Source organism: Larimichthys crocea, chromosome X, assembly GCF_000972845.2.
Source record: "Larimichthys crocea isolate SSNF chromosome X, L_crocea_2.0, whole genome shotgun sequence".
Taxonomy (NCBI): Eukaryota; Metazoa; Chordata; class Actinopteri; family Sciaenidae; genus Larimichthys; species Larimichthys crocea.
Genome location: NC_040020.1, coordinates 10,604,581 through 10,748,759, shown reverse-complemented (window position 1 = coordinate 10,748,759; position 144,179 = coordinate 10,604,581). Strand labels below are relative to the sequence as shown.

At 41.7% G+C, this 144,179-nt stretch overlaps 8 protein-coding genes across 14 annotated transcripts in view; 5 read left to right on the top strand and 3 right to left on the bottom strand.

The window, feature by feature from the left end:
* Positions 1-34,636: 34,636 nt before the first annotated feature.
* Positions 34,637-45,576, bottom strand: chchd7 (coiled-coil-helix-coiled-coil-helix domain containing 7). 3 transcript variants are annotated; one of them, XM_027282963.1, is made up of 6 exons: positions 43,418-43,687; positions 41,108-42,873; positions 40,061-40,122; positions 37,891-37,990; positions 36,546-36,680; positions 34,637-35,225 (listed from the first exon to the last, which is right to left on the bottom strand). In XM_027282963.1, the coding sequence occupies exons 2-6, from the start codon at positions 41,171-41,173 to the stop codon at positions 35,178-35,180; spliced, it is 411 nt and encodes a 136-aa protein (XP_027138764.1). In that variant the 5' UTR covers positions 41,174-42,873; positions 43,418-43,687; the 3' UTR covers positions 34,637-35,177. The 3 variants fall into 3 exon arrangements, with proteins under 3 accessions (XP_027138764.1, XP_010738133.1, XP_019121754.1); XM_010739831.3 differs by lacking the exons at positions 34,637-35,225; positions 36,546-36,680; positions 37,891-37,990; positions 40,061-40,122; positions 43,418-43,687 and adding exons at positions 43,696-43,794; positions 43,900-43,959; positions 45,262-45,576 and having other exon boundaries at positions 42,520-42,873; XM_019266209.2 differs by lacking the exons at positions 34,637-35,225; positions 36,546-36,680; positions 37,891-37,990; positions 40,061-40,122; positions 43,418-43,687 and adding exons at positions 43,696-43,794; positions 43,900-43,959; positions 45,149-45,172 and having other exon boundaries at positions 42,520-42,873.
* A 216-nt stretch (positions 45,577-45,792) lies between these two features.
* On the top strand, positions 45,793-59,588 carry plag1 (pleiomorphic adenoma gene 1). The gene is made up of 3 exons (XM_019266208.2): positions 45,793-45,970; positions 50,575-50,931; positions 51,130-59,588. Exons 2-3 carry the CDS (start codon positions 50,684-50,686, stop codon positions 52,316-52,318), a joined length of 1,437 nt encoding a protein of 478 aa, XP_019121753.1. The 5' UTR covers positions 45,793-45,970; positions 50,575-50,683; the 3' UTR covers positions 52,319-59,588.
* Positions 59,589-61,460: 1,872 nt separating this feature from the next.
* On the top strand, positions 61,461-63,079 carry mos (v-mos Moloney murine sarcoma viral oncogene homolog). The gene has a single exon (XM_010739832.3). The coding sequence runs from the start codon at positions 61,566-61,568 to the stop codon at positions 62,580-62,582; it is 1,017 nt and encodes a 338-aa protein (XP_010738134.1). The 5' UTR covers positions 61,461-61,565; the 3' UTR covers positions 62,583-63,079.
* A 684-nt stretch (positions 63,080-63,763) lies between these two features.
* On the bottom strand, positions 63,764-74,674 carry steap2 (STEAP family member 2, metalloreductase). 4 transcript variants are annotated; one of them, XM_027283528.1, is made up of 8 exons: positions 74,615-74,674; positions 72,079-72,278; positions 71,601-71,791; positions 69,852-70,297; positions 69,405-69,571; positions 68,048-68,575; positions 65,817-65,981; positions 63,764-65,334 (listed from the first exon to the last, which is right to left on the bottom strand). In XM_027283528.1, exons 4-8 carry the CDS (start codon positions 70,237-70,239, stop codon positions 65,041-65,043), a joined length of 1,542 nt encoding a protein of 513 aa, XP_027139329.1. In that variant the 5' UTR covers positions 70,240-70,297; positions 71,601-71,791; positions 72,079-72,278; positions 74,615-74,674; the 3' UTR covers positions 63,764-65,040. The 4 variants fall into 4 exon arrangements, with proteins under 4 accessions (XP_027139329.1, XP_019121750.1, XP_019121751.1 ...); XM_019266205.2 differs by lacking the exon at positions 74,615-74,674 and having other exon boundaries at positions 72,079-72,708; XM_019266206.2 differs by lacking the exon at positions 74,615-74,674 and having other exon boundaries at positions 71,601-71,722; positions 72,079-72,708.
* On the top strand, positions 74,652-83,470 carry alg14 (ALG14 UDP-N-acetylglucosaminyltransferase subunit). The gene is made up of 4 exons (XM_010739834.3): positions 74,652-74,834; positions 75,767-75,918; positions 77,087-77,209; positions 83,088-83,470. The coding sequence occupies exons 1-4, from the start codon at positions 74,693-74,695 to the stop codon at positions 83,316-83,318; spliced, it is 648 nt and encodes a 215-aa protein (XP_010738136.1). The 5' UTR covers positions 74,652-74,692; the 3' UTR covers positions 83,319-83,470.
* A 4,142-nt stretch (positions 83,471-87,612) lies between these two features.
* Positions 87,613-104,066, top strand: cnn3a (calponin 3, acidic a). The gene is made up of 7 exons (XM_010739835.3): positions 87,613-87,952; positions 100,788-100,909; positions 101,014-101,080; positions 101,308-101,445; positions 101,562-101,678; positions 102,157-102,303; positions 103,029-104,066. The coding sequence occupies exons 1-7, from the start codon at positions 87,896-87,898 to the stop codon at positions 103,368-103,370; spliced, it is 990 nt and encodes a 329-aa protein (XP_010738137.1). The 5' UTR covers positions 87,613-87,895; the 3' UTR covers positions 103,371-104,066.
* A 21,858-nt stretch (positions 104,067-125,924) lies between these two features.
* f3a (coagulation factor III, tissue factor a) lies at positions 125,925-130,585 on the top strand. The gene is made up of 6 exons (XM_010739836.3): positions 125,925-126,124; positions 126,748-126,859; positions 127,318-127,511; positions 127,718-127,899; positions 127,993-128,161; positions 129,840-130,585. Exons 1-6 carry the CDS (start codon positions 126,043-126,045, stop codon positions 129,983-129,985), a joined length of 885 nt encoding a protein of 294 aa, XP_010738138.1. The 5' UTR covers positions 125,925-126,042; the 3' UTR covers positions 129,986-130,585.
* A 3,649-nt stretch (positions 130,586-134,234) lies between these two features.
* Positions 134,235-144,179, bottom strand: part of abcd3a (ATP-binding cassette, sub-family D (ALD), member 3a) — a 16,971-nt gene continuing 7,026 nt past the window's right edge. For both annotated transcript variants that reach the window (XM_019266211.2, XM_019266212.2), the window contains exons 6-23: positions 144,151-144,179; positions 143,463-143,586; positions 142,384-142,440; positions 141,341-141,483; positions 141,191-141,260; positions 140,857-140,926; positions 140,549-140,646; positions 140,112-140,203; positions 139,522-139,613; positions 139,340-139,406; positions 139,195-139,258; positions 139,013-139,090; positions 138,842-138,907; positions 138,270-138,359; positions 138,063-138,182; positions 137,680-137,784; positions 136,925-136,981; positions 134,235-136,298 (exon numbers count right to left, since the gene is read on the bottom strand). The exon at positions 144,151-144,179 is cut by the window's right edge and continues 69 nt beyond it. In XM_019266211.2, coding sequence (XP_019121756.2) covers positions 136,221-136,298; positions 136,925-136,981; positions 137,680-137,784; positions 138,063-138,182; positions 138,270-138,359; positions 138,842-138,907; positions 139,013-139,090; positions 139,195-139,258; positions 139,340-139,406; positions 139,522-139,613; positions 140,112-140,203; positions 140,549-140,646; positions 140,857-140,926; positions 141,191-141,260; positions 141,341-141,483; positions 142,384-142,440; positions 143,463-143,586; positions 144,151-144,179 — 1,500 coding nt within the window. In that variant the 3' untranslated portion in view covers positions 134,235-136,220. The remainder of the gene's footprint in view (positions 136,299-136,924; positions 136,982-137,679; positions 137,785-138,062; positions 138,183-138,269; positions 138,360-138,841; positions 138,908-139,012; positions 139,091-139,194; positions 139,259-139,339; positions 139,407-139,521; positions 139,614-140,111; positions 140,204-140,548; positions 140,647-140,856; positions 140,927-141,190; positions 141,261-141,340; positions 141,484-142,383; positions 142,441-143,462; positions 143,587-144,150) is intronic.

The window sequence follows — 144,179 nt, the reverse complement described above, 5'->3', positions numbered from 1 at the left end:
GCATCTGTTGACTAAAACAACTAGATTTCATGCAGGTCCACTTGATATCTGCTATTCCTCCATCCCACATCGCCATAGCACACTGCTTACTGCAGGCCTCTGAGGCCACGCCCCCTACCTGCACAGGTGATTTCTCTACCTGGACCATACTCAGAGCCCAGAGCACACAGAGACTGTTGAGACACATTTGAGCCAGTGGACTACATAAAGTGAAGTAAGTTTTATGATATTATGGGGTATTATGGGGTAAATATATTATGGTATGGTATTAATGTCACATGAAAATGTATTCATACAGTAGATACGGTGTTTCAATATGGCTGCCTCCATAAAAGAGGACCTGTTCCCACTGTAAATATAAAAGATGATTTTTATATAACAAAAAAAGTTAAAAAATATATTATATATTATTTTCAGGGAATTATACATGTATGAAAACATAGTTATGAATATTATATTCCATGTCTGCATTATTCTTATAAATCTTCCACACTGCACATTTAACTGTTTTTATTCAGATACTTCCCCAGCAGTAAAACAAGCTGCCAGTGTACAACGGCAGCTGAGGACGCAGGGTCCAAGAGAACTCCTGGATCAGCTTCAGATGACATTCTAATCATTCATGCAGTGCTTCAGTGCATGTGATAAAAGGGAACCTCAAAAGGTAGCAGCATCTTAAAAGGACATTATAGTGTTTGAAAATGATATCCTGACCTATCACAGCTTGTTTCTGCCATCAGTCTTAATGACAGGAATGTGGAGTGATGACAAACAAAAGGAAGTGAGGTAGTAAAATAGGTAGTAAACTTTAGAATGAATCACGTCCTTCTGTCAGCCAGTCATGTTCAACTACACAAAGAACTAAGAGCTGCAGACTAAAAGCAAAGGCAGAAGGCTTACCTGGAAGATAGTGCGGAGGAAATACATAACAGTTAGCATTCTTGAAGAGTTTAGTAAGAGAGAGACACCCATACAGCAGTCCTATCCCCTCTCCTCCCTTGTAGTTTACTTCTGCCCTGCTCCTGTAGCAGCTTTCTGGATCTGTAGAAGGGCCAGCTTCACAACTTGTCACTATTTTAACCAGACTTAGCCCTGAACACACAGACAAAGGGGGGGTGGGGTTAATGCCAAAGCAGTGGCATAACACTGACAGCTTAACCAGCTTGGAGCTCCATACAGGTAGACGACTTCACTATTGATGCAGCAGTTCTCATGCTGTAACATTTAACCTCAGTCTGGGTACATAATGGATGACGTGGTCCCTTTGGATCGGATTCTACAGTATTAGAGATGCCTGAAGCCGATCCTGAGGATCTGTATAAGTGCCATTCCGGGCATATTTCATGGTCAGCTAAAAATAAAGCCGATAACATTCTTTTACTGTTCTCTACTGTATTGTGTCCACCTCAGCCTGCTGGTATCAGACCACACTGGTAAACATCCAAACAGTGGGAGCATACAAATAACTTCTGACAACAGACTGCAACTCACCATGTAAGAAAGAGCACGACTGCAGGTCCTTCATTCCAACAGCCTCAGACTCTTTAACACCAGCATGACTTCATGACTTTTTCTATACATTTCTTATCCACTATATGAGCTACTGTGAAAGGGTCAATTTCTCTCGTGTGGGATCATTAAAATCTATCTTATCTTACTCAATGCTGCTGTCCTCTACTACAGCCATGCTCTACACCAGGGGTGTCAAACACAATTGCACAGGGGGCCAAAATCTAAAACACACTTTAGGTCGCGGGCTGAACAGGATAAACATTTATTGAACACACTAAAACTAAACTTTTAAAACTTAACTTTTTTTAACATAAATATGAATAAAAACAGACAGGAATATTATTCCGCAATAAATCAGTCTTAAACCTTAAATAACTTAATATAATAATATTTTGCTCTCCATAAAAATATGTCCTGTCAAAATTATACAAGTTAGAAATAATGTAAACGTTCGTTCGTTCGTTCGTTTTCTTCCGCTTATCCATGTTCGGGTCGCGGGGGCAGCAGCTTCAGCAGGGAGACCCAGACTTCCCTCTCCCCAGCCACTTCTGCCAGGCCAGCCGAGAGACGTAGTCCCTCCAGCGTGTCCTGGGTCTTCCCCGGGGCCGCCTCCCGGAGGGACGTGCCCGGAACATCTCACCAGGGAGACGTCCAGGAGGCATCCTCACGAGATGCCCGAGCCACCTCAACTGGTTCCTCTCGATGCGGAGGAGCAGCGGTTCTACTCTGAGCTCCTCGCGGATGGCCGAGCTTCTCACCCTATCTCTAAGGGAGACCCCAGCCACCCTGCAAAGGAAGCTCATTTCGGCCGCTTGTATTCGCGATCTTATTCTTTCGGTCACTACCCAAAGCTCGTGACCATAGGTGAGGGTAGGAACGTAGATCGACTGGTAAATCGAGAGCTTCGCCTTTCGGCTCAGCTCCTTCTTCACCACAATGGACCGGTACAGAGTCCGCATCACTGCAGAAGCCGCACCGATCCGCCGGTCGATCTCCCGTTCCATCCTTCCCTCACTCGTGAACAAGACCCCGAGATACTTGAACTCCTCCACTTGAGGCAGGATCTCATCCCCGACCTGGAGACTGCACTCCACCCTTTTCCGGCTGAGAACCATGGCCTCGGATTTGGAGGTGCTGATTCTCATCCCAGCCGCTTCACACTCGGCTGCAAACCGCTCCAGAGAGAGCTGAAGGTCACGATCCGATGAAGCCAACAAGACTAGATCGTCCGCAAAAAGCAGCGACCCAATCCTAAGGCCACCGAATCGCAGCCCCTCGACGCCCTGGCTGCGCCTAGAAATCCTGTCCATAAAAGTTATGAACAGAACCGGTGACAAAGGGCAGCCCTGGCGGAGTCCAACTCCCACGGGAAACAGGTCCGACTTACTGCCGGCAATGCGGACCAAGCTCTGGCACCGAGAGTATCAATGGGTCCGGAACCCCATACTCCCGGAGCACCCCCCACAGGACCTCCCGAGGGACACGGTCGAACGCCTTCTCCAGGTCCACAAAACACATGTAGACTGGTTGGGCGAACTCCCATGCACCCTCCAGGGCCGCGCTAAGGGTATAGAGCTGGTCCACAGTTCCACGGCCAGGACGAAAACCACATTCAACATTCAAATTTCTTTACTCTTATGTCATTTTATATTTAAAAAAAAAAAACTTCAATTTTAAATATCCCAAAAGATTTTGCTCTCCATAAAAATATAATCCTGTCAAAATTATACAAATTCAAAATATGAACATGCTGCATAACAAAACAAACAAAACCTGGAAATATAAATAAAATTTGTGTTTTTCAGCAATAACAAATCAAATCATTCAGTTTTCTTTGCTCATGTCATTTTATCAGAGCCTTTCTACTCAGGCTTACATTTGCCAGCATCTGCTTTTTTGTCTGGACATAAGACGTCAAACACCTTGAATCATGCAGCTCTTCAGAAATTCTCCCTCGGTAGATGGCCCTGGCTGATTTGGCGATCTCCTCTGCCACAATAAAACTTGCTTTCACAGCAGATTCACTTTGTGATTTTGCACAGGTAAAAACGTCTGCTGAAGTGTCAGATTCTTCTTTAACTCTTCTGCTTTCTGTATCTTCTGCTCTGCATTCAGGTCTTTCAGGTTATCCTGATGTTTTGTCTCATAGTGCCGTCTTAGATTAAATTCTTTAATTACAGCCACATTAGCTCCACAAATGAGACACACAGGTTTACCGGCAATGTCAGTAAACATATACTCAGCCTCCCATTGGTTTTTAAAGGCTCTGTTTTCAGAATCAACTTTTCTCTTCGGCATCGTGAGGGCTGGATTCGCAATAACTTGCAGCATCATAAGCTAGACTTGATTGACGGGGGAAATGTTCGGCAAGGCAGCTGAAGCGCTGCATTATGGGATCTGTAGTTTATTGTGTTACCAGCACTTCAAATCGCTGGGCCATTAATAACAATAATATAAAATGATCTTGCGGGGTGACCAAGAAAATCTTGCGGGCCTTGAGTTTGACACATATGCTGTACACTATGAGGATTCTGTTGCATGTTGAATCACTGGCCATCACTTTGACCTTACCAGCACAAGTCATATTAGATAATTAACAATTATCTAATCTCTCCACTCTATAGTGGAAGTAGTGTAACACTGTAGTTTAGTACCGTAAGAGCTCGAAACTTTAATAGGTTGTATCAGATATAGAATGAATTAACACTTTTATTAAAAGGACATGGATCAGGATCCAAATACCTTGGATTAGGACATCCCTATGAAGTAATGAAGTAAAATGATTGATTATATAATAGCAAAACTGTGTGCAGCAAGGTTTAGTGCTGGGAGATTCAAGTGTTATGTTACATCAGTATATCCAGGCCCAGACATCTAATGTACCACCATGCAGGCACACTAACATAACATGTAGGAATCAAGTGTTTTTACTGTTTACTTACTGTAATAATAACTGAATTCCTACATGTGTATTATTTTAAAAGTTAATCACCAAAAATCAAACAACTTAATTGCATGTTGTATTATGACAGCAGCAGAAATAAGAAATGACCTGGACACAAAGTAAAGTAAAGTAAAGTACTAACACGGACCAGCCTAACTATTAATCTGACAGCAATAGTGAATCTTGCTAAACCCTGTCAGCAGCAGAAATAACATCCAGACTACCAGGCTAACAGGCACTGAGTCTGTCTGGGCCTAATACACTAAAAGAATTTGGTGAGTCCTGAAGCCCCCAGTCGACCTCTAAACGAACTGAATACTTCATGTACAAGAAGTGTCAAGGGTAGCAGATCTGTACAAGAGCTGGTGTCAGCAGCAGTCAAGTCAGGTGGAATACTGAATGATGTAAGCAGTGAGTCCAGAAAACATTCTGCACTGCTTTAAGACCATGTGGTGCTACAAGATACTGTATATGATGAGGGAAAAACAGTCACCACCATAGCAGAGCATGTCCGCTTGGAACTGCAGTGTACCACTGACAGTTCTCCATGACCAGTCTCATCAACAGGATGAGGATTTCAGAGAAGAAGTGAGACATCTGTATTTTGAAAGGAAAGTTTCACAATTTTCAATATGATGGCAGAGACTAGTTGCAAAAGGAGACATTTTGAGCCTTCATGTAGAACCCAAAGGATCGAAAAATCTGAGAGAAATGGGTGCAATTGATTTGGAAAAACATTTGGCCACAAAACTTATACTGAAGCTCGACACTGTTCCACTTATTCATCCTGGGGACACGGCAAGGACGAGCCAACATGTTGGTCAATCGGGAAGTTTATTTTTCTTCTGTTTTATCCGTTGATCCGACGTCCAAAACATCTGCAATGTGCTAAATGATGCTAGCCAGTGTTAGCCTGCCAAGTTGCATGATGATTTAGGTGGAGTGCTGACAGGACATTTTAAATGGCTTTGGGAGGAAGAACGTTTGGACAAACCTTCCTCAAATTAGTTTGCCAGATAGGTAAGCTGCTGAATTAAATGGAGGCTATATTCAATATGAAAACCTTACAACTTAGGGGTTTCATGTCCAATTCTGGCTGCTTCAGATGAGTTTTACTGACTGCACAGTGGAGGCAGAAATTCACAACCAAGCTGGAGAATTCTCTCTGAACAGGAGTGAGTTTCTTCCAGGATTGTATACAGGGTTACAGGAAACAACAGGCTAAACAAAAGGTGTATGCTGGGCTGAGTTAAATCTCTGTGGAAGGCAAAGAGACATTGAAACTATTCACTCTCAAGGTGTGTATTCTGTGTCAGCCCCAGGGGGAGCATATCTGAGAAACCCAACAAGTGTGTGAGTGCAGTTACATAGGCTAAAAGCTAGTGGGTTCCATTAAGCAAAAGGTGAATTGAATTTCAGGCTTCCCTAGATAGAACAGGTTTTACATACTACTTAGACTGCTGCTGTAATCATAAAAGATGAAAAAGGTAGAGCGGCTGACGGTTCTAGAACAAGTTGGGTTTGCATGACAGTGGTGTACCTCTTCACACAGGTGGCCAGGACTCTCACTGATAATACAACCAAAGGCTTCACTCAGAGATGTGTTAATATAAAATAATTTGTCTCAACACAGAGTGAGAAAGGCACCAATAGAGACAATATCACATGATAAAAAAATAAAAAATAAAGCTGTTTTCCTCTGCAGGAAAAGCATGAAAGAATGAAATCAGTGTCGGTCTGTCCCAGTTTGGGTCTGATATTTCCACCTGGTAATGGTAGGTAGTCTAAAGCACACTACAAATCTCCAACAACACAAATACACCTTGTGTTTGTGCATACACATCAGCTTGTTTCTTGTGCTGCTGTAACATTTGAATGACCTCCCCAGGGATAAATGAAATCTTATCTTTAATGTTTTTAAGAGATTTACACGGGACTCACACTGAACGCGGAACGGAAGCGGAACGGAAGCGGAACGGTACTTTGCCCAGCGTCAACTTACACCGGACGCGGATCAGCCGCGGAACGGCAGCGGAGCGAGCCGGCCATATTCACGCGAGATCACGCGAGAATCCTGGACATACCCGAGACCCCGTGAAAAACAGTGTATAAAGAAAACAACAACAACAAACAGCTGACTTTGCTTCTCCGACGTGGAGGAGATTATAAAAAGCATCTGTTGTGTCATGAATGATTGTGTGATGTTCCACTTCAACAATTAGTCTCTCGTTGAGACCCTTTGATCGATCTTTGATCACCTGGTGCCACCGGTCATGACGTCACGTTGATGTGAAGTTGTAAAAAGCTACATGAACTGAGTATTGTGTTTTATTTTGAAAGGGGGCGGAAGTTTATTATGTTGATTCAAGGCCCGGTTTCCTGTCTGGTGCGCAGTGCTCAGTTGAAATTTACGAGGTTTAGCCGCGGCTCGCGGAAGAAATAGAAATCTTGCGGAAAGCTCGCGCCGTGGCGCGGAGAGCCGCTTCTGGGACGCTTCTGATCCGCGCCCGGTGTGAGTGCTCTCATTGACTAGACTGGCTTCTATTTGCTACGGTGACCGCGGCGGTGCCGTTCCGCTTCCGTTCCGTGTCCGGTGTGAGTTGGCCTTTACAGAGACCATTATTGTTGAACTGCTGACCCTGACCTCCTTGCAAATAGGACTATTCATTTCCCAGACCAATTAAAAAACTGAAAGCTGCATTCATCAGTTTCTGGCTAATAGTGGACAGAAGTACTCAAAAACAAGTCGACAGACACTTATTACCAATTTAGAAAATGATTGTGGCTAATGTGTTAAACTATTATCTGCTTGCATCTAGAAATGATCCAACAACCAGAACAGGCAATGTGCTGTTGAGTTGTGAGAGTTGCAGTTTAACTGCATGGCATTGCTCTCAGAGAAGTACAGGACTGAACATGGAAGGCTGCACAGTTTTACAAACACACTCTTATGAGGCCGGAAGTGACAAATATGAATTGATCAAAATGGATGTGAAAGAAAAACTGAATGATAAATGATCACATAATGTGGTTAATATAAAGCTGATGAAAACTAGCGTGTTGAAACAAAAGTCGTGATATACTGTCAGTAGATAAACTTGATTGACATTGTGCTTGAAACGGTGTTGCCCTGATAACCAGCTGGGCTGTACCATTTATCATTTCTTGAGCACTAAACATAACTGTAAACATAACTGGAGTAAAAAATAATAATAAGAAGAAGATGGCAGCATCATCTGCTCTGCAGCTGATCTCAAGTCTGGAAGCATACGTATGAACTTTTCACACCAGAGAGAACAGAACGATTTTTTTCCATGTGTGTAGGCGTAAAATACACAAAAACACAAGCGTGCTCCTCACACATCATTATGCTTCAGTTAAGAAGAGAAAACAAAGAATTCACTGTTCTGTAACCAAGAGCTTAGAGCGCAGACAAAAGGGCAGTGGGGCCTGTGCTGCTCCGTCACACCAATATGCAACTAAACAATGTGCTTCATTACAGAGAAATCCTCTCAAAGGTTCTCCTCGTTAGGAATGAAGAGGAACCTTTTCACATGGGTAAAACTCAGGTCTGACCTCTGCTCAATACTTTACATTTTAGAATCATTTATTTATTTGATGTATTTCAAATTTTCCTCATGCCACTGTGGCCTCTGAACATAGGAGGACATGGGAAACTTTTCCACTGAGAGTCAGGATTCTAATCTGTTGTAAGTATCACTGGTTTGTGCTTCAGCAGAATAAACAAGGCTCTGCCCCACTAACAGTCAACATTTAGAGTCTTCACAACATGCAGGCCAACTCATCACTGAATATGCAGTCACAAATATTTCAGGGAACCAACAAGAGGGGCAGGAAGTACTAGGACACCTGGATGGTGATGGGATTTAAATCTGCTCTAGTACTGCACATGGCAGAAAGTGGAAAAACAAACAAGACAAATCGCGCCCCCTTCTGTTTTAAATATTGAACTACAACTTATTTTTCTTCATCTGCCAAGAGAAACTCAGCTGAGCACCATTTGTATCCCTGCTTTCACGTTTACACATTTGGAACATTCACACTCCTCGTACTATCTGAATAGCAGCACTGGAGCAGTCTGGTTGATGTCACTGAGAGAGACCAAAGCTCACTGACTTTCCTCATCCAAATGTTCTTTAGTTAGTGTGGTGGTCTGAAGCTCTTCTTTAACCCTAATATGAGCCTAAACTGAACGTGTGTGTTTCATTAATGACTGATAGCCAATTTAGTCTTTAAACTTCTCCTCTCAACACACTACTAATGGATCCAAACTCAGAAAATCAGTTCTGATGAAGCCCCCCTTTGCAGACTAACAATGATCTCTGAGTGAAATATTGTGCAGCTGCCTGGTGTCTTTTGCATCCCTAAAACCAGTACTCCCCAGTGAGTATAGCCATGACTCAGCCCAGCCGCTCTCTTCCCAGAAGGCTTGAAATAAATGGCTGTGTTCTGGCCAGGCTGCTGGCTGCCTGTCAGGATTACAGAGGAAGAGAAACATTGCTGTGGTTGAAGAGCCACGGATGTCCCATTTAGACATTTGGCACATCAGAAAAGTTGTACAAAACAGAACAGGTTTGGACTGATCAGACCGGCTGAGTGTCAGCTGAGAGATTCAGCATATGTTACCAGTCTGTCAGCAGTGGAAACGTCTTGTCAGAATGGGATGAGTGATGTGCTTAATTTACCAAGCAGCTGCATAAACAACAATAACAATATTATGTTTAAATTAAAGACTAAATGTTGAAACTACAAGAGGTTAAACTGCTAGTTTTCTATATTCCTCTTTTTAAGTAACCAGCAGCTTGTGAGTCATTTCAGTCCGGATGTCCTATAACTAGACATAGTTTGTCAAAATATGACTGATGAGGATGAGCAAAAGATTCTCAAGCTGAGGAGACAAAGCCTGAGCATACTCTACACTCAAGTACAAATACTGCTTATCCCCTGGCTAATGCCATCACTATGGTAAAGAATGACCCAGAATATGTGGATCAGGACAACCCGTAAAGCTGTTCCTGAGCAAACATGACCTCAGACTTACTGCTCAGCATGATGAAGACCTGATCACACATGAGAACATGTCTCACTATCCCTGAAGATCACTGCGGACCTGTACTTCAAATCCAACTGGACGGAGCTTCAGAGGACATGAAGGCTGAATGGAAATTTTTGAGGACAAAGAAGCGCACACTAAGGTTGACACTAAATGCTTGGTCACATTGTAGCGCTACTCAATATTATTTGCCTTTTGACATTGTGACATCATTCTTGCTGTGAATTGACATGGCAGAGTTAAGAGCTAAGAGTTAAATTAAGAGCTGGTACAAGATGTCTCCAATCATTGCTCATCATCTTTTACAAACTGTCACATCAGATGCTCCTTCAAGCTCCTGACAAGTTTTTACTGATAGTAATGCCATTATTAACTCTGCTCAGTGGTTCAGTTCTTTATCAGTTCCCTCACTGATTCCATACCTGTGAGTAAAAGGTTGGCCTGTAGGTAGGTAGGGTTGTTGTAGCCTCAAAGCTAGCTAATTTGGATGGAAAACCTGTTGAAATAAGTGCTTCAGTAGAAACTTTATATATGACAGTTGTTGCATTTATGCTGATATAGAACATGACAGTTATAAACAGATTTTTACGGAAGTATCTGTTTATGCTAGTCATCATAATCTTAAGTATGAACTCCATGAGTTTGTTACAGTGCCCCCAATCCCCAACAAGTGCTTCTGTTCATTTCTCTATGAGAAACTCACAGGCGCTCAATTAGGACAAAACAGGCTTAAAGCTTTGCCTGCTCGTGTAAAGACCCCTCTGTTTTGTGCCAGCTACGTCTTAGCCTCCTCTGGAATTTGTCAATCAGAAACACGCCATTTAGCTCACAGGTTAATGCCTTGGTTTCAGACGTTGCTTTGTTTTCTGCAAGGAAGAAATAGATGTGGTGAAAAAGGCTTGCCTGCCAGGAATTTGGATAAGCAATGAAAATGTGGAGGATTCATGGATCCTGAGAGAATCAAATCAGCAGGTGGCAGATAAAAGTGAACAAAAGATTTGAGACATCAGAGTCAATCTCTGGTCAAAGATTAAAAGGAACACATCAATATCTTGCGAAATACATTTGATTGTCGTTAAAATGACAAGGTGTAACAATCGATAGCAATTATTTTTGTGTAAAAGGATTCATTTTATACACAGCTGATGAATACCAACTGTCTTTGAGGGAATAGACCTGGAGAGCTCAAAGTTGGGGAAGCTATCATTCTAGCTGTTCATGGATGTATAAACAAAAGTAAAGATGTTCCAGGATATTTGGTCTTAATGTTGACACACATCAGAATCCTTCTCTGATATTTCACATTAAAACCAAAAAACTCCAAGGATTCATTATTTCATAAGATTTTTGTTGTTGTTGTAATGAGTGCTATATGGGAAAAAGTATTTTTGGACTAGTGATCTTCATATCATCATCGATATCGTTTGTATGTTTTATTTATCCTGATAGCATCCGACCACAAGTAGTATTATGTTCCCAAGACTCCACTCCTAAGCACCACCCATTTGCAAGTGAACACAAATACATTTAGCAGTGCAACTCTACAGTGTGCCAGACATTTTGTGAGTTACCAAGACTTTTCATTGTCCTCAGGTTCTACAGCATCAAGTAGTTTCACTTGGTAGTACACCAAAAGGGCAGTTTTTATAGCTTTTGCAGATGTTACTGCTCATAACAAGGTCTTAAAACCAACAGACATTTACAAGCAACTGTGAATGACACTGTGTTCACCATGTTTTTTGTTCAAATTGGCATTGTACGTTACTGCAGTACTGGACTGTGGTTAACCTAATTCCCCTTCTGCAGAGACACTTCTCCCACAGTGTGTGCATGTAACAAGTTGTCATCTCAAACACAATGTGGTCACAGGTGACAGGTTAAGCCCCTGTACAAAGCATCATGGGTTCAGCTTCACTGCAATAATTCTGCTGCAGGCTACGGCCCACAGGAACCCATTATACCATTATGTGGCACTGAAAACACCTGTCAATAGGAGAAGGGACAGGGTGTTTTTTCTAGAATGTTTCTCATTGGTAAATAAGGCTGTGGCCTTCACATATACATGACAATGCATGTGCAGCTGTAACATGCTATGCTCAAGGGATGAGATATGAGGGCTCTTTGCTGAAAATGGTGCGCCCAGAGCAGAGAGGTGGAGGATGGTGTAAAGAGCACACTGAAAGCTTTTCATGCCACAGGCTGGTGTCTAGTGAGGAACATAACCTTAATGGACTGTAGAGCATGGGAAAAACACTTGAACCTTCTTCTTTGCTCCTGGTCACAAACAGAATAACAAAAGCCACAGACTGTTCAGAAGAGTCCTTTAATAAAAGAAGTTAGGTGCTACGAGCTGCTTTAACCCAGACTGATCAACACTAGAATGAAAGATTCTCATGACCCCATCAGCAGTATACATGACACCCAGTCCTGTGGTGCCTGACCAACACCCATGCCCTCAACAACCAGCCTCTCCAGCATGAAGACATACTGAAAAACAAGGCAGAACAACAACTTGGCAGAAAAGTTTTGAGTTTTAATACAATTGTTCTGCTAAATTAAACCATCTGAAACCAAAATGTTGGTAAAAATTTCATGTCCTGATATAGTTCATTTCAAATCCAGGTGATATATCCTAATATAGCACCTTTTATTTAAATTCAATGAATTAATATAATTTCATGGTTTTTATAATTGCATTCCTCATTTTTTTTACGCCTATGTATTTACATATATTTTACCTCATGAAGCATGAGTTGCCTATGTATTCGATTTAAGTTGATTGGAGCTGTGTGTAGCACTATTGCTCAAGACATATGAAATATGTCTTATCTTAAATGACATTTGACACAGTATTTGCTAATGTAAATTGGAACATCAATCTTTAATCTCTTTCCATATTTGAACTTCTTTGTCATATGATGTGCCGTGGGAAAAGCCTCTTGCTCCATCACAGTGGGGCTTGTTTTGAACCCTTGATGGTACCTTTGTGTCTCTCATCCATACACTCTCTGTACTGTTTGACATCTTGTAACAGGAAAGTTGTGTTTGAGTCTGACAACCTTAACCTTACAGCATAGATGTCAAACCAATTAATCAGGACCAGTAACACACGTCCTAATGTTTTGTCTACCCCATTTATATCCATGGGTGTGGCCGAATAACACCTCTCTAGATAAACCAATACAGTTCAACAAACTACATTCTTCTTGAAACTAATGTAGAACGTATTGCAGGATTGTTGTATTTGACTGCATTAATTGTAGCTACTGTAGGTTATGGAATAAACTGGCAACCGAGTGTATAAACACGGGGGACTCATTTTAATTAATACATGTGAAGCTAAGCTGACCTTCAACTGGCTTATCTATTACAAGTTGCACAGACAGACTACAGCAGCTGGCCACTGGCACACACTAGACGGTGGCTCTGCAGAAGCCATCCATATCTCAGACTTATTCAGCAGTTCAAATTGCTCTGATGTTGTGCTCAGTGGCAGCCATTTCCCTGGTTGAAGAAACAACCAACCAATCAGAGCTTTGTTAGGGAGGCTGAGCTGTAGGTACTATTTGAGAGTGTAGTAGATATATAGTAGAGTGCAGAGATGGTGGGGAGGGCATGAGGTGGCTGTGGAGTCTGCATTTCTATTCCAGAAAACACTGCAGGAAGAGAAACAAAGCAAGCCAGCCTATCATATCCACGACACTGTTAAACTAATTAGAACAAGGATTAATAAAAAGTTGCATCTCACACTGTAAAGTTTATCTTTTAATTTGCTTTGCCCTGGCATCATCAGTCTGAGGTCTTTCACTTGTGGAAGGAAGATTGAAAAAGGCAGAGAAGCAAAGAGAAGCCTCACTAAATGATCAAATCAAATGTAAATGAAAGCTTCTCTGCCTAATAATACCAACAATGAAGAATACCAAAAATTAAGAATAGAACATTGGATATTTCAACTTTTTTTGTTCATCAGATCAATGTATATTTACAGTTTTGGAATTCTTTTTATTATTATTTGTGGAATGTTGGATAGAAAATTAGGAAAATACTTTATTTCTATTGGAGTGGATAGCATAGAAGGATAGTTGTAGGTCAGTCATGTGGTTTTTCTCTCTAAATGCACACCTGACAGAGACACTATACAACTTGAATAGATACAGTGATTTTCCATGTTTCCCTCAACAAAAAAAAAATACACTAGCCTGTAACTAATGTTAGCCGTGTTACAGAGTGTTTCCATGCTTCATAAAGACTGTAGAGAACCTTGAGGAACTGGTGCCTTACATGTCACAATGTTTCTGTCTAGATGTTCTAGCAGTTTATTGATGAATGATATGCGCTGTTGAACGAAACCCGTCTTTTCCCTCACATCTAATATCTTGATGCTGCTGTGGTCATCCTGCAGACCTTTTTATCTCAACTCAGGACTTCCTCCAACACTCCTCTGCAAAAAACACTTCACATTTACAACTGCCTTTTTAAACATCATATAACATTTCAGTACAGCTTTGTCCATCATTTAGCTGTAACCAGCATACCGTAGTTAGACATAGCTGCAGAAGTGACCCATGTTTTGTCCTTTGTATTTTTTGGATGAAGCAGTTACTACAGCTTCTGTAAGACACTTGAGTCCAAAGCTGTCTGAATGACTCAGATGAAGTTACAGTATTACACAGACAGCATTCGACTGTGCACAGAATGTTGAGTCTCATGTCTTTTCTGCCACCTTGTTCTGAGCCTAGTTCATGCCCAGTTCTTGCCACTTGTTGTCTACACAAGTGTCAACAACCTAACCATTTAGACAAAATATAATCACCATCTCCATGGTGATACTAATTCAATCCTAAGAGGAAAAGAAACACACCAATGTCTTGCTCTCTCTACACAAATGAGTGAAAGACATTGGGCCCTCCATATCTCCTGGGTAACCAACAGTTACAGGAGGAAATCATCATGCATCCACTCCTTCATTTACATAACAAGTAGTGCAGAGGCCCGGGCCAACTCTGAACCTAAAAGAGCGTCACTGCTTGTGCAATGAGTCCTCCACTCATTCCATTCTTTGTAAGTGGCTGCTTAACAATGCGCTTTGCCTCCTCCAACTGAATTATTGATGAGAGGAACATGTAAATCAGCTGCCCAGAGCATGTTGATAAGGTTGAGGATGGAAGATGCCTTCATTTGGATCCATGAGCAGGACCTGGTTTTATGTTTATCAAGCATATCGGAGTAAGAATTCAGTCCTGGCTGGCCAAAGACCATCACAGTCTTAGTGACTCCCTCTCTTCTCCAGAGGTGCCCTAACCTGTTTGAGTTGATAGAGATACAGCAAACTTGATGCATGACAACAATGGGCTTTTTAAAAGTACTGTACTGTAACTGCTGGAAGAACAAGGTTCTTGCTCCCTTCTGCTTTCTCACAACAAATCACATGCTTTGTAACACTTATGAATTCGGGTGTGTCCTAACCAGCATTGCTGCCAGTAAGAAATGTCTATCAGTATTACAGCAGATAATGCAATGATTCAATCTCAGCAGTCATTGTGAAGTCATGGGAAAAACAAGTCTGCAACGCTCTATTATAATCATTGTACAACAATGTGATTAGACAGGGTTGACATACAGTTCGTTATTGCACACAGCTGAGTCTTTTCATTTGTTTTTGAGGCCACGATTGTCTGCCATGGTCTACTTACAGCCTATGATCAAATACAATGGTGTTAAATAATATTTAACTTGGTATTAGTGATGTGAAGCCAGTGGGGTCATGTGCAGTTTAAATTCTTAAGCGAGGCAGATGCTAGACCATTCTTCCATTACTTCTATCTAACCTATCCACTCCAATGTTTTTGGCAGGACTGCTAACTAGCCTTGCACACCCTTAGTTGAAATACCGTGTGTTAGTGTTACAACTGACCCAGGTTGGTGGCACGTGTGTTCGGTGCAGTGGGTCAACTGTAGCTGGAATGTTGCTGATTATTGTGACACTAATTACACTAAGGTCGTCAAAGGTATAAATAATTTGATACTTTGATACAGACTCAGTCTAAAGAATAATGTTAGAGCATTTGAGCACACAGCAAATCCCAGATTTGACTTACACTGACTTGTAATCAGGTGAATCTGTCATTCATACATCTGTTCTCACACTTTGGGCTCCGGGCTTTACGTCACTAAGTCACCCACCACCAACTATTTGACTGATTTTGGTGAAAGTGGATCATATTTCATGGAGAAAATGTCTTCTGGTTTTCTCTCTGATGTCCTTCAGCTGCTCTGCATCAACTCTGTGATTTACAGAGTTTATGATGGACAGTGAAGTAAACTGCTGACAACTGTAGCTGCTGTTAGCTAATGTTAGCTCAGTTTGTTAGCTGCTGTTAGCTAGTGTTAGCTCAGTTTGTTAGCTGCTGTTAGCTAATGTTAGCTCAGCTTGTTAGCCAGGCTGCCTGGACTGTGAGCTCAGAGCACCGGGGGAGTGTTAGTGTTTGTACCACAGGGGTTTTGTACTGATCAAGAAGCTGCCAGACAGAGTAAATGTGGGACTGACTTTTAGTGGTTGGTGAGAGCTTGGTGAAATAAAAGGCTGAAAGACAGACGCCGAGCTGGGCTGACTGCTGTTGGACTAGTCAGTGATATTAGCTGCTGCTGGGTCTGCTGCTGGTGACCTGGTTGATGATTGGCTGTTAGCAAAGTTGTTGACTAGTGTTTGATCAGAAGTAATGTAATCAGAACAAATACTGAATATATTTATCACAGTGGGAGTATGATGAATAAACTGGATCATGGTCTGAACCAAATCGTGGCTTTGAAGAATCATTTCACTTCTAAAATGTATGTACAAATACAATTATAGCAGAATACATGTTGATTGTATTCTGCTATAATTGTGACATACACTGTCTATAGGATAGTGGAGCTCTCTGAATAGCTCTAATGAGGGCTGATAGTGACTACCAGCTACACTTTGTCAACAGTAACTGGATGTTGAGAGCCAGTGGAGCAAAGCTCATTAACATGGTGTGTAACTCATGTTTGTCCAGAACCATGAAACATGAGCCCCGGCCTGATCTTTCAGTTGATTCAATGGACAGGATCCTCCTCACAAAGCTCTTGTTGCCAACTTGTCAAAAGAATATAAAAGAATCATGTTATGCTTCATCCCTTGTCTGCCCCAAACCAGTTATTTGCTCTCTGTCTTTCGCTCCCTCTCTCTCACAGATCTGTTGTGCCGGGCCAGGAGGGCCAGAGAAACCTAATGGCCAGGCAGAGAAACCACAGGTCCCGAAAAAGAAAAGTCAGTCATTACTCTCCCTGTGGCTCATTTCATTCTACTGTGTGAGGAATGCTTTCTTTGGCTCTCCTCTTTCCATTATGCTTGTCTACCGGCCCTTCCGTCCCCCTTTCTCCTCCTCTCTATTTTCAGCTTCTGGAAGAATTTGGGTTAGAGGTGGATCAAAGTAACGCGGTCCTACTCTAAAGGCCTGGCTCACACTCATACAAACAAGTGATGTAATGGACGTGCTGAATGAGTCTACAAACATGATAGCAGACTGTCAGCTGCTCTCAGTCTACCTTCACACAGACCAAAAAATATGATCCAATACAGCAGCCCATATTTCACTGCTGTTGTCTGTCTTCAACTCTGTGCTTGTTTATGCGTCTGCAGCTGTGATGGTGATGTTATTGCACTGATCACTGAAATGTGTTTGCTCCTCCTTATAGGCTATAGTACATAAATCAATAAGGTGCAAAGAATCCACTCAAAAAGTAAAAGATGTAAGACATCTTCTCTGTACACAAAAGGTTTGTTCTCTCAAATCTTTGTCAGAAATTGTGTTAAATGCATGTTAATGAGCACTTCTCCTTTTCAAATGCATTCATTAGCATGTCAAGGTGCACAAACAGCAGAACTAAAATATGAGAAAAATGATTGTTTTGCACAAACCTGCAGTGACTGTGTTGATTATTTGGGTTAATTTCACAGTTTATCAGTTGTTCTGTTCTTGTAATGCATTTAATATAAAGAAACGTGATATAAACATCCATAAAATGTGTCACTCAATGATAAAAAAGAACTGGAACTCCATTGGAACTGCTGTGTTAGATCACTGAATTCCATCTGAATTGGAGTGGATTAAACTAACCAATTTCCTCCTCCAGAAGCAGTAAGAAATCATTTTTCAGCTTTTATGATCCATTCAGACGGTCACAACTGTTGAACTGAAACTAGGTCACTATATGAAAACACACAGAAAAGCAGACACACTTCAGCAGTGAAGGCTTCTTCACAGTGGCACAGCCGGAAGGATCAAGTTTACTCTCCTGTTCTGCTTCATCACAAACTAATGGATGAGCTTCAGCCAGAGGACGTGCTCAATATCACAAGCATTTCAAACCTTTATTTTGAAAGTTATGCCACTGCTGTCCAACACCCGTCCTTGCTTCCAGATCTTGCTCCATGCTGCTTCTTGCTGTTGTTTTGTCTTGTGATGTAATACATATATATGAACTTCAGCAGCCAACACAGAAATTAACGTTCTATGTGGTTGATTTTGAAGCTTTGCTGCTCTTGTTGGCGGTCTTTCGGGTACCTCTGTGTTCAGTCATCTTCCAAAGTATTCTTCATGCTTTGAGAGACCTCTTGGTCCTTCAAACACAGGCAGCATTGAGAAGGCACTGGAGGTCACTGACTGGCAATACCCATGCATTTAAAAGTCACTGGATTGAATAGTACTGAGGAGTCACCACATACATTATTCTTGGATTGTTGTGATATGTGTTGGTATGTTAAGGTCAAATGAATAATCTGAAAAAAAAATAAGCAGAGGAATTGTGACGCTGTGGTCAGACTGGTACCGGTTGGGATCCATTAGTATAGCATCTTCTAAAAATGAGAAGAAAAGGAAGGAAAGGTCCAGGACTCCATGCATATGTAACTCAGCCACAGTGGGCTAACCCTGCTTCCAGTCTGGCTTCACCTTTAAAATTTGGTCCTCTCTAATTGGAAACACTGTTTTTGCTGGGCCTGGAGGCCACTGAGTCCGAAATTAGTGGTCAGGCTCTGGAAGGAAGCAGAGGAGCCAAGTGCTGCTTGGTTGGGAAACTACACACACACACACACACACACACACACACTAACTATTCTGCTCATCCAACCATGTTACAGCTGACTAAAGTAACCCTAACCCCTAACATCCTCTTAAAGCATGAAGCTGTGGCAGCACACTGCGCCACACGCTCACTCAACACAACAAACCTGTTAGGATCTTTCTTTACAGCAGGGCTGGTAGTCAAGCTGTTTTAAAAAAAACCTTCTGCTATCTAATTACTTTTTATTCATAATTAACTGCTCTTATTGTTACTATTTTTTAAAGCAACACTGTAACCGTTCTAGCATCAAAATAACAGAACCACCGAGCATGAAGCTACCGGACAAGAGTAAATGTGGGACTGACTTTTAGTGGTTGGTGAGAGCTTGGTGAAATAAAAGGCTGAAAGACAGACGCCGAGCTGGGCTGACTGCTGTTGGACTAGTCAGTGATATTAGCTGCTGCTGGGTCTGCTGCTGGTGACCTGGTTGATGATTGGCTGTTAGCAAGTTGTTGACTCGCTAGTTTTTGATCATAAGTAATGTAATCAGAACAAATACTTGAGTACAGCTGAACATATTGTGGGATTACACTCTGAAACTGGAGGCAACAAATCACAACAAATACTGACTTCAGGGATAATAACTAATGATGTTGATCTTCATTTGATAGTCCACATAGCTGTCAGTGCTCAAACACAATATTTAAATGAAGTCAAATCAAATTGTGGCCCTGGAGAATCGTCATGAGAACCCAACATTTGTCACTGGATAACTGGTTGAACAGGATTTCAATGATTTTAATGAATTCACGGTTGGGAGTTGTAGTCATTGTTCAGGTGCCACAGCCCTAACATCATGTCAGCAACAAAGGAACATAGAGTTCCTTTTAAAGTGACAAAGGTCAAAGTATAAGTACAAACATTTGTCATTCTTTGTCATTTATTTATTTTCCTCAGTTTTATATGTCTATAACCTCATCAGGCATGTGAATTCTTCTTCGTATCTTTAAGTATTCTTTACAACATTGTGCCCAGTGGCCACAGTGGTGGTGCAGTGGTTAGCACTGTTGCCTCTCAGCAAGAAGGTTCCTGGTTTGAACCTCAGGGCCTTTCTGTGTGGAGTTTGCATGTTCTCCCTATGTCTGTGTGGACTTCCTCCCACAGTCCAAAGACATTGGTGACTCTAAATTGTGTGTGTGTGTGAATGGTTGTTTGTCTCTATGTGCCCTGTGATGAACTGGTGACATGTCCAGGGTGACCCACCTTTAATCAGAGCATTTAGTTCAATTAATTTCAATTCTATAATAAACAATCATTAATCAAAGGGAGTCTGTAAACTCTTGTCCAGTAGTCAGAGAAAGGTCAGAGGTCAACAGAAAGACAGACTGGGAACATGCAGCACAAAGCTGAGACACAGTAAGAGGACTGCAGCCTTTCTTGGAGCCATGATGCAGTAAGGGAGCATGGGAAATGGGACAGTGGAGTGTTTCTCTTGTGTCAACTTTGCAACTGTGTGTTGAAGCCTGGACGGCGGCCCGTCACCCCACCACCCCCACTCCAGCCATAAGTCTCTGAGAGGAATGCGACAGCTTTGCCTCTAGATGCTGATTTACTGATGACTGTGTGTGTGTGTGTGTGTGTGTGTGTGTGTGTGCGTGTGCGTGTGTGTGTGTGTGCACACAGAGTTCTCACACTACAAACACATAAAAGGGAGGAGGGGTTAAAGGGCTGTGTGTCTGCTCACATTTTGACCGGGTTTGTCCGAAAGAGAGGAGAAAGAGGAGAAGGAAAGAGTGAGTGCTCACAGATATTAGACTGGCTGCACTAAATGTTGAAGAAGGAAGCCTCCATGTTTCATTTCAGTTCTTCAAGGCTCACATGGACATGAGGCTGGTTGAACAGTACAAAACATGACCAACTGTTGGAAAATTCAATTTGTTTGATAAAAAGTCAAAGATCTGAACAAATACCTGACTAAACCTAAGGAAGGAAGTCAACTATGACCCTTTAAGAGCATTCTAGGAAACAACTAATCACCATGCTTGAGATTCTGTGGCATTAACAATGAGGGTGGAGGTAAAGAGGGTAAAGATAACACTGCACTAATAACCTGTGCTACAGAGGGTTTTCAAAATGGCGGCTTGAGGGAAGGTTGTGTAAGGCTGAGCTGGTGCGCTATTTCACTACTTTTATCATTTCTACCTATCAGCAAGCTTCTCGCAAACTTGTGTGGCTCTATTTATCACAATGAGCATAAATACCTACTTTCTTAGACATCCGGATAAAAAGAAGGGAAGTAATTCCGAGGAAGCTACACCGCAAGACAGTGCTAGCGAGGACGGTGCGCTAGCTCCTGCGCTAGCTCCTGCGCTAGCTCCTGCACAACGGGAAATGATTTCCGAAATCACGGCTAACATTTCTAAGATCATTGACGACAAGTTGAGTCCGTTATCTTATTTGCTGCAAGCTCATCGTGAGGGACTGGACAGTCATGGGGAACGCATTACGGAGGTGGAGGGAAGAGTGTCTGCGCTGGAGGACATAGTTAACCCAGTGGAGGATACAGTAAAGGTAATGGAGCAACAGGTGATGGACTTGAGAGAGCGTATTGATGATTTAGAAAACAGGGGACGTAGAAAGAATATACGCATCGTTGGGCTTCCGGAAGGCGCAGAGGGTGATAACCCATTACGTTTCTTTGAATCCTGGCTACCTAAGGCCCTGAACATTGAAACGAAAGCGGGCCGATTCAAACTAGAGCGCGCACACTAGTCAACGAGATGTCTGCTACTCCGAGCAATAAACCGCGATCTGTCGTGGTGAGATTCCACAACTACCAGGACAAGCAGAGAGTGATGAATGCTTCGTGGAACATGGGGATGAAAAAAGAAGCCTTGAAATATGACGGTGCTACCGTGATGATTTTCCAAGACCTCTCTGCTGCCGTCCTCCGTAAGCGCAAGACATTCGATGGGGTGAAAAAACGTCTCAAGGCTATGGGAGCTACCTACAATCAAGTTTACCCTGCATTACTGAAAGTCACCTATCGCGGATCAACGAAAACCTTCAAAGACCCAGAAATACATCGACTCCATTGACCCACCCAACGGTGACAACTCCTAATGTGGACCTGCAGTCTCACCCTCCCCTTTGGTGAGCTACTCCTTGCTAAATGGACTGTTTGAGAGGTCCACACGAGGGCGTGAGTATGTTGAACTTTACCTTATCTGAGCCCATACTGAGGGCTATATACAAGCGACGCCACACGGCACTCTGAGATTCGTCTTCTGTCGCAAGAGAGCCCCTTTGCTCGACTCTGCTATTTAAGAAGAGGACAGTATTTAGTTTAAATGCTAGGCTTTTTGCCTTTGGTTTGTTTTTTGTTTGTTTGTTATTCGATGTTTAGTACTCGGCTCCCTTTCTACTTAACCTATGTCTTTGTGTGCAGGCAGTATGTGGCTCATGATTTAATTTTGCATTTAGTGATTTAACATGGCTATGTCCTTACTCAAACTATGCAGCTGGAATGTCAATGGTATTCATACGCCTATTAAACGGCGAAAAGTTCTAACCTATCTTAAAAAGGAGGGGGTACATTTTGCATTACTGCAAGAGTCCCATTTAGACGACACAGAACACTCAAAGCTACAACAAGGGGGGTTTGATCAGGCTTTCTATTCCTCTTTTACATCGAGGAGCAGGGGGGTTGTTATTCTGGTGAAGAAAAACCTGCCATTCAAAGCTGTGCATTGCATAAAGGATAAGAATGGACGATATATTATTGTCAAAGGGGAATTATATGGGCAGACTATTGCAATCCTTAATGTCTATTATCCACCAGGTCACCCCAGTGAATTTCTAGCCACAGCCTTCTCTGAATTAGCGGATTTAAATGTCAGAAATAGTTTTGTGGGAGGAGACTTTAATTGCCACCTGAACCCCTGTATTGACAAATATCCAGTGAGCACAACAACCTCTCACCATTCTAAATTCATCAACGGTCTCTGTGAGGATCTAGATTTCATAGATGTATGGCGAGCTCAACACCCAGCAGATAGGGAATATACTTTCTTTTCAAAAGTCCATAATTGTCACACACGCATAGACTACTTTTTCATACCTAAAATTATGTTACAGTCAATTACATGTAGTTCCATAGGTAGCGCAGTTATATCAGACCATGCAGCTGTTTTCATTGAGTGCCAAATTGGACACTTAGCCCCACAGACAAGATATTGGAGGTTTAACCCTTTCATTCTCTCTGACCACAAATTTATATCTTATTTTTCTGAGGAATTCCAATCCTTCTTATCAATAAATTCGGCCTCTACAAATAATCCATCTCTCCTCTGGGAAACATCCAAAGCCTATGCAAGAGGTCTTATCATATCCTATGTGTCCAGTAGGAGGCGTAGACAAGCTGAACAAAGGAAAATTCTAGAATCTAAGCTTAAGGTGGCAGAAAGGGAATATATTGTGAGGCCTTCTTCAACAAAACTTAAAGAAATGTCTGCTCTGCGATCAGCCCTAGATTCCCTGCTAACAGAGCAAGCGGAGGCAAAAATCAGATTTGCTAAACAGAGGGTATATGAGCAGGGTGATAAAGCAGGGAAATACCTGGCCTATTTGACAAGGAAAAAATCAGACTCAAAAACGATCTCTTCAATTACAGATGAAGCAGGGAAGCGGGTGTTTGATCATGTTGCTATAAATAACACATTCAAAAAATTCTATGAAAAACTATATAGGTCTGATCTACAGCAGGATAGCCCTGATCTAATGGACACTTTCTTCTCCTCTTTGGATTTTCCACAACTGACAGATAATCAGAGGTCAAAACTTAATGCGCCCATAACTAAAGAGGAAGTAATGATTGCTATCAATGCACTGCCCTCTGGGAAGGCACCTGGACCTGATGGGTTAAGCAGTGAATTCTATAAAGAATTTCAGGGCCTCTTGATTGAACCACTATTGAATATGCTGACAGATTCATTAGAAAGGGGCACCCTGCCAGCATCCTTGAGGGAAGCCAATATCTCTTTAATCCTAAAGAAAGGGAAACAACCAGAACAATGTGCCTCATATCGACCGATATCTTTATTGAATGTAGATTTGAAAATCCTGTCTAAAATTTTGGCAGCGCGATTGGAGGACTTGCTCCCTGTTCTTATCAATGAAGACCAAACCGGTTTTATTAAAGGTCGCAACTCATGTAATAACATGAGAAGATTGCTAAATACAATTCAGAAGTTTCATGAGCAGTCAACTGAAGGTATAGTCGTCTCTCTTGATGCGCAGAAGGCATTCGACCGCGTCGAAATGCCCTTCCTATTTTATGTTTTAGACAGATTTGGCCTGGGTTCTAATTTTATCAGTTGGGTTCGTTTGCTTTACAATAATCCTCTCTCCTCAGCTCTCACTAATGGATTGCGGTCCCCTAATTTTGCCATTCAAAGAGGAACTCGACAGGGGTGTCCCTTATCCCCTCTCTTGTTTGCTCTGGTTATTGAGCCACTGGCTGAAGCGATCAGGAGGAATCAGGGCATACATGGATTGCCTATAGGTGATAAGCAACATAAGATAACCCTATATGCAGATGATGTTCTTATCTTTATGACTGAGCCTGGTATTTCCACTCCTAACCTCCTTGACACCATAGGTAAATTCAGTGCATTTTCAGGGTATAAAATTAATTTTGACAAATCAGAGGCAATGCCTTTGGGTAGTCTTCTACACCAACCAAATACCCCATACCCATTTCCATTTAAGTGGTCCCCGTCTGGTTTTGTTTATCTAGGAATATACATAACCCCTGATTTTGACAAAATGTATAAAGCCAATTTTCCCCCTCTACTTGAACGCATCAGAATGGATCTTGAGAGATGGAATACGTTGCCCATCTCTTGGCTTGGACGCGTGGCCCTCCTAAAAATGAATGTGTTACCTAGACTGCTTTACCCCATTCAGATGACTCCAATGCTCTTATCTCACAAAACCTTAAAAAGCTTGAAGAGTTGGTTCAGCTCCTTTATATGGGCTAAGAAAAAACCCCGCCTTAGCTTAGCAACTCTGTGTCTCCCCTCTTCAGATGGTGGCCTTGACCTTCCTGACATTAGGAAATACCAGCTCAGTGCACACCTTCAATACATCACTGATTGGATGCGCAATGATCCTAAGTCCATATGGTTGGATATAGAGAGTTCCATGTCCAAACTACCTCTCTCAAATTTATTATTTATTAAAAAATCCTTGCGCTCTGTGTGTCACAATCCAATCACTACCCATACCGTTAAGGCCTGGCAGGTTATTAGAAGGTTAGAAGGTAGCCACAAACTCACTTCTGTGTTTACGCCAATATGTGGCAACATAGATTTTTCTCCAGGTATAACTGACCCTGTCTTTCGAATATGGAGTACTAAAGGGATCTCCAGACTGTGTGATCTATTCGATGGGCCCATAATGATATCCTCTGATCAGCTGAGAGTTAAGTTTGATATCCCAAAACAGGATTTTTTTGGTTACCTTCAACTACGCAATTTCATTAACAAGGATACAACACTTCTCTCTGACCAAAGAAGTTCCTTAATTGAGCGTCATGTATTTTATCTTCAGATGGGGCATTCCATTGGCTTCTTTTATAGACTCCTTAAGGAATATGCCAACACAGATACCTTACATCTTAAGCTGAAATGGGAAAGTGAACTTGGTCTAGAGATTACAGAGGAGGAATGGGACGAGGCATGGGAAAACGTGAGATCCTTAAGTATCTGTAATAAAGTTAAAGCTATTCAGCTTAAAATCTTACATAGAGCACATATATCCCCTTCCCAACGTCACAAATTTAACAATACCCTTTCTCCCCTTTGCCCCAAGTGTAAAACAGAGATTGGAACTCTTACACACTGCTTGTGGTCTTGTCGAAAGATTAAACATTTTTGGAGAATAGTGGGAAATGATGTAAACAAGATTCTAGGTACATCACTAGATTTTGACCCACTTTGTATGCTGCTGGGTATTTCAAATGGCTGTATCAATGATAAGTACAAGAGGAAATTGTATAGCATGTTAACTTTTTGTGCTAGAAAATGTATTTTGTTAAATTGGATATCTAATAACCCCCCTTCAAGGACACATTGGCATAATGTTATAATACAGTATATATCTTTGGACTATTTGACTTGTAAGCTGCATGAGAAAGAGAATATCTTCCGCAGAATATGGCAACCATTCATGTCCTTTATAGGAATAAACATTGGAACCACTTTATTACGAGGATTTATGTAAAAGATCAGAGGTCTTGTATTTAATTTCTTATTTTCTTTTCTCTCTACAACTTTTGTGTCCATTGTTTGATATTTAATTTCATATTTTTATACTGTTTTATGCCATGCCATCTAAGAAGTAATGAGCCTGCTGTCTGCCTGTATATTTGTTTGTATGTTTTAGTATATGTGAGCCGAGTCTTGTTCTTGTTCTTTGTATGTTATTGTTAAAAAATAATAAAAATAATAAGTAAAAAAAAAATAAAAAAATAACCTGTGCTACAGCAGCCCAACATTTCTGTTGGATCCAAGTAATGCTTACTCTTCTGTTATTTATGTCTCCACTACAACCACGAGGCTTCTTCTCCATAGCAACAGCAGTTGAGGCTCATGGGTATTGTAAAACATAAAGCCATCCATACCAAACTTTAACTACTGTGTTTCTTGGTTGTAGAACAAATTTCCCATACTCCTGTGAGTGTAAGAAGAGCAGCAGCACTTGTTTTGTTTTTTAGGACCAGTTAGAGCTGAGTTTGCCATCACAAAGTATGTAGAAGATCTGAGCTGGTCGTTTCATTACAGCCTCCTGAAAAGACTCTTCATCCTGCTTCCTTACAACTATTCACATTCACATGAGAGAAACAGCCTCACCTGTGCCATAGCAGAGCAAAAGTAACATTGTGCAGTGGGTGACACAGACGAGCAAACAACTTCCTTTCTCTTCATTGCCATATCTGTCTCTCTGCAGCAGCCTGGACTCACACAGTCCAACCCCACGAGAGAAGCCCATGAGAGGGAGGGGGAGGACAGCCAGCGGAACGGAGGGAGGGAGTGCTGTTCAGCAACCCAAGCAGTTTGTAAAGCTGTGTTTTGAATTCTGGCACTTTGATGCATTACAAGCACATTTTAATCCTATCACTATGAAACCATCCGACAACAGACACCTGTTCAATAAAATCCTCTATCATCAGAATGTGATTTAAAGTCTTCATTCTAGATAAAAACCCTGAACTGTCTATGCCTGACTCAAAAATGTAGACTCAGCTAATAAGGTAGATTTTAGCATACATTCACAGAATATGACAGAAATAGAACATAATATTTGTAACTATGTTTTCCATCCATCCCAGCTGACAATGGGAGAGGACAAGATGAACTGGTGACTGGACAAGTCACCAGTTCATCACAGGGTTAACACAGAGACAAACATTGGACAATTTAGAGTCAGCAATTAACCTGCATGTCTTTGGACTGAGGGAGCATACAGACAAGGTCTATTTTCATTCAGATCAAGGATTCACAATATTGCCTACCATCATCAGTAATCAGTGAATTTTGCCCATTGAAGATCACTGTGTTCTCGTTTCTACAGCAGCCGAGAACAGGCAAAGTGTAAAAGTGTTTTTGTAGTTTCTCCTTCAGAAAGGAGGGGGCGAGGGTGAAACAAGTGGTTGCAATCTGCAGATGTCACTAAATCGTACACATTGGACCTTTAGATACTGAAATTAATAAGAAATGTGACAAAACAAAGTTCCTATTCTGCTACAATCGGTCACCAAAACAAAAACAGCTCAAGCTCAGCAGCTAGCTGCACAATGTGAACTTTAGTTGATCCTCTCAAAAGAAAAGTCCCACACTGGTGCTGACATGGATAATATGCTGTTCTGTGCTGTGGATGGACACACTGAAACACACACAGACCCATGCTATGCTCCTTCCTGCTGGCCTATTAAAACGACCCACAGAGAAGGTGGCAGTTAGCACTTGGCACCGGAGTCATCCTGGCAGCTTTAGATGGCCAAAGCCCTTTGAGATGCCTTCAAAGACAAACACACTAGCACTGTGAGTGACTGCCACTGAAAAGAAGACATGCAGTCACTAGGAGAAAATGGCTCGTCGATGATGATTTCTGGATCAGCTGCACGGTTGCTAGGTTTGAGGTTTTTCTAGACCAAACTATTTTTTAACTCCAAGCACTCACAGTTTAAACAGAAATATGAAATAAGTGCTAAAAACACAAACCCTGACATTTGTGCTGACTTTCAAGCATTTTATTACATCTGATCAAGGATGCAGGCTTCAAGCTTCAGGATTCGTACCATGAGCAGTTCACAGCAGTCTCACTGTAGCGCTGAATTGATGCTACCACTAACTAAACTGAAAAAACTAGAGTAAGAACCATGGACACAATATACATACTTCAATACTCCACAACCTCTTCACGGTACAGTACGGCACTGCAGAACTATATCTGGAGGTCTGAAACCAGGCCTGCTTGTTTTGCCGTTTGCTTTTTTAACATGAATTAATCTTGATTTTGGTCTCAGTCTGAAAGAAGGAAACTCAAGCACATTAGCAGCAGCAGCAGCAGCAGGTCCAGACAGCTCCCACAGTTCGATTCCTGCTGTGTGCTGTGGTTACTGTGCTGCACAGTGAACCAGACTTAACTCCTTGTAGTTCTGTAAATTATAGAGAGGGCACCTGATATTCTCATGGGGAATCCATCAGGCAGACCACTGATGGGCAGACATGAGATTGATATTCAAGTTCAAGTGGGGGTCACAATACTGGAAGTGATTTCACTGCTTTGTACTGCAGTGTCAAAGCGCCCCGACAACAAACAAAGGGTTTTAAAGGCTTCTGCGGTCAAATCCACTTGAGTCTACATATGAAACAGCTGCTTTTCTGACTTCTTCTTGAAGAGTCAAGTCACAACACAACAGTTGTGTTGTCTTCTGACATATGGTACCAGAACTAACACCAAAGACTTACAAAGTACAACAACAACATAAGAAGCCTCTGGTGCCATGTGGTTTCAACTACGCAGTCAGAAGCTCAAGTGACGTGAGTCTTTGAAATCCATATAAAAAGTGCATGAGCAGTGATCCAGAAAACATTAGAAGGTGAACAGAGGCTCCAATAAAGCGGAGTTCAGTCCTCTTCCACTGTAGAATGTTCAGTCTGAGCATCTGCTTTCAATGTGTGCACTGCTTCATCATGTTACTGTAGAATCTGAGAGGCACACACTTGTTAAAGTTCAAGTTGACAAATTCTAGTCAGACCACCAACACAGCTTCACTGTTACATATTCAACAGGAGCACTTTGTTATGTATAGCCTGAATGACACAGCAGCCAAGGCAGAGAACAGACTGTGTGTTTGGAGGGATAAGAAGTCAATCTGTGTGTTAACAGGTCTCCAGGTTAGTGTAAATCACTCATCAGATTTCTCCTCCTCCTGGCCTTGTTTTTTTGGCGATCATGGCTTTTTAGATTTTAACTCCAGGCGGTCTTAGTGATAGAACAGACTGACAGACAAACTGATCAAGAACCTGCTCGTGCACATGTTCTCCAGGCAAAGCTTTCATGGAGTTTTTGTTTACATGACCTCTGAGAAATCAACTTTAAATTTGACTCTAATGTGGTTATATAAATGCATGTAAATGTTTAAATGTTGTTGGGAAAGTCTAGTTTAGTAACAGACTAGTAGTAACTAGTAGTAACAGTCTAGTAACAGACCCATGAGTTTGAAGGCTTTTCAGTCACCAAACCACTGCAGTGATGAATCCATTCATTGATAAACTACTGTACACAATGGCCTTTGGAAGTCTGTCAAAAGTTCTGATACATTTACTTCCAGTCACAACTGTTCTGGGTAGAGAGCTGAAGGGGAGTCAAAATGTGGCCAGAGAAGGTACTAAAGAAAAGGTCAAGAACTTTGTTTGTTTCAGAGCATGAATGAGTTCAGTGATTTTTAGAAAATAAATAAGCAAAGAGACAAATTCAGGTGATTATATTTACTCCTTTAGAGGACAATAAAAAGTCTAAAATATTTTTTTCAAATAAAGCTGTTGGGCAGTAGTGTTTAATCCGAAGGCACCAAACAAGCTTCAGCGTGTCATTATTCCATCCAAAAATGGAAACCATGACACCCAGTACCTCTGCAACAAGCCAGAACAGACAACAGACAGCGGGCAACAGAGACTGGATCATCACACATGTTCCACACAGTGTTCATTCAAGAGTAGAATGGCTGTAAACATGGCTGGTTAAACCTTATCACCACAACTGGTGCAACTAACCAACCAACACTATAAACTGCTGAAAGCTCTGATAATAACAGAAATCCAGTCTATATTTTTACAACAACACAGTATCACATTTTCCATACAAGGAAAGCAGGTCAATAAATTGCAATGGGTGCTGCCTTATTTCTGCACTTTAATACTTACACTGAGTCAGCTGCTCACGTATTCACGTCCTTTTAGCAACACTGTCAGAAGATAGTCTTGAGAGTCAAATGCTCTTCTTGAATTTTTTTTTGATAGGGCGTGGTGACGTAGGAGCCAAGGTGCAAGAAAAGTCACTGAAAAGCCATTGAAGCCATGCCGGCACAGTACACCATGGCATTCAACAGAGACCACAGTGGTCAGCAAACAGCGAGGCTCATCCAAGTGCAAACAGGAACATAGAACTCCAAATTTCACAGATTCAGTTACAAGTCTAAGAGGTGAACACAAATGTCTAAAAATAACCACAGCAACAAAGCCACACACAGGGAGTGCAGCACAAGTCACAGTTCCAGTAGAAGAGAGGATACCTCCTTAGGTTGGCCCCTGTCGGCCCTGCTACCAATCAGCAGTACAATAGTGTGGGTCAGTATGATATGCCTTGCTGTTGTCCAAAAGAAAAAAAGAACAAGTTAAAAGATGAAGACGTTTCTGTTGGCTTCTTACCTGTAGGGGAGCAGACTGGCATCTGAGTTTCTGAGGAGAGAAAAAGAAAACAGTGATGAGTTAAACATTGAAAAACATATAACATATGTCAGAATACACAGTACATACACTCTGTGCACCTTTAATGAAACCAAACTGACCAAAGCTGCTGTCCTACTACAAGAAGCTTCGCTTTCAAAACACACATTTTAGCACAAATATTCCTGAACTACGTTACTCTGTAGCAGTCTCATAATGAATGCCAGTCTCACTTTAAAACTTTAACAGCATTTGCGGAAACATTGAAGCCTCGTTGGTGTTCTTACAAGGTGCACATAAACCACTGCACTGCTTTAACATATGATCTGTCTGTGGAGCTTTGATGACAGAAAACAGGACTCCACATAAAGAAGACTGCAGCCTCTCAACAAAATACAACCAACACTAAACTGTCTTACACTGAGGCAATAAATTGCTCAGATGCTACAGTTAAAGTTAAAGGCCACGTCTGAGTCATCACTTCAGACCCGTGCTTAATAAGCCATGCTGATACTGTTTTTAAAGCTGATGAAGAAAAGAAAAGTATCTAGTCCTGCTGGTAGGTTTGAATAAGGCCACACACAAGTCACACGTGGTTGCTCATGGAGATGATGCAAGTTGGGTTTGCAGGCCCAGAGGCACGATGCAATTCTCAGGTTGAGAGTGAACATAATTAAAACTGATTGAAGGAACTGTTCTGGAACCAAAAAGTAATTGCCAACAAGTTTACTTAACAAACATTCCAACCTTGGGTGGAATTGGTGGTGAGCAATTCAAGAACCCTTATGAACTGACCAATAAAGAACAGAGCAACTTCCCAAAGAGGAAAAGCAGGGACCCCGCCTGCAATCAGGTCTAGAAGGGGAGCTCTCAGGAAACTGCCTTGTGGCTGGGCCTGCACTCATGGGACCAAGTTGGTGTAGGCCAATAAAGTAATATGTGGTCACTGGAATCGGACCACCTACAAGAAAGAGTCAGTCCACTGCCACCCAGGAGGCAGGTAAAGTCTGTGGAATCACAGTGATCACATTTCATTTGAGTCGGTGGTTTGCATCTGAAGATGAATTTAGATTTTGGAAATCCAGATCCAGGTGAATAACTTACCACAGTCATCATGCAGATGTTAGACCCTGTTCAACCATTCAGTGAGGTCTTTGTGTGATGCACATTATTATTATTACAAAGGCTGAAAGCTTCTCCATACACACTCAAAAACCTTATCTGACAGAAATATCAGTGAGGACAAGTGTTCACACTGCATATCTGCAGATGTCTGTGAACTGAGCCGTGGAATCCAACATCCAGTGACTGGATCAGTCGCTACACCTCTGTAGCTGCTGAGCAGTGCTGAGCCTGCAGGCAGATTCAGGACATGACTTTGCTTGTCCCTGCAGTCAGAGCTGCAAAGACAAGAACATGAGCCAAGTCCATGGACGTTTTCCGCCTTGTGGATCAGCCTTCTTCCTGACAACTCTCTGTCTCGTGAAGCTGACTAATGGTTTTGTCAAGTCGATGTGCAGAGACCAACTAGACATGCTGAAAATCTTCCATGATGCACTGCAGCATTAACATCACTGACTATGTGCCACGAAAACATGACACATTCTTCAAAACATCATGTCATCACACATCTGTCCACATTAAACACTGATTTTATATAGATGAAGTAGTCATACAAAGGTTATACACCAGCTTATGTCAAACTCGTATCTGTGAACACGTCTTCTTCCTGCTCAGCCACTGAAGGTAGCCATTGAACATATGTAAATCACTACATAAATAGCTGCATGTGGAAAGAATTCATAGGAAACAGGGATAATACACAGCAGTACCAGCTCACTGAAAGCTGTGAAAATGATCCTCACAGACTATGTGTTGTCTTTACACTGCAGGTGTGTGTATCAGTGAGCCACAGGACGGCTAAAAGTTGTTTCATGTCACAGAATAGAGTTTTGCATCTCCCTCTTGATATCTGCACACAGGCTCTGTGAACATCATGATACAGACAGCTCAAGTCAAACTGAAGCTGTGCTGGATGGAAGTGAAGAAGATACTTCAGGTGAACAGAACAAATTATCAGTTATTGTGTTTTCTCAAATATTATGTTTCAGTCTAATGTGAATGTTTGCTTCATGTAGCTCTAATCTACACACGCAAACAGACACAGTCAAGTAAATAAACAGCTCCATGTTTTTTCCATGTTTCAGTTCTCACAGAACCTCACCTGGTACCACCTGAGCAGAGCCCAGCACAGCAGGTATGCCGCCAGGCTGAGCTTTGCGTCCCGGTATCCCTCCGGTACACAGGTAACACAGAGCAGCAGCTCCGGCCGTCCACCGCTGCTCGGCTCCTCTCTGCGGGCGGACCTGTTGCTCTCTGGGGCCGAGTCTCTGCTACAACCCGAGCTGTCCATGGTGGTTCCCCGCTGCTGGACGTCTGTTTGACGCTCTCTCAAAGTTCCCAGCTCACCTACAAGAACCTCGTACTCGTGTTAGAACGCTGCGTGGTACCTTGAAGAACGGCTCCCATACTATCGCCTCCCGGACAAACTTTTCTTTCCCCGACACACACACACACACACACACACACACACACACACACACAGACAAACACTTGACGCCGGTGATGCCAGCTGCGAATCACAGCGAGCACGCGCACGTAGAGCCCGGAACATTTGCATCTTACTAAACAGTCCCACACCTCCCCTTCAGTCCATGCGGAGCGTCTGCTGTGCGGTCACTGCTCAGCCTGACAGCGCCACCTGCTGGCACACACATTCAGCACATTCCTGCAATGAATCATCATCACTGTGCTTTGTGCTGCATGTTCTATCTTCATATGAATGAAGGCAGACTGAATAACACCTTCGTATATATATATATATATATATGAAACTAACTGACTCACCGAGCAAAGTAATGAGAGAATAGCCACTGCACAGGACACTGTTCCTTCATCAAATCTCATCCAAATAAGAGTGTGGGCATGTGCATGTGATGTGATGTGATGTGATGTGTGTCTCATCTGCAATGGAACCTCCATATTAATGAATGTTTATATTATCTATATAATATATTGTTGTGGAGAAATTGCTGAAGTCAAAGGTCAATGGTGAGGTCAGGAAGGAAGATTCTGGATTCAGGAAGGTTCTCTGATGTCTTATGCTGTATTATTTATTGACACTTGGCCAAGGAGAATTAGAGACACTCTCAAAGTTCATCAGAAGTGCCTGAGTCGATCTCACATTCTGCCCAACTCATCCTGGTGGATCCACTTTAAACCCAAATATAACACACAAATACTACATGCCCAGAATTAGTCAAAGAGAATGTCTTTACCCTTGGAGGTGTTATTGTCAGCATATTATAGTCCGGAGACACAGATGTCTGTTTATGCAGATTGGAACATCAACGGCAAGCTATCTATTATGACTAGGAATGCAGCAATAGGTCTCTTCGACCCTGGCTACCACAGTGTTGAGATATGGTGGCACCTAGTCAAAGACAAACAATTAGTACTGCCGAGGACCACAAGGCCCACACATGACCATGTGTAACCTAAGGATAGAAAATTCCATACAACATATACATATACAGCATATATTGTATATAATTATACAATTTTTTTTAAATGAATGTAAGCAATAATATGTATTAATAATGTATATTATAGCATATATGTTGCATGTTAGGGATATGTCAGTGTGTAATTGAGACATTGTTGTGTTGAGCCTGTTACACTGACATACTCTGTTAATTGCTGTCTAAATGTGGGCTGTACAACCTGTCATCATGACAAACAAACAAACATTTAGTTGATCATATTGGAAGTTATTCATAAGTCAACCCAAAAAACATTTCCTACGATCAGTCTGATCTGTGTGTCCAACTTTGAAATATATCTGTGATTACATTTGGGTTGTTATAGCTGATGTCCCTGCTGATAATAAACAAACAAAACAAAAACTACAAATACAGCTTTGTTCTTTTGATTTACTCTCTTTATATTTATTTTGTTATAGAAACAAAACAATCCACTTCCTCTACTGAGACTCTTAAACAGTCAGCTTTTATTCAAAGATGAAATCATTTGCATAGTAACAGTTTCAGTACATGACCACACACACTGCTGTCACATGTTGCATCCACTCAAGTGTCATCATGTGTCATTGTGTTGGATCAGGATGGTATTATCAACAGATACATGCAAGATGGACATGCATCAGGGAAGAGCCTGTTAGAAACAGAAGGTGAACTACTTTTTTGTCCACAGAACACACAGAACAGTGATCGACTGGCTCAACCCTGAAAGCCACAGCAGATAAAACACAACACTCACTGCATACAGTGTCATACAGAACAATACATGATGGATTTTACAGTCCTCATCATGTTGAGTGACACTGCACCAGGTCAAAGAAGATAAAGACAAATATCTTACATAAACCCCAAACTGCCTTTAAATAATCCCCCCACATAAGAGAACTGTTACAGGACATTATCAGTGCAGGAACAGATGAAGACTTTACATTTAGACTTTACACTTAGTTGATTTCAAGTTTGTGCAGATCCTCGATAGTGACATGCATGACCTGAAACAACACACACACAGTTACACTACATTCTGACCATGAGCTGAATCCACAGCATACAGTAGTTCATTTAAACTGGTACAAATACATATAAAGTCAGTTATTTGGTTGCTTGTTTTTCCATACTGTCTGTATTTAACAGAACCACATACTAACTCCAGATTCTGAATTGTCTGTCAGTTTTTTAGCAGGTTTGGTCCTTTAAACAGATATAGTCATTTTTGTAGGTGATTTTAATATTCATGTGGACATCAATAATGATAGCCTTAGTACTGTGTGCATCTCTTTTTTAGATTCAACTGGCTGTCATATGGCACTGAAAATGATCATTTCATATTTTCTTCCACAGAATCTTCTTCTATCTGACCATTATTATTAGTGCTGTGGCTACATTTAATGAAGTGATTCCATTAATTCAGTGCCATGTCTCAATATAACAGGGGACTCCTGTGCTAGCTATATCAAATACAAAAAAGAAGATACAGTAATTAAAGAATGGAGGATAGCGCCATGTATAACCCACAGACTGGAAGAATCTTCTTTAGTTTGGCAAGATAGTCTTAAAACATACAGACTTATATGTATACATACATTTTAGTATAATGTGAAATGATCTATCATGCATATCCACATACTTGAAAGGTGTATATAGTGTATATAACTCTCTGATATGTCTTGATTTTTCTGTTTTTTCCCATCCACCTTGTGTATTGTGAGTCTCGTGAATCTCATAGTTATCTTTGGATCAGAAAGATAAGTGTGCAGATAGTCTTCTGCATGAAGTTTTATAATCTATAGCTCTTCAGTTAGTCTGATACTGGATGATGTGTGCATCTGTGTTTTTATTTCTACCCTACTTCTGCCCAAATAAGTCCCACTGCAGTGTCTTAAATGCTGTGAAAAGTGTATTGACATGAGCCAGGATCAGAGATTATATTTCTCTCATTTTAGCTTTGCTGCACTGACTACCTGTAAATGTCCAGTTGATGTTCCTATAGTCTCCAAAAACAGAAGCCTTCATCAAGCTCCTCATATGTGGAACCAGCTCCCACTTCTGGTTCAGGAGTCAGACACGGTCAACACTTTTAAGAGTAGACTTAATACTTTCCTTTTTGGTAGAGCTTATAGTTAGGGCTGGCTCAGGTCATCCCTTAGTTACAGTATGCTGCTGGGAAACTCCCATGATGCACTAAGCTCTTCTCGCCTTCTCCCATTCATGCATGTTACTAACTTAACTCCTTCCCTGGAGTATTTGTGCTCCATGATTCTACCTGCAAAACTAAAATAAAACTTCTGAGACCAAATCAAGCTCATACTCACCTGATCATGGCATGGGTCAGGGTAGTCCAAAATGTTCTGAGAGAAGACAGAACGTACCAACATTTTCACCTCTTCAGGGTAAACATAGGTGGGCTGAAACAAGTTCCCCTCCTTCACACCAACCCTGTGAAACATCTGAAATCAAAGTAAGAGTAGGAGAAAAGAGGAGAAAAAAAGAGCTGAGACAATATAGGCTGTGCTATGAAGATTAATCTTTGAGGATCCTTTTCCTGTTGCTTATTCATGTTCAGGATGTGGTGAAGCAAGTTAGTCCACACTGGTAATAAGAAGGATCAGGAGAATGCTTGAAATCCCTCCATCGTATTCTGGGGATGCCCCGTAGTTTTTCTCACCAGTCGGACATGACTTAAATACTGTACCTCCACATGAATGTGTCCAGGATCAAACCACCTTCATTCATGGCCATTAGCAGTGTTAATAAGAAAGGATCAGAGGAAGTCTTGTTGTATGTTAAGGCTCTGGACTATGTACAGTGCACCAACTATCATTAGTGTATAGCTAATTCCCAATCTGTCTCCTCATACAAACACACAAGTTATCATTATAAGAAAGTCAAAAGCTGCCCCTGCACCAGCAACACATGCTTCAAACTGCTGTAGTGAAACATTTTGTCCAATTGTAAATTGTAAATCTTTCGCTAACTGTGTTGGACATCCAGCATCCTGCAGATCATCATGGAAGTAACTGTTGATTATTAATCATCCATCTTTTGCCATAACTTGTGCCCAGAGGGATAATGGGTGTGTATGCGTCGGCTAGAGTGAATGACATCAGCTCTAGAGTGAAAGAGGACAGAAAAAATCTGTCAAAAAATAAAACGGAAACTGCTCCCGTGGCCACAAATTTTTACAGCCATAATTTATGAAATGCCATAATCAAAGAAATGTTGGAAAATTTGTCTTCTCACTCACATTCGTCTGCTAAAGCTGTCAGACTTATAGTTTTGGCTGTGTGACCTCTGAAGCATCAGCTACACCCTATGCCTAATTGCTCACACACACACTGACACACAGACAGACAGACATACCCCTCCACACACATACTCAGAAAGGCAGCAGAGACACAGATACACACATAGACAAGACAAAAAGCTTTCAAAATAAAAGTCCCTTCAAAGTAAGAGCCCATTAAAAAGGCAATGATGACATGTTGTATTAATACTGATTTGCTGAGCAGTGTCAGTAATAATGTATGGGGCACACTCAACATTTCTTCAGAAATTTGTCTAGTTTTAATTATCATTATATGAGCATCACTGTGGACAATGGTTAAAATTATATAGGGAGTTTTGGTTGTAATTTAGTTATATTCCCTGGGTACTGACCAGTTTCCTGTGCAGAAGCCTGTAGACCTTCTTACGACGGGCACAGTCACTCCTCAGACGTTTGGCCACGTGGAGCAGTGATGCTATCCACACAGGAAGTCTGAGGAAGGGGAAAATGTTATGTTTATGTGTATATACAGCATGGACAATGATTGGTTAAACTGAAATAAGCCATTTTGTTTACTTGCTTAACTTGTTCAAGTTAAGTGAGCTAACATTGGCTTTCTTTAGCTCAAGAACAGTCCTCAACAAGAGTAGTCAATTAAACGTTGCTAACCTCACACGACTAATCTCTCTCTTCACCTAATAACTTGAATAGTGTCTTGATTTTCTTCAGAATCATTCACAGCGTTGTCTGTCCCATTTCAGTCATATCACAACACGTTTACTGACTTTTAAGACTGATAATATGAAGTGTAACAGGATATACCAGGATAAGTGTGTGTGTTTGTGTGAATTTTAGTTTAGAGTCTTTAAAATGTTTTCTGAGCATGTTATTACTTTTAGATCAGTCGACAAGTCTGAAATTAAATTCCTGCTTAATCAATGACAGAATCAGGCATCAGGAACCTCTCTAAGCTTCAAGAGTGGTGTTTGAGTGCAGTGCAACACAAAGTCCACACAAATGTTGTTTTTCAGTGTGTCAGTGTGTTAGGGTTGTCTTTGGTGTTGTCTCTAGTTTCTACTGATGCTGGTTTGCCTCAGTGATGTCAGCTTCCAGTCTTGCTTTGGTGGTGTATGCTTCGTTCTCTCTCTCTCTCTCTCTCTCTCTCTCTCTCTCTCTCTCTCTCTGTCTCTCTCTTCCTCTCCCTCTCTCTCCTTCTTACCATCTGTAAACATTCATGTCTCATTAATGCATGTTACTAACTAAACTTCCCCGGAGTTTCTGTGCTATCATACATTGTAATTCATTGTCATTTTATCATTCATTGTAATTCATTGTCATTTTGTCATTCATTGTAATTGTACAATATGTTTGTGTTGATTTGTTCTGTACACGTGACATCCATTGCATGTCTGTCCGTCCTGGGAGAGGGATCCCTCCTCTGTGGCTCTTCCTGAGGTTTCTTCCACATTTTTTCCCTGTTAAAGGTTTTTTGTGGGCAAGTTTTTCCTCACTGGAACCGAGGGTCTAAGGACAGAGGGTGTCACTCCCTGTACAGATTGTAAAGCCCTCTGAGGCAAATGTACTTTGTGACTTTGGGCTATACAAATAAAATTTGATTTGATTTGATTTGTCGTTGTCACCTGAATGAAAGGCAGTGTTTTCACCTTTCCATTCATCCAGCCTTATGGTTGAGGAATCTTTTGATTGTCTTTGTGATCACATCATCAACATTTTTGTGATGTATTATGTCATGTATCAGTATTATACATGCATTAACATGTATTATTTATATTATTTGTAAAGTTGCTGCAGCTGTTGACAATTTAACTGATTATTTTCCAGGTGGTTTGTCTCTTTTTATCATTTATCCTTAGTGTGTGGTCAGCTGCATCCTGACTATGCAATCTCATAGTCAGCAGTATGTTTTTTTAAGTCACCCAAAAACTGGCACAGAGTTGGATATATGAGACAGTTACCAGTCACAGCCAATCATTGTGAAGACCTGCCAATTCTGATTGGCTGATAGATCATGATAGATCACCAAGTTCCTGGGTGTACATTTCACGGAGGACCTCTACTGATGTAGCAACAACACATCACAAACTACTGGCACTACTGTTTATATCTTTTTATATTTGCCGTTTCTAGATCTCTTTATACTTACACACACATATATCATTTCATGTTTATTGCTTGTTTGCACCAGGGATATGAGAGAAACATAGAGCACACTCAGCCTATTTAACTGATTGGAATGCAGATTCCATGTACCATGTATCTGTCTGCAATACGGGGGGTGACATCATATATGTCACTGCATTAAACCTTTTAAATCACACTGTTGTTGCATCGTCCTTATGAGTAAAGTGACACTTCTGAGTCAATGCTCAACTTGTTAGATAACTTTATTAATCCCAAGGGAAATTAAAGCATCCAGTGGACAGTTGTTTAGAAACATGTACTGCTCCTGTATATCTTTTTTCATGTATGGAGTGGCAGACTTGAAGACATGAATCTTAATGAAGTGAAGGCTGGGGAAGTGGAAAGAAACATTTGGCTTACCCAAACGAACAGCAGAGATCAACATAGTCATCCATAGGAGGAGTCATGGAGGGCAGCGAGGTCTGTGAACCAAAACATACAGGTTTGTCCTGACAGAGATAGTTACAGTGTGTGAGGGCTGCCTCTCTACTCCAGCCCAGCCCAGATCAACTGAAGAACGCTGACACGACCTGGCTCAAAGGCCGTATCAAAAAGGAGGAAGCACACAGTTTTAAAAGATACCAAAGATATTTCATTTATTACAATTATCCAAAAACTGAACTGGATGTGCAACAAAAGAAAAACTGTGGGGTGTGGCAGTCAGCTGTCAACCTTTCTAACATTTCTAACTGGTCTGCTGTGTGTTGATGTTGATGTGAAGTCACAAGTCTTTGGTGTTAAAGCCAACATCACATATGAGTCTTTCTTGAGGTCAAGTCATGCGACTCACGTTCACACCTTTGCTAAGTCACATCCACTGCATCGGCCTCTTTAATATAGATTTAAAAATGAAAAATTAGTGCAACAAACTAACTCCATATATCAGCGGTTAACGTGTGAAATGCAGTGTGTGATCCGTGGACGGTATTTGTGTTTCAGTCTGGTTTTAGAGTCAAGTCACTGTCAATCCTATGTTCAGATTCAAAAAACATTTCATATTAAATAATGTAACATGAACATCAGCTATATTTTCATCTGTACGCTGATGACACACTGCTGTTGTGTTGTGTACAGTGTACTGTGTTGATCCACATTTCTATCACCATTGATATGCCTCATTTATAGTTCTGCATGTGCATTAGCATTACAAGCCTCTGTGCTGAATGTACATTGATAGGTATCTGTACACTGACAGTTAGCCTCTTGGCTAACTCTGACACATTTACCTGTTAAATCAACCAACCAATCAGAAATCAAACAGCATGCTAAGGTGTTCGTCAAGATTTTAGACTTGCTGTTTTCCAGAGTTTGGCTGGCGGCTTATCTCAGAGCAGACTAATGATGGAGAGAGTCACATCAGACCTCTGGACTGATGATGGGAGGTAAAGTTAGGAAGGGAAAGCCTACCTGTGACGTGGCTCCGATCAGTCTGTGATGAAGTTTGGTGGACAGCACGAGATCAGAGCTCTGCATCAGTCTGCACTCTGATTGGACGGTGATGTAGTGACATCATCACCTGGAGGGCCTGACAGAGGTGGCGTGGTCCAATGACAAGTTGGTTGGACCAGTTTTAGTTTGTACAATCATGATAATACATGCTTAACACACAGTGTGTTCAAATGTAGAACCTGTAAATAATGTTCATGTTTCACAAAGTATGTTGAAATCATTTTATTTTTTAGAATAAATTAACGATCACAGAATACTGTGTGTGTGTGTGACAGTCTGACATGTTCAGGTTCACATACTGTGTGTTCAGCGTGTAACCATCCGACTCTAAAAGAAGTGATGGGAATCTAAATCAAGTCCTTACACTGTGTGAAGATCCAGTCTAAAGTGTACCTGTAGCTAATCTAACACAGATCATGTGGACACTGCAGCTCAGCATGGTGACCTACATTACCTCCGTCTTCAACATCTTTCAATCCAGAGAACAACAGATGCTTATGTTATGACTTCTCTAACAGCAGTCACAAACCTGATGATACACAGGCTCAAATTTCTATAACTTTATGACAGTGAACATTATGAGTCAACACAGCTCGTTATGATCCAGGACAGAATTCATGTATGAGTATGATGCAAAAAAATAAATAAATAAATCACAAGAAATATGATCTGCAAAAACAGAAACTGCTGCATCAGGGAAACAATGACAGAGATACAACTCTCACCATGAACTTTTCTTTAAAGGTTTCATTTCATTGTTTGAAGACAGAATGATGGATTTCACCAAAAAGCTCATCTTTAGACTCCTCTGTCCACAGGACATCCTCCCACAAGGAGGTAAGTTTTGGCAAACTCCAATCTGGCTTTTTTATGTTTGTGTGTCAGCAGAGGGGTCTGCTGCGTTCAAAGAAAAAAAACACAGTCAAACATGGTGGAGGTTCATTGATATTTTGAGGGCTCCTTCAGGCACTGGATGTCTTGCATGCATGACATTATGAAATCTAAAGGCTACCAAACAATTCCGGGGTGCAATCTAGGGCCCAGTGCTCAATCCGTCCGAGGTCATGGGTCTTACAGCAGGACAGTAACCCAAAGAATACTTCAAAAAACACAAGTGGCCAGCAATGAGTCCAGATCTCAATCCCACAGAGCGTCTGTGGAGAGATCGTAGAACAGGGTTTGGGAGAAGGAACCTATCAAATCTGAAAGATCTGGAGCAGTTGTAAACTCCAAAACTCACTGATGATGACAGGAAGCGATTGATACCAGTTATTTTTCCAAAGGGTGAAGTACCATATTTAAAGGGTGAAGGTGCCAATCATTTTGTGTGAAATATCTCTAAATAGACTTTCCTTCAAACAAAAAACAAAACTGTTTGGAAAGCTCTTTAATTGTGTCACTTCATGTTAAATCTTTAATAAATTTCAACTCATCAGTCTTGTATCCTGTCTCTCTTACTTCCCTCCTTTTTCATCACATTTTAGAACAGACCAGCTTCTTCACAGCCAAGCTTGAGGACGGGTCAGGCCATGGATCACAGAACACACCCAGCCCATGTGGTGTAGTAGCCTCACTACTGTGTGCTGGCCTGTGGGCTCTCTCTGTCACCTCGCTGGCTCTTAGTACGGTTTGCCTCCAACGCCGGCGAACACCTGCTCCCTCTCTGCAGCAGACGGCATGTCTGGTGTCACACCGTCTCTCCTCCTCTGCACCATTATGTTGTGCTACGAGACACAAACAACATTCAGACACTTAACATATGTCTGACTCCTATGACTGATTAGAATAGAATAGAACAGAATAGAATAGAAAGCATCAGAAAAGATGCAGCTCTGTTGGATGAAAGATGTCAAATGAGAGAAAATAATGACATCACTATGACATCATCAAGGTCATCTCTACACAGTTAGACCAAAAGACATCTGACAGGGAGGGTTTCATGAAGAGATGCCCGTTTGTTTGCCAGTTATATTATGGGAAGTGTAGGACACAGGAACAGGAACAGGAACTAAAGCCTAAGTAACGCCTTGCTCACTGTTGGCATGAACGAAAACAATGAGAAAAGGACTGTTTAAATCAATCAGTATTATTATCTCTGATATGTGACACCTGATAAATGATCACCACGGTGACATAACACATGCCTGAAATGAGCGTAAAAACATGTTCTGTGGGTCCTACAACTTCATAGACACTAAATGACTGTAGCCTTTTGTGTGTTTTTCAGGTCTTCACATTCATGTTCAGGCCTCACACAGGTGATCTCACCAGAACTCGGTGTCACTGCTGCTTTTTGTCACCCACTCCTGATGCAGGTGCCCTGATCAACCAGTGGCTGTTGCTACTCCAGCATCATGGATGAGAGCTCAGAGGTGTTCCAGGAGTCCAAGCCTGGATCTCTGTGATGACAAGCATGTCTTCTCTGCATCCATCCAACTGCCAGATTTTTATGATCATCATACACATCCTACACTACACGCTTCACTGATTTTTTTTCCCCCTCCCAGTTTCCTTCATTGTCTTTGATGCTGGAATCATCCACTCACCCAGTACTTCCTACAGTTCTTATATCTCTGGAAATAGGCTGAACACATGCTTTTATCATAGTTGTTGGCATCCAGACACTTCTGGGAGGCATCACTTTCCTGAAAAACACAACAAGTTCCAGCAATGGAACAGGATTAGAACGTTCCCAGTGGCAGCAGCAGAAGTTTGACTCAGTGCAGGATGTAAAGAGTGGGTGAGCTTACCTCGATGCACGGGTTACTGTCCTCATTCCGAAGTTTACGTGCACTTTTATTCATTTGGATCTGCGTACAGATAGACAATATTACAATACAATTATTTTTTTCAGTCCCATGTTCATGTTTCATCTCTTCTGTGTGGATGACACATTGACTGGAGTTTAAGAGCATGAAGTGGAACTGCACTGTGCTTTCTACAGCTCACTTCAATTTTTTAAACATTAGTCTTTATCAACAAATATGCTGTTATAAAGGCAACTTTTCAAATATGTAAACATTTAGAATTCTGCATTCTACATGATCCTCATGACAAACTGAGCCAGAAGGCCACGAGTGGAGCCACGACTACGACATGAAGAGCAGTGGCTTACAGTTTTGTTGTGGGCATAGATCGGAACATTTCACCAAGGTGAGGGTAAAACATGGACTGTTAGAAGAACTGCAGCGTCCCCGGTCTGACCCTGACCAGCAGCCCTCGTGGTCTCTACTAAAGTTCCAATAACACAGTCTGAAAATGCCCAAACTATTAAACTGAAGCTACTTTTCTACTTGACCATTTTCTGACGGACACAAAGAAAAGTGAATTCAAGCAACACTCTGAAGTGTTAACTAACTGAGGAGGTTCACTTCTGTTGATTCTGAACACATCCTGACTGATGCTGATTTTTCACATCTGACAGGAAAAATCTGATAACTGGATGTAGGTCAATATTCATCTTTAGCATAAACACATGACACAAACAAATCTCTTTAATAAAAGGATGGCTGAAATCTAATCAAGACGTTTTACTACATTCTTCCAATCTAACACATTTTTGAATTTTATCACATCATGAATGAATGCTCATTTCATTTTTCAGCCTGCGTACACACTGAGGCTGACTTACCTATGACAAGCTGTATGACAGAATACATGTCAGAGATCATTTTGCTTTTCTTTCCTTGTTTTAGTCTATGGAAGTGGAGCCAGCAGCATTTCCAGGCACAGAGTCTGACTTACGAAACTTTTTCAAACTTCCAAAGGTGTGTTTTAGACTATTTCAATAAAGTCACACTGTTCTGTGTCTGACATATTCCACTTTCAGAAACTCAATATTACGACACATACTAATGAGCCTGAACCTGTGTTCACACGGTGTGCTCTGTGTTTGATGAAGTGAGAGCTGTTCTCTAACTGTGTGTCAGTTAGAGAACACACACACACACACACACACACACACACACACACACACACACAGGCTGTTACATGGTTGACCTTCATTCATGAGGCAGACAGGGAAGTGTAGTGCAGTCTCCGCAGCTCTTCATTAAACACAGGTGGATGAGTGAGTGCTGGTCCGGCTCAAGCTCCACAGCGTCACGACCTACCTTTAACAAACACCACCTTTATCCAGCGGAAACGTCACATACGTCCACAGTAAACAGAGCTGTTTGTAGACAGAGTGTTCAGAACATTCTGGTCGTGTGTGTCCTTTAGAAGTCTAACAACACGGTGCCGTCACACAGCGAGCTACAGCTAGACGCTACATGCGGCTAACGGACGAGCTAACGAGCCCCAGCATGAAGCTCAGTCACGTTCAGAGCAGCTCACTGCAACAGCGCACCACGAAAATCAGCCACAGCGTCACCGACGACTGACGCACACAGCAGCCAATGACAACCCCTGAAAACTAACGACGTAGACTGACAGCTCAATGAGCCAATCGGATTTATTTTCTTGAACGTTGGCCTTCCTATCGTTGTAAATTGGACTAAAGCGAGTTTAAACGATTGACAGTGTGTGTAGCAAGTCCAAAAATTGAGTTTTATTGAGAAGGACTGTCAGTGACAGTGAGGGGGGAGTGACAGCGCCGAGCGCGAATCAAAAAGTGGGTGGGCGGGACTTTGAGTGGGCGTGGCCAAGTCCTAGTGCGGTTGCATCGCAGCGCATACACAATGGCTGCTCGAAAGAAGGGAAAGCAAACAATTTTCAGGCCCGCCGCGTCCAGCAAAAAATATGAGAAAAAAATTATTAAAAATTCGGAAAATAGTTGAAAGTCAAGAAAAACTCAACAGAAAGGATGCTAAAGCGTCCGGGGTAAGTTTGATGTAAATTAAGTAAACGGTTACACAGTTTTTGAATTAAAATATCGGGGTTATTTAAATTATGAGAGAGGGGTGAGCTGGGGAAAAGTTTGTGTTAATCAGTACCCAGTTTGGGACCACAGAGAAAACCTAGGCAAGGCACAAGTATTAAGTTTTGAAAAAAAGAAATAATGTCACTGCTCATATTAGTGTCACGGCGCGTGTCCGCGAACATTAAAGAGCACAGGAACTCGTGGAGTGGAGGAAAGTTGTGGAAAGAACATAGCCTTCTCTCTCAGTTTATTTTTTTTAATAGCCTATAATAAGAACGGCGTGCGATGAGCACCGACAGGAGCAGGCGCGCATTAATGTCACTTCTGCTCATGTTTGCGTGCACGTTTTCTGCCTCATTTTCACTTTTCATCACGAGCAGTGTCAACACGTCCTTATCGATTCAAGCATCTCCTTTCCAGAACGCCAAACGCGACCATGCAGCGGCTACACCGCCTTTCCAATGCTCTGTCTCTCTCACGCGGTTTGTCCCGTCGTGTTTTCACCCGCTGCAGGTATCGATCACGGTGTCATGCACATGACAGTCCGCCTGTGACCCGCACTGAGCCTAATAAACACGACACGGCAAGAAATTGCTTGTCAATAGAGCAGCAAAATGGAGGGAGAACTTAAGGCAAACTAATTAGGCAATGCTTAAGATTTGCTTGTGCCGCCTGCGTCCCGAACTGATCGCAAACAACTTGTTAGAGGAGCAGAAGTCCTGTGCTGTTCACTGGACTTTGTGGCAGGTTGCTCTGGCACGTTTGTAATTCGTAGCTGTTAAGAAGATGTGCTCCTGTCAGGGCAGTGTGCTGAGCTGCTGCTGCTGCTGCTGCGAGCTGGACATCACAAGTTCAAACATCAGTCAGTTGTTGGTAAGCAGCCTGTGTGCTGGGTCGGTGGTTAGAGAGCTCACATTAAATGTGTTGTCTGTGCTGCCCTGTGTTTACAGCTGTCCTTCACATAAAACTAGACCAGAGCTCTCTATCTGCAATGGAACTAGTCTGCAAGTGTCATGGTATGGTTCTGACTCTGTCTGTCACACTGGATGGTCCCTGGCATCAGTTTGGAGGCTGACTGCATGGTGCTGTTTGTAAAATGCAGTTATTGTGGCTCCCAGTGTTTGTGTGCTTGCGATTTGAAATGTTGTTCAGGCTCAAAGGAAATGTTCTATTTGTTTCATCTTGATTCAAAAATAGGAGAGAAGAGCATCAACATGTGGAGGATGTAGTCTGTCTGCATGCATGCCTCTAACTTACTGCTCATGAATTGTCATGGCTTGTTGTTTCTTAACATTTGAAAATGATATAAATTATTACAACTGTTTTAAGTTGTAATAATTTAAGTTAATTTTTTTTCTCATTAGAAGCTACTGTGTTTTGAAGGCGAAACAATATTTGTAGTTTGAAGCAGTTTATTTTCGGTAAACATGTGTTGTAGCCTAAATGACAACTCAAATAACTTATAAAATATGAAGTAGATTTATTTTGTCTTGAGTCTTGATGTTACTATTCACTACATTGATCTAACTTTCAGTTCTAGCAGTCTACACCTATAATAAAATAAGAATGTCAACAAAATAATTAGAATTTGTAAATTATTTAACATTTATTTCTATTCATAAATTTGTGTTCTTAAAGTTAAGACAAGACAAGTAACTAATAGATGTGAGTGAAGATACAAAATCTCTCCTGTGTATTATTATTATTATTATTATTGTTATTATTAGTATTATTATTATTAATATTATTATTAATATTATATTGTTGTTATTATTGTTATTATTATGAATCTAATTCAAAGTTATTTTAGAAAACAGTGCTTCTTTTTTACAAAGATAAAACTATGAATCATAAAATGCACATTCATGTGTTATAATAAATGTTTTTTAAATAAAGATCCAGCAGTGACTGTATATATATATAATGTATATATATAAATAGCTTTTTTTGCATATTTTTTTACTCGTATGTTTACTTCAGTTTTTCAGAATTTGAGGCACTGACAACAATTTTTGCAAAATAGTTGGCTGATATCAGTCTAATTATTAGCTAACTAATTAACTAACTGATTTGATTTCTGTTTAAAACACATGCATTATTGCAGGAACTAGTTATTGTAATAATGTTTAAAGTTATTAGTTAGTAATAACCTTAAACAAAAATTCCAGAAAGTTTCAAATCTAATTAAATTAGAGTAATATAGACATGTCAGGCTTTTTCACCCTCAGAATGGGGCAGCAGGGATGATGTGACGTCACATTTGATGGATACCTCAGAATGAATGCAGATCATGTGAACGTTTGCTCACTGATAATTCTCATCTGTGAATTTTTAGTCTTGTGTAAAGAGATTTTTTGTCTCCTGTGTTGATTCAGCACAGTTTGATCTATTTATCTGGATGAAATGTTTCTTTTAAAACTTGGTTGCATTAATGTTCAAAAAGAGCTCAAATTTTGTCAACTTCTTTGTTTGAAAGCCACAATTAATGAACTCAAGCTAACACATTCCTTTGTCCTCATATTGAATCTCTGAACCATCAACATGGTTTGTAGACTGAACAAAAGCTGACTGGGACAGTCTTCAGTCTGTAGTGGAAGCTGGTTTATGTGGAAGTGGTTTTGTCTATAGTAGTATACAGATATTGTATAAAGTGCCTCTGGCAGCCATTTTTAAAACATGCACCCGGTGCTGCAGCAGTACAAAGGAGTGGTTGGGGGTTTGACATGGTCCAGTGGTGTGGTCACTCAGTCTGTCATGGAGGCCTCACAGTCAGCTGGGTCAGCTGGGACACCCTGCACAGGGATATGACAGGATGATAATTGAAGGAGAAGAATAAAGTGTATGAGAATTTAACATCTAATTCAGCTGTGACATAGTATCAGATTACATTGCTGTAACTATACACAGACCACAGAGCTGAGGTTTGTGGATCTCATTTACTCCAAACTCTGAAGACTCTGTGGTATTAGTAGATGGATCTATAGTATTACTATATTTAATTATAGAAACACTAAGGACACCAGAACTATGAAAGGACACATATGGAATTATGTGGCAAACAAAAAAGATCAAAATATGTTTTATATATTCAAACCTTTTGCAATAATGATAGCTTTGCACACTCTTGGCATTCTCTCAGTCAGCGTCAGGTCGTTACCTGGAATGATTTTCTAACTTCTTTTCCTTCACTCTGCAGTCCAACTCATCGCAAACCATTTCAATGGGTATTAGGTCAGGTGATTGTGGAAGTCATTGTCCTGTTGAAAAACAAATAATGGTCCCACTAACAACTTCCTTTCCATGCTTCATGGTGGGAACCACATATGCAGATTCCATCTCTTCACCTTCTTTGCGTCTCACAAAGTCACAGCCGCTGGAACCAAAAATCTCAGATTTGACTCATCAGGCCAGATTTCCACTGGTCTAATGTCTAATGTTCTTGGTGCAAGTGGTTCTCTTTATTTATTCTTTTTTATTTATCTATATTAATTATAATGCAGAACAATACCATACCAGCACGTAAAATCAGCATACAAGATGTACTGTACTTCCATACATTACCATTGCATACAGTATGTTACTCTACTTGCATAGGTTTAGTATGGTTCAAGTTTTAGTTCATTTTGTGTTGTTTTTTTTTACCACAACATATCCACCAATCCTTTCCTCATCTGTCTGTCTGTCACAGCCAACCATTTTCCATTTTAAATAAATGGATCCATCACAGACTGACAGCAGCACAAGTTAGGAAGCTGTGCAGGGACGTGAAATGTGTGTTGTCTGTCCCAGTCCATCAAACTTAGGTGGAAGAAGAGTTACAGTTTGATGAGAGTTCTATCAGGTCTGGTAGCACAAATGGAGTTGATGGCATTTGAATGTAAATTGCTCTCTGATGATTATGAGGTGATTTGATCAGTAAAACATTATTTATTATTACTGGCAAACATAAATCAAGACTCAATCATTTGATTGTGAACATGGCAGGAGTCTGCAGTGAACTGAACATAATTCAGATTTTTAGTTTATTTAAACATTGATAGGGTAACAGTAGATCTGACAGAATAAAACTACTAAACAGGAATGTACAAATACGATTCATTCAAAATAAAACATCTACTGTCACCTCCAGCATGGAATGATCCCCACACTTACGGACAAATTCATTTAGTATCCATGTTTTTAGTTTTTTTCAAATTGACGGTGCTTTATTGTATTTTAGTTCATCTGTCATGTTTCACCTCACTGAATATCACCTTTTTACTGCTGCATTAATCAAATCATACTAAGACCTCCACTAATGGTTCTGATTGTGTTGTATTATTGTATTATTGACGTTTCTTCCTCTGTCACATGAACGCGCTCTGAGGTGGATTTGCAAAGAGTTAACTGAGCCACTTGATAGCCAGCTTCATGATACCAATTATTCAGGATCACCAGTGAGGAAGGTACTCCAAAGAGAGCGTGATACAGACGTCAGATTAGTGTTTCCGTTGATTATTCTGAAACTGAAATTCTCTCTCTCTCTCTGTCTCTGTCTCTGTCTCTGTCTCTGTCTCTCCCTCAGGGCCCAGAGTCCGGCCTGTGTTGAGCACATAAAACTGGATAGAATAATTGCATCAGTACTAGTTGGCCACTGCTCCCCTGTCCATGTAGCTGGTCTGCCTTAAAGTGCCATGGCCACGGGAACCCAGGGCCACCGTGACCACATCCTGGAGAAAGCCAAGCTTGTGCCGCCTATGGGGAGGCGCAGGAGAGCAGAGGGGAAGCCGAAGAAAAATTTCCCCTGCCAGGAGTGTCAGAAAGCTTTCAACAGTCTGGAGAAGTTGAAGGTCCACTCATACTCTCACACAGGAGAAAGACCCTACTGCTGCTCCCACCCTGACTGCACCAAGGCTTTCGTCTCCAAATACAAGCTGCTACGGTACAGACAAGCAGCAGTACATAGCAGGCTGCAGCATGTTGCATTTCTCTTTACACCTTTAGTAACATAGTGCTCAGTAATGATGTGTTGATGAATACTAGTTTTCAGGTCTTGTGTTTATGTGTGATGTAAAGCATGCCTACTTAAAACATGATTGCAACAATTCTGAGTGCTCATAGAATGTATCTGTGTTCCAAGGCATATGGCAACTCACTCGCCAGAAAAAAACCACAAGTGTTCATACTGTGAGAAAATGTTCCACCGCAAGGATCACTTAAAGAATCACCTACACACTCACGACCCGTACAAAGAGGCGTTCACCTGTCAAGAGTGTGGCAAGAGCTACAACACCAAGCTGGGCTTCAAACGCCACCTCGCCCTCCACGCCGCCAACAGCGGAGACCTCACCTGCCAAGTGTGCCTGCAGCCGTTTCCCAGCACAGGGGTTCTACTGGAACACCTCAAAACACACGCTGGTAAGTCCTCTGGCGGGACCAAAGAGAAAAAGCATCGCTGTGAGCATTGTGAGCGGCGATTTTACACCCGTAAAGACGTGCGACGCCACATGGTGGTGCACACCGGACGCAAAGACTTCCTTTGCCAGTACTGTGCCCAGCGCTTCGGTAGGAAGGATCATCTGACGCGTCACGTGAAAAAGAGCCACGCCCGGGAGCTGCTGAGGGTAAAAACTGAGCCAGCTGATTCGCTGGAGCCAGTCGTCTACGACTTGGCGCCTGGGGGCATCAAGGGTGAGCTTCCAGGAATGCTGACACCGAGGCCGCACCAGCTCAACATGTACACAGACCCCGTCGTGGACACAGAGCCCTTCCCCAACCCGACACACCCCTTTTCTTTAAAGTACCCGCTGGGCTCCAACTTTACCTCATACACCTTCTCCTCACAGGAGCGGGAGCAGAATCTAAAGGGAGAACTGGAGACCTACCTGATGGAGCTGCAGAGCAGCATACCCTCCTCATCCTCTGCAGCCCAAGAACCCCAACTCTCCTCCTCCAAACTTGAGTTGGACACTCAAGTGGGCGTGCTGGAGGAAACGAGCCAGGAGGTGTCCCTGTCCAAAATGTCCACACCAGTGGCAGCAGCTTCCACAGGCGACTCTCTGGCTTCATCTTCCTCTCTGATGGACTTCTCACAGCTTTTCAACTTCCTGCCACTCAATGGGCCTCCATACAACCAGGCAGGCAGCAGCGGGGGGCAGGGTGTCGCCTATCCACCCAATGAAGAGCCAACACCTCTCGTCCAGCTGCCCACTCATCCTCCCGATGGCCCAGAGTCTGCAGAGAATCCGCTTCAAGGGCTCCCCTCCTCTTTCATATCCAACCTGAGCGCACCCACCACACTGCCCCGCTTCCACCAAGCTTTTCAGTGATCCAGTATGTACTGCACATGGCACACATGCACTCAAACACACACACACACAAACACACACACACATCAGGCTACACATCCACACCAGTAAACACCCAAACAAGATGCCAGTAACACACGTTTAAAGATGTTAGCACCTCTGTCCATTTAATATGACAACACGAGCAGTAACACACAGCAGATGCATGGTGATCAGCACTGACAGCAGCAAACACACACACACACACACACACACACACACACACACACATTCACCACCACAAATCCCTAATCACGTGTTTACATAATGGCGGAAAAATTATCCTTTTGTTCTGGCTGTTTATGCAAATACAGGTTCCAAATTCTGGCTTTAGTTTTGAAGTGAACATGAGTAAACACACATTTAATGACAGCAGAGTTCAGCCATGATGTGTGCTCACTGTGCACTGCACCACTAACATGTCAATCATACATTCATAAAGCAAAAACTGTTTTTCTGCAATTATGTGGACATGGCTTCATCACAAACAGTCTGAGCTGAGTCAGTCTAAACATGAATTAGTCACATACATGGCTGATAACAGTCATTTGATTGCAGTGACATTTGTTTCCTTACATAACCCCTCCTCCATGCTTTAGGATAGATCTACAGTAGTATGCAGATTTTGCAATGTATATAATTTGTTTTTGTTTTTGTTTATTTGCAGCACTTTGAACTTTGTGATGTCGTCTGTCATCACAGTTGTTTTGTGTCTTTCTTATTTGTCGTAGGGACCAATCTGTAGTTTTGGGATGTTTTTGTCCATTTACATCTATTTCATCCATCGTGTACTATAAATGACTGCCAACCATTCTCCAAACCACACTTGATTTTGGTTGATTTTTAGTTTTTGCAATGTTCCCGGAAACTATTGAGCTTCATTAGTTTATAATCTGGATGGAAATCCACTTGCATGCGTCGGGTAATCCATGACAGCGATTATGTCTCCTAGTGTTTTCTGTGCACTTAAAACTGCACCTTGTCAGCAGTAAAAGCAGACCTAATGTTCCCTGTGCTGGATTACGCAACCCAGTTGCAAGTTTATTTACAAAATTTAGTGAAATTATTAGAAACCATCAGCTTCCTGGAAGAAACATCTCAAATGCTATAAAGGATGTAGCATAAAGTGTGTGTGATTAGTAGTAAATAGTCTAAAACATGCAAAAACATCAGCCTGGTCCTTTTGATCAATCCATAAAGCGGAAGTTTATTCACATTGTTATAGACAAGGTACTGAGTAGGAACTACTGAGCAACAGTGTTACAGTTTTACATTTCATTTTGGTAGTTAGTGGCTTCTCTGGTCACGTTTTCTCTTAAAACACCCTCCTCTCTCCACCACACAGTATCCCCAGTTCATTTAGGATCAACCATGTATCTGAATCACACACACACACACACACACACACACACACACACACACACTCACACTCACTCATTCACTGGCGTACTCTAGACACACCGTGTCTTGGTTTCAAACATGGCTGCGGAGCTGTTCCACTCTCCTGTTGTTAGTGCCATTGTGCCTTAAACAATTTTTATCAAAGACCACAAAGCAAGCACTCCTTCAACAGTGAAGGAAGTTATTCCTGCAAAAATGCATCATTACACACATGAAGTATCTCTTGTATTTCTTTCCTGTCTGTAGTCAAGTGCCTGTGCCTTTTGTCACTCAGACTTCTGAGAAGTGTAGTTAGATTGTCTTGTTTGTGACTTTTGGACTGAAACTAAACTTTTTAGTTGTCGATCAGACGTGAAAGTGTTGAGTGTTTATATGTTGTACCTAATCCTATTGAACTAGGTACGTATCATTAAAGGTCATTGTGAGGGTGGGTTGCTGAAGTGAACCATAAAAACACAAATTGGAGACTACAGTAAACATTGTCAGTATTTGAGCCTCAGTATGACCGACCCCATCTTAACAGTGAAATGAATCTTTCAGTTTACCAAATGTTCCAGCCACTTTCTATATAGAACATTTATAAAATAAATGAGTTCAGTTTTTCGCATACAACGTAGAACAATGTGGATCTCCTCTAATATATGAAATTATCAACGGTATCCAAAACTTGCCAAATCGTGCTGGTGTTTTGGTCGTTTAGCCAAAAGAATGGGATGTGAAGCAAATATTCACAGGAGGGAATCCTTTATGAGTGACTGTGCCACACTTTGGTTGTCATTTCATTTTTAAAGCCCGACTCTAAATGTTAACAGTTAACATGCAGGTCTCCTCTCAGACATAATGCAGATGGATTGTAAGCTCCAAAATACTTCAGTTCAGAATCAGTTCATCAGTGTGATGGTGAAAATAAAAGTCCACAGCCATGTGCTCTGACTTCCGCAGGCACCACTTCACTTCACATTCAGCTTAAAGTGGAAGTCACCTTTTTAAAGCATGTTTTAGTCTTGTAGGCCGTGAAGCCTGTGAACATGAACTCTCTGAAAGCTAAAAACACGATGGAGACACAACAACTGAAATAGTATGAAGGAAATAGTTGTTTGCATTCTGGTTTTCATGTGAATGAAATTCAGTGTAATTAATTATGACAATGGAAACAGTATCTAAATATTCCAATAACACTCAAAGGTAAATAAGATATAAAAAAAAACCCATCAAATCTGCAGTGCTCAATTGGTCATTTAAGACCAATTTAAGTGTTCATATGCAGGCTAACAGGGCTGACTCTGATGTATACAATCAAAGTTTAATGGAGGACTTCCCTTCCTGTTTCTATGTTCAGCTTACTGTGGTCTCTAGCTTTAGGGAAGAGTTGTTTCCCTAAAATGACATGTTTGCTACTACAAATGGTTATAAAGGACTATAGTGGTGCTTACAGGGGTAAATGTTTAGGATTTTATGCATATGAAGCAGAGCAAAGAGCTGGGATTCACAGCTAACCCTGGATTAAAGAACATGTTCATCGAGTAGACCAAAGCATTAGTCCGGTTTATTCTGAACAGAACTATCAAATGCAGTCAGATGTGTCGGGAGAATGTTTCAGTTGTTTTGGGACAGTGAAGAGTAGTTATCAAGACTTCTGCCTCAGTTCAATACAGTGAAGGTGAAAGGGCACTAATAGTTCAGCCCAGTATCTTTCTGAAGTGAAATAGGAATTCTTGTTGTTACCTGTGGTGGTAGAAGTCTGAAGACCTGGACAAATGGAATCCAAATTGTCTGCATGGATAGATGCCACTAGGGAGAAGAGAAATGTGTTTGCTTTGGTGATTTATGTGAACTACATGTGTAGTTCAAACAAATGCAAAATTCAGATGCAATCTTTTTAAAGGACATGACACGTCTGTGATTCTTATCTTTAGAAAGTCTTGAGTTCTTCAGATGGTATTTTGTAGTTTCCTTTAGTCAGTTGATGTTTGCTCGTGAATCAAGAAGAGAATCAGTGAGCCTGTGTCGAATCCTCAGTGCCTCAATCAGTCCACAGTGACATATCTCCACTTTGCCTTCTTTCAACATGGACAGTAGCTTCCGTAGTGAGCAGACATGCCTTATTGTTCATGTCATAGCAGCTGTTGTTTCAAATCAATGTGGAAAATATGAAAGAAAATAATGAACAGATACATTTTACATCTATATTTCTTTATACACTGTTAACCAGTACAGTAACATCCACTAACATCCCATCGCACTTGTAAATGATTCATGATTCCAACATTTCCAAAAACATGCTGGAATGATGAACAGACATGGAATCAAACATGGAGTCTTAGCTTTGAATATTGGCCTTGACTTCAGTGAAGTGTTGGAACAAGCAGATACTAAATACATAGATGACAATAAGAGGACCATCACATGGAAAGCTGGTGTTCAGATAATTTTGTTGACAGCAAAATAACAAACTACAGTAAGCACTGATGCATTGCGTCAACACGTCAGCAGCAGCTATGTTACATTTAGATCATCTGAATGTGGTAGTGTTGCATTGAATAGTTACTGCAGCTGTTGTTGCTCATGACGTTGCTTAGTTTTGGGTTAGTTTGTGACCTCAGCAGATCTTAGGTCACCCTGCTCACATAGCATTCTCTACACAAACCTCAGGAGAAAGGCCCATAGTACCTGAGCAGCATGTTGTGATTCTGGGCTGGCTGTAAATTGTCTGTGAGATCACAGAGCTCCATGTGAAGATGCACCCTGCTGCTGGGAACTAAAATCACATCTTTCCACTAAGGTTTACGTAGCGAACCCCAAATCATGGAGTAGCACACAGGATACTGAGATCACAAATGTGTTCTCCGGCTGTTGCTAGCTATAGGCTATAGACTGTAGTCTGATACAATGAACAGCATTCGAGCAATCACTCACCTGCAGTGCAGGGCTGGGTATCGACTGAAATGTGTGTTTAACACTGAATACCAAAGTCTAGTGAAAGATTCATCCTGTTGTCTTACTCTTTGACCTGAGTTCAATCACAATCTGAATAAAAGCTGAGGGACAACACATACCTATCCAAGGTAATAAAGGGAAAGCAGCACACTCATAACACAGTTTGGACACACTGCCTTCTTCAGACAATATTGGTTACTTTTTACTACTTATCAGTTATTACTGTATTTTACAACTGTTTGTTTAAATTCAGTTAATTTTATTTCTACAGCGCCAAATCATAACAGGAGTTATCTCATGACACTTTCCATACAGAGCAGGTCTAGACCGTACTCTTTAGAATATTATTTACAGAGACCCAACAGCAAACCCTTAGTGACAGCGACAAGGTAAAACTTCCTTTAAAATGTTTGTACAACACTTCAGATTGATCTTGTGATCAAAGTGCCATAAGGGAATAAACTCTATAAGAACCATCCATCCACAGCAAACCCAATTCTTTGTTGAAGGTTGTGAGATTCTGTTTAAAGGGCTGTACAAAGTCTAGTAAGAGGACCTTCAGTTGAGTTTATTTTGTTAAACTACTGTTCCTGAGGTCAAGAGTGAACTAACATGCTCAATCTTTTGAGTACTGTTGCTTCTTTTGAAAAATGAAAACAATGTTTCAGTATCAGTATCAGAACTCTGGTATCATATTGACACATATTAAAAATTTCAGTCAATAATCAGCCCTACAGCAGCTGATGTTAGCTGAGCTATGATTTCATAAAATAAACATGAACAGACACTTTTTAGAGACATTGGACTGCACACAATGTGGCAAAATCTGAACTTTACAACCTGATTTGAACTTTTCTTCTTTTTTTTTTCTTTCCCAAATTCCACCATTTCCCTTCGACCACAGCAGTTAACAGATGGTGCATCTTAGTTCCATGAAATGTTTGATGGATATATAACCCAATAGTGTTATCATTTACCTCACATACTCATCGTGTTTTTGTGCTCTGAGATTCAAAAATGATGATGATGAACTAGAAGTGTTAAGTCCCCCTGTTCCCTCCTGAGTGACAGGACTTGATGAGACAATATTTTTCTGGGCTGTGTGAAATGTAGAGTTGAATGTGTAATGTTTCAAAGCATTTATGGAAGTTTGCTATTTGTGTCTTGTGAAGGTTTGTGGTTTTACAAGAGATGTTAGCAAGCCGCTATTTTTTTTTCATAGCACTTTTTGTAAATTGAATGCCTTTATTTCCAATACCTTTTTGTTTAAAACCTTTATTACATATGTATAGATGATATATTTAGCTCTTTTAGAGAACAATAACATGTAAATACAATATAAAATGTTTTATTTTTACAGGTACAATTTTGAAAGTGTTTTTCCTATCAAAGTGTCATTTTTGCTTTACTTGCACAAGTGTTCTGTGTATCTCATTGAGGGGTCTTTTAACAAATAATGTACCTTGAACACAGATGTTTGTAGGCCTTCCTGAAGGCCTTCTTTGACTATTCAACCGCTGGTTTAGGTGAGAGCACAAGCAATAATGAAGCTTAAATGGACGATTAGATAGCACTTAATTATATCATCTTGTCATGGGTTGTTTAATTAGCTGTTAAAAAGAAAACAAGATATATGTTCTATAACTCCCAGGATGATGTTGTCCTCCTCGATCATCCTTTGACCTCAGTGTGACATATTATGAAAAAGCATTACTTGATTTCTTAGTGGTTTCTGTCTGAAAGCTGTTGCATGAACACAACTTTCCCAATCAGCTAACTGCAGTTTCAACTTGATGTATAGTTCATATAGACTGTGTGGCAGAATCCAGGGATTTAATGTGGGGACAATAAAAGCAACAAACTGTGGATCAAAGTTGAAAGGAAAAAAAAAATCTCTACACATGAGAGAAAGTAGATCCAGATTTTGAGTCTGGTATCAGATCAAGTTTCTAATTCTGAAGCTAATCTAAATTGTCCTGGGAAACAAATAGGAAAGCAGAGAGTTGTGTGATGACCAGGAGATGCTCTTCAGTGAGAGGCACAGACCTTTAGCAATTCATGTCAAACTTCTTTATAAGCTTCAGTGGTACCAGTGAACTTTATTGAATGTGTATGTAAGAAACACTGCAATACTGCAATATATTTTGGTATTGGATCAAGCTGCTAACCTACTTCTAAAGCTCCTCAAGGTGCTACAGACCTCTTTTCTAGTTCTTAAATGTATCGTTTGTACAAACAAAGTATCCAGTTTAGCTGAACAGTTGGTAGTGTGCCTGGTTGTACTATACAGTATAGCTACATATATTTTTATTGTACTGTGACTTTTGTAGTCTTTTGACAGACTTGCCCGTAATATCACATGCCCCCCCACCCCTTCCCCACCTGTGTGTTGTGATATTGGGAAACTGAGTCATTGTGGGTGAAGTCACTCAGCAGAGATGAAGACATCAGCGCTGACACTGAGAAACACGACTCCACGTGACGCCATTCAGAACGAGCTGAGGAAGTTCAGAGATGAACTGCATTCCAGCCATGTTGGTTTTGTTATTTACACCATCTTGTGACAATGATGGACTCAATGCTAATTCTCAATATTCTACTTCAAATCTATTTTACAAACTACTGTTATATTTTTATAAATATAGGCAAAGTAATTCACATAAACATATATATATATATAAGTAAATATATGTATATGTTTATAGGTTGTTTAAAATAAAAATTAATGCTGCAGCTTTTATCTGTTGTTCTTTAAACATTGACATCATCCAAAGAGGCAGATTATTTATTGTCTGGCAAAATAACCTGATCTGATTTACATACCTTGCTGCTATGAGAGAGAAGAGCTGCAGTCGTCAACTCCAGTGTTTTTACACAATGTAATGAAAGTTCAATAAACATGAGAAGGATCCAACTGTGTGTCTGTCGTGGGTCATTTCTAAAAATGTGCCATTCATCATCTGTCATCATCTTTTTGTCTGAGCATATGTTCCATCTTTCAAGCAGGAAGCGTGCTCATCGCACTGAATCTGAAAACGTCTGAAGCCTTTTACAATTACAGTCAATTTTAGACAGGTTTATTGCATGTTATGGATAAGGGTGAACTGAGATGATGTTCTGTAGGAGGGATGGAGGGGTAGGGGATGAGAGGAGAAATTGGGGTCATTGGTAGATGGAGGATGACAGGTGTCTGCTGGAGTGTGAGGGAACCATCTCTCTGTATCTCTGTGTTAGAGCCTCATGGTTCCTGTGTTTGAATGAGAGAGCGATGAGAAAGAAAAGGAGGGTTTAGGGGTGGTTAAGGTGTGTTTAAGTACTTGAGATACAGAAATGAGATGAGTTCAAGATGTGGCTACAACAAGCTAACATGAAGCCAGTGCCTACCAGACCAAATGACCAAATCCAGCATTTTGTTGCTCTGTTGCTCAATTCTTACTGCCTTCCTTACTCTGGTTGTAGCTCTCAGCTCCAAACACAAAGCTTAAAAACCTATACAAACGTATGTCAAATGATTCAATATTTTCTAAATTTCTTTGGATTTTTCCTTTTTTAAATAAAAAAAAATCTATATTTATAAGTCTCAATAATTTACTTAATGAGCAGGTCACTGTAGTTTTTATCAAAAGTTACTCAAACAGGACGAAAAACAGTGCATTTGTTGGGCACTATTTTTATTGGTGGATTAATCCACACTTGGTGAGTGTTTGTAGCAGCAGGAAGGAGTATTAAGGACTGATTCTTGTGTGTTCATGATGATAAAGAAACATGTCACTCAATGTAACTGTGGCTCATCAGGGTGCAGAGGAATATGATACAAAGGACTGGTTGGCGGGTATATTCATTGTAGACATGAGGACTGTATGCCAAGTTAGTACCCGTCTGATGACATCACACAACCACAGCTGAACTCCCTGATCAGAGTGAGAGTAAAACTTCCTGAAAAGCCACTGCTCAGCTGTGATGCTAACTCTGCTGAGAGGATTGTGGACCACCCAGTGAAGGGTTAACAGTGCTGCTTCCTGTCTGGTTTTAATCTGTGAGAACAGCTCGTAATGACAAAAGCAAGTTCAGTCGGTTTGGACAAAATCAGACCGGTTTAAGCTCAAACCGGACCGGAAACCGAACCAACCCAACAAATCCACCATTCACAGTGACAGAGGGCTGGAGTGTGTCCCAGCATGACCAGTCACCAGCCTGACAGGTTATGTGTACAAAGCTCTGGTTGGTTCAGCCAGGCTGTGTTTGACTCTGCAGGCTGATCTGTGTGCATCTCTCACTGCACCACACGAGAAATTCTGAATTTATGTTCATGTATAACTGACTACAAGATTTCAAAACTTCATCAGCAGACAAAAGGGTGATAGTTTAGCATGAACAGGCTGACAGTCCTGTGTTCTCATGGCCACCTCACACTGAATGTGATCATGTGTTCCTGCCTCATGCTGGAACACTCAGTGAAAAGCCTGAAAAGGACAGACAGGCTCCAAGTGTACATGTTCCTCAGTGGAGCTCCCTCCCTCCCCCAGCCTCATGAAGTCAGAACTGTCTGTGCAAGTGTCTCCGAAACCTCCACACAGCACCAAACTGTCCAGCTGCTGGTTAGTTAGCACTCACTTTTTTTCACATGTATAAATATCACTATGCTTCACTAGCACAGCCTGCAGAAAGTGTCTCACTGTACCCCGTCCTCCCCTACTGTAGATCGAGTAAACTGAGTTGAACTGTCGGATGAACCTGATGAACCCAAACAGAGAGCATTACATACTCCACAACACTAAGTGGCGGTGTGGCTGTATGTGTGTGTGTGTGTGTGTGTGTGCTGAAAAGCTTAGAGGCTGCAGAGCTGCCTTCAGTCAGCAGCAGACTTCAGGCTGCACAGATACCGTGCGCGATGCCTTCTCCGATCCCCTTGACTCGCCTGCTGCCCAAAGATATCTACCCCTCCGTGGACATCGCAACGTGCAGCAGCCCGCTCACCAAACACTCCCATGGTACCACCTTACAAGTCCCCGTGCAGCGGCTCCACGGCAGAGTGGCCAGCCGGCTCTGGTCCTCTGTGATCCACTGGAAGGAGCTGCGCTCCATGCAGTCTGTGGGCTCCGGAGGGTTCGGCTCCGTCTACAAGGCGGAGTACCTCGGGGACACGGTCGCACTGAAGAAAGTCAAGAAGTGCACCAAGAACAAGCTGGCGTCCCGACAGAGCTTCTGGGCCGAGCTGAACGCAGCACACCTGCGCCACACAAACATCGTGCGCGTCATCGCGGCCACCACCTGCGTACCTGCGGACTTTGGAGACGAAAGCAGCATCGGGACGATCCTGATGGAGTTCGTTGGGAGCAGAAATCTGCAGCAGATAATTTATGGATGTGCAGAGCCGCTGGGGGAGGACAGGTGGCTCCGGTACTCCACAGACATTGTACACGGTCTGCGGTTCCTGCACTCCCACAGCGTCGTGCACCTGGACATAAAACCAGCCAACGTGCTGGTGTCCAATGAAGACGTCTGCAAAATTGCCGATTTCGGCTGTTCCCTCAAACTGGACCGGGGCTGTGAAGTGAGCTCCATCAGCCCTCATCTGAGCCACGTAGGCGGCACGTACACGCACAGAGCCCCGGAGATGCTGAAAGGCGAGGGGGTGACGCCTAAAGCGGATATCTTCTCCTTCGGGATCACCTTCTGGCAGCTGATCACCAGAGAGCAGCCGTACACCGGCGACAGGCAGCACGTGCTCTACGCGGTGGTGGCGCACAACCTGCGGCCGTCTGTTCACAGCCACCCGGCGTTTGAGTCGGCGCAGGGGCGGCTGTGTAGGACTCTGCTGAGCCGGTGCTGGAGCGGGGACGCCCGCTGCAGACCCAGTGCCCAGGAACTGTTACCTCACATGGAGCAGCTGCGCTCCCACATGTGAGGTAGGTTTCTAGCTGCAGACAGATGTGGGCTTCATATAATGAAACGTTTTAGAGACCTTTTAGTCGGTGCTCCTCCGTTTTCTTATGGACACATTCATGTCGAATCCGGTTTAAAAAGTGTACAGTTACGAGTCATTATTACCGAGCCGAATGGAATGTGCACCCCGAAATGGACTTTTTAATTCGGCACATGTAGTCTCAACTAAGGGAGATGTCTTGTGTTTTGTGAATAACAAGCAAAAACGCTGCAGAGTCGCATTTTACACACACATTCCTGATTGGCTGTTTGTTTAACAGGTGTAGACTATGACTCTTTAGTCCTGTTTTAATCCCGCACCGTGAACACATCATTTCATTTGGCTCAGAGCACCCACACTGCTGCTGCTGCTTTTAGTGTTTTTCTTAAACTGTGAAATGAAAATGTTTTATTGACCCTGTTGAGGTTGTAATGGGCTGTAAGTGTGATGGGTTTTCATTAAAATTATTTTTATACTATGTGTTGTTTGTTTCTTGGCTCCTCCTCGTATGTTGACAGAGCTAAAGTCAGATTTATTTGAATTATTATTTTTTTTGTCCTGACCTGCCTTCAGACTGTGGGAGGAAAGAGCCAGGTGGTGAGGTGTACTCAGAGTGTGGATGCTTTGACTGACAGGTGGATGCTGTTACCAGCGGCTGGTTTCAGTGAACAGGCTTCATTCAGCCCTCCTCAGGCGGCACGACTGCCAAGATGGCGGTAGTCTGATCCACCGCAATGACCTTCACAACGATTTTAACAATTTAATTGAAAAACTTCAATCAAAACGACTTTAAGCTTTTTTCAAACTCATCACAGCGAGTGCAGATTGACTGTTTCCAGGTTTCACTGACAGACAGCAGAGGTCGCTGCTGCTTCAGAACATTCTGCAGTGACCTGACAGCAGCTTCTGAGACAGTCAGTCAGACAGTTGTTTAGGATGCAGCTTGTCCGCCTGTTTGGAGAGGTTTTACTACATTTCAGTGCTCTGTGGAAACTCTGTGAGGAGACGTCAACAGAAACCACACACATCTTTAGGAGTTTGTGTGCTGTAACACTTCAGATACAGAGATAACAACTTCAGACACACATTTCATTAACATAGACTGTTACTGGGTCACAGCCAGGCTGCCATTGTGGTTTACACACTTGATTAGAGTCTGGAACTTCAGTGAACATCACATTTTGCTTTATTTCCTGTTACAGTTACATATTGCTGTGTGGTAATAGAGTCTGATAAATACATTTAAAGTAACGAACTATGTCGTAGTTCACTGATTATTCACAGGAATGAGATGGCAGAAAAGACTCCCGTCAGCTCACTGTGAACACTGGAAAGGACCAAGTCATGGTCATATTCTTCATCAGTCCAGTGGACTTCATGAATTAGAGCCTGACAAATGGCCACTGTGTTGAGTGGTACAGTCATACAGACAAAACACAACTACACCAAAAGCAAAAGTGTTTCAAGAACTGAAGAAAATGATAGTAACCAATAATATGTGCAAAAATAAAGATTTCTTTTATGGAGTTTACACATTCAGTATTATTTTGGACCGAATGGAAAACATCAGAATGTCAAAGAAAGACATGACAGAGAAGTCAGGGGAAAGACAGCCGCATGCTGTCCTCAGAGAACTGCACTCACACTAGACTGTCATTATTTAACTGTGTCACGGCTCTGCCTGCATTCACTTATATCCTTTGGATGGTCATTATGCTGATGATGATGTTAAATAGACAGCATCACTGTAATGAGTTATGACACTTACTATACTACTGAAACACATATGTATTGAATTGACAGGATATAACAGCAGTTTACTGCCATACAGATAAACAAAGAGAATGATCAAAATCTGTGCAGCAGTAGCGGAGATGCCCTGACACCTCCTGCGGTTAATTACACTGGATCCTACACTTCCCATAATGCAAACCTGTAGTAAGCTCCGATCACAAACACTGGACCCTACACTTGCTGGAACTCAATAGTGTCTTTTGATTTGATCGTCGTTAATGACAATTTAGCCCCTGGTAGCTTCTGATTAACCGTTTGATGCTAAAAAGTTCCTCCTCCATAGCAACAGAGGATATTTTTATTACACAACTGTTTTTACAGGTCCAGCAGAACTAGTAAAGTGACACAATGTGTCAAACTAGTGGAGTTCTCCTGTCTGCCAGGACAGGTACATGTATTGGTGAAATATTTGAAGCATATTGGTAAGATACTGTCATGGGAGGAATATTCAGTTTTACACTTAGATGGCAAACTGTGACATACTAGTTATACAAGGACAGTCGTTCACATGTCAGTAAAGACTGTTTGGTCATAAAGTATAATATGCCCTTCCACTGAGAATCACATGAATGAAGAGTGTTCAATAAAACAGATATAACTATGACAGTAGAAGTAAAAAGGAACAGACATCTTTGTGCTGCAAGGATCACATGATAGTAACTCTCTCAGGTGAAACCTGGACAGCCAAGCCCACGGGCTCCAGGCGCTGACACCGGTACTGACTGCTGTCGAGGCCCCGGCGGATCTGGTGGAGTTTGCGGGCCACACAGGGGAGCAGCATAAGCACCTTGCCCAGTATGACACACACTGGCAGGGCCAGGGCGACCACGAAGCTGGGAGGCAGGTAGAAGCGGTAGGCCTCCTCCTCAAAAGCTCGCTTCCATCCAAACAGCAGGCCGTGGAAGGTAGCGATGAGCAGGGCGATGTAGCCCAGAGTGGACTGCAGCAAAGACAGGGAGACTCATTAGGGCACAAAGAGGAACAAGCCCTGTGATCATACGGCAAAGAGAGCAGAGTTCAGGCACACAAGTCACTCACATGTGACAAACTTCACCCTGTGTAACACACATCCAGCGTACACTTTGCAGTTTGGCAGTGGACTGAAGTTATTCCTGCTGCTTACTTAGCCTTCACTGTTTATACTGGCTGTGGCTTGGCTGCTGATCTGGCCTATTACCAAACACACACAGCTCATGGAGGCAGTTCAGGTACTTTTAACGCTCTTAGTATCCAATTGCGGCAGTTTGCATGAAAAAAAACTGTACACCTTCACCTCTGAGCCACACCTCAGCGAAAGTCACACACATGCATACACATGTGTGTGTGTGTAACTTACACTTTACCAGGATATCATTATCTAAAAACGCTCTGTATACCCTCAGAGTTAACAGGTTTTAAGTGTCAGAGTTTACATGTTTGTACCTGTATGAAGCTGAACTCCCTCCAGTTGAGCGTGCTGTTGACAGAGGGGATGGAGGTGACTGCTAGGAGTGACAGGAGCCCGAGGCTCATGATCCCAAAGGAAACGTACATCTCCACCCTCCACACCTCCTCCTCATTCCACGCATTCTCCACATTAGCATGGACCTGCCAACACAGAAGATGCTCAAGAGGGGTTTCACCACAATAACTATCATTAACATCTTGTTGTATGCATGGTCAGATTAACCTGCAACCTGGGACAACGGTGAGCTGTTTAAAGACCATGTTAAGGCAATTCTGACATTTATTTCAAAATATATTAAATATGTTGGAAAATAAATGCTGAAAACATGTGAAAAGACTTATTACTGAAATGTGGAGTTAGAGGTTCAAACAGTCTTTCACCAGTTTTCAGTCCAGGATTTTTCCTTAAAGGGTGACTCAATGATGCGCTGAGGCCACCCTGAGCATAATCCCCCTTGCCTCCTGTGGAGGGGGCGTGGTGCTTCACTGCATCAGCTGCAGGAGAGAAGTGTGGGGAGGGCTCAGGAGAGCAGCACCAGGTGAGAGTGATTAGCACACCAGAGCTAATCACTCTCTCCTTTAAAAACACAGTAGCGTGCTGGACCTGGGAGAGAGACGCAGACACAGGACGGATGCTCCCAGCGGTCGGCAGCACTCAATAAGAAGACGCCTGCAAACGACCCGAGGGAGCTGTTCTGTGTGTACTGCATGAGAAATAAACATAGTAAAGTCATCACTGGTTGTGTCTTACCTGCTGAGAACCCACAGTGGCATCGGACCACGCCACACCTCCCTAACCCACAACAGTATAAAAGCCTTCACTGCCTGCTTCCTAATGACACTTAAACCCCATGTTACACCCACATACAGTTTTTACAGAAAAAAATGCCTCAGATTAGCTGCATGGTAGTTAAATCAAAGCACATTAATTCAGGAATATGCAAGATATAAACACAAAACTGAAATATTTAGGTTCTTAAAATAATAACCTCACCACCTCAAGAGCCACCTGACACCTGAAATCTATCATCAGGTTTCTCTGTATGTGGATGGTCTGTTGTTGTTGGTCTAAAACTGAAAAGTATAAAATGAATGTTTGCCAAGGTCTTCCTTCCTTTTTTGACAAAATCAAAATCTTCCGGTAGCTTGTTAAAATTATTTTCTCATTTTAATGGGCAGGCAAGGTGGCAAGAAGAAGGAAGGTGCTCTACAAGCAACCACACATGCCTCATTTCATGTTTCACAGACAAATATACAAAAAATACTCAGCTGGCTCTACGAGGATCTGTTACCTACTCTGTAAACTTCTGTCATCTGTGAAAATACACAGTGACTGACACAGTTAACCAAACACTTCAAATGATTCAGTCTTAGTCTCTTTATCCTGTTATACAATAACCGTCTATTTTTACCATGTCTGCCTACACGCTCTGGATAAAACAAGGCTGTTATATCATTCAGAGACCTGTTTTGGAATGGCACTTTTGCTGACCTTTAACGACCTGTAAATGTAACCTGCCTCATATAACTTTATCCACTATCTCTATGTTAGCAGCTTTACTTGTTAAATACTTTATAGAAACCAGAAAATCTGACAGGGCTGTACAACCACATCTTTCATTTTTACCCCTCCAGGTGCAGATCAGACATGAGTAGGAGGCTGAACTAGAAATACAGACCCCTGCTGGTAAAAACTAAAATGACAGGTTTCCTCTGCTTGAACCCACCGCACTTTCATGCAATCTAAAGCCATAAATCATCTTCCTTGGCACTTGTGGCACCTGTCATAGATGCCTGCCTGTCAACTGGTACACACTGTCTGATCATGTTTAAAATCTATCAGTGGTTCTGGGTACAGCTTTTACACCCTGTCCATAGATGCATCCTCGTACACTTTGAAAGCCCTCAGCAGACTGTCATGGACAAAATCTAACTCTCCTTTAAAGGGTCGACTAAATATGATGTGATGAAAAACAATGTGTCTATCCAGACAGGAATAATAATTTAAAAAAGATTATTTGTGCTTTGAGGCAGTCTTTATGCTAAGCTAGTGTGTTTGCTCTGTACTTAAAGGACTGATATTGATCCTGTATCAATATCAAAGTCAAGAATGGTCTTTCTAAAAATGTTGACTTGTTGAATGTTGTTGGACAATGCCAGCGTTGTGTCAGTGTGAACATGTTGTCAGAGCCCTCCACCCCACTGACCTGTTGGTAGGCGGTGTTGAGCAGCAGGTACCTCTCAGAACGCCTCATGGGCAGACAGAGGCTGTAGAGAACATGGACAGCAGCCAGGAAGAAGCTGAGGAGGCCCAGCTGTTTCCGGCTCTGCAGCCAGCCCTCCAGCCAGTGCGGGAAATGCCTGTACTTGGTACCATAGTAAAGCTGGTGGGCGGCTGCCAGCTGGCCTGACAGGTACACCAGGGCCAAGAGAGTGATGGCAACAGTGGGCAGTGTTCGGTTCACCATCTCTATTGGGATCTTGTAGAAGTCACTCTGTTTGTATTTCACATATGGGTGGATGATATCTCGTACAAAAGAGTATGCAAAAAAGAAGATGGAGAGGGCCACAGCAGTGAGGACTGGGCCTTTCCAGCCAGGAAATAACTGAATGGGCATGTTTTCAATGTCCTGCGAAGAAGACAGGGTGCCCATATCCACCGGCTGGAAGTTAAGATGTCGGGCAAGTTCCATAATCTGCTGTCGAGCCTCCACTGAGTCACTGCAAATGAACACCTACACAGAGCCAGGAGTGCAGAGACAGACTAGTTAGAGATGCAATGATTTTTTAAATGATACTATGTATTTGATGTATTTGTGAGCTGTGTTTGAAGGTTCACATCTTCAGTTGATGACAGTAAGAAAAATATAGAATATTTCCTTTCAAAGCCTTTCAGCAGTGACTTGATGTGTGCTCTCCTTATGTATGTCAAAACATGTTATTCCAAAATAGTAGCTCACCTGGCACACCAAGTACCCTGTATGAAAACTGAGATTTCTGAAGGTGTGACCTGTACTTTTAGAATCCAATCCACTGATAAGGGCAGCTGACTGGCTGAGGGATTATTTCAGGATTTATTCTACTACCAGTAGTTCCACTGTTATGAGTGAATTAGTTTTTTTTTTTTTTATCATCCTTGCCTGAATTATAACAGAATGAATGTGTGGAAAAGAGAAAGCAGTCCCACAGACTGTCACATACAATGTGCTCTCCTACGATATGAAAAAACACAGATCCTAATGAATCACAGTGTTTTTAAAATAGACTGACTACTGATTTGTTTGTTTGGTTGTGTTAAAGCTGAACACAACCATCTATAGTAATGGCGACACTACAGCACAACAGCATGAATGTTTGTTCTCTACCTTTGGAATTGACTAAATAATCAGAACTTCATCTACTATCTTGTTTTGGAGCTTTCAACCATAAGTCATGTCCTTTCTCTCAAGATGGCTCAGGTGTTATCACATGACCTTGTCAGCCAATTGTATTCCATTCACCCATCTTGGTGACAGAATGTTGTTGCACGCTGTGAGAAGCTTTCTGTTGTCTGTGACATTGTACCTGTGTGCTGGCGTCTTTGGGGCTGCTCTGCTGCATGGCCCAGGCTGAGATGACATTGAAGCCTTTGACCACGATGGAGTCTGGCAGCAGTGAAGCCAGATATTCAGCATTAGACTCTGGATACTGGTTCACCCTCCTGTTGTTACTCACATCCACTAAGATCTTGCCTAGAGGACAAAAAGACCAAATTTCATCCTGATGCCTCTGTGTGGCCTACATACACAAACAAGACCATCAGAGAGGAGACTGGCTATTTCTGTGTAGTTATTCTTGATGTCTGCCACCAGGTCGGATTCCCTTTGAATGAGACTCTGTGTGTGTGTGTGTGTGTGTGTGTGTGTGTGTGTGTGTGTGTGTGTGTGTGTGTGTGTGTGTGTGCGTGTGTGTGTGAGTGTGTGTGTGTGTGTGTGTACGTGTCTGTATGTGTGTGTGTGTGTTGTTATCTACCTTCCAGTAGATGCTTAAGGTCCCATAGGACAGAGTAGTGCTCACGGCGGATTGCCAGGAACACGATGCCAGCCTTCCCCGCAGCATCTTCATGGTGTGTCACATCCACCACATGCGGGAATGACTGGGCTGCCAATTTAGGATGGCGGCTACCCACCACCACATGGAAGCCGCAGCGCAGCAGGCGTATGGTCAGGCACTTGGAGAAGTCACCTGAGCCCAGGATGGCCACTGTGGGCTGGGCTGACAGACAGGCACTCGCTGTGTTTCCAACTCCATTATTCATGCCGTTGGGCAGGAAACAGGTCTGGGTGTGGTGGTGGTGGGAGGAGGAGGCTGTGAGAAACACAGGGCTCCTACTGCCGCCCATCATAGAGATGGAGTCCATCCTTCCTCCCTGTCACTTCCTCTTCTGTGGTTTTCTACTTAGCAGGATTTCAGTGGGTCTAAGGGAGGTAAGAGGAAATTGTTTATGTAGTGTGTAGGATTTTGTGGCATCTAGTGGTGTAGTTGCTGATGGCAACCGGCTCACATCAACCCCCTTCTAAGCAAGTATGAGAAACTATGGTGGCTGCAAAATACATCAGAACCACAAGACCCTAGCTGAAGCCTGTTTAGTCTGTTGTCTTTAGTCTATTGTAGAAACGTGGCAATTCAACATGGTAGAATTTGTGGAAGAAGACCAATTGAGTCTATATATGATTATATAATATTCCATTTTCTGCCATATTTTGTAGATACTCACCACCATGGAGAGCAGAGCTTTCAGCCGCTCTGCTTCACAGCTCTGGAACTCTTTACCCCCCATCACAAGGAACATGAACTCACTCTCACAATTTAAGTCTGCACTTAAAACCCACCTGTTTGAATTAGCCTTTTCCATCTGATTCGTTTTGTTTGTTATTTTCTGTCTACTCTCATTTATTGTAGGTGTCCTTGGGTGACAGAAAGGCGCCTATAAAAAAATTTATTATTATTATTATTATTATTATTATTATAAAGCCCAATAAATCTTACACTCTAGACCTGACAGGTTAGGGCTCATAAAGGGTTTATGAGTTTTAACTAATGACTTTATTTCTGTTTAATAAATGATTTACTGATGTTTTATTAATCAGTTCATAACACATTTGGAGAAGCCAGTTTACTGCTGGTCTTGAAGGTCTTTAGCAACTTAACCACAGCATTTATTAATGACTTATCAACATTTTTACTTACATATGACTTATCAACTTTTGATGGCTTATTGCAAAGTAATGATTTTAATAATAACTCAACCAAGGATGCCAAGCTGGCATCCTGAAAGCTGATAACTGATCGGGTCTTGGTCTGCATCTTATTATTATTATTATTAGAACACTTGGAGGCCCAGAGCTGGCAGAGGGCTATTTGATTTATCATTTTAATGTGTTGAATCAGGGCGTGCGTGCCTCCGTGTGTGTGTGTGTGTGTGTGTGTGTGTGTGTGTGTGTGTGTGTGTGTGTGTGTGTGTGTATGCAGTAGATTTGTAAACGCTGATGAGTCCACCGGGACAAGCTACCTCTTAAAATGACCTTCTGCGCGGGGAGACAGTGATCTCGTGAAGGACGCGGCCGTGTGCGTGCAGACAGCCTGCGTGCACCTGTAGCGCAGCAGCACGGTTTGAGCCGCACAACATACATAGCAACCTGATGACAGCACGCGCATATACGCATTTAGATCAAGAGCGGAATGACACACACTGTATGAGTGTGACGGTGTGTTACCCACCTGTCATCGAGCTTCACGGGTCGCTGGTGCTCATGCAGAGACGCAGACCAGCTGCTAGCTGCCCATCCTGGTCCTGATGCTGCTCAGCCTCCGCTGTTTGAACACATGCTGCATTCACGTGCCTTACGGATGATCGGAGATAGCAGCTTCCAGATGACAGTATAGTGCGTAGTTTTTCCTCAGGCAATATACTTTTGTAATATAAACCAATAATATTTAAAAAAAGCAAAACAACAATAACATTCAAACAGTCAATATTATTAGCAGCAATAACCTGTACGACACAATGCAATCAAAATGATGGAATATGACTACATTGGCTTACACATACATACATACATACATACATACATACATACATACATACATGCATACACACACACACACACACACACACACACACACACACACACACACACACATACATACATACAATGAAATTAACAACAGGTACACTACAGGTTGCATGGTGCAGTACCTGGACCCTACAGAGGTTGCACAGGTAGTCCAACTCCTCCAGGGTGGGACATCAATAAGGGCCATGCCAGAAGGTTTGCTGTGTTTCCCAGCACAGTCTCAAGAGCATGAAGGAGATTCCAGGGGGCAGGCAGTTACTCTATGAGAGCTGCACAGGGCCGTAGACGGTCCTTAACCCATCAGCAGGACCAGTATCTGCTCCTTTGTACAAGGAGGAACAGAATGAGCACTGCCAGAGCCCTACAAAAGACCTACAGGAGGCCACTGGTGTGAATGTCTCTGACCAAACAATCAGAAACAGACTTCATGAGGGTGGCCTGAGGACCCAATGTCCTGTACTGGACCCTGTGCTCACTGCCCGGCACCATGGAGCTCGACTGACATTTGCCACAGAACACCAGAATTGGCAGGTCTGCCACTGGCGCCCTGTGATTTCACAGATGAGAGCAGGTTCAACCTGAGCATGTGATAAACGTGAACAGGTCTGGAGATGCCGTGGAGAACGTTATGCTGCCTGCAACATCATTCAGCATGACTGGTTTGGTGGTGGGTCAGTGATGGTCTGGGGAGGCATATCCCTGGAAGGTCACACAGACCTCTGCAGGTTAGACAATGGAACCCTGACTGCTATTAGGTAGACAATGGAACCCTGACTGCTATTAGGTATCAGAATGAAATCCTTGCACCCATTGTCAGACCCTACACTGGTGCAGTGGGTCCTGGTTTCCTCCTGATGCACGACAATGCCCAGCCTCATGTGGCGAGAGTATGCAGGCAGTTCCTGGAGGATGAAGGAACTGATACCATTGACTTGCCCTTATGCTCGACTGACCTAAATCCAATAGAACACCTCTTGGTCATTATGTTTTGGTCCATCTGATGCCGCCAGGTAGCACCTCAGACTGTCCAGGAGCTCAGTGATGCCCTGGTCCAGATCTGGGAGGAGATCCCCCAGGACACCATCCATCGTCTCATTGGGAGCATGCCCCGACATTGTCAGGCATGCATACAAGCATGTGGAGGCCATACAAACTACTGAGTACCATTATGAGTTGGTACAAAGACATTTTGGCAAAATAGACCAGCCTGCCACATCATTTTTTTGCTTTGATTTTGCGTATTTCTTCAAATTCAGCCCTCTGTAGGTTGATAGTTTTCATTTCCATTAATGATGTAGCATCCTTTCGTTCCTAACACATTACTCAATCCATATCAGGAAAGATAGACCAGCGGGATTTCTTTTCCTGTTGAGATCTCATGTGTTTTCAAAGTGGTCCTTTTTTGAGCAGTGTATATATATATATAGATATATATATATATATATATATATATAATATAATATATATAATATATATATATATATACATATACATATATACACAATAAAGAATGACTAACTAGAGGTAAAACATCCTTGAGCAGCCTGGTTGGGAGGGGGTCTAAGAGACAGGTTGACGGCTTAGCTGCAGAAATGATTAAAGTTATTTGATGAAGGTCGATGGGGGAAAAACAGTCTAAATACATAACAGGTTTTACAGCTGTTTCAAAACTTGCTGTATCAGAATGCAGATCAATGCCTGTTGAGGGCAAGAGGTGATGGATTTTGTCTCTAATAGTATTAATCTTATCATTAAAGAAGCTCATGAAGTCATTGCTACTTAGACCTAAAGGAATAGATGGTTCTGTAGAGCTGTGATTCTCTGTTAGCCTGGCTACAGTGCTGAAGAGAAACCTGGGGTTGTTCTTATTCTCCTCAATTAAAGAAGAGTAATAGGCTGCTCTGGCATTACGGAGAGCCTTCCTGTATGTTTTGAGATTATCTTGCCAGACTAGATGAGATTCTTCCAGTTTAGTGGCACGCCATTTGCGTTCAGATTTACGTGCCTCTTGCTTTAATTTACGAGTCTGCTGGCTATACCATGGTGCTAGCCTTCTTTGTTTAATTGTCTTCTTTTTCAAAGGTGCAATAGTTGTCCGTAATGAGCCTGTAATACTATCAACAAGATGATCTATTTGTGAGGGGCTAAAGGAAGTAGACGAGTCCTCTGTTACAGTTAGACATGGCATTGAATTCAATGCTGAAGGAATCACTTCCTTAAATTTGGCTACAGCACTATCAGATAAACATCTGCTGTAGAAGCTTCTACACAAAGGCTTATAGTCCGGTAGTATGAACTCAAAGGTTATTAAAAAATGGTCAGACAGAAGAGGATTCTGTGGGAAGACTATTAGATTATCAATTTCAATGCCATATGAGAGAACACTTTAACTGCTGCAAAAGGTGGACATACTAAATATTTAAGTTAAAGTGGATAAAATCAGCAGAACTCACTTCATCTGATATTTGTTATGCTCAGAGTAACCATCTGCATGTTTCATGAACATTATGAAATGAAATCATGTTTTGGAGGCAAAAAAAGGTCAGTATTTTCAGATCTGCCAGGTGTTCTAATCATTTTGGCCATATATATATATATATATATATATATGTTAACTCAGCTGCGAGCACTGTATTACTGACAGGTTATGTCATGTACCTGACAGCCTGAACGCAGGGAATAAAAACCCTCGTAGCACTTGACCTGGTTTGGTCGTTCCGGGCTGCCGTAGCCGTCATGGCGGTGCTGGTAGCTGTGTTAGCTGTGTTTCTTCTCTGTCTGCTGGTTCTTGTTCGGTTCTATGCTGTTCTGAAAACTGGATCCAAATGTCGCCCCGGAACCAAAGGTCCGGTCGCTGTTCTCATCGTTGCGGGTTCAGGTAACGTTAATTACATGAACGCGCTGTTACGTCTGTGAACCGCGGTACGTTTCCGTTCTGTTCTTCTGACGTCACATATGTTGTTCTTTATGACGTCAGCTGTTATTTGAAATTGAAGAGCACAAGCACGAACCAGCAGTACACGTTCCTCCGTTAGCGGACTTCCTTAGCTGCTGCTATGAGCTGCTGGACTGTGGTGCTGAAGTGTTCATAACACCGGTGTTCCGTATTAAGTGGTGGCTACGTTAACTTGCGACCGTCTGTTAAGAATAACAAACAAAACAACGAAGCATGCATGAGGACAGTTTACAACAGCTGACGCCTTCCACTGACGGTCACCAGTTAACAGGGTCACCCGTTAAACCGAAACACCGGGGACGGAGCAATCTATTAAACGAGATCTTTACAAGTGTTTACACCTCCGAATTCGAAATCTGGGACGATACCTAAAAATATATATGTTATATTTGAACATTAAAGCAGAGCAAGTTACCAACAGACTGAGGCTGTGTGTTCTGATTGGCTCCTGACATTAATATCATCTGATGCATGGCCCAAACTCCTCAGACTGCTGTTCATTCTAACCATGGGCATTAACCTGCTGCTGGAGCTGCTGCCTCGCTTCAGGGGGGACTTCTTCTTTCACATTTCACTGTATGCTGTGGCATTAACATTTCTCTTCATTGGAACTAAGGCACCCAGACCAAATCATGGAAAACTGGAGCCTGGCCAAACGTACACAACAGTGTGTGGACAGGGGCGTTCTGTTCCTGACAGTCAGTCTGAAGCTGTAGAATGTATGAGATGCTGAAGAATGTGTGTCGGAAACTGAAAGAAGGAGTTTGTTCCATGCCAGAATCTGCCATCAGAGTGTAATCTCTCTGTTTAGTGAGCTCATTGTGTTTTCTTTGTGTGTTCATTGTGTTTTTCAGGTGGTCACACCTCAGAGATCTTACGGCTGATGGAGTGCCTCAGTGCAGCCTACACACCTCGACACTATGTTATCGCTGACACGGACAAGATGAGTGAGGAGAAAATCTGCGCCTTTGAACGTTCGAAACCTCCCTCACACTCTGAATCACAGGTACATTCTCCTCACAGATTCCTCACAGTGTTACCAGTAAGACCTAAATAGAGATGCCAGGTTTGTGTGTTTCCTGCAAAACATAGAGTGAGATATGGGGAAACCTAAGCTGATAATCTGGCAGCCTGCTGTCCTGTGTGTCCTAAGTGAGCTGCAGCTCTGGCAGACAGACAGACAGACGGCTAGATAGACAGGTGAGCTCTGATCAGTGGGAGTATTTTGTATTCTTTACTTAAATAAAAGTACCAATACAACAATGCAATTCTCCACCATAAGCTAAATGTTCTGCATTCAGATCAAGTATCAAAGTACTTGGCCTATAGTGAGTGAGGGCTCCTCCATAGGGCCAATGTCCTGTCATGACAGTCACCCATGAGAGAAGTACAGAAGGTAAATGACTCTTTGGTGGAACTTCAAACAATTCATAGAGAGTTGAACTCTATGATGTTTTAAGTTATGTAATCTAAATGAAGCGGTTTGAAAATCATTGACAGTTGGTTTAAACAGAGAAAGTCCTGTTTCAGGTTACACTCTATAAGCAGATCCACGGTGAATGAAGTGAACATTTGGCACAGTCAAGAGAGAGTGTGTGGAAGTTACAGCAGAGTGTTTATTGACTTTCTGAGATGACAATGATGAAATAAGTAAGTGGTGCAGTGTTAATATCACCAGCAGGTGTCATGATTACACTGTTCATCTGTACTTCTCTAGAGTTTTTTTTTATTTACAACTTTATTGTCATTTCATAAAGTACAAGTGCTGAGACAAATACAGACTTCCTTCCAGGAATGAACATTTATCTGAATGAAAGATTTCACACTCTTTTTGTTTGATTGGCTTAGTGATTAACAGCTTGATGAAGACACATGTTAATAATGAGTCAGTTTTTCAGGATAATCTACAGACACTTTTTGTGCCCACAGATGTTTTTCTGTGATATGTTGCTTTCATTGAACAGCTTCTAGTGCAGATAGACACTGGGGATGTTGCGAGGAGGGGGGTGACAGGATGGAAATTTTAATGATGTGGAGGCAGAATAAGTTTTCTAATTTAAGGTGATCTAAACTGTTATTGTTGTGTGGCAGTGTAGACTGAACACAGACGTTAATTTGCTGTGAAATCTGAGAGATGAACTCGTCATAAACTCGCTTGCATCTTCGTTCTCCAGTTCACCATCTGTCGGATCCCACGGAGCAGGGAGGTGCATCAGTCCTGGTGTTCCTCTATTATCAGCACCCTGAACGCCCTGCGCTACTCTCTCCCTCTGGTGTTCAGACTCAGACCTGACATGGTGAGTGCACCCAGCTCTGTACCCTTACACACACACACACACACACACACACACAACACACACACACACCAGCGTCCAGTGTTCAGTGTTTTTGGAGCTTGATACTAGAATCAGGATGTCTCAGCCTGTCTTGCAGACTGTGAGCACTGCTGTCTTCTGTGTGCTGTGAGTTCTCCATCGTTATAGACGTACAGTGGTTCACTGCTTAAAGAAGTCATTTGTTTTTGGCACCTGCGTGCTGGATTCACTGAACAGTCATGGAGGTTGCTGCTTGTTATAAACATGGTGAACTAGACATAAAGGGTTCATTGGAAGGTAACAAAACATGATGACACCTGAATGAAAACATAATCAAGAATATGATCTGCCAATAGATAATCAAATTTTACACACTTTAAGTAAGACTTAAAAGATAGATTTAAACCCTTCACTCCGCACTAACAGGGTGAAATGTACAGTGCTCAACTCTCAACTCAACTCAACTTTATTTATAAAGCCATTTAAAAACAGCTGCAGCTGACACAAAGTGCTGTACATAAAATAGAACAGTGCTGACATTTAACTGGTTGAATAACAACATCAGGCTTATTGAATTACACAACATCTGTCACATCAATAATCTGGATTTCAAAATATACTCTCATTCTAGAACATATTTAATATTATCTAGCTTTGAACCATAAAGTTTAATCCATCCATTTATATTAATAATGCAAAGTATGCATGTGGACATCTTTTCCACAGACTTCAGCAGAGACTTCTTCTTCTGTGGTTTTCCTCGTGTTACAGTGTTGTCAGTAGCTGTGGAGAGTTTTTGTCACCTCAGGGTTCAAAGTGAGCTAATACTAAACAGTGGAGTGCAGATTGCTGATTGGTCAGAGAGAATCGACACCTGACTGCAGATTGAAAACACAATTTAAAAAAAAATTAAATCAACCCACATTTTCACAAAATGTTTTTTTTCGCTGAAGATGAAGTCTCTGATGTTTTATCCATCGTCACCATAACAATCAGCTAAGAATTCCACCAGCTGCAGTCAGCTGCAGTGGAAAACCAAACTGAGAAAGTACAGTTACAGTGTATCATCAAACTGATGCAGCAATCTTACAAAAATCCAAAACTGCAACAGCTTCAGATTTCCCACAATCGAGATGTTAAAGGGAAAGCTGGTATAAATAGAAATATACATGTTTTAGAACATATTCAATCCTGATCCCGTCAACATGACCTTCAGCACTATATGACCTCTTACAGGGGCGCAGATAGTGGGTGTGTCAGGTGTGTCATGACACACCCACTTTTGAATGACCGTAGATCCGTCCCACCCACTTTTATGTAGCTTAACGTTTTGTTTTTTTTTGTTGTTTTTTTTAAACTTTGTCTTCTTCAAATCTTCTGATTCAAGCATCACGAGGAAACCAAAATATGAATTAACATAATATTTGGTTTACTGAGGTGTGTGCTGATGTGCATGCGTTGTGTGTAACAACGCGTACGCATCAAGCAAGTGACTCGTTTGGACTGTGCAGCAAAGAGTGTGGAGTCGTCGTCGACTTTGGTTGCCACGGTTACCAACTGATCACTTGGACAGCTAGCTGCACGTTCAGCACGGCATGGCATGATGAGAAGGACAACAAAAAAGCAAAAGACTATTGCGTCATTTTTTCAAAAAGTCACTTCTGTAAGTAAATTGTACTTTTTAAATATATACTTCATCACACCACATTCCATTTCTGAGAGTCTCGAAGCAATGTCCTCTCGTGAAAGTAAAATCGTACGAGGCAAGAGACAAACTTTCGCCTTCTGTCTCCGCGTAGCCTGTAGCCTACATGTAAATACCCCGTTGGACATTAATAACGTAATGCCGTTTTAATGTTAATCTGACTTTCCTCGCCACGCACGAGCATAGGCCTACTGTTTAACAAGGACTGACTAAACGCACGTAGCCCACCCAGTTTCTCAGCATTTTTTAAAACGAGTTTAGCATTTTTGTGAGGGGGTTTCTGTGTGTGATGACAGTTAATAATTTGTAATGATTTTCATGAGCTTCGTCCCCCCCAGTTTCTCAAACCTATCTGCGCGCCTGACCTCTTACAAGTACAGATTCAACACAGTTTGAGTTGAAGTTGTTGACCTGCTGCTCCCCATCAGACAGCTGTTTACTGCACCTGGATCAGTGCCTCTAGACTCACAGCCACACACAACAAGTCTGAGTAGAGCTGCCATAAAGGTACCAGGCTTAATATGTATGACATCTTTATAGGTAGTGACGTGACTTAACCTGTAGATGAGGTTCAGACTGTTTGTTTAATGGAGCCTCAGAGACAAAGAGTGACACTGAAACGACACACCAGCTGTCAGAGAGTGACACACACAGATAGGTGTTTGTGCTGAACAGCTGTGCAAAGCAGCTGTCCAACACAAACACCTCAGACCTGTGGTCAGTGTGGAGGAGGCACACCGAAGTCAGCATCAAAATCATCTTCCTCTTTATCAAATTTTTGCTGTTGAAATGAGGCAGCAGTCACTGCGGTAACTCATCATGGTGATCTGGCAGGGTCATATGATCACCAGTAAATATTTGTCATTATTTAATATTTATCTCTGCTTGTTCCTCTTATTTTTCAAAGAAGGTTAAATGATTCAGTCAGCTCACATCATCAGACCTCGTAGAATGAACTTTGTCTGACACTCAATATCTGTCAGCAGGTATGATCATAATTCATAATTGGGAGTGGTGGATAAGTCCCTGACACATCGCAGTTCATCATCAACATGATGCTAAATGATGGAGAATGCCATGAAGCAGTCCTCATCTGTCACAAAGACCAAATCCAGCTAAGGTTTGATGCTGTAGTACAGTCTATGGATCTGCAGTCACACCTGTTAGGGTTGGACCGTGAAATGTCTGTCCATGTTGGTGAATCTGACTTTGTTCAACCCTAAATAATCTCTAGAATCTCTTGTCTCCCCGTCATGTATTACTTTAATGTGGTTTAACCACATTCCACACATCTTTTCTTTTCCCTCCAAAAATCCTTCTGGTTTATTTGTCTCAGATTTCTGCCCCCACCCAGTACAATGGAAGTGAATGGAATTGAATTTGTGCTCTTCACAACATTTAAAAATGACATTTTAACATCAGCATTGAACAGAAAGGGTCAGGTTCCTCCACTGAGGACAGTCTAAGTAAGAACGTTTGAATTAAACTGTGTCAGCTCATCACCTCTGACAAAGTACAGATAGTGTAGCTTGTCTGTCTCTTGTCTGTGTGAACTGTGTGTTGAGAGTAGTGAGAGCAGATTCCAGACCTGTGACCGGTCCCTCTGAATGTGGGTCCAGCAGAATCCTCTGATTATTGGTGGCCGGTTGGAAACAAAGCCGGGACTTAGTGCCAGGGAAGTGATGCCAGGAATGTTCCAGTCAGGCTTATGACTGCAGCATGCTTGAGGGGCAGTTGTAGACCTGCATGGTACTGGTGCTGCCATAAGGGGATTTTACCAGATCATCTTTATCTGGCGAGGGCCACCAGAATTCTAAACTTTGATACTTTTTGATTCCACAGCAAAAAAGAAAAAAAGTCTTTGACACACAAAACAGATTTTTTCACAGTGCTGGGACAGAAGAAAAGATCTCTGCTAGGTCTCTGATGTTTGTGTTGTAAGAAAGGAAGTTAAACTTGTTTAGGGTGTACCCTGCCTCTCACCCAATGCCATCTGGGATAGGCTCCAGCTACCTACGACCCTGATAATTCTACAAGATGTTTGTGTTGATTTGTTCTGTACACGTGACATCCATTGCACGTCTGTCCGTCCTGGGAGAGGGATCCCTCCTCTGTGGCTCTTCCTGAGGTTTCTTCCACCTTTTTTCCCTGTTAAAGGTTTTTTGTGGGCAAGTTTTTCCTCACTCGAACCGAGGGTCTAAGGACAGAGGGTGTCACTCCCTGTACAGATTGTAAAGCCCTCTGAGGCAAATGTACTTTGTGACTTTGGGCTATACAAATAAAATTGATTTGATTTGAAGTGGTCACAGGAGAAGGATGGATGGAAGTGAAGTTACTGTAAAACTGTGAAAGCTGGCAATAAGCAGATTGAAGGGAAAATGAGATTTCCATCTCCAGAGTTGTGTTTCCTGCGGGCAGAGTGAGCTTAAGGCCGAGTGGTGAAATCTGCTGCCTTATGCCTAACTTTATTTATTGCACAATGGCAATTCATTTTCCCAGTGAACATATGAACGTGCTGTTAATGAAGTGTTTGATTTCACGGGTGTACAGTAACTGTTGTGTATGTTATTGGGCTGTAGAGTGATAGAAGTCAAGTCACCTTAGTATCAACGCTGCTATGTGTACAGGACATACACAGAATTGAAATAGTGTTTCCCTCATGTCCCTGATGCAAACAGCAATAAACATGAATTATAATATATAAAGAAGTAAAAAAGATCTAAGAAAAAGATATAAACATATAACAGTATTCACGGGATGAGCAGTATAGAAGTGTGCTGTGTGAAGGCAGAGTGCAGGGCAGCCATGTGCAGAGGATATTTCAGGGCTGCTGTGTCTGTACTGTGGAGCTGTGTGATGACTTCTCCAGACTCCAGTGCAGCTCTTTCTGGTTTCCTGTAAACCCAAACTCCCTCAGCCTCCCTCAGTCCTGAGGCCACTTCTTCATCCCAGTCCCCTCCCCCTCTGTCTTTGAATCTCCCTGAGCTGCCTTTACCGCTGCCACTGAGTCACCACAGAGCACCAGTTTCTCCTCACACTATTTAGCACAGATCTTCACTTTGAGTGTTGAAGGACAGTTCAGCTCCGTCATGGTTGGCTTGTTTGTCACATGACTCTCCAAATCCCAAGATCTCAACAACAAACACACATTCATTTCCTGCACTGTCCTCTAGCTCAAGCCTTTTTCACTAAGAACCTGTGACCTCACATCAGATGTGGACATAAACTCTGAGCTTTTTTTTCTCATCATATAATAGAAAGATTTGAAAAAGTGAAAATATTCACTGTGTACAGGTCAAGGTCACAAAAGTCACAGAAATATTTTCTACTTAACTAAAGTCAAGTTTAATATCGGTAGTGAAAAGGTGATTATTTGAAGCAAATCTTAACGAAAGTGTAAAAGTAATAAAAAGCATTGCTGTGGTTGTCACTATTCTTTTGCAATAGGTGCTGGATGCCCAAACAATGCTGATTGTACCTCCAAAGTAACTGGAATCAAAAACAAACTATTGACCATAAAAAGAGTTGAGAAGTAAAGTTTAGAGTTTTGAGGAAAAGACGGTTCAGTTCTGACTTAACTGACAGAGACACAGTGCGTGTCAGCCAGCAGTGACACACTGATAGAGGGCATTCAGGATAGTTTTTTTGTTGTTGTTGTTTTTTACCAAATCTTGTTTTTTGAACTCTTCACAGGTTGAAACAATAGCATTGTGTTGTTTCTTTGCATTGTTTGAGCAGAAAATGAATGATAATATGAATGATAGCTGAATGATAATATGAATGATAGCTGTGTATATATGGATTCAGGTCTGCAAATGAAAACAGTGAAAGACATTCTGCAGGTTTGTAGCTCTTTACATAAAATCTTTCTTTTCACATGTTGCTGTGGCTCAGATGTACCACCCCTCCCTGTCTGCAGTCTGTCTGTACTGGACACACAGACATTAAACAGATCTTAATATTAAACGGCAGATTCACATTGCTCCGAATTGTTCCTTTAACCAGTTTCTGTCATGTGACATGAGAATTCATGAGGTTCCTTTCTATGAAGCTTATGAACCACCAAGTACGTGTCACTTCCTGGAAATGTGTTCATCCCCCTCTTTTCTGTCTGGGTGTGTGTCTGTGTGTGTGTGTGTGTGTGTGTTGTTTCAGGTGCTCTGTAATGGCCCGGGGACCTGTGTTCCCTTATGTGTGGCAGGACTCCTGCTTGGAATTCTGGGAATGAAGAAAGTCCTGATAGTTTACGTTGAGAGTATTTGCCGGGTGCAGACGCTGTCACTCACAGGGAAAATCTTGTACCCAATATCAGACTATTTCGTTGTGCAGTGGTCCTCTCTGAGGGACAAATATCCCAAATCCATTTTCCTCGGAAGAATAGTGTGAAAATATGTTACATGTACGTCTAAATCATGTTTGTAATTCCCATGATGAAATGCTCTGTTTTTTACTGCTGTTATCATTTAACAATCGTGTCTGTGTGACATTTCACCACCTGATGTTATATTTCAAAAATAAAAACCTGTTTTTTAAGATGCTTTTCTAGTTTTACTGTCTTTCATTCTGCTGCTGAAAATGAAATGCAGTGTACACCCTTCAGCTGACACTTGTCTGTTTTACAATACTCCACATTAGCTGTGAGGCTGTATATAATAATCATCATCATCATTCATGATCATATATAATCATCAATTAAATTCAATTTCAATTCTCTTTTATCTATATAGCGCCATATCATAACAAAAGTTATTTCATGACACTTTCCATGCAGAGCAGGTCTAGACCGTACTCTTTATAATATTATTAACAGAGACCAACAGTTCCACCATGAGCAAGCACTTGGTGACGGTGGCGAGGACAAACTTCCTTTGAACAGGCAGAAATCTCGAGCAGACCCAAACAAGGCTCATTGGTAGACGGTCATCCAGATAGAGAGGGTCGGCTAGAGAGAGGGTGGATAAATAGAGAGAAATAGAGAGACACAGATGCACAGCAGCAGCAAACCATTAACTAACTATAAACTGTAATGGAGATATGATAGCAATAATGACAGCAATAATATGTGTAGTGGACGTCATGCAGGACCACAGCAGCAGCCACGATCCATGAGAACCTGCTGGACGAGAGAGCACAGATACTCCTGGAATCAGTCATGATAATACATTGTATTCACAGAGTGTTTCTTATGATGCTTTACAGGAGTTAAAATCATCAAACAACAGAATTAACTATACCACACGTGCAGTAGTCAAGTTGTAAAATGAAACCAGGGGGGATGGTGAAATTTTTCATTTATGTGACATATTTTCCAGCAGGGGGGTCTGGGGGTCCTCCCCCAGGAAATTTTGCATTTCTTAGATGCAATTTCCTGCATTCTAGTCAATTTTAGGGTGACTTGCTAGACATGGCAAATCCTAAATCCCATCTGATTCATAGCTTGCATTCTCAGTTGCACGGCCTGCACAAGACAATACTATTTATCGGAAAGAAAGAATAACCACTTAACTATGGACATCATGTCATTCACATCTTTTTTAAACATATTTGTAAAAACATTTTAAATATCTTTATTTGTGAATGTGCTCAAATATTTTTTTAAACACAATCTTTGTGTATGTTTTTAACATCTTTGTGTGTTTTCAAACATATTTAAATACATTTAAACACATTTTTGTTAAAAATCTTCACTTAAAAAAACACAATTTAAGGAGGAGGAAAGAAGACTTCGAGTTTTAAGACGACGCGATGTTTGAAACAAGCGGTATTAAAGAATATGAATCAGCAGGTAGCAGCTAGCTGCTGCTAAGGCTAAAACAACACAGAGTGTGGATGATTGACACCTGACACCTGTCGACCAATCAGAGTCAGGAGAATCTATTAGTACCGCCCACATTCACCTTTGACCCACCAATGACGATCCAGAATGAAGTAAACCCAAAGGTAGTATATCGCAGCAAGAGGTCACACTTCACTGTCAAAGCCTCTTTGTCTTTATGTAACAACCAGAAGCTTCGTGACTGATTCAAACTAAAGCAGAAACATAGCAGGAGACATTAGCAGCGTTTCTTCGCGCTGGACATACTGTGTCATTTTGTGGATTTTGTTGCTACTCTTTGGGGGCTAGCTCGCCGAGTTTTCACCGCACAGTGATGAGGCACATATCTTTGTAAGATAGATTTTTATTTTTTCCCCCGCCGCGCCTCCCCTGAAGTCCTCTGGCGCCCCCCAAGGGAGGCGCGCCTCACACTTTGAAAACCGCTGTCATAAGAAGGGATGACCATTTTAGAAGAGGGATGATTTTGACCATTTTTCCCCACAGGGGGGATGGCATCCCCCCCCATCCCCCCTCAACTCGAGTACTGCACACGCGTCATTACAAGCAGTTCTGAAAAGGTGAGTTTTAAGTTTTGAGTTGTTTGAAACATAGACAGGTGAGTTCCAGAGGGAAGGGGCAGCTATGGAGACGGCTCTGTAACCCCATGTTCGGTGCTTGGTCCTTAGTGGTGGAGACAGGAGGTTGGCATCAAAAGGAGCAGAGACTGTGCGACAGAGTGTGGTGGCGGAGCAGGTCTCTGAGGTAGCAGGGGGCCTAAAGAAAATGGACTTTGACTGTTTCAGGTTATGTTTACGCACATATAGCATGAGCTGTTTCACTCTGTAGACAGCTGGAGTGACTGAAATGGTAAATGGACTGTTCTTATATAACACCTTTCTAGTCTTCCGACCACTCAAAGCTCTTTTACACTACATATCTCATTGACCCATTCACACACTGATGGCACAGCCTTCAGGAGCAACTTGGGGTTCAGTATCTTGCCCAAGGATACTTTGACATGCAGACTGGAGGAGCTGGGGATCGACCGCTGAACATCTGATTAGTGGATGGCTCTACCTCCTGAGCCACAGCCCCTAAATAGAAAGGTATCTGCTCAGATCTGTGTGAGATGGATGACAGTTTGTAGTCCAGTTGTGTGATATTGTACACAATATGGTAATAGAACAATCATGTCTCTGGTCCACACACACAGTGCATCAGGGTTCACAAAGACGAACCCCACTTGCAAGTCTTCTGGATCCAGCTGGACATCACCCAAAACAGGAAATGTACACTTAAATGTGTCCATCTTTTAGGCTTCAGTAGCAGTGAAACAGAATGGAAGTGTAAGGAGTGTTGTATAGTGTATTGTTTTCTGAGCACTGCCAAGTCGGGTGACGGATTGACCAAGCATGAGTCAGTGAATAAACAGTATAATATAGCTAACATTAAACAATAAGTTTAAGCTTAAAGTCGGAGTGAATGTGTTAGAATAAAAGTCCTGGTCCTGGAGTTTTAAAGTGTGATACAATAAAATTATAAGAGAACTCACAGTTATAAGAGAAGCACGACTAACACAGTGACCTCTGGACACAAACATACATGACATGAGCCTGGTTCAAAGTCAGAATGAAGTTTAAAGAGGAAACACATTCCACACAGGCAGAGCCTGGATGGACCAAAAGAATGATTTCATATTATTTCATATTGTGACAGACAACATAAAGAAAATGTCTTTCCTCACTGGTTTAATAGTCAGTATTGTTTATCCAGTGGTAATAGGATTGCAGCATGTCAAGCCACTTTTCAAGGCAATTCAATAGAAAAAGAATGATCAACTGTTTCAAAATATGAACAGAATTATCATACAGGGTGTTTGCCCTATGAGTACAAAATCTATTCCAGTTCTTTACTGTGTCAGACATGAAGGAGTCTCCTCTCTTTGATCTGCTGCTGGTTACATTGTCACTGCTCTGTTTTGCTTTCTTTGTGCTATGTTTCCTGTTCCTGGATAGAGTGCTGGACAGGAAGAGAGCTCTGAGATGATTTGTTGAGCTGAACCAAAGAAGAGGAGGGAAGAGAAGGAGCAAACGATTCTTAATACAGCCTGACATCTGGAGCCATTTATAGACACACTCCATCTCTGAATATCTGCGAGAGGAAACACACACACTGAACTGATGACTGACTATGTGACCTGTGAAACAACTCATGATGTCACACAGTACTTTATCAATATATATATTCAATCTATCTGATTTAATAACGAAGTACAGACTGTAAAATATGCATGTCGCTGTAACAAATATCTTTACAGACAGAAGGCTAAATACAGCTACTAATAGGAGGAATGACGAATAATATATATTCAATATATATCCAAGTGGAAACAGGACAGCTTCTTTCTTGATTAGAGCTTAACAAAATGATTTTTGGTACCTACAGGATACTATAGCGTTCTTCATTCAGTAAACACAGTTCAGTTTCACTACAGTACATTTCTACTTTAGTTTCATTCTCCTGCTGTTCGCACAATGTGTATATTAAAGTTTTCGTCATATTTAGAAAGATGAAACATACTTCTCAGTTAAACTGATTTAACAACAAACCTAACAGCACACCGCCTATACTCACTGTCCATAGAAGAAGTGATCATCATCATCTAACTGATCTGTGAACAGTTTCAAAATGAAGGACTCAAAGATTAGAGAGTGAGTTAGTTATATATATTATCATTATAATTGCATCATTCAGAATATGAGAGTATAGTGTAGCTATACTTGAACATGAAGTTTGTGTGGATGAGCAGATGGATGTAAACACGGTGTGCTTTGCTTCCATTCATGCAGTCAGCTTCATCAGTCTTCAGCGTTCACGTTCACACACTCAGCATGCAGGGAGGTAGTAACCCTCGGCTGCTCTGATTGGCTGTCGGGGCTACGTCAACCATTTGACGACATTTTTTTCTGCAATCTGAGCCTGTCCCGCAGATAGTGCAGTCTCTCTCTCTGCTCCTCTTCTCATCTCCTCTCTGTGTGGAGCCTGTCGGAATACTTTCCCCCTCCGGGTCCGGGTCTTTCGAAGGGGCCGAAACAAACCGCTGCGCGAGAGAGAGAGTTCGGCTGTGAGTCGCGAGCTAACCGGGAAAATGACACACTTTAACAAGGGACCAGCCTACGGACTGTCCGCTGAAGTCAGGAGCAAAGTAAGTGTGTTTTCCTCCGTGTTTCACACGTTAACAAAGGTTCACTCACACACACACACATCTTTAGGACTTTGGTAAACTTGTCATCCGTGCAGCAGCTCAGAGGTCAGAGGACTGTGTTGTGTTCAAGTTCAGCTTTTAGCTCGGGGTTTAGCTGCGGGGGGTGCAGGACACAGTCTACATGAAGTCAAAGTCCAGCTCCTAAACTCTGCGTTCATTGTCCACACACAGCTCTCACACAGTGAGATGAGGCCCGCAGACAGCCTCAGTGATGGAACACACTCCCTCCTTCCGCTCCTCTTTGTTTGGATCACACGAGTCCCGGACTCGAAGCTGCTCATGCTGATGCTGTTTGCACTGTGAAGAAGTGTGTGTGTGTGTGTGTGTGTGTGTGTGTGTGTGTGTGTGTGTGTGTGTGTGTGTGTGTGTGTGGAGACCATGATCTACACAGTGTGGTCTGTTTGTTTAGAATCAGATTGCCACGTAGAAGAGTGCACTGGATAAAGTTATCAGTTCTCTCTCTGTCTCTGTCTCTCTCTCTCTGTCTCTGTCTCTGTCTCTCTCTCTCTCTGTCTCTCTCTCTCTGTGTCTCTCTCTCTCTCTCTCTCTCTCTCTCTCTCTCTCTCTCTCTCATCAGATGTAGAGAGACACATCACTGACCACACATGACATCACTGCTCATCATGTGACACTGTGATGTCACTGTGTAATGTTCTCCTCAGTTCACTGCACTGATGTTTGCATAGCTCACACAGTTCAGTTTGTTGTCTATCGGGAGGAACAGGATGCCTGTTGGAGTCAGGTGAGGTGGATTTGTAGTTCCACAACAATAAAGTGCAGACAGTATGATACCAGCATTAAAGGGACTGCATACTGTAGTATGTGTGTGTGATCCTTGTCATGTGTTAGAGCTGTTCCTGCTCTGAACCAATCTGTGTGTGTCTGCTTGGATTGAATTTTCTTCATACTTCATACTGTGTGTGGACACAGAGCCAGGCCGTGGGCTGATATTGGCTTAGTGGCTGCACCAGGTACTGCAACTCCCACGTTCATCATGTGACGCCCACTGGCCCAAAAAGTGTTTTTCCCATACACAACCAGTGGAAAAGGAGCGGCCATGAAAATCAGCATCAGAAACCCTCTGAACAGAGGTCCTGATCCAACCCGATCAGGTCCAGGAATGTTTGGAAAGTGTTTAAGAGTCGGATGATTAAATAGTTTTATTCACATGTCTATTGATTCCAGTGTGTGGGGCTTTTCTCAGAATCTGTGAACACTCTGTCCATGTTCTCCTTCCACTCCTCTGTTGCGTTGGTTAATGTGCTGTGAGGGTTCTGACACAGTATCAGAACTGTACATAAAGAAAAAGTTTTGAAAAGCCACAGCATGCACACACACACACACACACACACACACACACACACACACTGCTGTGGCCTGTACGTTCATGACATGCATGCTCTCTGTACAGAGGCTGCAGCAGACACAGCAGTGATACAGTAGAGTGGCCTGTTTGTGCTTTTCCCATTGAAGCCTTTAAACCAGTGTAAGGTCACTGTGGAAAATCTTCTCACAGGAAATGACTCATCTAAACCTTCAGGAGCACAACTGGCATTTTGAGGAATCAACTCTGGCTCTCTGAACACACATTTGTAATTAGATTAGAGTTGTTTCTATTCTGTCCTCATAATATTTGAAACATTTCGACCCTTGGTGCAGCTCATTACTCCAGTTTGTAATAATAATAATCATCTATCACTCATCTATCGGTGTGTTTTCGGCTGGTACACTGAAGCATATTGTAGGGCTGCTCGATTATGGGAAAAATCAATATCACGATTATTTTGGTCAATATTGAAATCACGATTATTCAAATGATTAATTTTGAGTTTCACAATGCATTTATTCAGCATTTCTCTCTCTCTCTCAAAAAACACTTTGTTATTGATTCTTTATGCAAAATATTCAAATTGAAAATAAATTTTGGCTACAAATATGTACTTTGCAGCTGTTTTGCAATGTATAAAGCATTAAATCAATAAAATAAATAGACTTTATGGAACATTAAATAAGTCATAGAAAAACATATCCAAAATAAACTATGGATCCAGCTGCTCTGCAAATTCTCTATATTTATCGAACAAAATAAATATAATAATAAGCATAAGCATCAATAAGCAATAAGCATCTTCTTGAAACCTTCACCCTCGACTGTATTAATGGGTTGCATATCTTTAGCTAAGAAATATCCAATGGCAGCTGTTAGGCCCCGTTTACACGTACACGGGTATTTTAAAAAACGGACACATTTCCCTTCGTTTGTATCGATCTTTTACACGCAAACGGTGAATTCGCCTCTGAAAACGAATCGAGTTTTAGGCAGCTGATGCCAAAAGTGCGACCAATGTTTACCTTTCGCTACGACGATGATCATGGAAGCAAGCCGCCCATAGGCTTGGCGTAGTTATGATGGCGCTCCATGGTGTATTTATGCGGGTTGATGTGAACAAAAACTTTTTTGAAAACGATGCTATGTGCACGATGTTATTTTGGAAAACGGAGGGAGGGAAATATTCGTTTCTCAACATACCCGGCTATGTGTAAACGTAGCCTAATGTCTTGTGCCTCTCCGAACTTGTCAGATAAAGAGTCGCATTAAACAATGTGTCTGTGATCGATGACTGAGTTTGCATGGACGTCTTTCTGGTTGTGGCACTGGCTTTGTCTTTTTGTTTCTTTATTAATTCGTCGTGAGTGACTTTGTGCTTTTGTTTGAGATGGCTGAATAAATTTGTAGTGTTACATTATGTGCTGCTGCTTCTCGTCGGATTCTTCTCATTTGCTTTCAATCTCACTCACTGTTTTTGAACACTAACCGACACGCCTCCTCACTCTTCAGCTGCGTGAGGGAGTATGGGCTCTCCTGTTAGTCAGCGGGGCCGCGTGAAATGGAATGTATTGCGCATGCGCGTCTCTCAGAAATTGTGTGATGAAAAGTGGAAAATAAATTAAAACTCGATTATATGATTTTTGAGATCGTTTGACAACAAAATCGAAATCGTGATCAAAATTCGATTAATTTCACAGCCCTAGCATATTGTGGAGCTGATCCGTGCAGATTTAAACCCGATCTTACTTACCCTTACCCTTTGGTCCACCTCAGCCTGCTAGTGTTGCAGAGCTGCTCTCCTTAACGGCATCTGTGCTGTACAGTACAGCATGTCTCTGCATATGTGGGTGAAGATTACAGGTTTAATGTGCAAAATGTTTGTGCACACCAATCTGACACCCAGATTGACCAAATCCACAGATTTACTAACAAACGTGTTTGTGAAGGTCAGTGCAGCAAAGCTCACACTAGCAGACACACAGAGGTTAGAATAAGAAGCGTCTTATCAGTTCACTGTGACAAACTAAATGAAACAGATCAGACACTGTACAATCAAACTGACTTTGAACATGGCATTCATGTATATGAACTGCTCTGTCTGAGACGACGGCCTTGGCCTCTGATACTGTGCTGTTTTTTCTTGTCCAGTTGTATCTGGACTGGAACGAGCATGTAGCATGTCTAAAAAACGAGCTGATGGAAATGAAGGATGCTGGCACAAAGCTGTGACATTGGTTGAATTTTGTCCAAAAAGGTTCTTACAGAAATCTTCACGTGTGTTAACACGTCCACTTACACACTCACTCAGTGTTGGATAAACAGAGCCATGTTGGAGCTTTAAGACAATCTGAACGTAAGTGGAAACAAACGACTGCAAAGAATGTCCAAATCTGTTCCACAGTACGAGGCAGCATGGCATGTTTTGACATTGAAGCACATGTGATTTGGAAAAATGGCTTAAGACATGCAAGAACACTGGGAAGCCCCTCAGAAGTCTTCTTGTCCTCTCACTTCTGTTTCCTTTTCCACCATATGATGGACCACAGACAGGTCAGAGCTGGACACACTCACCTGACAGAGTTGAGACTCATCTTTTCCATCTCCATTCTTCTAAACTTGGCTGTAAATGACAGATTTTCTTCCATTGCACTCACATAGTTGATTGCACTGAAAGCTCCTCTGTCAGAGGCAGCACATAAACAAAAGGAGGAGGACAGGCAGGGGCCCACCTGGGTTCCATTGCATGAAGTGTGATCAGTAGTCCATGCTCTTCTCTGAGCTGCATACATTACATTCCTGAAATTCTTCAGCCAAAACCTCTTGATGAGGACCCCATCCCCATCCGGGTCTCTCTTTTCACTGCTCAGTTGGCATCACAGTGTTTTTCTAGCCGGAGGGGTAGACATGTTTCAGGTACTGGTAAGCTGTGCTGCTCAGCCTGAGTGTTTAGCTTACGTTGCTCTTGGCTTATTATACAATCCAGCGTCATTTTGAAGAGACTGCAAATTACTCCTGCAGCACAACATCTCATCTTCTGCAAATAAATAAATATGAGGTGCTGTTGGTGCTGTGTGTTTGTATAATCTGCAGTATTACAGTCATGCAAAAACATTCAAATTACAGCAAAGGGCTTTTCACAACTTTTACACAAAATCCATCCATTTGAAAGTTTTATTAAATTAACTAATAGGGGCAGTGTTTAGCTCAGTTGGTAGAGCAGCCGCCCCATGTGTGAAGGCTCAGTCCTTGCTATGGAAGCCCAGGGTTCAGTCGGACCTGTATCTTTCCCGTGTGTCGTTCCCTGTCTCTCTCTCCCCACATTGCTGTCACTCTTCAGCTGTCTCTGTCAAATAAAGCTTGAAAAGGCCAAAAAATGATCAAAAAAAAAACTTAGAATAAATTAACTAATAAATAAAATGTGAAGCAAGTATTAAGATTTGTTATCGTACTAATAAAGTCAAAATGACGGCAGTCATTTTCACTGTTTGGTTTTGTTTATTGTATGAATCTGGTTATTATGAATATCAAACAAATTGGCTGCTGTGTTGTGGAAGCACACTGAGCAAAGAAAACATGTGGACATGTTAAAGGTTTCTTCAGCACCGTATGTCTGCAGTGAACAGAAGCACTGTTCCTTCTCCTTACCTAGCTTTTCTCTGGAAATGATCGCACTGAATGTATGAATCTTTCATTAAATCATAATTCTAAAGCAAACTTCTCTGCACTGTGTACAAACAAAGAATGAAGCCTGACTTTTAGCTTAGTTGGTAGTAGTTTAACTTGAGTTCAGTTCTTTTAAAGAGGTCACTGATTTGTTAAAGGTCTGACTGGTCTGGCAACTTGAAAGCTCTTTCTCACAAAGCTTGTCTGTTCAGCCCACATCTTTGGACTGGGCTCACAGACTCTGTGCTAACTGGCTCATCGCGTGCCCAAACTGTCCTCAGCCCAGGTGTGCCTTCAGACAGGTACAGAGACCAGGGGCAACCCAACACCAACTGAGAATACGGACACAGCTCTCACTCTGGTTATGTAGGACCGGATGGTTCATAGCAACAGTTCCCCATACTCCCACAGTACCCTATAGGATTCTCTGGTAGACCTCCAAGTCCATGAAGCTCATTTAGACTGATGGTCAAACTGCCGTTTACTTGTGGAGTGGCCGGAGTGTGAGCAGATGTTTTAACTTTAACTAACCACAGCACACAACACTGAGTGAATGTGCGTCCATTCTGAAGCGTCTGTTTGTTTTCACCCCCTGTATGTTTAGTTTGTCTGTGGGCGTCTGGCTATCATAGCCAAGCAAACACATAGTGTTTGTGTGTGCAGAGCTGCTGCTACAATACAAGACTATGACACATCCAACTTATTGTTGTTTATTATCACATGTATGACTCATCATTACGATGAATTTTCATCTTCAGGATCTCAAAGCAGACAGTTCCCTCAGTGGACTGATTTAAAAACAACAATGGTGCGTCCTTCTGACACACCTGTGACAGAACAGAGACTGTCAAACCTTAACTTAGATCTAAACAGGTCTTTGTTGAAAATGATTAGTTCTAATAAATATGATGAATAGCTTTAATTCTCAAATTGCACTAAAGGTTAACTAAGTGACCTGCCAAAAGCCAGAGATGTATCCCTGACTCTAGCTGTTCAGATGTTACCTCATATTACAAAGTGCCCTCTGACACCGTCAGAAAAAGTTTGGGATATTTGACTTTTAGGTGAAATTTATGGAAAATGGTAAAGTTCATGCTACAGTGATATTATATCATGAACGTAGGACGTTTAATTAGAAGCATGCAGTGGTAATTTCTTCAACAAAAGCAGTGGCGTGTATACCAAACAAAAATGTCAGTGTCTCAGTAACTTGTCATGTGACCTTAAGCATCGATTACAGCTCGACTAGACGTCTCATGCTGTTCACAAGTGGACTTATTCCAAACTGCTGATTCTTCCCCCTGAGGACTTCCTGTGTGAAGCCTCACACTGACCAGGTACTGCTGATGGATTGTTAGGTGTCGTCTTGGTGTCATGATGTCAGAATGTGAACAGATGATGAAGAGGACTGTTTAAATACAAACTGTCATTGAAGCTGAACATTTAGTGGAACATTCATGGATCACACACTTTTGATTTTGAATCACCTTGTTAGAGAACAGCACATCATGCAATAAGTAGTGAAACATTGAACAGTTGGACATTCAAACGTTTAAAGAAGGTCAAATGAAGTTCACCTGTAAAGGTTAGAGTGCGTTTTATGTGAAATCTCATCCTAAAGCACAATGTCCTGAACTTTTTGTGAGTAGTGTGTGTTGAACCTTTTGCACAGCTTCACTAATGTGACTACATCTAAATCATTGCAGCAAGATTGCGGCGAGAAGTTAAAGCGACTGTTTAAATATTTTAGAACAGCTTCAACTGAAAGTGAAAATGTGATGATCACTATAAACTGTGTTCAAATGTGAAGTTCTTGGAGCCAGCTCTGGAGCTCTGTGCATTGTTAGCTTCTTTCAGCACATTGTTTTGGTTTTCTAAACAATGAATGACAGGAAAAAGTTGTTGTTGTTGTTTCTATATAAGCTACTCTCCCCTCCCACTGATGGAGCCTTTATGGCAAAGCATGGCAGCTCAGTAGAATAAAAACAGAGACCTTTTGGAGGGAAGATGAAACTGTGTCTACTGTCTGAAGGCCATGCTCAGTTATTTAAATGGAGCCAGTGTGGTTATGGAGCAGTGGTGCCGCCACAGAGGGTCATGGCACTTAGTCAGGACTTAGTGTGTCAATGCTGCGGTGGCAGTTTAAATACATGCAGCCACACCTTTCTGCTGGATCTGTGCTGGGTCACCTCGTGATTGTGTCGATCCTGTCTCACAGTACAAACCTGTTTTAACATCTGATAAACTTTCAAGCTCACACATCTCTGGACTGTGTTTAATGTGTCACTGGTGCCTGAAACAACCTGTCGCCAGCACTGACCCTGCAGGCCTGTGTCATATGACCAAAATCTCATATCCAGTTACACGTCATCTCATCCACAGAGAATGATAAACATGATCATATTACACATTTTCTGTCAATTCAGTGAAGCAATATAAGTATACATTGCATACATATTGTGTGTAACACACCAAATGTCCCCTTGTCTATTCAATAGATACATTTATATAAAATTGACACATGGACGGGTATATTTCTGTTTCTTATTACTCTTTGTATTGACATGAGTCTTGCATAGAATTTCTGCATAAAGGCTGCGTGAGTTAGTGGTGTCTGAGTCTGCTTTGGTCGTGATCAGACTTTTCATAGCCAAAGTGGGTCCGTGTGACAGAAGTAACCCTTCTTTTGGGTCGGAGTTGGCTGGTTAGAGTTTCTTCTGTATGGAATTATCCCATTCTGTGTCATGATTACTCTCACTTTACTTTAGCACTGGGTGGAGGACTAAATGTTGTTGTTGTCCATGTTTTTAGGAACAAAGCAGATTGAGAGTAGCCCCACTGTGAAGCAGCATGAAGCTCAGGTGAACTGACAAGGCACAGAGCTCACTCACTCTCAACAAACCTGACTTGAATGACAACGCCTTGAGTGAGGAATGTTCCAGAGGCTCATAGGGATCCCACACCAGAGATAGTTCCCACTGAGGGGTGGAGGCGCACATCGCTGGGCGTAGCCTCCTAACCCCCTGTAGGAAGCGCTTCACAAGAAACCTTGTGACAGGAAGAAACTCTGCTGCTTCCACTTTAATAGCAGCATGAGGCAGCGTCTTCTCCAGCAGATACTGCTCAAAGAAGAGAATAGATCCTACTAAACATGTCAAAGTGTCTAACCTCCTTTCATTTCCCTCCAACCAATTTTCCCTGTAGCAGGCAGTCGTTGATCCTTATGTTTTGTGTCTTACTCGTGCCTGGTACACACAGTCCAGCCCATCAACCATTTTGGTCCACTCTCTCCCACACATCGGGGTGAAGCTGCCACCACTTCTTAAGGAGCCCGCCCATCGACATGAGCTTGGTTCCCCCGTTCTCAGGATGTGGAATGTGCAAACAATGTGCAACAATTGTTCTGAGGGCCACAACAGATCTGCCACCTTCAACAGAGATGCAGACTTCATGCTGCCTGTTGATGTAAGCCAGCGTGGTACTGTTGTGGCGGAAGAGGGGTGGTTACACAGCAGGAAACAGACGTGTGTTGTAATGTCGCTCAGTCAGATGAGATCTGATTCCAGCATACACCGTGTAGCAGATTCATGTTGGTGAGGGTTACTGTGATGATTTGCATTACTGCATTTCAGCAGTTAAAGGTCGGGTACCATGGCTCATGAACGTCAGCTCGCTTACTGTGCTTTGTCTGCTATACTGCAGGTTAGGATGCAGCTCTGCTTTGCTCCATGTCATCTTGTAGGTAGACGTGTGAAACACATCCCCCAGCAAAGTCAGCAAAGTTCCCATTAATGCACAGCAGCCTCTCCGATTGGCAGCCTCAGGTTAGCACTCTGCTATGTAATGCATCTGCTTTCAACCACTGCCCATGTGGGTGTGTGTGAAAGTGCGTGTGCGTGTATGCGCGTGTGTGTTAACTTGACTATCACTTTATTGGACCATGTGAATTCCTGACTAAACCCACTTCACTCTACATAACCTCTGTGTGCATTCTTCTGAGTTGTGTTGGACAGCAGAGCCGATTTTCCATATGTGTGCACATTTGTGCTGTCATCAGGAAATGCTTTCGCGTACAGAGATGAACTGTGGAGGGGATTTGTCTGCTTTTTACTTCAGGCTTAAATTGGAGCTCTCAAGATTTTTTCCCTCTGTTCAGTTTAATGGTTCCATCACGATAATTGGACTCTCTTTTCCAATATCTGAACTTCTCAGAGTTTTGGGGAATCTTGTTCAAAAGTTTTTGGGAGAAGTGAAGAGAGAGAACTCATTCCAGCTCTCTGGCCTCTCAGTGGGGTTCCTCTGTGTTCTCAAACCACACACAATAAACGCTGCACATTGATGCCTAAATGACAACTTTCAACCGTGATATTGTGACCAGTTAACTCCGACCTTCCACTGAGTCACAGTTTGGAACACATTCCTCTTTGGCTCTGAACAAGAACTGGGATTAGGAGAGGCCAGATTCTACTCTTTATCTCTTCATTACATGACAGCAAGCCGATGGTTTGACTGCATTACACTGAAGGAACTGGCACATCTATTTCTCCACATTTGTTGTTATCAGCACAGCAGTAGTAATGGAGCAGGTCTAGTTTTGATGGAGCTGGCTCACAGCAGGGCAGAGATCTGTTTATTTCTTCTTGTTACAGATTTGACAGTGTTTTCATTAATGAGGAGTATGGATGAGGAGAATGAGGAGTGTCTCCAGGTGCAGCCTGAGCTGACCTCTTCTTCAGTAGCTTGTGATGATGCTTCCAGTGGAGCTGGACACAAGTCATGGCTGGATGAAGACAGAAGGTGTCCATGTGAAGAGTGAACCAGATTTTGCTTGTTGTCCTTTGTTTCCTTGGACATCATTTCCTGGTTGAAGTGGACTGTGGATTTTGTCCTGCAGTCACTTTCACTGTAATCATATAATGAGGAGTAATTACATAATATGACACTGCTATTGCTCTGATATTTCCCCACATTGGAAGTCTTTGCTCTCACTGGTGTGATTGTGTTGTCTCTCACACAGTCGTGCTCTGATCTGAGATGGGCAGAGATGCTGTCTGTTCTTCTCAGACTATAAACTGAAGTGGGCTCGTCAGCCTGCAGTAGATGAGCAGAGTGTCTGTGGGATGTTCATGCAGTGACAGCCAACACTAATGTACCATGCAGACACAATGCTATTTGTGCTGGGTTGAACATGCTCCACGGCCCAAGTTAAGCCTGGTCGAACTTTGGGAGCAGGCACACCAGTGGTGCACTCCGTAGTGATGCAGTGAAACGCGGTTGTGGTGCAGCACAGGCCATTGAAAATGAGGTGTTGCTGTTGTCCTGTTGTTTCCGAGGAGTCCATAATTCAGTTTACAGAGCGTGCAGGATTACTGTGCAGTAAGGTTTAGTGGATTGTGTGTTCTTTAACTTCACATTGATACAGAGCTCCATGTGAGTGGCTTTGTTCTGTTTTCTTGTGGTTGTAAAGTTCATTGTTCATTGTTTCTTTTTTTTAGATTTTTTTTTTTTTGGCCTTTTCAAGCTTTATTTGACAGAGACAGCTGAAGAGTGACAGGAATGTGGGGAGAGAGAGACAGGGAACGACATGTTGGAAAGAGCCACAGGTCTGATTCAAACCCTGGGTTTCCCGAGCAAGGACTGAGCCTTCGTACATGGGGCAGCTACTCTACCAACTGAGCTAAACACCACCCCTGAATTACATTGTTTCTATCATGTAATACTTTGAATTTAACTCCATGGAACAATTGATGGTCACTCTTCCCACTCTTCTGCTGTCTGAACAGATGAATACTGGACTCACAGATTCATCAGGTGGCACAAACTTCATTCTCTGTATCTGAGATTGAAGTATTATAACAGCACATATTGTGCAGGTCTGTCGTTTAACCTCAAACTACAACCTTGTGTTTGGTAGGCAGTGTTCTTGTCTCTGGGCGTGAGCCCCTGGAAAATAACTGAATTGATCTTTTAACCTTTAATTTTCCATCACATCTAGAGGTCATTGTTAAGACATTGGTGACAGGTGTGTGTGCTTGCATACTGGCCCACATAGAAACTTTGAAAATCAGGTTAGACTGAGGACAGGTTTATAATCTATAATACCGTGTTTCAGGACTTTCAGGATAGTTGAATCTGTTTTCTTCTGCTTGCTCATGCTCATTGAATTATGTCTGTGTGTTCAATTGTTTTAATCTGAAGTGAATGTATTATGTTGTGAAATTAAAGTAACACCTAGGCAGTGTAGTCAAAGCAATATTAAAAATGTAGAGAGCTGGCTGTAACAGAACAAGACGAATCCAAACTCACCAGTGGAAAGCTCCAAATGAGCATCCAGGTCCAGCAGCTGCTTTCATAGATCAGATAGTGGTCTACAGAGTGATGCCAGTCTTATAGTTTCACAGTAACAAAGACTTATTCTATGCCTTTAAGCCTGCCTGCCTCTACCCAGAGACAACTAAGGTCTTCCCTGACTAATCAGAGCTCTAATTAGTTGTTTAATTAGCGGTTTAATTACTGGTTGAAATTTATAGCTGAGAGAGTTTTTCTAAGAAAATATCTGGACTGTTAGACTGTTCTGTTCTTGGACCAGAAGGAACAAAGTTTTGAAGCTGCTCCTTGTTTGTTCTTTCAGTTTGAGACTGAATCACACTTATCACCTGTTGCTGTGGCTCGGAGGTAGAGCAGGTCGTCTATTATTCAGATGATGATCACAGGTTCCACTGCTACTGTAATCATTTTATCAGTCATTGTAATTGCACGTCTGTCCGTCCTGGGAGAGGGATCCCTCCTCTGTGGCTCTTCCTGAGGTTTCTTCCACATTTTTTCCCTGTTAAAGGTTTTTTGTGGGCAAGTTTTTCCTCACTTGAACCGAGGGTCTAAAGACAGAGGATGTCACTCCCTGTACAGATTGTAAAGCCCTCTGAGGCAGATGTACTTTGTGACTTTGGGCTATACAAATAAAATTTGATTTGATTTGATGATCTGCAGTTCAGAATCAGAATCAGAATCAGAAGTACTTTATTAATCTCCGTAGGGAAATTTTTTAAATTGTTTAAAGTTGGATCCCTGGTTCAACCTCCTCCAGTCTGCATGTCGAAGTGTCCTTGGGCAAGATACTGAACCCCAAATTGCTCCTGAAGGCTGTGCCATCAGTGTGTGAATGTGTATGAATGGTTAGCTCCTCAAACTGATGAGCAGTTGGCACCTTGCATGGCAGCCAGTGTAATCAGTGTATTAATGTGTGTGAATGGATGAATGAGACATGTAGTGTAAAAGAGCTTTGAGTGGTCAGAAGACTAGATAGGGGTTATATAAGTACAGTCCATTTATCAAAGGAGAGAACATGTTAGACTTTTGCTGCTAATTTATCTAAAGTCATGTTCATTATCCATTTCCATGGCAGCAGGTCAAATCAGCCTGTTTGCCTCATATTCAGTTAGGGATGTTTTTTTAATAACAGACCTGCTTTGTGAGGCAGAGGTCTGACACATGACCCAGGATCTGAGTCAGGCCAGGTGTGAAGTATACTCTACTCTCTACTCTCTAGTCTAATCAGGACTGGTAGGGTTCCATTGGTACTGTGTCAACACCAAGCATCTCCTGTCTCTGTGTGAGCTGATTGTCATCTGTCTGTGATTATAGTGGGGGTCATCATATACCAGCTGTGAGGACAAAAACATTTACTTGCTCAGACCTGTTAGTTCTATTTCATAAATTCTGATTCATATTCATTGATATTCTTCAGATCGGAATGCAGCCATAACATGATGCCTTCTCTTTAAGATTGCTCAGAAATATGACACACAGAAGGAGGAGGAGCTCCGCTTCTGGATTGAGGAGGTGACAGGAATGTCTATTGGAGAGAACTTCCAGAAAGGCCTGAAGGATGGAGTTATCCTCTGCGAGTAAGTGTGTGTGTGTGTGTGTGTGTGTGTGTGTGTGTGTGTGTGCTGATGATCATATTATGTTCTGGCTCATACATGTTGTGTTTTCTTCTCTGCTCTCTTAGACTGATTAATAAGCTGCAGCCTGGTTCAGTAAAGAAAATCAACCTTTCACAGCTGAACTGGCACAAGGTAAGACCTGTTCTGAACCATGCACAGTGCAGGGCTGTTTGTCTGCTCATAGCTAAAAGTCATTTATAGAACTCAGAAATCAGCATTGTGAAAAGAACATTGAGCCTCTATCCTAGCATGTCAGGCTCTGAGGAGAATTCATGAAGCTTTATTTGCACTGTTATCGCTTCCTCCTGGTTTTGTTGGAATCCCCATCCATCATTCTTTTTTTCTGTTGCTCTCTACAGCTGGAAAACCTTGGGAATTTCATCAAAGCTATCTTGGCCTATGGCCTAAAGCCCAATGACATCTTTGAGGCCAATGACCTGTTTGAAAATGGGAACATGACTCAAGTCCAGACCACACTGCTTGCACTGGCCAGCATGGTGAGTGCACACACAGTACAGAGGGTCATTGTCTGCTGAGGAACACATTTTCTGTTGTTACAGGAAACCAATCAAATGTCACATCAGTCCTTTGACCAGCATGCTCTCTCTGTTAGGCCAAGACCAAAGGTATGGACACGAAGATTGATATCGGAGTGAAATATGCAGACAAACAAGCTCGACATTTTGATGATGAGAAGATCAAGGCTGGTCAGTGCGTCATTGGATTGCAGGTAACTGTGATACTTCTATAGAATCAGCATTTTCCTGTCACAGTTTTGTTTCTCCTGCAGCCAAAAAATCACACTAGTACTACTGTGGCTACTAAACACGTGAAAAACATGAATGTCCCTAACTAGAGCCAGTATGTAGTTTGTCTGTTCAGGGCTACTGTAAAAACACGGCAGACTCTTATTTTCAGGTGGATTATACACTAATGGAGACACAATTCTGAATATTATATTCAATTTCTGCTTTATTCTTTTAACCTTTTAATAGCCAGATGAGAGAACACAGTCTAGTAACTGACACAATTTGGGACACATTATTACCTTTTTTCCACTTCCACTTCCTTCCAAACTGCTGCACTCAAAGCGATAGAGGTCTCTTTAAAGTTCATTTAAAATCTTGATGGTTTCATGTTCAGGTTATTTTAAATAAGTTAGATGATTGTGATTTGGTGAGATCCTATCGCTGGTGTTTTGTCCTCAGATGGGAACAAACAAGTGTGCGAGTCAGGCTGGAATGACTGCTTACGGAACCAGAAGACATCTGTACGATCCAAAGACTCAGACAGACAAACCCTACGACCAGACCACCATCAGCCTGCAGATGGGAACCAACAAAGGAGCCAGCCAGGTATCCATTTATCTATTCATTCCCATAGTTATGCTGTTGTTTGTCCAGGTTTTGAGAGATGTGTGTTTGTCCTGTTGGCAGCATACATACAGTAGCCTATTGGGTTTCATTTCAATGTGAACAATCTAAAGAACATGTTGACAGCTTTTATTGGACTCAAGGAGACAACTTCACAATAAGGATACAGATCATAATGAAGAAATGCTAAACTAATGCAGAGCTCATGATGACTTCATGAACTTTTCTCAAACTGAAATTTAGTTCATTTGATCTTGAATAATGGATAATTTCTTATTGTCGACCATAAACAAGTGGAGACTTCCTTAAAATGCATTTATGTACTAGACATTCTCTAATCATAATGTGGCGGCTGTGGCTTGGAGGTAGAGCGGGTTGTCCACTAATCAGAAGATCGGCGGTTCGATCCCTGGTTCAACCTCCTCCAGTCTGCATGTCGAAGTGTCCTTGGGCAAGATACTGAACCCCAAATTGCTCCTGAAGGCTGTGCCATCAGTGTGTGAATGTGTATGAATGGTTAGCTCCTCAAACTGATGAGCAGTTGGCACCTTGCATGGCAGCCAATGCCATCAGTGTGTGAATAAGTGAATGAGATATTTACTGTAAAAGTGCTTTGAGTGGTCAGAAGACTAGACTAGTACAGGCCATTTAATCAGAGCATTTTGTGCGCTACCTGTAAGTTTCTGCTGCATTCTTGTCTACTGCAGGCAGGCATGTCAGCTCCTGGGACCCGCAGAGACATCTATGACCAGAAGGTGGCGCTGCAGCCACTGGACAACTCCACCATCTCCCTCCAGATGGGCACCAACAAAGTGGCGTCTCAGAGGGGTATGAGTGTGTACGGTCTGGGTCGGCAGGTCTACGACCCCAAATACTGCGCACCCCCAACAGAGCCGGTCATCCACAGTAACGGCAGCCAGGGCACCGGCACCAACGGCTCAGAGATCAGCGACAGTGACTATCAGGCTGAGTTCCAGGAGGACGAGTACCATGGAGGTTACCATGACGACTATAACTCCCATTACAATGATCAGGGCATTGACTATTAGTGGAGACCTCCACCTCCAGAGCAGTATTAACGAGTGTATTTTATCAGCTACACAACAGAGCAAGTCTTTTGCTATCCTCACTAGTCTTTTTCTTCTCTTGAAACATAAAATGAAATGTTGCCTTGAGTGCTTTCCTTCTTCACCTCGACTCTTTGATCCGAGCAGCAAGGCTTGTGAGAAGCTGTAGTAGCATAGAATAATGAGATACACAGATAAGTGATGAACATGTTTTTTAAGCTTGAGCATTGTTTTTAATCCCCACTTTTTTAAATGTGTTTTCATGATGGAACACTGACATAGTGATAACTTTGTGGATCGATGGTGCAGCAGCAGGTCGAGCTGCTGCATTCCAGCAATTGTATTCCTGGACTGAAACTGTGCTGATGATCCATGTGAAAAGAATTCCCACGTGTAGTCTACACAATAGCCCCTCCCCGCTGTGTTCTGTCTGTACTCATACACCCAGCCACAGGTTTTCAGCATTTTTTCTACATTTAATCAATCTTTTTTTTTTCTTATAATGATGAGCACAATGGCTTCCTCGCTCCGTCATATGACGTATATTTTCATAATGTTCCCCTTGTTATTCTCAAACTGTATTTATTGCAATGACTCTCATTGTAAAACAGTCCACTGTTCTATGGTTCGTGAAGAAAATGCTATGTTATAAATAAAGCCTTACATTCTTTAATTGTGGAAGCCTGTCTGCACGCTGTTCTAACAAACATTGGAAGAAGGTGCTACATGCTTCAACACGTTAACATATAAGATGGAAAGTCATTTTTTACTGAGTCATCCTTTTACTGAGTGGAAAGATCCGATTTAATTCTTTGCTACCTGCAGTAACATGGAGCCTGGTATAAAACATCTGTAACTACTGTTATTAGAAACAACAAGGAATGAAATGTACGACCTGACTCATCTGAAACAAAGTGGAATATACTGTAGATATTATAACTCTAACTCTAATCAGTTATAAAGGCTGATTTTGTTTAGCATGAAAAAGGCTTAAACAATGTGTGTGGTGATGTTCTAGAACTTTCAGATTGCCAACAACCATGTGCAGGGCCAAACCAGCAATGAAAGGACCTACTAATAAACAGTCTGTGATTCTCCAAAGCCTCATATATCTCACTTCATTGCCTCCATAGATACTTCATTAAAACTTCATTAAAGGCTGACTACAACAGGCAACAAAAACACAAATGTAGGTCAAACAAAATCAAATATTAGACTCTGTCTCTCTACATATATCTGTGTAGGCACAGTATGCTAATGTGTCGATGACAAACTGTAAATCTCTGGCCTCTGAGCTGCTGTGAAGTGATTTGATGTCACTGTTTCTTGTGTTTGAAGTCTTCCCTCAGAGGAAGTTGTAGAGATCTTTTGAAAGCAGCTGTCTGACGCTCTCTCCCAGGATTTTCTGGAAATGGAAAAAAGAGCTCAGTGAGTGAAGAATGAGCTCTGACAACAAACATTACGGCAGGATGCAAGCTGTTCACAGCTGTTGCTTTAAGAGTTTAAGAGGTGGAGACTGTAAAATGCCCACATTTACATTAAACTAAACAAGCTGTTCATCACTGTGCAAAGACTGAAAAGACTGGACAAAAGTTCATTTTGACGCATGCTGCATTCCAGACATGTTGGAAAGTCAGACACTCTAACTTTCCACTAGGAAAAATCCAATGGAATAGCCAAGTAGACACTCAGGTCAGATTTCAGTGCAGAATTTTCCAAGATACAGTTACTGCATCAACATGTTGTAAACATGGACTCTTACACATGGAACATTGTGTACAATTAATAACACACTGAAATCCCTCAAATGCAACTGAGTCTGCTTTAAAAGTGATCATCAGTCATTGTTGTCTGCTGATTGATTCAGTGTGTTTAACTCCTACTTCAGTAACCCGGTGTTAGGACGGATGCAGATTTATTGTGTTTATTGTTTATTATGTTTTTCATGTTACCATAGCAGTGCAGTGAAGCAGTGAAGCACCTTTTAAACATGACACACAGTCTACAAACATGGGTGGCCGAACACTACTGGACTGAGCCACTGTCTCCTTACCAAAGAGTCAGTGAGAGTAAAGACAGCTGTGCAGCTGTGCACATTCAAGTAACTCTTGATTCTCTGATGCAGAGACTTTTCTTGTGTTGGATAAAGTTACCTAACTACACCCAGGTAAAACTGAAGGCTAAATGGCCATGAAAACTGATGCAGCTGTACAGTTTGGTGTAAGTTGACTCTTAAATCACAATACTTCTTGGATGATAGTAAAAAATGTTACATTAACTAGCAACTAGGCAACTAAGGTTACATCAGCAGGAAAGTGAAAACATGAGACAGGATTTAAAAAAAGTCTGATGTCAGATGTCTTGAGTCTTAGTCCATAGTATTAAACTGTATTTGTCAAGCAAAATCCCATGTCTCTCTAACGCAGGCTTGGTGTTATAAATGAGACATTTAGAGCGTTGAGAGTGTTTAAACAGAGCAGAGAGTGAAAATGCTTCCTGTCTGCACATTTAGCATCTTCCTTAAGTGCTTCAATGGTTTGTTAGTTTTCATTTGCTGTCAAATGAAATGATAATGTTCTGAAGAGCTGCGCCTTTTTTACTTAAATGTAGTCATAGTGTGATGAGTTGATCAAACAAGCTTGTGTCTGTTCTAAGGCTTCAGTCAGGCACCCAGTGATTTCAAAAAGTTGAAGACAAAGAGTGTGCAGCCAATGGGCTTCATGAGAATGTGATGGCATTCATTCAAGCCCCCCCCCCCCACCCCGCTGCACAGGAATAATCACTGCTTTGTGCAGGACTGCGGAATCCAGGGTGAACACGCAAGACAGAGTCCAAAAAAGCATGGTAACCACGGTAACCACAGAGGGCCCTTAAAGGGAAGGCATAAAAACACAACCAGTCCTGCAGGCCTGACGTGTTGCAAGCAGAAACCAACCCAGTGGTATCCTCCCACTCCACACATGCTGCTAGAGGCCAGAAATATGTCAGAAAGTTTCTGTGATGAATGGTGCACACTATCATGTCATTGACTGCCACAGTACTGCACTGCTGATACATCTGTGATAACGCTGCCCTCTCACCAAAACTGATGAAATGTGTGATTTATGCTGACAGTGTTTAAGCACAGCAGAGGGACACAGCTGATCATCTGTCTTTTTCAGACACACTGTAATGAGTGCTCACATTTATCTTCTCATGTTATCATTTACATTCTGTTTAAACTCCGCTGATTTTTGTATTTGCTACGTTTGTCCTGCTTTACTTGGACCCTAATAACAGAATCCATTGACACATAATGACTGCTGCCTGTCCAGTGCAGCTTGTGGAAACACACAACCTGAAAGGCCTGGACTTTAGTAACATAGAGTTCCAGCTATCCTCCTCCTCAGGCTGTAAGTCTGGTACATGGATGACAGGGACCATGAGAGGGCAGAGGTGAACGTTTGATTTGAACTCACAGAGTGCTGAGTTCTACCTGAGGAGCCTTGAGTCGTGGGAGTGCAGTTCCACCTAAAACAAGGTGCTTCCAGGATAGAGAGGGAACATAGAGCGGCACAGAGCTACAGGTGTGGCTGTAAACTATCATCTATAATCTTCCTTCAGTACCTTAAATTGTGTCCCTGACAGAGAACCCACATTTAGAATCACAAGACAAAAGCCAGAAGGTGTACAGAGATACAGAAGAAAGATACAGTATATATAGATGTTTGCCTCAAAGTAATGTCTTTTATTTTTGTTCTGTCCCAAACACAAGGTTACAAACATGTACAGAGGAGTCACTGGGCCTCTACTGTGACATTATATACATAAAATTTAATTTGAAGCAATAAATGGAGAAAGACTTCCTCTGTTTAACCTCCAATTAGTGAGCTCTTTGTCTGAATCGTAAAACTCCATTCCAGTCTACAGTGTAAACATCGAGGACTTCAGAGCGTTGAATTAGATAATGTACTCATGCTCTTTGATGGTCTGACAGTCCGAACATCAGAGGCGTTCTCTGGATCTGTTGTTAGGGACCACTCTATGTTAACTGGCTGTTCAGACCACCAAGACCAAGTGTGTTTGACACTCCGTCCAAAGCAGTACAAAGTCACTCCACAGAGGACACATAGACATAGAACCTTGTCAGAAGCATCACAGCACATGGATACATGAAAAAGAAGAAACACACCATTAGAGCAGTCTATGATGTGTGATTTTGTTCGTGTACAGCAGTGAATATAATCTCCACTATGAAGATCTGGAGGAGGACAATGAGTGTTGGCTTAGATTTACTAAGACTGAGACAGTGAGACAGACAGAGTTCCATCAGTGTTTCACTTCGCAAAAAGATTGCAGACACTTATTTTTTATATCTGTGAGGACAGATCATGAAAACAGGTCATCAGAAATAAAAGAAAATGTGAAGCATTGATGGAACTGTTATCGTCAGAACTGACATGAGAACATTTTGCTGCCATACATTTCATGGATTTCTACAGCGGGTCTCTGGATCTTTGAAGACTCTGTTGACCCTGACTCGACTCATGATGGAATAATCGATCACATGTGGATTATCATACATAAGTGGATCAAATCATTATTGAGGTAAAGGCATGTTGGATGAGGGGGAGACGAGCAGGACAGCGCAGGCTGATGAAACAGAGCTGCAGATACATGAACACATTTGTCTTGTGCTCTGCTCACTCATGGCAGCACATCTCCAGCAGCAGCAGCAGCCACAGCACAGTGCTGTCAGAGCTAAATGAATGTGTGTGTTTACCACTACTACTTTTAGCTCCAGTTACAAATCATTGGAGTTAACTGTTACTGAAGGCATGCTGTACAGTTTTAGACTTTGGATAAAAGGTGTAGTTGATGCTGTGATGGATTACACAGTAAGTTTAAAGAATGTGCTCACTGAGCTTCACGTGAGATGGAAACACGTTTGCAATTCCTAAAATAAGCTCTGATGCAAAGAATAATGTAAAGCACAGTTTTGTTTAGGGTACCTCTTCTGTCTTTGACAGACAAATACATATACACAGAACATGTTATATTCCATTAGGACAATATTAAAGCTCCTCCTTGATTGACAGGAGTCTCAGCCTATCACAGGCATCCATGCTGGTAGAGCTTGTCCCGGTTCAGCACCTATCAAGTTTCCTTTTCTTTGTCAGTGGCACACTGAGCGTGAGCAGTAAGCCTGACTGCAAGGTTCAGAACTCTGAATGCATTTCTATAAATATGACTGAAGCTGATGATTGGGTATAGTGGTCTGTGTGGAGCTGAACAGCAATGAGTGGAGCTTCTTAATTATTATATTATGCCTGCATCTTTGCACACATGTTGCTGGGTGCCTGAACACTGCAGGGAAAAACAGCTGTAGGCCAGATGTTATGTTCTGATGTCTATGTAAGTGTTTTGTGTCTTGTAAATAATGGAGGCATTATGGACAGCAGAGCTCATGTGAATGAAGGATATAACTGTGCAGACCAGAGTGAGGACATGGACTAGTCATGGCGATGAGTAGCAGGTTCAGGGCTGAGTCTGAGATAACACTGACCTCCTGTGGACCTCACTGCACACCGACTGTTTGACTGTAACATGACAAAATGGAAGATGATCTTTCTGATGCTGTTCTGTTGAACGCTCACTGCTCACTGCTGTTTTCAATCCAGAAACTAATACAGAGCCAGTAACTTTAGGCTCAGAAGTATATGGCTACTTTACTTTCAAAAGTTACTAAGAAAGCTGACAACTTCTGTTTTTAGATTAGCATTTTAGTTCACGATTACCTCACACCAGACAGAACAAATCAAATCCAGGTTTGGTAAAGCTGGAACTGTTGTTTTATTGGTAGATTTAATAAAGTCAGTTATGGTGTTTTCATTCCTAAACTCTCTAAACTGAATTTTTCATCTGGTGCTGACACACAAATGTATGCCAAACACACTGTTGAATACTTATATGCAAACTAGTGCTTTGGAAAGGATCACACACATCACGTCTGAATATTAGCAAGACAAAATGTTTCTTTTTTTCTTTAATAACCAGGAAGTACATCAAGAGTGAACAATCATTAAACCAGTGACGCTGAAAAAATATATAAACATATATACATACATATATAAACATATATAAAATGTCATCATTTAGGCCTCAAACATAAAGAATCTTCTATCCAAACACAGAAATAAAGAGTGGACAGTGGACACACGACTAGACTGTGCTTCAGAGCTCATCCCACACTACAGGTGACAATACAAAAAAAAGTCATTTGTTATTTGTATAAATTATCAGGAAGTTGCTGAGTTTTGAACTGCCAGACAGGAGGCCTAGAGGAAGACCAAAGAGGAGGTTTATGGATGCAGTGAAACAGGACATGAAGTTGGTGTGAGAGAAGACGGATGCAGAAGACAGGGTTAGATGAAGGCAACTGATTCGATGTGGCGAACCCTGAAGGGAAAAGCCGAAAGGAGAAGAATAAGAATTACAGACAAAATAAGCTCCCTGCTGCATCACACCCCTACAGAATATGTCAGAGAAATGAATGAGAAATGCTGCTAACAGCTTTGGTTGTAATTCCAAGTGCACTAAATCAAATTAAAGTGATTCCAGTAGAGGAATACAAAATTCACTGTCACTGTATGACACATAAAGAAAGACAGCTTTGAATTTAATGAAAGGTCTTGATTTTTGTACCTTCCCGTTTGATGTGTGCTTATTTTATTCCTGCTAAGCACAGCACTGTCAGCAGATGGCGCTCTGTGCATTATTATGCTGAGGAATCTCTGTAAGAAGTCTGCAGACCTGTGAAAACCTGTGCGATTTGCATCTAAATGTTTATTACTAATATATGATTATTAATATATTATTGTTATATAATGTATAAGGTGTACAAGTTGTACACAGAAAGTATGAGTGGAGAAGGACGCATCAGCAGTTCATGATGAGTGAGTTCATGACAGAGACCTTAAACATGGTTGCTGAGTAACACGGACATGCCGATGTTTGAGTCAGAAAACAGTTCATACATTTTCAGATATGTGATTGTGTCAGGTCAGTAAAAGCGATCCATGGTTTGACTGTGGATAGATTTAAGAACCCAGCTGTAAAGAAAAATGTCATTCACACAGCAATATGGCCTGTGTTGAGCTCCAGTGTGGACAGTATGACTTTCATAAAGACAAAGATCAGGTTTCATTTGATGAGGGATCCAGGTGATCTTCACTTTGTCACACAGCTTTCTAAAGATGGATTGTCTGGGTATAGTTTCATGGTTCCAGGCTGCACAGGACTGAATTTTAAAGACTAAAACAGAAATTCTGTGAGTCATCTCTGATATATTTCTGTTTACTCAAGTAAAAAAAATGTTCTCACAGTCATTTCCCAGACTAATCTGTCAGTTTAACACATAAATGCTCTGTAGTAATTCAAAGCAGATTAAAGAAGGTTTAAGAGGAACATAAAGTAATGAATTCACACTTTGACATTTTGGGTCTGATCCTCTTTGAAGCCATGGCTCTGAGGACTGATTGGTTTTCCATGAGATCACTAACAAGCCACATCCTGTTTGAGTGCTCTATGTTTCCTCTCAGGCTCCTTTCCCAACCTCACTGTTTGTGATGTGACCACCACTCACAGACATCTTCCTCCATACATGACCACCACATTTCTGACTTAGTGCAAGATTGGAATGAATTACAATTTCATGAAAATGAATGAGGAATAGAAGTATGAATGAGTAATAAGTCATTCTTTAATCATGGTCACTAAACGGTGGAACATCAGAGGTATGAGAGGATCAAGTGAATCTCATCCTGTGCTGCAGACTCAACATATACAGTTTCCTCACATAGTCTGACATGCCAAAAAATACATTTACAATAATGTACATGCACATATAAACCAGAAATATTTTACTATAGCTACTAGTCTTTACAGATTGTTTTGCATACAAAACAGACAAATCTATATTAATAACAATAATAACAAGACATGTAAAAAACAGTTACAAAAGGCTTCACAGGAAAAAAAAGGGGGTGAGTTCAAATACATGAGCTGTTTGTTATGTATGTATGTTTGAATGTGAGATCATTATTCAGGCTCCATTCATCCTCCTGTCAGATATATAGTATTATTTTAATATTTAAACATGTTCACGTTTTCTGTTTTTGATACCTGTTTGTGGAAAGAATCCAATGACTGAAAGATTCACTGAACAGGATTCAGAGGCATTATTATTTTATTTATTATTATTTTATTTATGAATGTATTATTATTATTATTATTATTATTATTATTATTATTATTATTATTAATTATTAAGGAGAATACACAGTGAGGCTACAACAGCAACCTGCAGAAAGCAGTCGCATACCAGCTTACGACAAAGTTCTTATAAGGAGACGCCTGACAGGAGAATGAAGAAGATAGAAAGAAAGATTTCTAAACTAGAGCACACCAACAGAACATAGAGTAAAACAGAACTCTGAATAAACATGAGGTTTTAGTAAATGAAGCTCTGACATGAATTCATATGCTTTGCAGATTTCCCATCATCTCGTCTGAGGCAGGATGCAACATGTATGTGAGACTCTGGAGTTGAATAGACTTCGGATTCGCCTGAATTCCCCCCGCCTCCAGACATGTGTTATGTTTTGACTATGTGATAAATTGTATATGTCTGCCAGCAGGGTCCATCCGTCCTGAACCTGCCTCCTGTCCTCTGTATATTCACTGAAACTACCATGAAAGGACACAGTGACAGAGGGAGGAGTCTTCCCACACACAGTGCACAGCTTGGTTCAGAGCCTCTGATGCTTCAATTCATGCTGTTGACTCAGCACAGAGCAAAGTCCTGCACTCGATGTAACCATGACACATGGAACACGTCTGAACGCGCTCACAGGAATTCTTAGGGCAGTGTAGTGGGTCATGGCCAATGTCAGAGTCAAAATAACACAACAACAATATAAAGATAATACAGATTACATTTCAGATTATCTTGCTCCAAATCTTTCTTCCCTTTCAGTGTTCACATCCAAAGCCTTCTGGGAAGTCTGTCCTAAAGCAGCTTTACTGGTTTTCAGCTCAGCTGCTGCCAGCTGGGCCATCCAGGTCTTTAGTTTTTGTGTTGCTTGGTGCCAGTCACTAAGTGTGTAAAGAATGCAGCAGTGTTGTCAGCAGGTCAGTCTGGCAGTGTGGAGGGAGCTGCTTCATGTTTCTCCCCACCTGATAAAAAAACTGCAGAGGAAGAAGAAGTCACACACGCAAGATTAATACACTGAAGCATGCATGTCACATGAACTACAACACCATACACATCATCATCATCATACACAAGTATGATCGCTTTTTCCTGTGGTTAGGTTTGATATTTATGAAGATAATTCTGCAGATTTAAGCAGTTAGGTGCACTGTTGTAACTAGAGGGTTGTCAGTAGAGGGCAGTGTACAGTGAGAACAGCCACACTGACCGACAGTATAATATCCCTGTCCTTATTCTGTTTGATAGTCCTACTTTCACTGTCAACACTGCACTGTGCCCGGGAGAGGTGTTAAGGAGGTGTGACTCATTGAAATAGTTGCACCGTGTCACTTTTCACAGGCTGGGTAAAGAAAGCAGTGCTGATTTAAAGTGGTTGAACCACTTGCATGTTCCAAATAACAGTTTGTAGCTCTTCACTGTTGCCAGGATAAACAGACACAAAGAAAGAAATATCTAAATTTATATAAAGGCCCAAATAAATTAAGATGTTTTGCAAAGTTTATAAAGTTTCTCCTAATTCAACAATTCTCCCCCAAAATGCACTAAAGGTAGTCCACTTCACAAAAACCTGACATCAGGTAAGAGAGACCTAAGGAATGAAATAACCTTATTTCATCTGTATGTATGTCAAATATGTAAACGAGGCTTCCTCACAGTCATCTCAGATCAGGCTGTTCATCTCTCAAATGTTTCTTTGTGAAGTGCCACATAGAAATGGAGTTTTGGGAATGACACACCATGGCCACAGTGGCCTCGAGCTAAGTGTTGTATATTCCCTCTGGAAATACGCTGACCTGCTGCCCTTCGTTGTCTTGTTGACATCTTGTAAGGGTGGGGATAGGCTGGGAAAGTCTGGGACAAGAAACCTAAGTGGACCTAAGTGTTAATATGACAATTACTGTAAGAAGGCAAAAATCAGACAAGTCCGTTCTGGATCAGAGCTCTGACTGAATGTTTTTAAAATGCTTGTTTCTGCATCTGGTTTCACTCCAAACCATCACAGAACTATTTCTATGATCCATGAAGAACACAAGATAAGGTCTGGTCTCTGATTCTGATTCACAGAGTCCAAACACAGCTCTCAACGTCTACTGTCTCATTTGAATGATCAAACATCTGAAACAACAGACCCTGCTATGACAACTATGCCAGATTACAGGAAATGCTATGTAGAGCTCTCTCGGGGAAAGAGGGTGAGTGCTGAGACTGTTTGCAAATATTTAAGAAAGTTTAGTGACTCTCGCCAGGGGCCAGGTCCGTGGATAAGAGGCGCTGAACGCTAATGAACATAAAGAATGAAGGAGGTCTGTTATGCAACACAACAGTAATGTTGCCAGAGCTATGTTTGGATGGCTGGATGAAATGTTCCCACAGGCAGAGGCTGACCATCAAAATATACTCCCCAATCAGAAACGAGAAACTAAAACATGAAAGTAAATATATGTAAAAAAAAAAAACAAAACAAAAAAAACCCCCATAGAACCATAGTTTAGATTAGATTTTTAGACCATTTAACATTTTAAAGTGCATTGTGTAGTCAAATATGTGATTTTGTGTATCCTGATAAACACCTTGGGACCAGGTAGGAAGCACTGTCTGAAAGCTGAAGCCAATCCACAGCAACTATGAGCTGGAAAAACAATCTCAGCTCTGGGTCTTTTCCTGGAGCTTGAACCCCTCCAACAGTCTTTATTAGAGGACATAATGTGTTAAAATGGAAGCATCAAAGTTCATTGTTGACTTTGGAAAAAATAGTCAATGACTAAACATTCTCAAAAGAAGATCTACTTCTGAGCTTTCACTCCATCTGGATCAATCAGCTCCATCCACTGATAAAGACTAACATGACGGATGTGACGGATGTGACAGATATCAATAGATAAGCCTTGAAATACAGTCAGAGTCACTAGACACTGGTCAAAGGACACAATGTTTAAAACCATTTTCAGAACTGAAATCTGGAAATATTCAAATTGTCTTTGTGAAATTTTTAAAAAGCTCAGCATTATGTAAATGTCCCATAATGACTGGAGTTATTCTTATTTCTGAAAAATCTAGTTTAGAAAATGTTGTGACTCATTCTCTGACACATTATGTGTGTGCATTACACTTTCCTCTGTAAATGCTATGGGAATGTTTGAATGAGTCTGATTGCTGTGTGAAATGATAGAATGTCTCAAAGGAACTTTCCGCTTGTTACAGTACTGAGGTAACACGACTGTCCATCTTTAGAGAGATGTCAGGTATCCGTTAACCCTTCCTGATCACGGCACATTCTTGCAGCATTCTTCTATGACAGTGACATAGTGCACAGTGTTTACAGTCTTTCAGAGGGACTCTGAGCCCTTACAAAGAGCAGAGAATGAGTGGAGCTCTCAGCTGGAATAAGGTCTCTGTAGTCCTCTACACGAGCTACAGATAACAAACCACACAAGTTTATTTGAACTTTAAACAGCATTTTTATTAGCCCAGAGGCTAAGAGTTCTCACTTTGAATGATTTATTTATTGGAACACAGAGAGATCACTGCAGAGAGTGATTAAAGAGCAGCACTTTGTAGCTTTGACCTAAATAGTTTTCTTTCTTATTTTTCAAACAGGGCAGGATTGAAGTCTGTCTGGTAGTTGTAACCGTACATAAAATGCAAGGCCTTGTTTTTGGGGTGATCATTTTGTACAAATTTGGTACAGCAGTAATAGACAACAACTGGTGCACTGCCAAAACTACTGTTTCACACATAGTAGAGTAGTAGGCATAAATAGTGTCTGACTATTGGGTCACAGGAAGTAGCAGTAGTAGTGTCACTGGTTTTGACGCTGTCAGGTTGCATTTGTGTGGAAATGCTGTTTCTTCATGTGTTAAGAGCAGAATTTACAGGAAGTCAGAGAGCTTACAGTCTGCTACTGTATGTCACCGTCTGGGCATGTAAAGGAACCACAAGACCTCGAAACAGACTCTATTTTGTGTGACCTATCTTCCATTAAATCATTTGCCATCTGGAGCCGCAGTGTGTAGTGAAGAACTTTTACAGACGTTTACATTTGTACATTTGGTGGTCAATTAACAAAAACATAGCTTACAGCAGACACACTTGTGAATAGAAGGAGAGGTGGTTTTAGTACTAGTCAACTTGTGTGTATCTGTCCGTCTGTCCAGAGGCCCGGTATCTGAATTTAATTAAACTGAATTTGTCACTTTCATCATAAAGTACAGTGATAGTCTGAAATCTGAAGAAGATAAGGAAAAACTTCAGATGCCAGATGAGTAACTGACATTTAAATAAAATCATCATAATAAAAGTGAACCTCGGAAAAAAAATCCTCTTTCTTGATAATCTATCAAACAAGCGTGGGATTGTTTCAGGTCAATAACATGAAAAGTTATTTTTGGAGGAGTCTATGATCCGTCTGTGATGTGTTAGTTTCCACGCACTGACTGATTTCTTAGTCACATACGCTGTGTTGAATTCAATGTGAGGCCAAACAGAAGTGGTTTCGCAGCAACTCACAATGTTCCCAACATGAACATTCAATAAAGATAACAGATTCAAAGAGACACTAAAGCAAATATGACACACTTTCTGTAAACTCTTGCTGTATTGGTGCAATCTGTGTTTGTATCGGTGCCCTCTTAGTCAGCCAGACATCTCACCATGTGTCTGCATTTACTTCCAAACTCTGATTTGTGCTTTGATACGGAAGGAAGTCTAGTGGCAGACAAACCTGAGCTCAAAGTCTGGTGAGTTATTTTTCTGTAAAAAGCAACGTGTGCTCATCTTTGACCTGCACACCAAGAAGTTGTGAGTCATTCAGCAAGGTCAAAGTTCAGATATAATATCTCCTCTCTCAATTAGAACTTAAGTTTAGAATTAGAACTGTTTGTTTTCTTCTGTTGGGGAGGAGTGAGACATTTACAACCTGTGACACAGATTTTGGAAATAATGTTGCTGATCACTGGTGATTCAACGATTCTGTGGGTTGATTCTGTGGGTTGCAGCTAGTTCCCATCAGGATGTTGGGCATGTTTTGACAAATGTTAGTGACATTGCTGCTGGGATACTCCCCACCCTGATGACTCTGCTGGCTTATAAATGAGGAGGTAGTCAATGATTAGGCAAAGGTATTGATGCTTTAGGCCCACATATATACACTGTATATCCAAAACAAATTGCAGATGATCACTGAGAAAGTTAATCTATCTAATCTATCTGAAGAAAGTATGCACTGACTTTATACCAGTGGCAGTGTGTGACAGCAGAGGTGACACTGTTAACATTCATTTCATTGTTGGGTCATGGTTCTCAACCAAAAGAGTGACGTCTGCAAATAAAATATTCCCTTAATTGTGGTTTGAAATGTTTGGTTTGGGTTCAATTGTTCAGGTTAAGAAATGAGTAATGAACAGCAATGTGTGGTGTTAAAGTCCCAGAAAGTGTTTTTCTCACCTTTCCTATGACACAAAGTCATGTTTTCAGTATTTTCAGGTATTCTTCATGATAACACAAAGTCATGTTTTCAGTATTTTCAGGTATTCTTCATGATATTTTGTTTTTCTTTGTCATTTCCTGATAAACCATAAAAAAGTTGTTGATGACACACATCCAATGAAATGCTCTCTCTCTGTCTTTCTCTCTGTGTGGAGTTTGCATGTTCTCCTCCTTGAACCTTCTTAGGATCTCCCCAGGTACTCCGTCTAAGTACAGTCCACCAAAGACATGCACGTAACAGGTTGATTGGGGACTCTAAATCCCTGTAGGTGTGAATGTGAGAGTGAATGCTTCTTTGTCGCTATGTGCCCTCTGATGAGGGTAACCTGTCACAGATAATGGATGGATGGGTTTTCCCTCTGATGTCCTCAGTTTCAACTCTGAGTGATTTACAGAGTTTTCTAATGCACAGATAGCTTTGAACTCACCACCTACTAAAGTAGCCAACCACTAATTAACTGCTAACTAAATACTGTCATTAGCTGACAACAGAACCGGGCCAAGCAGCCAGAGCAGTCTGGGTTCAAGCACAGCCTCTTCTGATGGAAACATTGCTAAGTAGTGAACAGCTAACTGTTGTTAGCTTGGTCAGCTGTGCAGCTATTATATAAGGTTATTTATTGATTCTGATTTTGTATCTTTGTGATGAGAAATAAATGTAGTATTATTCACAGTATCTCCCAGTGTTTAGTCTAGCCATATTGTGTTTAGCATACACTGATCTCAGTTCAGCAGTGATATTGGACTATAGGACTGGCACATGGGGTCAAATACATGATGGCATACTTTCAATAAATGGAGAGACAACAAATCTTTAATGTGTTGTAGCATTCATTAATATGTTCTACTGGCCCTGGGCTTTTATTGTTTTTGAGTGTTGAGTTACCATTCCTCAACACTGCTTTCAATGTAAATGTGAATTGATGAGTTAATGACAGTTTCAGTTTTTCATTAAAGTGAGTCTGCAGGCTCCACTTGTACTTGCGCTCATATGAGCCTTATTCAGTTTAAAGTGCTTCACAAGATCCACTATACTAAGGCTAAGCTAAAGAAACTGTTTCCTGACAAGGACGATTCTTGTATCAGATGCTCTCACATTTTTCTTGTGCCCAAAGCTCAACTCCTTCTGGTCATTATTCTTCAACTCTCCTCTCTGAAATTCTGGACATCCCCTGAACCTATGCCCTTCAACTGCTATTTTTGGTGTGTCTCCTGTGGGCAGGTTTAATAAATATCAAGCTTGTTGCATTTGCTGCCCTCATAGCCAAGCGTCACATATTGGGTGGGTTGGAAGGTGAATTGTGTGAACTGGATACATTGTATTTTGCCTGCATCTTTTCCAGACAATCTACCTCAGAAAACAAGAAAATGTCAGACTTCTCACAGCTAATCTGTGTATTGTCTGTAACATGCCTCCACAATAAACATATTTATGAAAAAGATTTTTCTGATGACTGTTTATGGGCTGAAAGGGTTCCCTTTCAACTTTATTTCTGTTTCCAATGTTATGCATGCTGTGATGCATTTAGAAACATTAAGGGAAGTGAATGTTGAACTACAGAAACACAACTGCTGCTTCTTGAGTTTCTTGTTTTCTTAAGAATTGATGCATAGAAGATAAAGATGATGATAATGGGGAATAGATTGCACTTACATAGCACCTTTCCAGACACACATTCCTACACTGAGGGCACTGGCTGTCATGCAAGGTTCCAACTGAGCTAATCACATTCACTACACTACAAACTGCTGTGCAGCATTTATTGCTTTTGCATGTATACAGTGTCACAAGCAGACGTGAACACCAACATACTGTATATGACAGCAGTCATAGCACCTGTTCATAAGAGACACCTGTTCACAAAGTAAATGGAGAATCAAGGCTGGGAGAGTACAGTACTTTTAAACCTCAAAAAATGAGATGACCTACATATGTCATCACTGTGCATGACAGTAATTGCAGTTTGCTTGTGTCTCTATTCACAACATTAGATATGATTCTTTTCTTTTATCCATATCCTCAGTTCCTCACTGGAACCGAGGGTCTAAGGACAGAGGGTGTCACTCCCTGTACAGATTATAAAGCCCTTCAAGGCAAATGTACTTTGTGACTTTGGGCTATACAAATAAAATTTGATTTGATTTGATTTGAATTAGAATGAGCTCAATGTTTATCAGCTGAGCTCATCTCAGCTCAGACTGGCTTGCCCTGCCTGCATCCCATCATCCTCCAGGTTTGACGGTACATTGTGTCCTCACTCTGAAGCTCACTCTGAATTCCTGCAAATGGCTCACCACCATCTCATTATCTCTCAACAGGAACCAGGATCTGCAGGTGCTCCTATTCTGTACAGTCATGCTGACAGACAAACCTATCTTTCCATCTGATCCCAATCCTGCTTTAATAATTTGCTGTCGTGTTCCAACAGGTGAATGTCCCACCTTTACTCTCGCAACAACCTGCATACCAACACACCAATCAATCATTCCCCACATTCCTGGGCAAGCTGAGGCGTCATGCAAAAACCCAGTGGAAATTCACTGCATACACAGTTTCTTTTTTTTTTCTACAGTACTTCAGTCCACACCACATGTTATTATTGGGCTGTTGGGCCACCCAGTTAACCCAACAGTTATTGTTTTCCTCACTATGTACTCAGAACCCAAGTAGTTACGAGCTGTTTGAACTGGCAGGAGAAATATACAATGGTTTCCCAAGTATGTTTTCAGTCCACTCTACTAAGTATACTAAGACCAGTGTACAGCACACATGCTGAATAGTAGTGGTAGTGTCAGATATTGTGAAAGTAGAAATATTATCAGTGCCTGTCCAGTGTCAAAAGTGCAATTGATGCAAAGCCTAACAGGAAAGGGACGTTTGACTAACACTTCAGTGCCATAACATCCTGAGCTCGACGTGACCCTGGTGTTTCTCTATAAATAGACACAAACACAAGAAGGTAAAAAGAAGATGGACTGAAGCCTGTTATGAGTTTACTGTGACTACCCTCCATATCTGGAAACAAATCCTGGAAAATCAAAAGAGGAAAAAAACTATTCAGTGAAACTACTGAATGAGTGTGATAAAACGTCACAGATGTGACACAATGCTGGCTGGAAATCGACCTGAATTACCCCAAAACTGTACACACTGATTCCAGCATGCGAGATGTCAGACTGTAGCTGGGGCTTCTCACTCAGGTCCCCTGCTCTTAAAAACAGTCATTGTTCGTGCACAGAATCACAACACCTCAGCACTTCCAGCGTCACAGGAACAAACTAGTTTTTGTTTAGAATTGCTGTCTGCAGCTATTCCCTGTGCGTAAAGATGATGTGGCACCAACACACCTCCCTGTGTTCTGTGGAAGTGGGCAAATGTTTTCTTTCTTTCTCCTAATATCTGCACTGCCAGCACCACAAGGCTGTGTTCTAACTCTCTTCCTGTTCACTCCCTACACTAATTACTAACACAGCCTCTCTTCTTTACTTACTTACTTTTAATGGACGATAACTCTGTCATGGACTATCAGTGCTCCCTCTCTCTCTTCACTCATTGGTGCACAGAGACCCACCTACTCCTGAACGTAAATGGACTTTCATACACTGATGACAGAGGCTGCAATGCAAGGAGCTGACTGCTGTCCAAACACACACTAATGCTAAGCTGATTAGCTTCACACACGCCACGGATTTTGGGGTTCAGTATCTGGTTAAGGACACTTTGACTGGACTAGATTCAAACCATCAAACCCACTCTATCATCTAAGCACAGCAGCTACCAAAATGAAGGAACTCCTCATTGACATGAAAAGTGGAGATTCTGGTGTTATTATGGGTTCTTAATAAAACCAGTACCCCTATCAATAGAATCAAGAGTCAGCTGAGATGGTGGACAGCTTGGCATCACACATCCTTCCCTCCATAGAACTGATCGTCCTCCACATGCTACTTCACCACGCCAAATGAGACCAACTCACACACATTACTCCCTACCCTCAAACTCCCAGTCCACACTGACAGTGTCACACACTTAAAGCATGCATCCTGTCACACCTTAGGCTACAGTCAGCTCCCGCCTCGATTATTGCAACTCGCTCTTGGCTGGCCTACCTGCTTGCGCGATCAAACCTTTGCAAATGGTCCAGAATGCCGCAGCGCGACTGGTTTTCAATCAACCTAAAAGGTCACATGTCACCCCACTCTTCAGCGACCTGCACTGGCTGCCTGTAGCTGCCAGAATTAAACACAAAGCTCTGACGCTAGCCTACAAAACCATCTCAGGATCTGCCCCTGCCTATCTCAGCGTCTTACTAAAGGCTCACGTCCCGACCAGGGCGCTACGCTCCGCTCAAACAAACCGTCTAGTTGTACCCTCGCCTCTCGCAAAGCAAGGTCACTCTAAACTCTTCTCTGTGGTCGTCCCCAAATGGTGGAATGACTTGCCAACGGCTACTAGAACAGCAACATCCCTTTCGACCTTTAAAAAACTTGTAAAAACCTTTCTGTTTCGAGAATGCTTCCCTGCCTAACAAAACTAACAAAACTAACAACTACTCTGTGCTCCTTTACACCTTTCTCATCTTATGTCCTCCTCTGTAAGTCGCTTTGGATAAAAGTGTCTGCTAAATGCAATGTAATAATAATAATAACCTATCCCACCTGGTTGCAGATACAGATCTCTGATCTGTAAAAAAGCAGGAGCTGGCATCTGAACCAGTCTGACCCTGACTTTTTGAGAACCTGTGAGGCGAGAAAGCAGTAAAACTCCAGGGAAAAAGCAAAATTAGTAACATGCATTAAAGGGAACTATAAGCTCCATCAAAACGGAATGATAGTGGTTAAAGGTAGAATAAGAGACACTTAAAGTTGGAAAACAATGCAGTGAAGTGCAAACTATTATTTCTTGCATGAATATTGGATGCACGACATTCTCACCCACCTGTCAGAGTTCTTGTGCTTCTGTTGTCAGTGCATTTCACCATAGCCATCTACAAACCAGACCAACATGTGTAAGTTGTTTCATCACTCTGGTGCTATTCTATGTTTCACTAAACCTTTTAATAAACTGTAGATGACGATAAAGAGTGTGTGCGGCTCTATGAGCAGCTGCTCTATTTGTGTCCAAACTATCTTCTGTCACAGGAATGTAAATCCTGTTTAATTCTTATCAGTCATCAGCAGACTGTAGACACTCTCTGTGGCTGCTGATTAACTCCCAGCATGCCTCAGCCCACACTTGGCCTCCATTTGTATCTGAATAGCTGACTGCCCTTATAGCTAATCATTGAAACTAAATCAATGAATGTTCACAAGAGCTCACAAATATTTACTTTGACCTCTAATTTGTCTGGAGGAACCGTGTTGAACAGGCACCTTGTTCCTGTAGGAAGCTTGTTTAAGATCCTGGGCAACAGAACCTGATCCCAACTATCACCAAAAACTAGTATGTTCCTTCCAGATAGGAATCTGGCTGAAATGTGAAGCACTGCCTGTTTTCTTGGGTTTTACGGCACATTGTGTTTTGGTCTCCTTTTTTTTTTTTTACACGCTATCATATTTTTCAGGTTTTCCCTCTGTGCGAATGTTGTACCCCGATTTGTAGATGAGTGCGTGCTCGAATGGATACATGAACACTGTTGGTCTGCACTGCTTTTCAGTTTATACTATGTACAATTAACCTAAACAAGACTTGTTGGAGGTCACTGAGGGAAGAGACATACTTTATTTCACATTCTTCTGTTTCCTGATATGCATCAGACCTCAAAGACATCTCTGATTTATACAGGTTATACATGTATCAAGCTCATCCAACATATTGCTTAACTTGACCAGTGTAGTGATTTAAAGATTCATCTGTAATGTTCATAGGTTCACACTATCTCAGAAAGGATGCTGCCTCTATACATAACTAACATGCAAGCAAAACAGGAAAAGGTGGATGACGCCCACTCCCACAGGCCTTTGTTTTGAAGGAAGAAATTTCCTTCCTCCTTGGATCTTTAAACAAACATGTGAGATGTGACACTCAACTCTGTGAGAAGAACAGTTCCTCAGAAATATGTGAGACTTATGGTAAAACAGTGTAGTTTGGACACTCTATCAGTGAGTCATGACACACAGTATTGTTAGGTGACATAAAGTATTAACCCTGACTATTGTCAACACCAGGAAAGCCTGGCTCTGTAATGTGCTGCATTTATTTAATCTGACCAGGTATACATTTTGTTTTTTTCCTATCATCATACAGTATCATCAATCCATGCACAACTATTCTCAAGAAGCCGGAATAAGACCTCATGTCCTCGTTGGCATGGAGGTGATGTTTTGATGCCTTGCTGCAGTGCTGGCAGTGAGTGAACCTCAGAAACACAAGCTACAACCTGGTGTTGATCTGGCCTTCATTTAACCCAGGAGCCAGGAGAGAGAGATGAATGGTTGGATTTTAAAATGTATTAGCTGATGGCAGGATGAGGTGAAAGACTTCAAAGATTCAGTATTTGAATTCCAAACAAAATTATTCTTACGGGAAGTCCAGCGGAAAAATGTATAAATTGCCAAGATGATTATTTGGAAATGAGACTCTGTGTGTGTGTGTGTGTGTGTGTGTGTGTGTGTGTGTGTGTGTAAAAACACATGCACAAATTGAGTAAAAAAAGAATTTCCCCATTGAGGAATTGTGAAGTAAATCCTCTTCCTTTTTTCACTCTGTTTTGTCATTGTGTGTGCAGTGTGAGGAGCATGAAAACAAAGCAGAACTGTCTGCAGGGCTGGCTAACTCTAACAATGAGTCCAGCTGGTGAGGGTAGCAGCCGTGCTGTTAGGCCTCTCATTTCCAGGAATAAGCCTGGGAAAGTAATGCATGGCTGTAGCTTGGTTTGATACAACAAACAGAGAGGCCTAATGATCTCATGCCATTGAATATTTCTACATAATGGAAAGGAGCACAGAGACATGTGAGAGCTGTAGATGACAAGGTGAAAAGATGATGAGATGAGAGGGATAAATGGGAACGTATCATGAGAGGTAAATCAAACTTCTAGAGTCACTGGCGCGAGAACATGAAGCTTTATTCCCAGTACTTTGCTGTAAACCTCTCATCCATCAAGCAAGTCTAGGTCTTAGCTCGTCAGTAGAATTTATGAAGGGAACAGTTATTTGAGTTTTTGCTCTTTTTCCACGCATCTGCTGTGCTCACTGTTATCTCAGTTCAGCTCATTCCATTCCAAATGTGGAAGAAGAGTGACAGATGTAATAAAACATCTTCAGATTCTAAACATGAGCCAAACATTAGATTATACAGATTTTTATAATAATAGTCTAACTGTCCTTTCTTCTGTGTGCGTATGTGTGTGTGTGTGTGTGTGTGTGTGTGTGTGTGTGTGTGTACTGAAGCCTCTCACTGTCTTATTATCCATTGGAATGAATTGGTGAAATGGCTGCATACATTCAGTGTTTCCCATCAGAGGCTTACTTGGTATTCATAGTGACCTGTGGTACAGGAGGGCCCCTCACTACCAGAGAGGGAGGGGGAGGGATAATGGTAACCGGGGGAAATCTGGCCCGGTGCCAGCTCTAGAGCCACATTAAAAAAGACTGTACCATTTTCATTACAGTCCACAACATGATGGAGTTTGTGTTTTCTTCCCATCATCACTTCATTTTACTGTGACAATAAACTCGACTGCTGCTGTTGTTTCATATTATCTAACATGTTAATGCAGCTTTGATGTGAACAATAACTTTGACAGACTGATCCAAAGGTTCGTGTTAACACAGTGACGTCTTTCTAGAAACACTTTCCGCTGCATTTCTGTGTCTGTGGAGAATTAACAAACCTCAAACAACAGACACTATAAATAGCCGTGCAGTTCAGCCACTGAAGCTGCCTGATGATCGGATTCTGTGACGCATGCACTGAGTGGTTTGTCAGACCCAGAATGATGCTGACACTGTAATCGGATCCAACCGTCAAACGGTGGTCAGCATATTGCTGGAGAGCATGTCATCATTCTTTTGAACTATGATTACACCATCCAGGAGGTTTCTAATGAACTCCAGCGTGGCTGATTACAAACAGATCAAATCTGTGCCTGGGTCAGGTGTTTCACTAACCAGCTCGTTAATGCTCATGTTGCACAATGAAACTGAAAATCATTGAGTAAAAACTTCAGCATTGTTTCCTCCACATTGTTACACAACAAAGTGTTTCGAGTTATTGTAGGTGACAAACTGAGGGGAAACACATGATTTGTAAGAAATGAAAATGAAACAAACTTCCATTCTCCACTTTTGTCCATCTGCACTGTGTCACAATAGAAACACGTGATGCTTCTCAGACAGCATTCAGAGACCGGCATGTGATGGTTGATGGTTAATTGATCAGTCATGATGAAGAAGAGCTGAAATCTAATAAATCACGTCGTGGCAGGTGATGCTGTAAATGTACAGATGAAAAAGAATCTGTTGGTACATTCTGGGAGCTTTTTTTTCCCCATGTGCATGTATTAATGTGTCCTGCCTGAATAAACTAATAATAAAACACACTAAATATAATATTGTGAACACATGCGAGGAGATAGCAGTCATATCAATATGAAGAATAAAGCAGAGCAGGCTCAATGTGTAAAGTTTCAGAGTGAAGCATCACGGGTAAACGGTTGTAATCGAGGAGAATACCGCATGGACCCGCGCGGTGACCTCAGCGGGACCGGCACGCACCGCTGCGCCAGGCTGGTGACGCCAGAGCCGGACGCTCCTTATATGGCCATGCCTCTCGCGGTTACATTGCTGTAACGGGCGCTCTGTCAGATTAAAGCGAGGCGAAGGAGAGGAGACGTACACACGCTGATCCAGCACCAGCAACAGCACCATCACAATCTGCTCTGACTACAGAACCGGACACGGATTTAAACCGACATGGAGCCCACACTAAAGCCAGGACCCGGAGCAGCAGCAGCCCTCATCATGGTCTTCTTTCTGTCCACACAGGCTGTCTCAGGTGAGCTCAAACCGAATTCATTACAAACCTTCTGATCCATCCAGCGCGGGAAAAAGGTGTTCAGAAACATATACAACATGACATGAGATATGAATATGAGTCTTTATTCTTTAAATCATTCATTTATTTTTCACTTCTCACTTTTAGAAAAAGTCCAAAGTCACAAGTGCCTGCAATACATTCTTAATGGCACACATCATCATCATCAATAATAATAATAGTAATAATAATGATGATGATGATGATGATAATGGATGTCCAGTTTGTAAAGTCTTCCATGTGTGGAGAGTTGCAGTCCTGAGTGTTTGCTCACTGTCTGGAGGAAGAAATGACTTGCAGCATCAGTCTTGTTGTCGGCAGCCTGTTTGAGTGGAAACAGCCTCAGACTCAGCACATGTCTCTCTTTGTGTTCATAGTGGAAAAATGACAATGAAGTGTCCACAGAAAGATGATAAGAACAATGTTTCAGCACTTCATGTCACCCTGTGAGCCTGAGCAGTACACGGTGTGCAAAATATCCTGTAATAAGTGACTCTAAGGGATCTGTTATGAAGTGAATTTCCACGATTTGAAGCATCAGCTTTTAAAGGTGTGTGTCTTACATGACCTCTTTGACTTTGCAGCGTCATATCCCAAAGCTCAGAACATCACATGGAAATCCACCAACTTTAAAACTATTCTGACCTGGGAGCCCAAACCGTCAGCGGATTACTCATACACGGTGGAGTACTCTCTGTAAGTACCTGCACTTTATTGGATCTTCTCAAAGACAGGCTGAAACACACATGCTGGGTGAATAACCTTGAAAGGAAGATGAATGGCTGCAGGGCTTGATAAGGATCCATTACTGAGTCAGGAAAAGCTTTTAAAGGAATGTTGATTTTCAGACAGAGATCTTGAAACAGGAAGATACACAGAAGGCACACAGTGATTCAATTAGAGGAAAATGAAAGCCCAGTCCAATTCAAACACTCGACAGTCATTTACATTTACAAAGTCCCGTTAAGACTTCACGTTATGTATAATAATAATAATTCTAGTTGAGTATTTTTTACATTTTTAACAGTGCATGAGTCGAGATTCAGCAATTCAGAAATCACAAATACCCAATACAAATATTAATCTTTAGGTGGATCATTAAGTTATGATCATCACACGTCACATGTACTGAATAATGTGATTTGTCTCTGCAGGGTTGGTAAGGACAGACAGAGGAACCCACACTGTATCCGGTCCTTAAGAACCATGTGTGATCTGTCCATCTCTCTGACTGACCTCAACTCCTACTACACTGCTGACGTTGTGTCTGAACCCCCGCTCGGTGCAAAGTCTGACCTCACTGAGTTCCCCTACAGCAGCTCACCACAGTTCTGCCCTTACAAAGACAGTAGGTTTTTCTTTCCATAAATAAAGATGTCGGAAATAATGTTTCACAATCTAATATTGTTCAGATGCAGGAAAAGAGCTGATAGACACATTGAACTATCGATTGCATGAATTATTACTAAACATGGTACCATTGAATATTGTATGTTTTCTAGTAACCTCTTCTTTTCTAAAAAGAAAAGTAATCGGCCTGTCTCTCCTCCACAGCTGATATCGGCAGACCTGATTTCAAGCTGGAGGTCAGCGAAGACAAAAAGAAGACCATCTTACATGTGATTGACCCGCTCACCGCCCTGTTTAAAGACGGCAGCCAGCTGAACATCAGGGATATCTTCACTGACCAGCTGCAGTATAAAGTCATCTATCGGAAAAATAAGAGCACCGGCAAGGTGAGGTGCAGCAGACATCACAACTCAGCCTCAATCACACGTGATATAATAAGATGATCCAAACTCAACATTTCCCTCCTGTGTTATCTGCAGAAAGAATACACCTCTAAGACCAACAGGATAGAGCTGACAGGTCTAGACCGAGGAGAGAGCTACTGCTTCAACGTCCAGGCCTTCATCCCCAGCCGCAGCTTCGACAAGCAGCTGGGAGAGCTGAGCCACACCCAGTGCTCCAACAACGAAGACAAGTCCATCTTTGAAGGTGAGCTGTCCTGATTCTTAGAAAGCTGCACATCCTGCCTCCATGCACAAATGTCCCAACATTAGACATGAAAGGACAGACCTGTGTGATGATCACAAAGTGACCCAGCAAGTGCACGAAAACCAAGCAGGAAGTTACATCTTTGTGTTTGTATCATCAACTGCTCTTGTGTCTGTACATGCACATTAGTATTATATTCATGCATTAATTTATGTTTTTGCAGCAGCTTTAATGATGGTGAGTGAGTAAAGCATGTAAAAACATACGACGCTGTAGTTTGCTGTTACTTTGTGCATCTACATGCTGTGTGAAAGGCTTAAAAAAACAAGCCCATGGTGTTTGTGTTGGAGCTCGCTGTCTTTGTCTTTGTTATTAATGAAGACAGGAGGTGACAGGACACTGGCTGTATTGTAGTGTGTGTGTGTCTGTGTGGGCGTGAGGCAGAGCACAGCTGGCAAACAGCAGTCAGGTTCAACATACCTACACGGGACAGAAAAACTGGTTTGCTGGTTTGTTTTGTGTCTCGTCACGATGTCCGGATCTCTGCGAGTCATTTCCCATCATGCACAGAGTCACGCTGGACATCAGCTGCCAGCTGTAGATCTGACAGAGAGATCTGTCCAACGTTTTAAAGCTCAGTTTACGGTTGTGTTCTGTCTGTATGAAAACTCATTTATCTAAATACAGGCTGGTTTTTGTTGAAGTTTATTATTTCATTATTATGTAATTAAATTAACGGTCATATATTTATAACGACTTTTCTAGTAGTCCCAACATTCTGAGCTTGTTTCGGTGCTTGCCTCTTTCTTACTCCGTTCCATTGATAACACTGTCTCCAGTTTATCTTCTCGGGTAAAGACAGTAAGCTGGGCAGGTCGCTTTTGCAAGAGAATGGAATGTGGGTGGCCTGACTCGATGAATATGATTCAGTATTATTTCCCAATAGTAACATTCAGAAAGTGTATTTTTGGGTTAGAGCCTCGGTCATGCTCAGTGGCAGTTTCCCTTGTTACACTCAGCTGAGATCTTTACTACCAAATCATAAAAGCAGACGTACATGGGAGAACAAACTGGGGCTAGACTTGACTGAGGACTGGAGAGGGTGAATTCCTCGTCTTCTTGTGCTAGATTTGTTACCAGGTTCAAGTTTGTCCAGAGGAAACACTGTGAGTGTTCAGTCCTGATCCTGATTCAAACCCATCGCTCATGCTTTGGACAAATGTACACATATCTATTTATTTTAGTTTTCAACATGCTGCCACCCAAATGAAATAATGAATGTATATTGACTGTTTGTCTGTCCATCTGCTGACTGCTCTGACTCTGTTTGGCCACTTTTATTTTCTTCTTTCTACATTAGAAATATTTTCCATATTTAATATTTGCCAACACATTTAAAGGATAACTGGGTGGGGTGTCGGAGATGGGTGTTTATTATTTAGGTTGTTTTTGTTGTCACTGGTTTGTAAAAAACTGCAAATTGACACGTTGAATTATTAATGGTATTTCATATGTACGGTATACACAGTATAATAAAAAGCTGTGGTAGGATGAAGCAGTGTTATTGCATGTGGTGGAGTCTGTTGAACACACACAGTATTTGGCATGTTCCTGTATTTGCCTCCTGGGTGGTTCTGGTCACTGTCACTCACTTGTTGTTTTGTCTTCTTTCTAACAGTGTACTCAGTTGGTGTGATCGCTGCTGGCATCTTCCTCATCCTGCTGGTGATCGGCCTCTTCATTGCCGTCACAGTGATCTGCTACAAGCGCAGGCAGGAAGCTCTGAAAAGTGGAAAAGAAGGAATGCCGCTCCGGGATGTGTAGAGTGTGTCGTCTATCATGCGCACACACACACACACACACACATGGGGGGATGCGTGGGATGCTGTGGTACAAGTGAACTGGACTGTGGCCTGTGAGGACAGTGGAGGACAGGTCTAGTTGAACATTCCTCTGTCAAACACTGGATTCAATGGTTGCTTTAGTTTCTGTGAAACTGCCTCTGAATATGTCAGACATATTTCTTTCTTTCTTTCTTTCTTGCTTTCTGGCTTCATGTTGTAGAAAAGCACTGTTTGAACAATCCTACTGTACACACTAGTCAGAGGGCTGAAGCTGTAATATTCAATATTTTGTCTATGATATTATTTTTATATTTGGTGAATGGTACTTCAGATAACTGTAGATAAACACTACCAGCTGGTTTTATTTATTTCATTTATAGTCTGCTGTCTAACTGAAATGATTGTCATGATCAGGATTCTTGGGACACTTTTAAACTTTTGATGATTTTTGATGCTTAATTTATTGTTTAATGAAATTAACATATTTGTATATGATGTCGTTTTTAACTTTTTTACTTTATTTTTAAGAGAATTATTTTTATGTGGTGTAATATTGAAGAATAAATATTTTGTGAGTGAATTTTGAGTGTGACCGATGTGTTTTCATTTTAAGTCATAATGGATGTTAACAAATCAGACATATCATTCATTTACAAATCCAGATATTAAAGGATGAAAACTGATTGATTGATTTGTGTGGATGCTGAAGGCTCAGATGTCAGCGTGAAAATGTCATGCCATCCATTAACAAATATTTTGAGGAATTATTTCTTCATATAATTAATAACCAATATAGAATATTTAGCTTGTTCCCAATTCAAAAACATGTTAAGATCTCACTGATCCACTGAATCAAAGATGAATCTAAGAAGACCTCTCGTTGCAGGCCTGTAGAGCACGTAGAGGCTCGGCTGTAGCTCTCGTCTCACAGAAAGTAGGTCCTAAAAAAGTCATGAAAGGACCTGAACAGTTCTATTAGCAACATAAAATATACCAAAAGTACACCAGCTACTGTAGCACTGACTTCACTGTTACATGATTTAAAGCTCTGCTCAGTAAAATAATGAGTTCTATGGAGAATCCACAGAAGAGGATCAGTCTATTCCTCACACTTAATATGGGATCAAATCATTGTTGGTTTTGTTTTGTCGTGGGATTTGTTGCCAAGAAGGACAATGGACAAACACAGCTGCTCAGCGCTCACACACCACTGTGGCTCTATCACAACAGTCATCTGATACACAGTGTTTCATTGTGCTGGATAAACAGAGATAAGATACACTCAATATTCTTTAATGACAGGCTCAATTTTCAAAGCAGCATACCGACAGGGATGAGTTTGATCTCTGAGTATCAGCTGTGTTCACTGAATACAGAGCCAGCATGGCAGACACTGATGACAGTGACACTGTGTGAAGCAGCTGTCCAGCTGCAGCTCTCTGCTGCCCTCTGCTGTGTCAAACAAGCCTTCTAGCCCGGAGTAGGACTCTTCCTGTCGCCATCCTCCTCTCTGATAAACTGCTGGAAGAGGAGAGACAGGCCTGTCTGTCAGCTGTCTGTCTTTCATTTCTGTGGACTATGAATGGAACATGTCATGAAAGCTGTCAGAGCGCCTCCATCTCCCATTTCACAGACAAACAAATCACTTCACAACAAGGCAAAGTTAGATGACACATGCAAGAGATGGAAGTCATCAGATACTCTACCACAATGTATGTACTCCATTACAGTTCTGTAATCAAAATCATACTCAAGTATAACTACAGACATATTACCATCAAAATATACTGAAGTCTTAAGTCAAAATAATACTGAGGCATCACTGTGTCAGCAGCATGCAACTTTATGTCAAAGAGCAGCTCATTTTTATTTTTGGGTTGTCAGTCTATAAAGCATCACATCTTATAACTTATGACTAAATCTGTAGAGAAAGCACCTACACACCTGTCAACTACAGCTGACAGATAAACATGATGTGATGAAAGTACAATATTAGCCTGAAATGTAGAGCTGTAGAAGCATTTAGTAGCAGACCATTAAATATTTGTGACTAAATATACTGCACCACCACATACATGCATATACATATACATATGCATATACATACATACATACATACATACATACATACATACATACATACAGGTGAGAGGTACATTACATACTTTAGACACATTTTAATGTGTCTGAAGTCTTAATAACAGTTAATAACGTGTCATCTGCTTGGATCACTTGGAACCCAAATGAGGGCCACATACCCATTTTGGTAACACTTTATTTGAAGGGGTGTTCATAAGACTGACATATCTCTTTCTGCATGTACTTAAAACCAGTATGTAGCGTTCAGCATTCATTATGTCTTCACAGATGAGCAAGCTACCCATCATGCCATGTGCACACCTCCATACCATCACAGATGCTGGCTGAGCTGTTTACAGCGTGGATGGTCCTTTTGCTTTTCATCACAGGGGTTTGACTGAGTCCAACTCAGAAGATCTCTGTCCAGAGAAGTCTGCAGTGTTTCTGTATGTTGTTGATATCTGTCTTCCTCTTTGCATGGTAATGAGTCTTAGCTTTGTTTGTAGATGCAGAGATGAATCCACAGCATCCTACAGCAATATCTGAAGTCATTTTGGGAGGGAGAAATTGGACATTACATTGCATCAAATGTAAATTTGGATCGCAATGTTCATTTTTTACACTGAAGAGGCTGAACATGTCTGCTGCCCATTGAAAGGATTTACAAGGAAGGACCATGAATCCACATCTTTCTTCATATTTATTCAGTTATTAATGTTTCTGAACTAGAAATGTGATTCTGACACAAATAACAGCTTCAGTTACAGTGGTGGTAAAAACAAGCCAAACCAACTTAAGATTGTTTAGGTTGTCAACTCATGATGGCGCCTCTGGAATTCCAGCTCAGCTGGAAAATCCAGCAAGTCTTTCCCCTATTCAAGAGAACCAGGCAAACAGGTTCTTCACACTCTGCTGACGGTGGAGGAAGTCACTTTAAAATGTAAATCATATTCTAAACTGGAGTTTAAAGTTTTCATGCTTTAGGTTAAATTTCATGTTAAGATAGTTTGGTACAAAATCATTTAATATGAAACTACGATTTACCTGGCTGTATATGAACAAAGTGAAGGAGGCAAGGAGAACACTGAGCAGACGTTAGGGCCTCAGCCCACAGGCCAACACATAACTACCTACCAACGTACACTTAGGTGTGGAGAAGACAACGGAGAGAGTGAGAAGATGAGAACTATTGCCGCAATTGCACTGAATTCCAGTAGGTGGCATTAAAACATTTGTTCCAGAATCCACAGCCAATAAATGAAAATCTTCTCTCATATCACTTTCTCTAAAGTAATACATTTGATATTTTTATAGGATTTTGGGTTTCACTATAACTGTACCTACCATTGTCAGAGGGCTCATGGGGAACAGGCTGCTTTAACTGCAGAAGAGTTTTGGCTCTTGTGCAGACTGGAGATGACATTAGAAAAAGTGGTGAGGTAAACTACAAGTCAAGTGAACCCAGCGCCGGTCCTGGCCACATTTGCGAAGATTTTCTGCGCCCCTGGATGCGTGCGCCCCCATCGGTCTGTCCGACGCCCCCCTCTGCCTTGTCAACACCCCGCTCCCGGGGCGCCCGCTCCGCTAACTTAATGAGCGGTATCGAAAATTACCGGTTTTTTTGCTTTTTCGGGCGTTCGTGCGCCCCCCACGGAGAATGCGCCCTGGGTGGCCGCCCACATTGCCCATAGCTAGGACCGGCCCTGAGTGAACCAAGAGAGCTGAGTCCAAAACCTGACAGGAGACACTGGAGCTGCTTGACTACAACAAAGAGGTCTTTTCCTCTAGCCTGGATCTAACTTTTGTAGTCTGGCTGAACAACCAGGCAGTCCACAAGGAGTGGACGAAGAAAACAGTAGACACATTCTTCATTCTAAAGGAAGCATCATGTTCCAGACCAGTCCTGGTGGGCCTGGACTTAACAAATAGTTTGTGGTGTTGACTGCCTGATCAAGAGGTAATCCACCCACCTACAGAGACCTTCAGAGCAGTGTGGGATCATGAGGTGTGCGGTGGATGGAGGACACCTCCATCACGAGAGTACCCTTTGACATACAATGTAATCCATTAGGAAGACAGGGTTACAACACTTCAGTCAATTATTGACTCAGTTCTTATCTCAGACACACATGAAAGAAAAAAAGGATCTCTTTATGAAACGATTGACTCCTGCAGTTTAATTTTTTAATGCAGAGAACATTAGTTTAGAACATTAGAATTAGACATCGAAAACCATCTTTACATTTCAAAATAAACTTAGTGTATTAGACTGACACAACAGAGCTGTTGAGTAATGACAAGGGATTCATGTACCAGTGATCAACTGACAGAAAGCATCATTGCACTTTGGATCCAGAACCCTGTTCATAGAGCTCCTATAAAATCAGTTATCAACACAATCATTCAAAATTCAATACAGATTTTTAATCCCCCCAGCCAACACATTCATTTTTTACATAATTTTATGAATGGAAATGGTTAATAATAAGATTAGAAGAAAAAAAGTGGAAGAATTCTTTATTTATTACGAGCACCATGTGGAATGGTCCAAATGGCAGCTGAGTAAATATTGGAAAAACAACCGTGTGAAAGGAGCTGAAACTTTTTACCTATTTCATGAAGAAAGTGAGAGGATCCCAACAAATACCCAACTTAAAATATACAGCAAGGCAAAAACTGATGTTTGGAAGCTAATTTATCAACTGTTAGAAGTGATCATCAGCCCTCTGTATTCAGGCTATGTTTATCTATTATTATAAAACATTATTATCATTAGTCAGTCCAGGACTTTGGAGCAACATCAGAGTAGTACTGCAACATTCTCACAAAAACAGGACTTTTTTTATTGACTGGTGGCAGATCGTGCTGTATCTCTTTTGTAGAGGAACATCATATAAAACTGGATGACATTAATATGATACCATCCCACATTCTGTATGCTCTGTCAGCTGGTTCACCAAAGGTCAGCACTGCCAAAATGGTTTGGTGCCACCGTTTGTCACAGTTGAACTTTGAACTACATTTCCCCTGATCGCACAGACTCCATTAACATGAACTGATGGAAAATGTCTGCTTCATTGCTGCTGTGACAAACCTCAACTCACACGCTGATGTTACATTTGGCCACTTCTAATGTTCTTTCACCAGTACTGCTTTAGCTGTTGACTTGATATTTTCAAACACTCCTCTCGATGCCTGAGGGACTAACAAGTTCCGGTTCCCTCTGACGGGGTCAGTGATATAGGTAACATGGATTAAGGCTACAGTGCAGCACTCTGGCACACACCTTCCACCAGAACACTGCAGAGGTACTAAAGAGGCTTGCTTCCATTTAAAGCACTTCATGTCAAACAGCTGTGTCTGGAGGTGCTCTGAAAAAGATCCAGGGAGAGGTTGAACTAACTGAATGATTTCCACGTCTCAGCTTTTCTTACTTCATGGTGCCTTCAGGCGGCTTTTATCAACATTTGGCCTCAACAAAGAGAGCCAGGAATGAACATGAGCAACATGACAGAGGAGGAACCATGAAGGCCTACGTGACAATTAACAGATAACAATGCTGCAATCATAGGATAATAGCTTGAGAAGATAATGAACAGTCTCCATGGAAATAACTGTCACAGACTTTCAGTAGTATTATCATTGTTATTTGACGATTTCATGATCAGCCTTGGCTGCGCTCAACTTCTGTCAGCTGTGGAGAGATGAACTTTATTAAGAACCTACAAGGCAGCCAAGAGGCCTTACACTGTGCATGCATACATCAGTGTTACTCTGTGTAGAACACATGATGCCTCAAAGACCACGGTGCTTAGCTCTACAGGCTAACCTGTTACTGTTAGGAGCCATGACCACATGTGCAGAGATGATTCCCACAGTATGGGACGCTCCCAACTTCACTCAAAAATTCCCGACATGTGGGGAACAACCTAGAAACTGGCATGTTTATCACACAGAACAAATTAATTAGACAAGTGATGCTTTAAATAACAGAAAACATAAAAGGAGACACGGTTGAGTTACAAATGATTAAAAACATTATTTTCTAGTTCTAGCTATAACTTCTGTCTGAGTGCAAAGAATTAATGGACTGGTTTCATCAGAGCAGTGCATGTGTGGAGAACATCATCAGTCAGTTACGAGCCAAACTCCACAGTTTCCTCTGTGATGGGCTTGAACTCGTAGTTCCCTCTCCCATCCATGTGGAGATAATACTTGATGAAAAAGACCAAAACATAAAAACAGTGAGTAAGAAAGAAAGACGACATTTAAAGTACGAGCTGAACAGATTGGCTGATGCAGAAAAATCTGTGTGACTGTCAAAGGTAACAAATGTACCAACATGAGGTCACTATCAGTCAGAGGTAAAGTAACTACTAAATATTTCATCACCTGTCTCTTTGATAACACTTAATGCTTCAAATGAAGAGCTGAAGGATCACCCAACAGCGCCTCAAACCCTGAACCTCCACAGAAACTCCTACAAACTTCCTCACTGTCTGCAGTAATTGGTCAAAGCTCTCTTGTTCCTGTGTTGAACTGGGTACCACACCGTTACAGTAACCCCGCCTTCCTTTTGACTTTAGACATGACACCACACGCGCACCCACACACGCACCCACACGCGCACACACACACACGCACACACACACACGCACGCACACACTTAGATGAACTACTTTGCTTCAAACAGCCAGAGAATTATGCTGACAGGCGTGTCACTTTCACACACTCCTGTTTAACAGGTTAAACTACACTTTGAAGTCTGCTCAGAGAAGGACCCAGCAGATGACTCTGGGAATCTGAGTGTGTTTCATTTGAAGTCATAAGGAGTTCTTACCTCGTGGTGCTTCCACAGGGACTTTCGGTGGGACACTGTGAACAAGGTGATGCCCACCTGTGGAACAAAGAAAACATGAGACTCCGGCCATCGTGAGAATGACATGACGCTTCTTACTGCATTCATCTGAGCGATCAAACAAAAACTGCTAACAGTGGCAGCCTCAACTGGCCTCTAACATGACTTACACTGTGTACTGCCAAAGTTGTATTAGAGCTGGGTGATAAAACAGATTCAGGCTGTACTGTACAGAGACTTTCTTCTGAGATAGTACGTCAAACAAACAGAACTAATTCTGGCTGCTCTGCTTACAGTAACTTGCTGCCCTGATCATGGATGTTCTCCAGGGAGGGATGGAGGGCTTAAAAACAGCTTCTTATGGAACAGCATGTTTTTTTCCTCCATTACCTTTGTGCTGTCCAATGATGTAGTTCAACTTATTGTGTTTTCATCACATCAGGAAGCATTCACCAGCTTCTCCTTGATGTCCTTTAAATATCTGTCTGACTGTACTCGACAAAAGTGAAATCTTCTTTGACAGTTCCAATTCTTGTATGAACTTTAGCACAGAAACTCATTTCATTGGCTTCACTGACCAATGACAAAGAGAGAACAACCAAGGAGAACTGCCAACAGTCAAAATGTTTGTGCTCACTCACAAAGTGTGTTTCCCAGATGAGACCAGTCATAAATCTGGTATCAAAAATGTGTTGTATGTTTGCATGTGTGTGTATGTGAGTGTCGTTGGGTTGTACCGTCCTGCAGTGGCTGTAGATGTAGTCCTCCACATCCACACTCACTGCACTGGTGCACTCATCCAGGATGGCAAACTGGGGCTTGTGGTAGAACAGCCTGGCCATCTACAGAAACAAAAAAAGACACTGATCATGGTTTAAGCCTGACCATCAAGATCACAAAGCCTGCAGGTGTCAATGTACGTGTAGCTTTCATCGCACAGTCCTGACACATGATGGTTAAGTGAAGGGTGAGTATGAGTGGGGATAGACTTCCACCACCCGGAGTAGAATCATCCGTTCAGTTCAGATGGATGGATGGATGGTCTGATGGTGGTTTTTAGTCATGTGAATCCAGCACGTTTCCTGTACAGCCTGTTGACGAGGAATGTGTGAGTGCTTACAGCCATCCTCTGCTTCTCTCCTCCGCTGAGCACGTCCATCCAGTCCTGGACTATGTCCCAGCTGCCCTCCCTGTCGAGGATGTGACCCAGCTGAACATTGTCCAGGTATTCCTTCAACACCTGGACACAAGATACAGTATGTCATTAAAAACATAGGCACATAGAGGGGTGTGTATGTGTGTGTGTGTGTGTGTGTGCATTTCCCACCTGATCAGAGATGCCTTTCCTCCTCTGTTCTTCATGGGTGTCAGGGTAAATGACTTGATCCCTCAAAGAACCTAGAGTCATGTAGGGTCTCTGCACAAACACAACAGGTTTGCATGAAGAACTCCAATTTGAAGTAGTTGTTGACACTAAATATTCAGTACAAGAACAGAAATGACAGCCCATCAATGTTTTACTGGAGTTAGTGTGCGTGTAGTTAGTTTCATATATTGATGTCTGTCTTGGCTTAATAAATGCAGAGTCATCTATCTGAAACTAAAATGCTCTGTCTAGCTGGGGTAGACTAAGTTGCTGTTAAAGGTTGTGCTGGAACATCCAGTAGCTGCTACTGAAGGACTTCCATGTGTTCTGGCTTTGCTGCAGCTGTTGAAGCTGATCGTGTCTTTTCTAGACAATGTTCGTGTTCCACCAGAAGCACTGCAGAGCTCTCCCCTCTGGTCCGAGAAGAACACGTGACTGTTTTATTTCTGACCAAATATGAGCAAGCTAACAAAGTGTCCTGGTTTAATGACATCACGCCAGGTGGTATTTAGGCATTTTACAGAGGTTTTTACCTGGGGAACGTAGAAGAGCTTCCCTCTGTCAGGTTTTGTCAGGTGTCCTCCAAACAAAGGCCAGAGCTTTAAAAAAAGGACATGTAGAATTGCTTTACACATACACTGTAAATGAGTTTACAGAGCAAACTGATGAACTGATTCAGCCACTGGAACTTGAAGGTTTCTGACCTCTCCAAGTGCTCTGAACAGAGAGCTCTTTCCACAGCCATTTGGTCCACACACAAGAACATTGGTGCCAGACCTCACCTTCAGAGGACAGAGAAACAAAGATACGATGTAAAAAAATAACAGAAACATCGCATTCATGAAAATCACTGATGAAATAACATCACAGTTGAGCCTGTCTGTACCTCAAATGTGAGGTCTCTGATCAAGATGTCTCCATTAGGTGTTGCGAGTGGAGTATGTTCAAATCTGAAAAATAAAGAATCCAAGTTTATTTGCTTAAATAAAAAGAACAAAAGGAGAAAGCAGAGTGCAGAACAGGAGACCTACTTGATGATGTTATCTCTGTTGGTGATTTGACCTCTTCCAGGCACGAGCTGGAGTTTCCCCACAGTGTCTGATATTAAGATGAATGCAATAGACCAAAAATCAATTCAGCTGTTTCACTGCACAGCTCCACTCATCTGAGAGGAGATGAGTTAGCTGAAGGTGACATTACAATTCATGTGTACCCTTCTCCTGCTGGGAGACCATTGTGCGTTCATATCTGCCAGCGTTCAGCTCCTTCAGGACCTTCATCAGTTCAGTGATACGAGCTGTGAACCTGCAGGGGACATACACATGAATGGAAACAAGCGATAAACCATTGACTTCATCACTACAGATCTTAACTCTGCCTTATTTGGACGGGGCTATGATTGTTCCCTTTACTATTTCACAACATGTGACTCATTGGCAGTCTACATCTCTGGCACCTGTAGAGTCTTTTTAAAAAAAATACAAAACATCCTCTTCAAATACCAAGAAATACTCAGTTTGAGTTTTGAAACAAAACCTGAGGACAATGGTAAACGATGACCCAATTCTGTAGAATGTGACTAAGAAGTGTGGATGTTTCTGACTTGACAATAACTGTCAGGACTAACTGAACCTCTTTCTCTGCTGAGATGATGCACACCATGTTGTGTTGTGAGCTGATTAGAGAATGTGTTCATGACACAGGTGCACGTGTATCCTGCTTAAAAAGGTGCTGATCACTACACTATAGATTTCAAAAATCACTTTACCGTCATTCTTTGTGCTTATATTTGAGAAGACTCACCCTGAGAGGCGAGTCATTTCTCTGCCAGCCAGTACGATCCTTCCCAGGGCCTGGGACATTCTCAGCAGCATCCTCCCACTCTGGTAGTAGTCCTGCAGGCCACACAGGTCCAACAAGTCAAACATGACTGCAAAGCATTTTTAAATTGCGTTCGACATGAATGTTAAGGTGGCATCACTGGAATCAGATGAAGTTTATTAATGTCAAAACTGAATTAATGCTTAAATGAAGCTTTCCATACATTTCAATACAGTATGAAAATCAAACCACCAATTGGGAAAAAGCTGATTTGATTTTGGGGTCAATGTCAAGGGGTTGGGTTATTCATATAGTGTTTAGGACATTAATGGCATGCTGAATCCATGCAAGTGTGTGTGGGTGTGTGTGTGTGTGTGTGTGTGTGTGTGTGTGTGTGTGTGTGTGTGTGACTTCCTGACCTCCAGCAGCTCAGAGTGTGAGCTGTGCATGTGTCGTGGGTGCGACAGGTTTAGGAATGGCCGGCTAACCACCAAGTAGCCCACCACAGTGGCCAAGTCTGCAGAGGAACAGGAACAAAACCTTCTGTTCATTTATTGAAATGCTTCAGACAAACATTGGATTGCTTGTATTTCTACAGATTCAACAGAACCTGACCTGAGATTGGACATTGCCTCTCTCTACTTTTACTTTTACTTAGTGCAACATGGCAAGCAGTAAATATCAGAAATATGACCTGAATATTAAAGCAAGAAAAATATTTACTTACACTTGGCAATGATACTGTCCACAAACCCCATGGAGAAGCGAAAGAAGATGAAGTTATGCAAGTGGTCCACCTGGAACATAAGATCATTTTGCTCACACTCTGAGGTTGGAGAACACACAGTAATGGTGACTTGCACAAATAAATTTCAACACATTTGTGATGCAATTCACCTCCAGTGGTTTAACTTCTCAGCTCTCTATTAATGAGCAGGTGTACTCCAGAACACCATGACATTGGGCGTGGTTACAGGTGCAATAAAAGATATGACTGACCCCACCCCATGAAAACAATCAGATCCTGTCATTCCACTGAAAAGGACTAAACTGTTACCCACCAGTTTCTTGAACGTGCTGTAAATGGTCTGTTTTTCCCTCATGTTCCCGTTATAGAAGGCAATCTCCTCACTGAAGAGAAGAAAACATCAGTACAGTGGTGGGGTAAACAGCTGGACAGCCAGAGTTTCAACAGTTGCTGGTGTGTTAACCTGTTGGTGATGAGGCGAGAGTTGACGTAGCGGTACTCTCCCTCGTAGCGCTGCTCTGTGACTGTCATCTTGCCTATGGGCCTCCTCAGTCGGGTCAGAAAAAGACCTGAGATCAGCAGGTAGGCCATCATGATAGCTGGACCCTGTGGCAGCCAAAATTCATTTGAAGAAATAGTCTTAATGAAACAGCCAATAACATAGGAGTGTGTGAAAACAGTCCGTGTGTGTGAGTGTGAGCGTGAGTGTGTGGTTTTCAGTATAGTATGTAAACGAGTGTGTGAATGTATGTGAATATGTGTATGTGAGAGGAAAAGTATGTGTACTCTACATGCATGGTAACTTTGACTAATATCCCTAATGGCCCTTCATAAGCATATATGCCTGTTGGCTCATTTTTTTCCAGCTTCTAAACACTTCAGATCACAAGAAGTTACTTGTCACCTTCTTCACAACATCTCACACACAAGTCTGCTTGGAGCTGCTGCACTTACGGAGTGTGTTTCTTTCTCTGTGATACTACTCTAATGGACATGCTTCTGAAGGTGATTCATAAGTGAAAAGTTCATTAAAGGAAACTTAAATCTGAGTAGTATTTACCCTAGCCCTTGCTCAATTCTTTATTTTGATTTTTTTTATTATTATTATTTCAACTTTTTTTTTCATCTCTTTTTTTTTGGTTACACCCTATGAGCAACTAATGGTTTAATATGTATCCATTGAAGAGGTGAGTGTGTTGGACAGTAAACTCTACTTGTGTTAAATTCTCTTAACAACTTGTCACAATATATATATGTTCACTTTATCTAACATGTGTTAGCGATAAAGCCGTTTGTTTTTTTCTCGCATGCTCCAATCATTCATCACAATCACATTACAGCCTTCCCTCGCACACAAAGCTAATCATTCTCTTACAAACCTGGAAGATAAAGCTGGTCTTGCATGCTGAGTAGTGCTCAAATGTGTTTGCTGCTGTCATTAATAAACTTCCATATACACACTCCTGTTGTATTTCCATAGAAAACATGCATGAGATAGTCACTTACCTGAGCACCAATGGCACTTGTCAGCTTGAAGATGTACAGACCAATATCCAACAAAGGCTGCAGGGAACACAGAGGACATGAAGATTTACAAATTATACTCAATATGTTGTTAATATTTTGTTATTTGTAACTGTTTGAACTCAACCTATATCACTTATATGACACTTTTTCAGCACAAAAACTTAAATGAATGCTATCTAGAGATGTTTGTTTCATTTATCTCAACTGTATGGGTTTGCATCCATGTTTAACACAGTGAGTTGGGCTTAAGATTCACAGGTCCTTAACATTCTGTGCCTGTCCCTGGATCAGTTTGTGACAGAAGTGCTATGTGTGTCTGTAATGAAGTGCATCTGTGGCCACAAGGTGTACCACATCAGCAGCTCAGGAGGTGAAGGGTCAGAGAGTGCAAATGACAGCATATTAACCGTGGTAACAAACAAACAGTAACGATTATTATTGTTCAAAAGTTATCTATATTATGCTCGATGCAACAAAATGTCAAAGCTGATTCTAAACTAGTTGTATTTGTCATCCATTAGTGCAGCGACTTTTAAACTGACATAACGAGTGGAATAATGATGCTGCTTCACTCAGCGAGACAAGGAACAGGAAACAAGATGGATTTCATTGTGGATTATATGCATCACAGCCAGGCACAGGACACTATTGTTACGTCAGGTAAGACATATAGTGTCCCTGACTGTAAAATTATAAATGATCATTAACTTGTTAAAAGCAATCAGCAGTGAAAACTGTGTGATTAAGTCTGTGTCTCCTGTTCAGGTATCGTGTCCAACATTTCCCGGTTCTGCATGGGTCCAGGTTCTGGCTTTCAAATAATAGGCTTGGTACTGAGTAGTACATTTCTGGGCACAAGTTTTTGGGCCTGTCAATGCATATGGAGGTTACCATATGTGTTGCAGGAGGAGGGTGTTATAAATAAAGGTGGCATTGATGCCCGTGAAACACAAACCCCTTCAATGAAGAGGACCTGCACAGCACTCACACAGCAGTCTATGAATCCTAAATGTCTTGTTCACTTTGTGAGCTAAAACACTGCAGAAGACGTTTGGTACCTTGCTGAGATTGGAGTAAAGGTCCACAACACTGTTACAGAATTTCTCCACATCCTGTGTCAGCAGCTGGTCTGCATTAGCTATCCGGTTGTCCAGGTTTCCCATTTTGTAGTAGGTGAAACCTCTGCAGAGTGAAGACAGGAAGAACACACGACACATGATTCAACTTATCACCATGGAGAGTGAGAGAGCCAGATCATGTCCAGGTGTGTGAATGTCAGAAGCAGAACGTCAACGTTTCTTACAATGACTACTTCTCCTCCTTTGTGTTACACTTTGCTCTGAAACTACAGTTGACTACCAAACAGTTGGGTTCTGCTCTCTAGGTTCTTGTTTATATACTTGGCCAACTTTTATGATGACATTTCAGTTTTGGCTTGTCAAACATGACGTGTTACGTAACATCTCTGCGGTCAGCAAAGTTCAGCGGTAAAACATGAGTATAGTTAAACTATATTACATATAGTTCTCTTTTTCTTTTTTCCACAATGAATGTTTCAGTCATCCTAATTTCCCACAGCTCACTGTAATGTCTTTAAAGCAAACATATTCATATTACAATCAAACTGAAAAGCTGGAACCAGAGAACGTCAGGTAGTTCTGTTTGATCAATGATGGAAAAGATTCACTGATAATCAGAAGATCCAATCTGATGGGTAAGCAGCTTTAATACTGCTCGAGTACTTACTGCAGGTACTGGTCATACAAGTTCTTTGT

Excerpts from the sequence above, each read along its gene's own strand:
- mos (XM_010739832.3), top strand. The coding sequence starts at position 61,566 with ATGCCTTCTCCGATCCCCTTGACTCGCCTGCTGCCCAAAGATATCTAC.
- cnn3a (XM_010739835.3), top strand. The coding sequence starts at position 87,896 with ATGACACACTTTAACAAGGGACCAGCCTACGGACTGTCCGCTGAAGTC. Across the intron at positions 100,910-101,013 it reads GATGGAGTTATCCTCTGCGA|ACTGATTAATAAGCTGCAGC; the intron begins GTAAGTGTGTGT and ends CTGCTCTCTTAG. Across the intron at positions 101,446-101,561 it reads TGCTTGCACTGGCCAGCATG|GCCAAGACCAAAGGTATGGA; the intron begins GTGAGTGCACAC and ends TCTCTCTGTTAG.
- steap2 (XM_027283528.1), bottom strand. The coding sequence starts at position 70,239 with ATGGACTCCATCTCTATGATGGGCGGCAGTAGGAGCCCTGTGTTTCTC. Across the intron at positions 65,982-68,047 it reads TCAACACCGCCTACCAACAG|GTCCATGCTAATGTGGAGAA; the intron begins GTCAGTGGGGTG and ends CTGTGTTGGCAG. Across the intron at positions 65,335-65,816 it reads GGGAGTTCAGCTTCATACAG|TCCACTCTGGGCTACATCGC; the intron begins GTACAAACATGT and ends TCTTTGCTGCAG.
- plag1 (XM_019266208.2), top strand. The coding sequence starts at position 50,684 with ATGGCCACGGGAACCCAGGGCCACCGTGACCACATCCTGGAGAAAGCC. Across the intron at positions 50,932-51,129 it reads TCCAAATACAAGCTGCTACG|GCATATGGCAACTCACTCGC; the intron begins GTACAGACAAGC and ends CTGTGTTCCAAG.
- chchd7 (XM_027282963.1), bottom strand. The coding sequence starts at position 41,173 with ATGCAGAGCTCTGATCTCGTGCTGTCCACCAAACTTCATCACAGACTG. Across the intron at positions 40,123-41,107 it reads TGATCGGAGCCACGTCACAG|ACCTCGCTGCCCTCCATGAC; the intron begins GTAGGCTTTCCC and ends TTTGGTTCACAG. Across the intron at positions 35,226-36,545 it reads CTGACCCATGCCATGATCAG|GTCATGCATGTCACTATCGA; the intron begins GTGAGTATGAGC and ends GTGTTGTTTCAG.
- f3a (XM_010739836.3), top strand. The coding sequence starts at position 126,043 with ATGGAGCCCACACTAAAGCCAGGACCCGGAGCAGCAGCAGCCCTCATC. Across the intron at positions 127,900-127,992 it reads AAAATAAGAGCACCGGCAAG|AAAGAATACACCTCTAAGAC; the intron begins GTGAGGTGCAGC and ends TGTTATCTGCAG. Across the intron at positions 128,162-129,839 it reads AGACAAGTCCATCTTTGAAG|TGTACTCAGTTGGTGTGATC; the intron begins GTGAGCTGTCCT and ends TCTTTCTAACAG.
- alg14 (XM_010739834.3), top strand. The coding sequence starts at position 74,693 with ATGGCGGTGCTGGTAGCTGTGTTAGCTGTGTTTCTTCTCTGTCTGCTG. Across the intron at positions 75,919-77,086 it reads CCTCACACTCTGAATCACAG|TTCACCATCTGTCGGATCCC; the intron begins GTACATTCTCCT and ends TTCGTTCTCCAG. Across the intron at positions 77,210-83,087 it reads TCAGACTCAGACCTGACATG|GTGCTCTGTAATGGCCCGGG; the intron begins GTGAGTGCACCC and ends GTGTTGTTTCAG.